General features: G+C 43.1%; 1 protein-coding gene across 1 annotated transcript; it reads left to right on the top strand.

Annotated features, from left to right (window-relative positions):
• Positions 1–13,563: 13,563 nt before the first annotated feature.
• Positions 13,564–109,863, top strand: ABCA12 (ATP binding cassette subfamily A member 12). Its single transcript, XM_068138007.1, has 54 exons — positions 13,564–14,008; positions 18,262–18,355; positions 35,288–35,435; positions 38,071–38,159; positions 39,551–39,660; positions 40,747–40,932; positions 41,728–41,906; positions 44,822–44,934; positions 45,689–45,785; positions 45,915–50,072; positions 50,704–50,819; positions 51,524–51,630; positions 53,416–53,669; positions 53,789–53,901; positions 54,399–54,523; positions 55,847–56,020; positions 56,909–57,073; positions 57,953–58,154; positions 58,726–58,865; positions 59,514–59,633; positions 60,783–60,873; positions 62,203–62,382; positions 63,899–64,214; positions 68,012–68,126; positions 69,477–69,806; positions 70,554–70,623; positions 70,724–70,858; positions 71,556–71,711; positions 72,658–72,835; positions 74,366–74,584; positions 75,231–75,427; positions 75,820–75,980; positions 77,523–77,747; positions 78,909–79,047; positions 80,499–80,751; positions 82,010–82,096; positions 83,400–83,493; positions 85,026–85,153; positions 86,073–86,160; positions 87,541–87,646; positions 91,202–91,256; positions 92,423–92,600; positions 94,497–94,612; positions 95,263–95,422; positions 100,057–100,325; positions 100,972–101,182; positions 102,782–102,891; positions 103,667–103,811; positions 103,931–104,065; positions 105,564–105,667; positions 105,926–106,018; positions 106,464–106,569; positions 107,817–107,954; positions 109,084–109,863. Exons 1-54 carry the CDS (start codon positions 13,940–13,942, stop codon positions 109,201–109,203), a joined length of 11,967 nt encoding a protein of 3,988 aa, XP_067994108.1. The 5' UTR covers positions 13,564–13,939; the 3' UTR covers positions 109,204–109,863.
• The last annotated feature ends 5,974 nt before the right edge of the window (positions 109,864–115,837 follow it).

Raw genomic sequence — 115,837 nt, 5'->3', positions numbered from 1 at the left:
TTTGGTCTTTGGGATGAAAGTGTATGTTTTTGCTTTAAGTTCTCTCACTTATACCCCAGATCCCAGCACCATGAACATAAGGGGAAGACTGAAATAACTGAGACCGCCAAACCACAAATGTGCTTTTGGAATAAGCCACAGGAATTGTTCCCAGTAAACTGCTGGCAGTGTAGAGGGCTGGGTGAAGAGCTCTATGAAAAGCACCAACAGACTTGTTTAAAAATTGAGAAATATATTTACAAACTTGGAACTTTTTCCCCAGTAGTAATGCAGCTCCACTCTTGTACCTGCTGGTAGCTGTCACAGAAGCCTTTTGTTTCCTTTCAAAAAAGTACCAGAGGCAACAGTTACATGTTCAAGCCTGCTTTGATGCTGAATGTTCAAAGCATGATCTCTATTCCTTCTCCAAAGCCTGGCCCTCAGAAACCTTCCTTGACCTCTTCCAGGTATGAAACGGTTCCCACATGGGCTTTGGTACTCTTCATGAGATCCTTCCCTATCCTCCCCACATGCATCTTGCCAAACAGACAGCTGAAGTGTTACTAACAACCCTTTGTTCTGTGGATGGATTTGGAGTATTAGCAAGATGGTCGGGAAGAATGGGACTATTTCATGTCTTGTCAAAGCACCACAAATAAGACGCTACTTTTATGAGATTTGCCACTGCCTCTCCCTTCTCTAGATCATTGCTTTCATGGGCCTGAGCAGGACTGAGGTGGTGGTCTGCTCCATGAAGAGCTGCAACAGCACAGGAAACAGCTCAGAAGTAATTTACAAACAGCAAAGAGAAAAATCAGAGACAGAACTGGAAAAAAAGAGAGAGAGAGGTGATTGCAGTTTTAAGTTGAATTTCCACTACCTTCCAAGAGGGCACTCCAGTATGAGTACATTAAATTCATGCATTACCCAACAGCCAGGGCTGTTTAGCAATAAAGACCTCTGGCACTGGAAGGGACTCAAAACAAATCTTTCCATCCAGCAATAAAACACAAGGAGTGTCACACTGAAGATCACTGGGTTGCATAGCTTGTTAAGGCAAGAGGCTGGAGGCTGATTTGTGCAATAGCTGCAAGTGATGCTGTCCTGTGACACACTCAATGTCATAGATAACTGCCTTGGAGTTTAAAAAAAGAAAAAACCTAAATGCAGTCCTACAAATGCAGTTCTGTGGGCACAGTAAATTAAATTATGCATGCATACACACAGAGAACATGAGGGGGGGTTGAAACTAGATCCAGGCTACATTTGGAATTGGCTTTATTGCTGTTGGTTGCTGTCTGTGGCAAAAAGTAACTGCCAGCAACCCTTCTTGGGCATCCCAAAAGTGAGGGGAAAAAAAAGGCCCAAAGGCAATCTGTGCAGCAGAATCTTGTCTGAAAGTCCTCAGTTCCAGTCCAGGGCAAAAGATAAGGCCGTGTGACGTTTTCACATATTCTTATGTAAAAAGGAGAAGATGCTTGACTCCACATCTTCCCCAAGATTTGAATAATGAGTTCATTCTAACTAAAATTTGTACAAAAGTTTGATTTCTGTGGGGCTTTGCATTGCATCCACACCACATAAAATGCCTTCCTGCCTTCAAAGAGGGAGCCTCTGGCTCCCACAATCTGGTTCCTCAATCCTGCAGGGATACCATCACAAGCTTTTCTTGCTGTAAGTGGGTAGCCTGTGGAGTTAAGCATCTGTGATAAATGGGGCTTTTGGGTTATTTAAGGGCTAGACAATTTAAGATAGTTTCTTCTGGGGATTTTGCAGGCAGGTATGATTTCGCCCTTCCCATACTCCAAGAAACACCTCAGCTCTGGACATGTGCCTGTAGTTGGCTGATACACCATGATTCTGACTGTGGCTGCACTGGCATTGTTTCTACTCAGCTTAGAGTCAAAGGAGAGGTCACATCTGTGTTACAGCTCATGGCTTAACTACCCACACCGTGGTAGGACTCCCAGGTTGGGTCTCTCTTCAGCAGCAGGGAGAAGGGTGAGAGGAGAATGACTCCTAAGTGTACCTAAGTTGGCTGCATACACAGAAATGGTCTAAGAAGCCCTCTGCTACAACAAAGTACCTGAATGCAGTGTCACCAAGCTACTTCACTACCAAGTGAAGGCTCCCAGATTACCTTATTTTTGGGGGATGGAAGATACTTAATTCTAAATATTGCAGCCACAGTTATGTGGGGAATTACAAGTACTCTGTAATGTTCAAGGAAAGGTGCTGCTGAAACTATATGTGCTCTCACCTCAGAGTGTCTGGATGGGAAAATTATGCCACCTTCTCCCATGCTTGAAAGTTTTTTTGTCAAAATCTATTTCCCTTCCCCACAAGAGTTTAAACAATGTTTGATAAAGAATTTTTTAAAAATAAATATTTTCATCAGCTTTTCCATAAAATGTCATAGAATCATGGAATCATAGAATTGTTAGGGTTGGAAGGGACCTCAAGGATCATCTAGTTCCAACGCCACTGCCATGGGCCAGGACACCTCACACTAGATCAGGTTGCTTGGAGCCACATCCAGCCTGGTCTTAAAAACATCCAGGGATGAGACTTCCACCACCTCCCTGGGCAACCTGTGCCAGTGTCTCACCACCCTCATGGTGAAGAACTTCTTCCTAACATCCAATCTGAATCAACCCATTTCTATTTTTGTTCCAATCCCCCTATTCCTATCATTACCTGACACCCTAAAAAGTCCCTCCCCAGCTTTCTTGTAGGCCCCCTTCAGATACTGGAAGACCACAATAAGGTCTCCTCAGAGCCTTCTCTTCTCCAGACTGAATAGCCCCAACTCTCTCAGTCTGTCTCCATAGGAGAGGTGCTTCAGCCCTCTGCTCATCCTCATGGCCCTTCTCTGGACACACTCCAGCACATCCAGATCCTTCCTGTAATAGGGGCTTCAGAACTGGACACAATACTCCAGGTGGGGTCTCACCAGAGTGGAGTAGAGAGGGAGAATCACCTCCCTCGACCTGCTGGCTATGCTTCTCTTGATGCAGCCCAGAAAGTGATTGGCTTTCTGGGCTGCAAGTGCACACCAGTGGCTCTTGTTTAGCTTCTCATCCACCAGCACCCCCAGGTCCTTTTCTTCAGGGCTGCTCTCAAGCCAGTCACTGCCCAGCATATATTGGTGCTTGAGATTGCCCCGACCCAGATGTGGGACCTTGCATTTGGTCTTGTTGAACTTCTTGAGGTTGGCTTGGGCCAACAATTTCACTATGAAAAAAAGGCTATCAGTTTGGATCACTTGTAAGAGGTTGCATCAGTGACATTAATATATGGGATTGAGTGAGTTGTGATGAATAGAAGTGGTGTAGGCTTTACATTAATGGATCCCCCCCCCAGGATCTTTCCTGTCTCAAAATGATGCATTCTTGGGCCACCTTTGTGCCAAAGCAGTGTGAAAATCATCATGCAGCACGGAATTGCTTGCCATGTGTAATTCCGCTGCTATTCTACCCTTTCTCCAAATTGATCTGTGCTTACCTTGCTTCATGCATATGCAGAAGACAAACTGTTAGTTCTACAGTAGCTGGAGTAGTCAGGCAAACCAGTGCCTAGATCTCACTGACTCCTCAATATTGCTGCTCTTGTGCTGAGAGGAGCAGTTTTTCCTGTGGGAGATGGTCGATCTGTTGGTCAATGATTTCTGCTCTTGCACATTATGCCATTTGCACACACTAGGTTTCTTCATACAAGTCAAACAACCTGCACTAGTGAGCAGGTGAATGCCTTGCCATATCGCCTGGCTGACACTGGATATTATCTCCATACTTATCCTCTGGTTTAACTTCTAGGAAGAAGTTGTAGCCTAGGAAAATATCACAATCCCATTTGCCCTCTCAAGTCCTTACTGCTGCCTTTGAACTGCTAGGATGGCACAAAGTGAGGCTTGTTCACCCATTTCTAGTGAGGTACATGTGTGTGCATGCAGTTTTGGAAACAAGGCATCGGCTAGCTCCTTTCAAGGGGTTACATAAATCAGTGTTTACAAAGAGCGCACTTCATATACTTCATGGCATTTTTTCCTCCAGCAGACATCTGATGCTACTTCTGTTTTCTTGCAGGCAACGAATGTTGCTTCCAGTGCATCATCAAGTATCTCATTATTAAGTAATTAGAGAATGGTTTTTATAAGCATTTTGACTGTAAAGAGCCCCAATTACTATTATTACTACTACCTTCTGGCAATGGAGAGGAAGACACTGATGAATCCTCCTTTGATGTCTGTTGAAACAAGCTGAACTAGAAGGGTAGTCCTTTGGACCATAAATAATGATACTATCCATAAATAATAAAGCTCTGTAGACAAACTGTAACTTCCTGTTGAAAGGTATTTATCTTCATGCTCAGGCACAGTGTCTGTCCTGTGCTCTTCTCTTACTACTGGTCCAGTAGCTTTTCATGGCTATAAATTTCTTACAGAATGTATTTCTTATTGTGGTAGCAGTAGTGGCATCTGAAAAGAAACACGTCTAGGGGCTTAGGGGTTTTCGATAAATTAAAGGTTTTTTTCAGACAGAAATTTTGCTTGAGCAAGAAAAAGTAGCAAGCCAGGAAGGAATAAAGAAAGTTTGGTTTTAATTTGCAGACATCCAGGTGAAGTGACTTGAATTCTGGCTGGTTCTGCAACTTGGTAACTGCAAAACCCAGTAAGAAATTTGGTATATCTCAAACTTTGGACCAACAGGACACCAAATAACCTTGCTAACAGTCAGGGGGATGTGCCCAGCCTGCCAGATATCATAGAATCATAGAATCAATAAGGTTGGAAAAGACCTCAAAGATAGCCAGAGATCCTGGACTGCTGGCTCTAGACAACTTGCTTTTCAGCTTTGCAGTGCACATGCAGTAAGACCAGTACAACCAGGACCTGTCTGACCTGCTGAGGAGATCCTGTGTGGTAGATTGCTACATGGCCACCAAGTGTGGCTTCTTCTGGGTGTGACTGACTATCTGTGGCTGTCCAGAAGGTGCTGGATGTGCTGTGCCCTTAGTGCAAGTCTGTCCAGCAGTACTTGAGTTTAACTTCTCTGTTCCATGCCCAAGAAAGCTTCCCTGTCAAAGTCACATTATCAACTCTAGATTTTGTCTTATTGTCATTTCCTTCTAAAAAATAAACTGTGGCATGCTGTTAGGTAAGTCCAGCAATGGGAACTCTCTGAGGTCTAAATCTAGAGTGGGATCTTGCCCATTTGGTCAGCAAGGGATGGGCATATCTGAGCTAAAGAGCTCTGTGTGTATCAAGGGCAACTCCCAGGATAAGGGCACATCATGCAACCACCATTGCAGGCATACTGGTGGCAAGCATCTGGGTGATTACAAACTGCAGGTCTGCAATTGAGGCCTGGCTATATGGTATCACATCTTAGAGCACCTCCCAGGAAGCCACTGTCTTCCCCAGAAAATGTATCACATCAACTCTCCAAGGCACACACTGTGCACATATATATATCTTGGAATAGGGGCCACTGAACTCAGAGGATGCCTTATAATCCACCTTTCTCATGTGCAAAGTCTTCATAAGCAGTTCTAGGATTCTACAAAGGAACTGTTTTCTCTCAGGAAAGGTGCTGGGATGATAGCTGTTAGGGAAAGTAGAGATGAGCACTCTCTCCCAGGCTGATTACTAAGGCACAGGTTGGTCCACCCTCCCTTGCCTATTCAATGAACATTGTCCACCTCCACTGTATGAATCAGAGAATCAAACCCTCTTCTGGGACATCCATCTTTTATCAGTGACTATAAGAGAGGAAAGGGTTTTTTAAGCCTTCCTTTGCTAATAAATTAAGGCGCTTTCAAAAGCAATCTGCATGTAAGCAAGCCCTTCTCTGCTTCTGTCTGTGCAGCTCCACGACCATAGAGCTTGTATAAGATTATTACAACACTTATTTTTCTTCTACAGCAAGCAAGTTCCCAGCTCTAGGAGGCTGACAGGCCTTGTGTAACTTGTCATTACTCATCAGCACTCCCTATACTCGTTTAGATCTCAGGGTGTGGTTTTAATTAGCTGATTTTGTAATAACACCCAGCTGCCTTGGTGATGGATAGACACCCTAGAAATCTATTAAATAGGAGTGTAGGGACTCCATCTCCTTAGTGTACTCTCTCAGATTGTTGTTTGCTGCTAGAAATTGAATCTGGGGGGTCCTTTGTTCGCCCTTTCCCATAGTTTCCAAACCTGTTGGTTTAATGTGTTCAGGTTATGCCAGTGGATAAATCCCCCAGCAATGATCAGACTTGTACATATTTCATAGAAATGTACCACCAGGTAGTAAGTTCAGTGTCTGAACTGAGAATCCTGTGCTTGTTTAGGTAACAGAAAATCCATGTGTGAAGAAGCATGCGTGAATGCCCCAGCTGTGGTGGTAGTGGGAAACACTGCTTACAACTCAGTTACTAAATCTTAGCAAACTGTACTATAAGTAGGTGGTTTATCATCCTATAGTAACCTCAGTTTATGTGGGGGTTTTTTATGTGTTCCCTACCCCCGTTTCTACTTTTTAGCTTCACCTTAGTGATGTATTCCATTTTGCTAGGCATCTATGGTCTTCAGCATGTGTCAGCTAAGTTTCATGGGCTCTTACTGAAGCTGCTTGGGACTTTGAAATGGTTTGCCATGAAGGTATGTGCTTGGCTGAGGACTTTTTGTCATCAGATGCAGTCAGCATTGTGTATCCAATAAGTCTGTATTGTGTGGAGCTAAACAAATCTTTACTTTGAGTGTCTTCATAACGCTAAGCAGGTTTTTCATCTAGCTGGTTGCCTTTTGAATAGCTCAATAAAATCAAGTGGTAGGCTCTGTACAAGCTGAATTTCTGTTTTACCTCTGTTTTGGTAGTGTTTCATCAGATTCATGTTTCAGTGATGTCTTTAGACCTGAAATAACAAGCTGGTTTTAACCTTATGCTGTGAAAATCATGAAATACCTTCCTAAGAATGTCTTGCCCCATGATCTGCACGTTAGACAGCTGTTTGGGCATCTACACTCATGTGTACTTGACTCAGACATGTATTTGTGTTTCTAGTTGACTATTTCAGGCTCAGGGGAAGCATGTCTGTTCCTACATAAGCACACTTGCTAGCTGGTTGCAGTTTCATATGGGAAAAGCAAGATGGATGGGTGTCCTTTTTCAGTACTGGTGATCACTGCTTTGTTGATACATGTTCTGTATTGTGCTCTCTTGGTGTTATTTCCTTCTACTTTTCCAAGTCAACCAGCCGTGAAGCTCATCTTGCATTTATTATGGGGGAAAAAAAAAAAGGGGAAAAAGTATTTCCTACATCCACATGACTGGGAGTTTGTCTTCCCATCATGTATGGATGACTATGTTTAGCTTGTAACTTAGTAGAACAATAATCTTTTGGGAAATGTATGCTTCTGTTGCATACAGAGGAGCACATTCATGATATAGCTGTTATCACGAGCACATCTTCCCTCTGCTGTTTCCTTATCCTTGCAGTCTGTTTTTAGGTCTTTTAATTTGGAAGCTGGTTTGTTGGAGGCTTTTTGGCAGCTCTGCTGATACTTTCATTTGGAAGGCAGGGTTGCCCCCAGCCTTGGAAATGCCCATTGTTCTTTGCAAAGTCATACCCATATTTTTCAGTGACCTCACTTTGACCTTGTTATCAGTCTTACCATAAGAAGTGTGATCTCTAATTAGTCCATCTGTCAGCTGTGCAGGGTCATGTGACAGGACATGAGCATTGCTACGCAGTTTGGGAGCTAGCTGAATGCACCAAGAATGATAAATGAGAGATGCCAGAGGATTTGGATGCTGCTAGCAGTCTAATGTTCTGTGGCAAACCTTGGCATCAGATCTGGTTTTAATGTTGTTAATAATCTGGAGGAAGGGTTAAAGGATGTACTCATGAAACTTGCAGTGATATCATCTGCTTGCTCTTACAAAGCAAGGCTCTTGAGCAAAGGCTGCACTGAGACAGGCATGTCTGTTGTTGCATCAAGTAAAGCCCACTTGCAAGGCTTGGGTTTTGGAAGGTTTGTAGAGATTGAAAGTTAGACCCTGGCCTTCAGAATAGCAATTTGGAGAAAGTTTTAATTAAGAAGGCACCACACATTACTGAGCAGAAGGGACTTGAAGTTAGTGAACTTGAGTGTGTGTTCTGAAGAGCTATATGTTGCTGGGCTTGTTTGATGAACGACAGAGTGAAATACAAGGGGTGCATGGCTCTGCTGGTGAACTTTTATTGTACAAAGGGATATTGGTGACTGTCAGGATCTGTCAGGAGTATCTGCCTTTCACCGCCCATTACTCTGCCCACAACTCTTTTCTAACTAACTTTTGATCCTGATTCAATGCTGTTTGTGACTGGTATCATAGAAGTTTCTAACTGGTGGAAAAGGGTCACTGTCAAGCCTGTGAGTAGCTTGAAGCAAAGTAGGTGTGCACATGGAAGCCTCATCATAAAGTCCTCAAATGCTGGGCATGGTGGGAAATGATTCGTGAATCTGTAGGTTTGCTAGGACCAGATGTAGATGAAGGTGACCTTAGGAGCAAATGAGTAGGGTAAAGGGCTGGCTGAGCAGAGGCACCTTGGCTCTATAGCCAAAAGTTGTGTTTTCCTACACTTCTCTCAATCTGCTCCTGCAGAATGTTGTTGACATAAGATGAAAAAAAACCTCAACCAAACAAACAATGATAAGCTTTTCTGAAAATCCTGTGGTGCCTCTAATTCATTTGCAGGTAGCTGATATTGCAGTATCCCAAAACCTGTACTTGGTTTAGGGTCTTATTTCTGGAAACAAGAGTGCTCTGTAGAAATAAGCAGTTAATATCCAAGGATTCTGAACCAAAACCCAGCAGCACGTTTCTCCTTGAACCCTTTGGAGTGGGCCCTGTTTGACAATATCCTTGTATTTCCAAGCTAGTTGATGACTATGAATCACTGGAGGGAAAACTGTTCCCAGTAGGGGGCATTTTGCAAATATGTTTTAATGGGAGGGGGAGGGATGGGTAGAGAGATGGGTGGAGTGGTGTGTTGTGGAAATCACCAATAAATTGTGGAAGTGGCAGAATTGCTGGTGGCAATGTGACTGTCATGGGGCCACATCACCTGCAGTTTCCACAGTGGCTACAAAACAATGCTGCCTGTTTCAGCTCTTTTGAGGGCTCCAAATCTTATTGCAAAAGCCTGAGTAAGAATCTCTCTAAAACCTTTTCTTTGTTCAGGTGCCTGAAATTAGGTACCCAGGAAACGTTGGAGGTATTTATATCTCTAGGCTCCTGCCATGCCTTTGGAAGGAATTTGGAGTGACCCAGAGAATATTTGAGATCTCTCACTGGGGAATGCTGTGGGGTGCCCAGCAAAAGCCTTTTTTATTGTTCAGCAAATGGTGCTCCAGTTAGCACAGCAGTCTTACACCATTGCACAGCATCATCCATCACTGTGCACCATGTTGCCTAATGCTGTCAAGTCCTCAGGCAACTGCTTCTCTACCTGTGGGCAAGGCAGTGTTTCAAGTTAGCTGTGGACTTTTTAACTTTCGCCTTCCTACATGCTGCATTCATCCTAAAATTTGGACTTGGTTTGAAGGCTACTCCTGAAAATGAGCAGCCAGGAGCTTTGAGGTAAAAAATAATTGTGCTTATTGCATGAAAGCATTTCTTGCTCTGTTGTGCCCTCATCTCTGTTTTGGTAGAAATGGTGAGATTTGTGTTTTGTAGAGCTTTGCTAGTGCGTGTGACCTAGAGCAAAGTGCTGTCTAACAGGACACATAACTGTGCACTTGTAAGAGTGAGTGCCCTAGAGTTTACAGGCAGGAGTGTGGGACGGAATTCTGCGCACTCAGCAGTCCATGCCTGGTTTGGTTTATGGATAAGGGATCACAGCTAAAGCCAATGCGTAGCACCTCTGAGATTTCTAAAGAGAGCATGCCAAACATTTGGTCAATATTAGCTTACACAAGCCATAAGGAAAACCCATCTGTTGCACAGTCTGGACTTGCTCCTGAACTAAGCTCAGTAAAGACACTGCAAACGCTCTGAGGGAAGTACCAAATTCAGGGTCCTGCCTCTTCATGAGTCACAGCATTGCTCCATTGCTCCTCTTGCAGATCTTCTTCTGTTCATTCAGCTTTGCATGTATTTCTGTGGCATGGTAGTTAATCAGGTTATGCTTCTTCACTCACTGCTGGTGTGATGTCTTCTTCTCTGGGCCCCTGAGGGCACCTGACCATTGTTTCCCTGTGTGCTTGTGGAGATGTCTGCTGCTGGACTGCAAGACTAGTGTTTTGTTTGGGGTTTTTTGTTATGGTTTGTATTTTTTCCCCCTTGGTAGCCAGCAGAATAGTGGGTTGGGTTTGGTTTTGGTTTTTTTTTCATTTGTTTGTTTGTTTGTTTTTACTTTCTTGTTTGGCACTGACTTCAAGGGGGTAAATATTCTGCCCTGTCAGATTTCTGATTTGCTTCAGCTACCTCTGTGCTTGCAAACCAAGCCAAGAATGTTCATGAGCAGACAGCCATTTGTGTGTTATGGTGCTGTTAGCTTTCTGGTGTGTGGATCTATTGTTTTGACAAGCAACTAGTGAAACATTAACTGTAAGGCTGGTCATTTCTTCTCCTCCTCCCAGCACATTAGAACTCTAGAGATCACTCTGCACCCTGGCACTGCCCTGTACAGCAGCACTTCCACAGGACAGTTTTCTCTATTCATGGATCCCCACCTTGCATTGGGCAGTGCTGCTGTCTGTGGTACGCACAGCTACTGGCCCTGATACGGCAGGACTTAAAAGAGCATGTCCTCTTCTAAGCATGTTCCCAGCACTCTTGCAGGTTGCTCTCTCATAGACTTTCTACTGTCCTCCTACCAATTCTGTCTTAGAACCACAGAGTCAGAAACTAGTTTGGGTAGGAAGGGACCTTTAAATGTCATTTAGTCCAACCACCCCTGTAGTGAGCAGGAATATCCTCAACTAGATGAGGTTGCTTAGAGCCCTGTCCAACCTTACCTGGAATGTTTCCAGGGTGTCTACCACCTCTCTGGGCAACTTGTGCCAATCCTAACATCACTTCTCTAAGTTTTCACTTTTCATAAAGGTAACTTGGCACACCTGGAAAGCACGACTGCATTCATTTGTACTGAAATAGAAACTACTCTACTTGAACATCCTAAGGAAAGGTCTCAGTTTGAGTTCTTGGTGCATGGGAGAGGTTTTTTTTGGCCTTGAAGTTATAGCCCCTGCTTGACATTTTCATAAGCTGCAACCACCACTGAAATACTTGTGATGAGTCATGTCTTGAAAGATCTGCATTGAATGAAATCACAGTTCAGTGCTCCCCTGAGGGTTTCCTCAGCCTCCTGGCCACAGAAACAGATTCTGCTTTTCTTCCCTGTGATCTGAACCAACAATTTGCCCTTCAGCCCAGAACAGCCCTAGTTCTTCAACCAGAGGAATAAACTAAATGAGGAATTTTTGGCAGAAAGAAGAATTTGGCCTTTCCCTCCTCTCCCCCTTTGCCTAGATGCACATTTGCATGGTCACTGGGCCATCTGTCTACGCTGGTCACTTTGCCCGGGAGTGGCCATGTGGTCACACAGCCTCCTGTGCCATCTGCAGGAATTGTTAAGTAAAGGAATTAAAAATCCAAAAGGTATCATAAAGTTCTCATCTTGTGTTCTCAAACTGGAACAGTGTGGTGTTTGGGGAATTGAGTGCAGGTGCTCTGAGAGGCAACTGACATTGAGTTATTCTGGTCTTATAGTGATGAACTCGAACAAATTACCCTTTGGGTACTTCCCAAGGGGAATGTTTGTTGACTCAGTTCACAAAGGAAGTAAGGATGTGCATTTGCTTGGGAAAATTATTATCCAAATCACAGTGTTCTTTTGAAACTGTTGTTTGACTGAATACCAAAAAGAAGCAATCAGACGCTTGCCTTAAAAGACCTTGGCAAAGCAGTGAATGCTAAAACTATAAATTTCTTCTCTCTTACCCCCTCAGAGCAGAATTATCTATATTTGGATTTCCTTTTATAGCCCCATAGAGGAAGCGAATCAAATTTGCAAGTGTCTGGACCAAATCTGGCTACACTTCTTACATGCTGCTGAAGTAGAACCATATTCTGAGGAGCAGTGCTTGTTCCTGACTCACAGACCCAAGCAAGATCCCTCTCTCCCCTAAAGGCATTTGGTAGAAAAAAACTGTGAATGTAGAGCTGGGAGGTTAGACATTTGGGTTTCTTTTCAAAACTGTATTAGGGAAGACTTTTAGATTCATTTTAGCCCCGCCTCTACTCCCACCAGCAGAATGTCCAATCTATTTAGGCTGATGCTTTTCTCACCTTTGATGTATTTCCTAACCAATCCAGAGAAATTGTTTTCCTTCACCGAGTACCACATCTCTCTCTTCCTCTCTCTCTTTAACTGTCACTCAGTGATTTTAGCTGCCCTTAGATCAAAGCTTCTGTGATCTAAGATCATTCTGCCACCTCCACTTTTGTCCCTGGGTAAAATTTGGCAAGGACTCATTGAAGACATTTTTAAATTTTGAGGCACAAAGTTTGTGGCTGGAAGAGATGTCACCTATCTCTTTTAATAAATAGGCTGTGAGAAGTGAAGTCTTCCATGCCTTACCTAGATGCTTTGAGGATGGGGCCCTGAGCAACTTGATCTGGTTGGGGATGTCCCTGCTTACTGCAGGGGGGTTGGACTACATGACCTTTAAAGGTCTCTCCCAACCCAGTGCATTCTAAGATTCTGTGATCTCAGTGTTAGCAGATGGAGTATTTGAGTGTACATGCTCTTCTCCCAAGGTGCGCCAGAGCTCTGCTGAATTACTAGAGCTCATCAAACAAGCCTGTATCTCACATTTCTTTCAGTCCTTGGTGTGATGAGCAGTCCCCTCTGCTGTCATTGCTTCTCTCTGTACCTGCAGCTTACTCTTTCCTTTTATCTCCAGCTATGTTTTCTTAGATATTTTAGACTAGGTTGAAAAATTCAGTGATCAGTTGAATAATAGCAGTGTTCAAGCTACACTACTGCTTTGAAATCTTGGTGGGGTCTGATCCTGCAATCCCGTTCCCAGTGGATTTGATGTGTTACATTGAATTCCATCAGTGATTTAATACCAAAGCTCAAGACTGATCTCCTGGAGGATAGGGGAGATGCAGGAAACTCAGAAAAGTGAAAATAAAATAAAACCCAAAACCCAAACAAATGAAAAAACAACCTCCCCAAAAACAGAGGAAAAAAAAACCAACAAACCAACCAACAAACCACCCCAAAACCAAAATGTCCCTAGGATTTTCACTTATATGTATTTTTAACCCTTTCAGTTACTTTCCATGAATGGGTAGATTTCAGACATTCAGAAGTATTAACCCCTGCTAATTGCAAATCAGCAATGTCAGGAAGACACATGCTGTAGCTGTGGACACTGTCTTCTTCCCAGCCACTCCCTGAGAACTCAGGGAAGTTGGACTGGCCTGGCAAGCAGCCTAACTCTTCCCTGTTGATGACACCTCTGCAGCAGAAGCAGTGTGTGGGCAGACAGGGAGTTTCATCATGGGGAGGAGGAGGAGGAGGCATGCATCAGCTTTTGTTTAAGCAGAAGCATCTTTTTGGAATGCTATCCATTTTATCAGTTAGGGCTTGAACACCAGCAGCCAGGAGAGGCTGGATATTGTAATTAACGCAAGTGGAGGCAGGCCACTGCGTCTGCCTGCCTGCCTGCTTGCCTGGAGAGGAATAACCTGTTGAATTTGCTAGGAGCTATTGCTGTGAGGACTAGAGCTACGGTTACTGGGACTACAGCAGACAAGTGTGGATGAAGTAGCTGCTTCAGAGCTATGCTGTGGGGAAGAGACAGAGGCCTGGGTATTGGACACTGGATGCCCATTTGGGTTAGAGCCTCTGCTTTTGCCTCCTAAGCCTGGGGAGGAAGAGTCCACAGCCCGTTCACTTTTGGTTGAGTCAGCCAAGGATGGCTGCGCTCTCCCAGCACTTGAGGATCCTGCTGTGGAAGAACTGGCTGAGTGTCAAGAGGCAGCCGGTGAGTGTGAAAATAAAGGAGTAGGAGAGGGGAAGCCAAGGGAAAGCCTGGAAATCTCAGGAGCTGAGGCATGAGGGGGCACAGCAGGAGAGGAAGGTCACCGCATTAAACCAGAAATAGTTTGAAGGCTGGTGATAAAAGCAGAGGGAAGGAAGTGGGAGTGGGTCTTTTTAAGCCAAAGTGATATGGTCTTGTGTTGGATCTCATGTTCAGGGCAGATAGGATGTTTTTTGAACTTGCTTTGGTTGAATGGAAGCCTTGGCAGGTGCAGAAGATGCTGACAGAAAGGAAGTGCCATGGAGGGTGTGATATGAGGATGGAGTGAAAGGCCTCATATCGCTATATGCTTCTACATTCTTGCTCACTCAGTCTCACCCCTCAGTTTTTGAGCCTTATTCAGAGAGATGCTGGATTCATCTGATCCTTTGTGATCCTCCATAGTAGCTGTGGACCTGCTGTGCAGTTTAAAGTATCTTTCACTCCTGACAAAAATACAGGAGACTTTTTCTGACATGCAGAGGAATCCCAATAAACTACCTCTAATTCCCTCAAGAGAAATTGTAACAGCCTTGTTAAAAGCAGGCTCGGGTCTCTTTCAGCTCTTGTGTATGCAGAGTATAACCTAACCTAAGCCCTGCCTGTACTTGTGACCATACAGTCTCACTTGCTTTAATTTTGGTTTCCTGCAGAGTTGAAATATCAATTCTGTAGAATTGAAAAGTCAATTAAAATAACAGTCTGGTCATTACTGATTATTTTATGGTGAGCATTCCCTGCAACACTTCTTCATCTCCTTCTCCTGATCCAAATTAGGGACCTTGCTCAGGCTAGAGAGGGTATAAAGATCTCTGCTTCCAGACATATACCAATTTCTCTGGCCTCCTGCTTGTGTGTGTAGTTTGGTGGGGTTTTGTTTTGTTTTGTTTTTAACCCGTGTAATGTGACTTCACTTACAGAGCAGCCTTTTAGCAAGCTTTTATTTTTAGCATGCTTGTGTCGCAAGGGAAGCATTTTGCTGTGTCTCTCAATTTCTGTTAATGTGTGAAGGGGGTTCCTGCTGCTACAGTGGTGTTGGCTGCCCACACCAAGGCCAATTGGTCTGTCATGGAACGGTCTGACACCAAGCAGCTCTTATCCTCCCTCCTGCAGACTTGAGTGCTTTCCTCCTGTTCATCAGCCTTGTCAAGGCTGGCAAACACATTTTCTTCTGCCTTTTGCTTTAAACTGCTTCATATGCGAGTTCTCAGCAGAGCCCCTGGAGAGACTGCCTCTACCTCTCCAGCACAGAGAGAGCTACAGCTTCCTTGACAGTCCATTTGTTGATACCAGCAGAAGCTCTGCATCCGTGGCCATGGAGTGTCTCAGCACAGGTTATTGCTGCTGAGAAGGGAATGGTCGTGAGTTTAGGTGGCAGGTTCCTTTTGGGCAAGGTTTGGCCTGTGTGCCAAGAGGATCTGGAGAAATCAGTGCCTCTTGCACTTCTTGTATGCTTGAAGTGTTCAAGGCCAAGTTGGATGGGGCTTGAGCAATCTGCTCTGGTGGAAGCTGTCCCTGCCTATGACAGGGGTTTGGAAGCAGATCTTGAAGGTCCTTTCCAACTCAAACCATTCTTTCCATCTGTCACTTCTAGGCAGCTTGGTAATTTAAACAGAGGCAGGAGGGAGAGAATGTGCCTGCATCCAGAGATACCAAGCAACTGAATCTACTTTGAGCAATGAAAAAAATCCAGCAACCAAAGGATTGTGTAACCTACACATCATTGTTTAGTGTCCCAAGGGCCAAACCGAGGCTGGTTATGGCTCCATTCATGTCAACATGTTCCACCTGCAAGCAGTTTGGCCAGAGTGGTTACCTTGTTTATGTTAACTAGAAACTTCAGGACAGTGGGAATGCAGTTATGTTGCAACTGATGTGCCCAGCTACTATTAAATCCAATTAAGTCACAGGACAGAGATACTAAGGGAAGAGCTGTTGGGAAAGTGGGGAGTGTAAGCACCATTTTAGCTCAGAAGGGGAAGGTGCAAAGATTTCCTTGAGTAAGAACAATCAGTATTCATTTCTTGCCTCAAGAATGTGACAGATCTCTTGCCCTTCCTTTTGGCAGCTTCTGACTAATATCAGTGTCTGTGCTGTTAGCCCATAATTTTAATTTAGCCTTACGTGGTACTAAGCAAGGAAGATACATTAATAATAACGTCTGCATGTGAATTAATCAGAGGTAAACAGCCTGTGTGAAGACTGATTGTAGGGAAAGCATGTGATATAAAAAAATAGCAAAAGATGTTGGTTTCAGTGCTGAATCTTGTTATAAATTAGCAGTGTATATATAAAGGCAGGAAGAATAGTGTCTGTCAATCATAGAATAATAGATTCATTAAGGTTGGAGAGGACCTCTAAGATCATCAAGTCCAGCATTCTTGATGACCACTAGACTATGTCCCAAAGTCCCACATCTACTCATTTTTTGAGCACCTCCAGGGATAGTGGAGTCACTCCACTGCCTCCCCGGGCAGACTCTTCCAGTGCCCCAAGAAAAAGCTAAAATGTTGCTGAAAACTGAAATTACAGGAGTACCCTCTCTGAAGGGATGTGTGAGGAGGGTGGTTTGATCTCTTTCTGTTGCCTGTTTTGGGGAATGAATCTTGCTCCTACTTTCATGGCTGTGCCACCTCATCAGCATTGATAGAGATGGAGCTGCTGTGAAACAACCATCTTTAAGCAGAATAGAATTGCTCTCCAGGTTTAGTTTGTCTCTCTGTTTGTTTGGTCTTATGTGCTAGTAAGTGCTACAGGAAATGAAAACACTGTTATGGACTTGGAATTACGTTGGAAAAACAGGTTTGGGTAATATGTGCTGATCTGAAAGTCACAAGCTGAGCAGGGGGAAGCTTAGGTTTGATCTTAGAAAGAAGTTCTTCACAGAAAGAGAGATTGCCCTTTGGAATGGGCTGCCCAGGGAGGTGGTGGGGTCGACATCCCTGGAGGTGTTTAAGAAAAGACTGGATGAGGCACTTAGTGCCATGGTCTAGTTGATTAGATAGGGTCGGGTGATAGGTTGGTCTTGATGATCTTGGAGGTCTCTTCCAAGCTGATTGATTCTGTGATTCTGTGAAACTGGCATGAAGATAGCACAGCGATTTTGCAGCACTGAGTAGTTTGAGCTTAGCTACTGATGGATTGAAAACTCTAATCTAGTAAGCATGGTAGCAAGCTAGACAGCTAGTGCAAAAGCAGTTGATTATTTGTATAACTGCGTTTTCCTAGCTTGCAAAACTCTGAGGCTGGTAGTTTTAACACTGACTTTGGGCCTCAGTGGTGCATTGAAACTACCACAGTCTCTTACCTAGATTGGTTTACTACATTAGATAGTTAGCCAACTGTATTTTCTTCATTCTTATCCATTGAAACAGTCAACCATCATGCCAGAGACAGGAGCTCTAGAAATGTTCATGGTTTTTTTCCAGCACACCAAGCCAATTTTATATCATCTCTCTTCCATCTCAACTCATCTCTATGGACTGTTGCAGTCTGGAAACAGGGAGGTGCAGGGAGTTAGGTTGCTGGGGTCTGGACCTCATATGAGGGATCCTGGTGTTTGGTATTTTAAGTGACTTCTCCAGTTGTTTGGTTACACAACTCCATAAACCTTTTCTTCATCATGCTTGAGGTCTACATCATGTAAGTGATTGCTCCGAAAATCCTTTCTTTCAGCTCCACTAGAGGTTGAACTACTGTTTGTGAAGAACAGTGAAACTTTTTTGGGGAAAAAAAAATGCTGCAGATTCCTGAATTCATTAGTCAAACAATTTAATTTTGAGATATAATCAAATCAGAGTCATCTTAACCCTTCATCTGAGCAGTGCCAGTCACTGAAAGTGAAACCAACCTTTCACACTTCAGCTCTTTTATCTTGCAATTGGTGCATCCAAGAGTCTTGTACTTCTCAGCATGCTTTTACTGTTACATAGCAGTGTCTCCAAACTGTGTAAACACTGTCCCCCATAATTATCAGCCTCACTGAAACACAGGAAGGCTTGTGTTGTTCTCAGGCTTGTTGTTTGCTCTCAGAATCATACTTAGTTTTTCTTCCTGCAGAGATAATACTTGGGGTTTAATAGCATGCATAACAAGGCAGGTGTGATTTACAATGCGTCCTGTAACTCATTTAGGGTAGTACTTGTACATTCCAGACAAGCTCTGAGACGCATCAATACGACAAACGTAACCAATATATTTTCATTGCTCTTTTATAGGTATGGTCGTTCATTTTAATTTCCTGGCCTGTGGTTGTTTTCATAATCTTGGCCATTATCCGCCTCAAATTCCCTCCAGAACCACAGCCAAACTGTAAGTAACTGGTTTGTTTTCATGTCTTTGGGATTTGGGTCTCATTTCAGTGACTGATGTGTTAATTTGATGGGTTTTACAAATTTGGTTCTGTGTGGTTTGAAGTGGAGATTTCCTGGGATGCAGCATGCTGTAAATAAAATGTCTGTGTTCCTCTGAGGTCCTTTCTGTTTCTGGTTTGCTTTTGTTGTTTAGGTTTTTTTTTCAGATCAGGATTATAATTAGAACACAACTTTAAGGTACTGTCGCATCAAGACACTCAGATACTGCTGTTGTAGACAACAATACAGATTTACATGATAGATTGAGGGGCAAGAGGGCAACTGGGGGCAATCTTACTCAGTAAAATGTCTTCCAGTGGGATTATGAAGGTGAAATAATAAGCATGAGGTTGGTCAACATGAATGATTTTACCTTGTGTGCACTACAGGCAAAAAGCACTTCTTTAGGCAGCTTTGCTACTAAGGCTCAGCTGAAGAGTGGTAACTTGTTTGGCTCCTGTGACCTGATGGTCTGTGTGAGCCCTTTCTAGCAAGTCAAAGAGCAGCAGTTTGTATGGGTGGATAGTTGTTAGTGGTTAAATGAGGGGAGAGTTTACACAAAGTTGGTTTTGCCTGCAAGCCTTGCTTCCTGAACATGTCTGCATCTCAGAGTATGGGTGTGATTGCATCTGCTCTAAAAAACTTACACTGATTTATTGAGTTCTTTCACCATCAGATATTCCCAGCCCGGGACACATTTATTCATGAAGTTATATGGTAAAACAGAGCAGAGATTTTATCCAGTTGGAAGCATTTTTCCCTTCCAAAGTGTTAAGTTTCAGTTGAATTACATCCCTGATTCTGCACTCCCACACATGCAGTCCCAAGGGAGGGAAGTGAGCAAAAAGGCTGGGCTCCTCTTTTCAGTGGTGGCCTACCTTGTTGTTGGGAGAAATCAATCATAGGGCTGCACTCTGTTTTCTGCTCATTGGAGGGATTCCTTGCCCCTATCATTGCAGAGGCCCTGGAAGTATATGCAAGAGCCTTGCTTAATGTCGCACATTTAGTCTGCTGAAACATATCCATGTGCTACATCAAAAAGCTGTCCAGAGAGCTATCAGTTAGAGCCATAATTTTCAAGTACATGGTAGAAACAGGTCTTAAAAAATTGCCCTTACTAGAAGATTTGCAACATTTGATTCATAGGAGAGACACCACCATGGGTGACCTGCATCAGGGTGTCATCAACTTGGCAAGAACAAAGCCCTGACACTGGCAACATTGGGTTTTTATATTTAGGGCAGGGAGACTGATGCAAGGGGTGAGGAGGCAGACTCTGGCAGCAGTGAAGACAAGCAGTTGTCTTGCAGAGTTTGAGCCCTCAGATGGGTAAAATGTGGTTGTGAGGGATCTATGCTGGGTGATGTGTGGGTGCACCGGACAGTGACATCTGCAATTCTCTGACTAAAAAGTCTTTGTTTCTGTAGGATGTGTGAGGAAGAGCCACATTGTGACAAATACCAGATATACAACTAGGATAGCTCTTGTCCCAGAGAGGTTGCAGCCTGATCTAACTGAAAGTTTGTGCACCTTATTTTGTAGACAGGGCTAGAAGGTCAGAATAAGTGACTTTCTGGAACTATCACAAGAAGTCTTGACTGGAGCAGAACAATCTTGGTGTGTTGGATGGTCTTTTAACCACCAGCCCATCTGCACTCAGCATGTTATATATTGTAAGTTCTCCCAAATTCCCTTGAACCAGTTGGAGTAGGCATGACAGGATATGTTGTGCTTTGTGAAAACCCCAGATGTTGCCAAGTGTGGTAGTCCTCCCACGCTGCTCCATTGGTTGTACTTCCTGTCTCTGATAAATCATAGAATCATAGAATGGTCTGGGTTGGAAGGGACCTCCAAAGGTCATCCAGTCCAACCCCCCCTGCAGCAAGTTGGGACACCCTCAACTAGATCAGGCTGCTCAGAGCCCTATTGAGCCTGATCTTAAATATCTCCAGGGATGAGGCCCCAACCATCTCCCTTGGTCAACCTGTTCCAGTGTTCCACCACCCTCAAGTAAAGAAATTATTTCTAACATCCAATCTAAATCTGCTCTTCTCTAGTCTGAAGCCAGGTACAGAAATCAGATAAGATCAGCTAAGTCAAGTTAACCAAATGGATGATAAAATACTTATTCTTTTACTCTACTTGGCTATTAGTTTGAATGTGCATTTATTTGGAGCAGGTTTGCTCTGGATGGTTGCATCTCTGAATGAATGAATTGGAAAGAACGTTCTTAGGAAAAGCAAGTAGCTCCATCTGTTGTGCTTCGCAGGAAAGGGGAGGATTGAGCAGCATCTTTGGACCACTTCCCTTTTGTTTCATAGGTGAATTCCATTTTGGGATGAGTCTCAGTAAGTATGCGAGTAGATGTCTCTCTGTCTTAGAAGTGGATAATAGAAACTCTCTTGCAAGAGAAGTTTTAGAATCATAGAATCATAGAATTGTTTTGGTTACCAGAAAAGACCTTTAAGATCACTTGGTGCATAAGGAACTGGCCAGAAGGTTGCACTTAGAGTTGTGGTTAATGGCTCAGTGTTCATGCCGAGACCAGTAACAAGTGGAGTTCCTCAGGGGTCTGTTCTGGGCTCAGTGCTGTTCAACATCTTTGTCAGTGACAGGGACAATGGCATCAAATGCACTCTCAGCAGGTTTGCCAATGATATCAAGCTGTGTGGTGTGGTGGACCCACTTGAGGAAAGGGATGCCATCCAGAGGGACCTTGAAAAGCTTGAGAAATGGGCCAGTGCAAACTGCATGAGGTTCAACAAGTCAAAGTGCAAGGTCCTAAACCTGGGTTGGGCCAATCCCAGGCAAAAATATGAACTGGGTACAAAGTAGGTTGAGAGCAGCCCCGAATAGAAGGACTTGGGGATGTTGATAGACAAGAATCTCAACATGAGCTGGCAGTGCACTCATGCAGTCCAGAAGGCCAACCCTATCCTGGGAGGCATCAGGAGTGTGGCCATATACATATAAGTGGACACATCTAGGAAAACTATCACAGGAGGGTTTTTTGGTCATTTTGGGATAAAAAAAAAGGATGAAATCCATTTTATGCTGAGTTCCAGTGCCTGCCTTAAAAGACAAAATCATTAAGTAGTGACAAGAAGCTCTTTCCAGTGCTGCTGTCAAGAGATCATTGCAGATAGATGAAAGTCAGGAAGCACAGAATCAATGGCACAGAGGCAGAATAAGCTGCTTAGATGCTGAGTTTGGAAGCCTTAGAGATAACTCCACCAAAGTTTTAGTCTGTCAGCTTATCTCCTCTATTCAGGGTCACAGAAATATCATTAAATCTATTATTTGCTCAATTAAAACAGCTCAGATTCAAGACAGTAAGTTCTTCTGAAGGATGTCTAATATGCATCCAATAGATTGAAGACTGTTTAGAAATTACCTAGCAGATATCAGTCAAGAATGACAGTGGCAAGAGCTTCCTGCAAGAGCAATTTGCTTGCCTTGAATGATGTTGTATAGCACCTAATACAGTGGAAGCTTGTGCCAGACTGAACTCTGAAGGGAAATGACATGCCAAATAAATGTCACCGGTCAAGGAGATGCTTGTAGGAAAACTAAGAACTGAGGAAAGCAAGGAGCTGAAATTTGTCTGATGTATAATATTCTTCACAGCTAAAGCATCTAAAAGGGAAAAAAAAAAAAGAAAAAGCCCCTCTCTTCTTTCTGCCAGGCATCTCTTTGATGAGGTATTTCCAGGTCAGCAGAGATTGTCGTCAGAAGAAATGGAAAAGAGATTTCTTTCCCTGCATACCAAGTTCCTGTGATGACTTCTTGAGAGTCTAAGCACACAAAATCCCCATCCAACTTACTGTGCACATCATAGTTGTGACTTTTGACCTTTTTATAACAGCCTTTGTATTTGCTAGGAGTTATTGAAATATGTTTTGTGGCTTACATGTGCAATAGGAAGCTCTGGGCTGGAAGCCTGCAGTGTGAAATCCAGTTTTTGGTGGTATCTGACGGTCTTTTGGGCCTGTATCGCTTGGGTTTTAGAGTGAGTAGGGACAAAAGTCCCATTCCATCACTACAGGATTTACAGGTATGGGAATTGTGTATGTGATACTATCTGTCCCTCAGGGCTCAACCCACTCAGTCTACACAGAAGCCCAATTACAGTCCTTGCTTTAACTAGCACCATCACACCCTGTCACACCCTTCACACCCATATTCTTCCTTTTCTGTTCACCTTCTCTTCCCTCCTGTCAGGTTGACCTCATCCTTATTTTCCATAGAGGCTCTCTTGGGTGTGGTTATCTGTCCACTCATTCAGAAATCTTGCTTTTGAGTGTTCTGGAAAAGATGCAGTAGAAACCTTGCTCTCTTTTTAGACTCAGGGCACTGATGCCTCTGCCTTTTTGAGGGACATCTAGTGGGCTGTGAAAGCCATGCCTCATTCACAGATATTTTTCCTTTTTTGTGGAAAGAAGCTGTACTGTTAGGTCTGGCCTTAAATCTGTCAAATTCTGCCTGGAATTCATTGCCTGACTCTTCTCAGTGAAGCATTAGAGACACAGAATCATTTATGTTGGAAAAGACCTCTAAGATCATCTAGTCCAACCATCTTACCATTCACCTCTGCTCAGAATTTCCACCCAGGTTTCATCACCATCGTGGAGCTGCCTGCAGGGTGTGTTGCATTCACTTAGAGATATTCCACAAGGCTGCTGTTTGCAGCCAGTGTTCTGGGGGAATATTGTGATAGTTGAGATCTGGTCTGTTTGCCAGCCTCTGCATTAGCTGATCAGGTCTAGTTTAGAGCCAGAGCTGCATGGCACAAAACTGCTTAGGAGACACTCTGCTCTCATTCTTGGGTCAAGTGCCCCTAGGAAAGGGCCCCAGATAGGAGCGTCTCTGAGCTACACTCCAGTCTTCAATCTGGTAGCTAAGATTTGAACAGATCCAGAGATGGTTGGAAAAATCAGTATGAAATGCATCACAGATTAGATATACCTTAGGAGAGAGACTGTGGCTTCTTGTACCTGCAGAAAGAGCTTTCTTGTGATATCTGTGCTGAGCACTATAGCCTTGGCATGAGCTGCCCTGGTCAGGGCAGTGTCCAAAAAAGAAGGTGTCACTTTGTTGCTTAAAAGAAAAGAGTGAATGCAGGAAAGTGGATAAGGCAATTAGTTGTGGCAGGTGCAAGGTGTCTTCTGCCAAGCACATGGAAGGCAATGCCTATCACCCTCCATCCTTATCACCCACAAATCTTTCTGCCCCTCCAGCTTTTGCAGCAGGGTGCTGGTAGATGAATTCAGGGGGCTCCTGTCCTATGGGTCTGTGTAACTACACACCTCAAACCACTTCTAGCTCCAGCAGTTCCCTGCCTCAATCCCAGCATGCTGCTTTGATGCAGGGACCCTTACACTAACTTTGTCCCACAATTAACAGAGAAACACCTTGAGGTGGGTTCATTCTTAATGTGTGTAGTGGGCTGTGGCTGCCAGGATATGTGAGATCAGATAGCATGGACCAAGGTGGACCACAGCGTTATCCTTACTCTGAGATATTCTGGAGATAAGAAAGCTCTGAAAAGATGCTTGCACTTTAAAGGAATTTGCTTCACAGTTGGAGGGACCTGAACTCATCTTGTTTCCCAGTAGAGTGGAAAGATTAATAGGTTCCCATGCTAATTACAGGGAGTTAGGATGGTGGCTTAAATGCCACTCCACTTGGGTAAGTCATGGGTATTTATGCAAGACATAATCCACTCCAAGGGTTCGACCTACTCTCTGTACAGAAAAGCACTCAGACTTCCAGCTCTCCTTCACCATTTGCTTCTGGTGGAGCAGACCCACTTCTTATTTTCCTTTACATTCTTCATTTTCCTCCCATTCTTTTTCTTGAGTTTTCTCCCCTCTTCTACACAGCCCAACACCAGATTTTTGCCTGTGCTCAGCTGCAGTGTGATGAGCTAAATGGGCTCATCAGGTTCCTCCTGGCTTTGGTACGAACTTAATTTTGTTTTGTTTGGTTGTGTTGCTGTTGTGCCAGGGAGCAGACTGCCATATAACAATTTTTTTTCACTGAAACAGTGCTGAAGAAGGGTATGAATTAAAATAATTTTCCCCATATTTGCTGTCATAGATGTGTACTTTGGCCTCCTTACACACATAAGTGGTGCCCAGCCATACAGTTCCCTGTGTCTTTCCCAAGCTTCCACTTAGCTCAGAGACCCACAGCCTAAGCAGAGTACTGTGATGTTTGTAATATCTGCCCTTCATAAATATCCACACCTCCATTTCCTTCTACAGACTCTTCTGCCTTGTGAGGTGTGACTGGAGGATGTTTAGAGCTGGAGATAGGAACACCTGAGTTACCAATATTATTTTCCTCCTCACTGAATTACAACAGAGCCCTGGGGCAGTCAATTCTAATTGACTTCCTGAAGCATCTGAATCCAGATGCTGAGACCTAGAAGTGCAAACGTGTTTTCCCAAAGGTGCTGACCAGTTTGACTTGGGCCAAAGTCAGCAGCTGTTGATGTCTGTGTTTCTGAAGAGGAGGTCACTTTTGTTTAAAGAATCTAAACCTGGACTCTAGAGATTACCTGGAGGCAGTCAGCATGCAAGGCATTGCTCTGGTAAACAGAGCTTTTGTGCAGGTTTTTAAAATAGATCCTAGAGATGGATTTAAGCTTTTAGGTTCCAGTTTCTTGCTGGGAAATGTTCTGACACTCTTCTTAGGTCCTGTTTGTGCAGTGCCCTTCTACTCATATAGACAAGAGCAAGTTTGCTGTGTTGCAATGAGAATAAATTAGCCTTGTCTGCATGAAATACTGCTTTCAAAATGATGTAGGAAAAATGCTAGTGTCCAGTTCCTCCTTTCTCTGGGTGTATTCATGTTTCAGGTGGTGGAGCATCCTTCCACAATGCAGTCAACTTCCACTGCATCTTTTTTCATCAGCTCTGCCCCATGGTGCAGACATCAGCTCTGTCATTTCCCTGTCTTGGCCTGAATTGGCAATAGCTCTTTGGTTTCCACCTCCTCTTTGTTGTTCTTTGTGTTTGGTTTGGTTTGGGGGTTCTTTCTCCTCCCTTTACACCTGCTGCTTCTCCTGCTCCTTTGCAATTTTTATGCTCTCTCATCTTTATGAGCTCCCTGATCAGTATGTGAACCCAATGCATTCAGGTTTGAGCGCTGATTTTTAATTTATTAAACAAGAGGGTGGAAGGTGAAGCTCTGTGGGTGAGCAAAACTAGCTTGCCTAGTCTTAATAAGCATGGAAGAGATGCTGTCTGCTCTGGGCTGGTCTTAGTTGCAGAGCCTGAAATGCTTGAGGGAAGAATGAGGCAATGAAATACTTCATTCACTGAGGCCACCAACACAGGGAGGAGTCTTGTAGTGAGTTGTCTGCTTCTTCAATCTCACTGTTGTAGGCAGACAACTGAGGACACTGTATTATTGGGACACTCCAAAACCCAAAATGCTGTTGCTCTAAGGATCACAGAATCACAGAATATATTTGGTTGGGAGAGACCTTCAAGGTCATCCAGTCCAGCTTTCAAGCTCTTGAATCTCACCCAGCCATGCTAGGCACTTCAGGGGATTGAATGGAGTTATCAGAGGTCCTGATCACCTTTCATTTGGAAAAAAAATGAAGCTGGATAATAGGTCTGTGGCTTGTAAATCCTGTGGTGCACAGGTGAACTGATGCATGTTCAATAGCTGCTCACAACATCTTTTTGTTACAAAATGATTTGTGTGAGAGAAATACGATTTAAAAAAGAAAAAACAAATTACAGCTGGGGGAAAAAAGAAGGGGGCCAAGGATAACATTGCTTGAAGGAAGGTAGAAGGGGAATGTGTGTGCTCCAGGGACAGTGAGACTTGGTCTAACAGCAGATGGTCACAATTAACGTGTGTGGTGCAGGGCCCAGATGGCAGGTTTCCCTGTGCTGCATCCCATCCTGACCCGTGCTGGTCTGCAGAGGCAGCAGTCAACACTGTGTGTATTTGAGTCTACTGTGTGCTGCCTTGCAGGACCACAAAGGTGATCAGAGCACTGGAACCGCTCTCCTATGAAGAAAGTCTGGGAGAGTTGGGGTTGTTCAGCCTGGAGAAGGGAAGGTTCCACAGAGACTTTTCAGTAGTTAGATAGGACTACAAGAAAGAAGCGTAGCCAGCAGGTTGAAGGAGGTGATTCTCCGCCTCTATTCCACTCTGATGAAACCCCACCTGGAGTACTGTGTCCAGTTCTGGAGCCCCTATTACAGGAAGGATCTGGACATACTGCAACATGTCCAGAGAAGGTCTATGAGGATGATCAGAGGGCTGGAGCACCTCTCCTATGTGGACAGACTGAGAGAGTTGGGGCTATTCAGTCTGGAGAAGAGAAAGCTCCAAGGAGACCTTATTGTGGTCTTTCAGTATCTGAAGGGGGTCTGCAAGAAAACTAGTTGGTGAGGGACTTCTTAGGGTGTCAGGACTAGGAGGAATGGAACAAAAATTAGAAATGTGTATAGTCAGATTGGATGTTAGGAAGAAATTCTTCAACATGAGGGTGGTGACACACTGGAACAGGCTGCCCAGGTATAAGCCCCATCCCTGGAGGTTTTTAAGGCCAGGCTGGATCTGGTTCTGAGCAACCTGATCTAGTGTGAGGTGTCCCTGCCTGTGGCAGTGGAGTTGGAACTAGATGATCCTTGAGGTCCCTTCCAACCCTAACCATTCTATGATTCTATCACAAGCTCTCTAACAATGGCCCCTTGTGACAGAACAAGGGGTTGTGGTTTCAAACTAAGAGAGAAGATTTAGGCTAAATCTAAGGAAGAAAATTTTTTGTGGTGAGAATGGTGAAGCACTGTAACAAGTTGCCCAGAGAGGTGGTAGATGCCCTGTCCCTGGAAACATTCCTGGTCAGGTTGGACAGACCTCTGATCAACATAATTGAGTTGAAGATTTCCCTGCTCACTGCAAGGAGTTGTACTAGATGACCTTTAAAGGTCCCTTCAAACCCAAAATGTTCTATGAGTCTGTGAACCTGTTCTAACAGCAGTGATGGAGGCTTGCAGGGGAACAAAAATTACTCCCATACAATAGATACTGAGGCTGTCTGGTGTCTTGCAATATGGGGAAGAGCGCAGGGAATCTCTTCTTTCAGTGCTGTCTGCTCAGCAGGTAAAGTTGGTGGTAAATGACAGTTCTGCTGACTGGCCAAAATAGGGTGAAAGAAATTGCCTGCTAGCTCTGGAGTGCTTTTAAAAATGGGCTTTGTGATGTGAAAGGCAACAGCACAGGACCATTGCAATACCAAATCATTAGCTCTGATCCAGCACAGCTCTTAAGAATGTGTTTAACCCAAAGTCTGAGTAATCACATTAAAATCAGTAGAGTTAATCACTACTGTGCCATGGGCTTTGGATGCACTGAACAAGGGTGGGACTTGTGTGGGCATTGATCTTGCAGGTGTGAAAAAGGGAAAGGTTCACCTGGCATTTGCCTCCTGGCCTTGCTCCCACTAAAGACCTCATTTTCAGGAAACTGGAGAGTTTCAGAGTGCATGAATGTCACAGTGTCACAGCAATACAAGTGCCATGGAAATTAAATATTGTCTTTTTATAGATCAAGGGGAAATTTTAACCCATCACAGCCAGCTGGCAATTCAGGCCATTCTCCATATGTGTAAAGCATACCCTGCTTCAGCATTACTCTTATCCTATAGATTTAAGGTCCAGGTTGAAATTTTGGAGAGAGATCTAAAGTCTAACTGTTATTATAAAGCTTTCTACAGAAAAATAGCCACTGGTAAATATATGTGAACAAAGCTGGAAAGGGACATTTGCATGTGGCTGAAGAGAGAGAATATCAGGCATGCCATGAAACAGACACCTTTGTCTTTTTGACTCTAACAAATCAAATGAATGAAGTTTAAAGCAACACACAAAACAACACTATGTGACTGGGAAAGACTAAGAAAGAAACAAGAAGGTTGTGTTTACACAATATAGTAATATATTGTGCTTAGAAATTTGGGAGTAGATCTCCACAGCAGTAAATATTTTCATTGTTATGTTTCATGACTGTTTAGATAAATATAAATCACAGCTGATAAACAGTTGGGTTTGCCACTCAGGGAAAGGCCCCCTGCTGCTGCTCAAGGATGACTGAGAGTGCGTAGGAATGCCAAGCACAGAGTGTTCCCTCCACCAGAAAAGTCTTGATTTCAGCCACAAACTGAAGAGGTTGAATCTAAGTGATCATGTTTAGTAGCCCCTGGCAAATCTATATTTGTGAGTGTGTCTAATTTTTTTTTTTTTTCATTAGTATCTACTTTTCAGCATATGCCACCCTGTGGCAGTGAGTTCCAGAACAAAGAATGTCTTGAATTGGAAGGGACTTTACAGATCATCTAGCTCCACTCCTCCTGCCATGGGCAGGGACATTTCCCACTAGATGAAGACACTCAAAGCCTCATCCAGCCTGGTTTTAAACACCTCCAGGGATGAGGCGTCTGCAGGATCACTGGGCAGCCCATTTCACTGTCTCACCACCTTTGTAGTAAAGAACTTTCTAATGCTTAATCTAAATCCTCCCTGCTCTAATTTAAAACTATTGCCCCTTGTCCTATCACCACATATAAGGGTAAAAAGTCCTTCCCCAGCTTTCCTGTGGGCACCCTTCAGGTGCTGCAAGGTAGCTGTAAGGTCTCCCCAGAGCTTTCTCTTCTCCAGGCTGAACAGACCCAACTCCCTAAGCCTGTCCTTGGAGGAGAGGTGCTCCAACCCTCTGATCATTTTGGTATTTGTTAAAAGACAAAAAAAAAAAAAGAAAAGAAGAAAGATAAAAGAAAGACATTTCCTATCTCTTCTATCTCCTACCTCACAATCTCATTGTGCTTCTTTGTCCCTGTGTTGTGAGGGATGATCATTTACTCACCCTTCTCACCACTCATCATGATTTTATCTATTTCTCTATCAAATCATTTTTTTGGCCATCTTTTTCTTTGCTGAAGAGTCCTAGTTATTAAGTATCTTTGTATCATGTAGCAATGATTGACTGAATTCTCAATTAAACACAATACTTCCTAATGAAGTCATTTGCTCATTAATGTCTTTAATTCACCAGTGGGGGAGATGAGACTTGTATGGATTTTTTATGAACTATGGAAGGAATATGGAGTGCAGTGACAGGATGAGGGGTAACAGTTTCATAGTGAAAGAGGGTAGATTCTCTATTAGATAAAAGGAAGAAATTCTTCACTATGAAGGTGGTGAGACACTGGAACGGAGTGGTTGTAGATCCTTCACCTATTCAAAGCCAGATTGAATGGGGCCTTGAGCAACCTAATCTAGTGGAAGGTGTCCCTGCTGATGGCAGAGGGTTGGATCTAGGTGATCTTTAACATCCTTTCCAACCCTAACCATTCAATGACTTAATGCAAAAAGGTATATGCAATATCAGAGTTGGTGAAATGTGAAGCCAAGAGAATTTTTTCATGCCCAGGGAGGGGTAGAGATACGACACTAAAATATGAGTGGATAGAAAACAGAAAAACTCAACATTTGTTTTTAAATTAGCTGTAAAGGAGGAAAAAAATACAGTTAACATAGCTGAATTTGTTTAAGTAGCCATTCATAGTTGAAATCCTGTATCTTTGATTTGAATAAAATAGTGTATAGATCTTGTCTGTTTTTTCAGGGTAGATGCCAGAGGTGGGAAAGAAGCCTTAAAATCTATACTACAGTGTGGTCAGAAAGGGGAGAAGGAATGCATAGGTGATATTTTGAAAGGAAAAGATAGGGTCTGCACAGTTCCATTGTATTTAAGGAGATTTGCATGCTCAAATGATGGGGCTACAATATAGTTAAGTACCTCTCAGAATAACAAAGATGAGACTGGGAAACTGAGAGAAAGGAAGCGCATTAGTGGCACACTGAGTGAACTGGTTGCTAGCTTACATGAGACACCACTGACTGGTGTAAACCAGGGTATAACACATGCTGGATGTGAATGTGGTCCTAACTTTATATCCTTTTCATACACAGCTGCAATAATAAATGGAAATGGTAACCTGAAAATACTACTTGTTTGCCTTCCTTTGCTCCCAGCTCTTGGCTCCTTTGTGGCAGTTAGCTCTCACAGCCTCATGAAGGAGGTGACATTGGGGGCTATGTTCATGTTGCTGTGCCTGCAGTCAGCTGAAACACCCCATTCCTGGAAGTGAATGATTGGCCTCAGCTAATGCAAATGCCTGAAACCTCTCTGCCATGGAAGCAGCAAAATCAATGTGGCCACGTAAAACATGGTGCATTTAGATTTAAGCATTTCAGTCAATTTCAATTAATCTTATAGATTGTAGTGAAATAGTAATTTTCATCTTTCTTGCATGACACTTATTATTACCCTGATATTTTTCATTGTTATTATACCAAGCACCTTTACCTGAAGAAAATAAAACATTTTGCTTGTGTTGAAGGGAAATTTGTTGGAATTTACAACATTCAGGAAAGTAAGAGAAATTAATTCTCTTCATTTTCTCCCAAATGAAGGCAAATGTGGAAGCAAATGCCAGAACTTCCTGCTACTGAGCAGGAGGAAACAACTGGCCCATGCAGTGCTGTGCCCTTGAGATCTGCTGCCCTGTTTTCTTCATGTTTGGTGCCCTTTTTTCACTGGTGATAGAAAAACAAAGTTCTCAGTGAGAGGAGACAACAAAAGTCTCTGCATGTTGGATTCTGTTGCTGGCAAACCCAGAAGTCAGTCTTTACATACCTGGATACATACCAGGATACATACCTGGACTCGGATGTTGGTTGCAGACAAGCCAGTTGAGCCAGAAATATGCTGATGACCTCTTAGCTCAGACCTGGGGCAGCAGTAGGTGCAGTGATCTCTCACTCTTGGCCTATAGTCAGTGTAGTGGGACCCCCAAAAGGTAATTTTTGTTTTGGGGAATGAAGATGAATTGAATTTCAGAAATTTAAAGCTAAAAGCAGTGGGGAAAATGACAAAAAATGTATAGTGTGTTCTGCATCTGCTCTGTTGTGTCATGTAGGGTTATAAAGATGGAGACTACAGGGCTAAGGAAATCAATATTCCTTGGATATGGCATTGTCACAGACTTCAGTGGGAGAAGGAGCTGCCTTCTGCAGCATGTGGAAGACTGAAGGAATTCCCAGCCGTAGAAATACTGAAGAAGTCACTATTGGTGATGTTATATTTCAGATTGCAAAACTACCCATGTTGAAAGACTGTCCTTTAAAATTTGCAGAACATTTACACCTTTCATTCCATGACATGGGCTACGCAGCTGATGTGCTGGATAACTCTCAGCCAAGGGAGGGACGAGTAGAAACACCTCCTGATGCATGGAAGGGAGTCAGGATCTTGCTTTCTCCCTGGCTGTCCTTGCAGAGGTGCATGGGCATGACACAGATAATGAAGTTGGATGTGTGGGCAGAGCCGCCTGTGTGGCTTTGTGGAGTCACGTCTCCTTACCATGAGCAAGTGGATGGAGGGAGGGAGGATGCATCAGGGAGTGCATTAATCTCTTGACTCACCTTCTCATCAGTAAATTCCTTCCTCTGCAGAATGACAGGTAGTTGCAAGAAAACTCTGAGGCTGCTCCATTTGTCAGAAGCTTGGACTCTCAAATCAGCCATGCTTCCTGCCCCATGTCTTATGCTCTGGCTCTGCTCTGGTCTAGTGCATACCAAAAAAAGGCAGCACAGTCAGAAGCTGAATTTCCTGTGTCTGCCCTGTTTAGCTTCTGTTGAAATAAGTTAATGACCTTTGGGGCCACTGAAGGACACAATTTTCAAGGCTGTATAAACAGGGGGACAAGTGCAAGGTGGTTCTGATGGTGGTGAGTTTGACTGCTTGTTATCTTGGAGTAACAGTCATGTTACACCAGCCTGGCCCCCTTCTTGGTTTAGTGGGGCCAGTGTGAAAGCAAAGGGCACAGTGTGGCTCCTTCAGCATCATCATCTTGTCACATGAGAAAGCAAGGATGGGATTCATCTCCCAGCGGCATATGTCCTGTGGAGGGGGTGCCTGCCTCTTAACCAGGACTTTAAACTTCCTTTGGAGCTAGTGGGGATCTCATCAGTGCAGGCAGCAGAGCCAACGTAACATTTCATTTCATCCTGGTGGATAGGCCTGTGTGTAAAATATGTGTGCTTAACACTGAGCACCAAACCAGCATAGGCCAAACTTACACCCCATAGGAATTTGTCCCAGACATTTCAGGCTTTTCTGCATTGTGGTCTTTCTTGAAAAACTTCCTTAGTTCTCTAACTGCTGTCAGAGTTCAGGACTTTTCCAGAGAAGTCATCTCTGGCATTGCCACTGCTTTTGTGCCAAGAACTTAATGAGGTTACACCAGTTCATGCCTGCAGTGACTCAGTGGTGGATCAGGCCCCATGTCTTTATCCAGGTGCCAACAAACTGCTCAGCATCTCTTGTGAATTGGCAGAGCCTCACTGAATACCTCAACTGCATAGGGCCAAGGATGTCTTTACAGGCATTGTGCCACCACCATGAGTATCAGCCCTTTCAAACTTCAGGTAATCAACTCCTCTCTATTTTTCAGGCTGTTGTTTCACAAGGAAAGAGAGAGCTGATACCGTGTTCTTGCACCATAGACCTTGCTAGTGATACAGCAAGTGATTGTTTCATTGTCCACTTACTTCCAAGTGCACCGTCTTTGAGTTCAATTTTAAAATTTGTTATTGCTACCTATATCTCAAGGAAGTGTCTTCCTCTGCTCTGGATTCATCAAGACATCTTGCATAGTTGTCACTGTAAATACCCTGTATCTCTCCAGAGAAGACCAATGCTCCCCAAACTCCTGTCCCCATCTTTGTGTTCCTCATTTTGCTGTATGGCTAGGAGTTAAACAGCTTTAGCTGCTCCATATGTATGAAGAGGCATGATCTTAGTTCCTGGTCTTGGTTGTCATTACTAGACATGCTAGCTGTTTCCCTCCTAGCTCCTATATGTGACCAGGCTTCATTGTGGTTATGTTCTCCATCCTGAACCTCATGGCTTCCCAAGTCTTTGAAGCTTCATTTTGGAAGGGACACTGATAAAATGAGGTCTGTGGTGTGCATTTTTGGATGGGTGTGTGAATAAATTTCCTGCAGGGAAATGAGTGTATGTGAGATCAAAAGGATCAAATACCAATGTGTGCAAAATGCCATTTTGCAGGGTTGTAATTGCTGATCTCAAAAAGGGTAAACATCCCAGACATAGTAGGGATATTCACACAAGGATACTTCCAGATTAAAGTGCCCTACTCTAAAATTTCCCTCATGGACAGCAGACTTAATTACACTTCAAAACCTTTAGAGGGGCATATGCTGGGTCCTTTGGCCCCAACACCAGAAGGACTGCCTGTAGGGACAAAAGAGATCTTTTGCTCTCCTTGGTGTTCTGTGATTACCAGAATCTAGCTCAGCCTGCAGTGTAACTCCTGGGGGATGCAGTGAGTGTTGGAGAAGCTTCCCACAGCAGGTGGCCTTCTCCTCCAGCACATATCTCCTGTTATTTTCTAAGGCAGTTCTCTGCTCAGGTATACAAGAGAATCACAGCTCCACTGAAAAAAAAATGCATGTCTCATCAGTTCTTAAAACCAGTTGCTATCTGGCCCAAACCAGTTGGAACTCCCACACTGAACCGTGACCTTTTGTATTTTGACCCAAAACTGCAGTGCACACTCCTGGGCTGTGACCAGACGTGCTGAGTAAAGCTCAGGAAAGACAAGTCTTCAGGAAGACCAACAGCCACATAGTCCACATCTGTCTTTTGACCACTGCTATAATTAATACATGTAGTACAAATGTAGTACAGTGTCCTTATTGGAAAGGTTAGAGATAAAGCTGTGCCTGGGCAAGAGTCACAGGCCACCTTTGAAGACTAAAGAGCAGAGTAATCAATTACCACAAGCCTGCCTGTGGATCTTTGGTAAATCTGGCTCCTGTCCATAATAGAAATAATAGCAATGTCCTTTGCCAGGTAATTTTCCAAATGATTATTTTAAATAATATGTTGCTGTGATCCAGCAAAAGAGTTCCGAGATTTATTAGAACATTTGTCTTGGAGAGGAAAAGCAGCCAGTGAACTCCTTGGGCTGGCATCAAGCAGCACAGGGCAAGTGGCACATAAAATACCCAGGTCGCTAATTGCTCAGGTCCACTCTGTGTTTGCAGAAGGGGAAGACAGGGACATATATCTCACCCCTCAGTGCTGGCTGCCAGCATCACAGGTCACCAAGCAGATGGTGCAGGAGCTGCTCAGAGATGGCAGGAGACATGGAGGGGATGGTGGTGATAGATTGCCTTTCTCCCTTCCCTGGGCAGGTCTGCACAAAAAACAAAGGAGATTGTCTGGTCCTGGAGCCATTGCCCCTTTCTGGGGTAAAGCCTGAGTCAGAGCCCTGTTTTAACACCTGGCTTGAAACTGAAGCTTGTGCTTTTGCAAAGAAACTGATCCACCTGAGCCTTGCTCTTAAGTACTTCAGGTTACTCTGGCCATGTGTCTGCTTTTATTTTGGTTCATTTTTTAAAGGCAGAATCAGGATATCATAAGCCTAGGGTGCTTTCATCATGTCTTGCCTGTTTCTTGCATTTTGGAGTGGAGAAGGGAAATGTGTTGTTGCTTTGGGACAGACAGGTATCTTAGAAACAAATAGCTTGACTCTTTTTCATATGAAATAACCTTTCCTGGCTTTGTCACAGCTGAGTTGGTGCTTCTAGTGGGATTTGGTAGATAGTGCTGCCAGGGTGGACTGGAAGATTTTCAGTGAAACTGAAAATCGGTCCTATGCATTGGGAAGTGACAACAGCACATACTGACAGAAAAGCATGGCCAAAAAAACAGTTGCAAAGTGCACATCTCTATTACAATAATGGCATTTTCTTTCTTCTCCTTCCTTCAGGTTATCTTGCACCTCGAAACCTTCCCAGTGCAGGGTTCTTCCCGTTCCTGCAGACTGTGCTGTGTGATTCAGATGCCAGATGTAAAGGCACACCATACACACCAGAAGATCTGCTACCAAGACTTAATGACATCTCATCTCTCAGACTGTAAGGGAATCTGCATGCATCTGAGTGTTACAGGCTGTAGAGCAAAACTTGCTTTGAGGTGGAGGGAGAAGCCATGTATGGGCAAGTGTGTCCACTCCAGGTATAGTTCAGATAACAGATGTAGTCTCAGATGTTTGAACACTTAGAAAGGAGAATATGAGCTGCAACATGGAACACTTTAAAATTGTCCACATTATGGACAGCTATCAGTAATGTCAGTTGATCTGGGCTTGATAGTGAATGAGAATTTTATTCCCTTCCAAAAAGGCTTCTGCTCACCCAAATCAGAGCAAAGGAACCTTTTTTTGCATGAGTCTGAGTCAGGTCCTCAGGTCCTGCAGGGTGTCTGTGCATAAGACTTTTAGCAAGATCAACCCAGCATGCTGGCCTGGCACTGTGGCAAAAGTTCTTCAACAGTTCCAGTTTGAGGTACACCTGTTCTGGGACAAGTGCTCTTTCAGCAGATCCTCCAAGTACCAACTAGAATGAATGTCCTCTCTGCAGGTCATTAAAAATATTGGGAAACAGATGAAAATGAAGAAACACATTTTGCCCACAACAGCATGCAGATCTGCAGCATGGACCTGGCTGGGCAGGTTTTACTGAAATGTCAGTTTGTGGAAATTGAAGTGTCCAGCAGAAGTATTTCAATTTCATTGATGATCCAGCTGAAACCAAGTAGCATTTGCTTTGAGACATGCCAACCAGGGTTATTTCTACATGTCGGCTGCTCAGTTCTGGCACATCCCTGGGGAGCTGGGAAACATCCCTGAGGCCTGACTGGTTAATGGTGAGCTGAAAATCAGGGCATATAAGGTCCCTGGTTGCTCATCTTTGCTTTCAGGTTAGAAGTTGCTCCACAGTGACTATGTCAGAGCCTCAAAGTCCCCATTGGTGAGAACTTGAGAGTCTGAAGGGCCATGCCTTCCATGAGAGAGCTCAGCAAGCAGGATGGGGAATCCTGGGGTTTGTGGCTTCTGAAGGGTCCTCCTTAGTGCAGAGAGACTGACATTTCCTGGGCCAGAGACAGGATCTCTCCATTGGTTAGAAGGAGTCTGGGATACTATATATGTGAATGGCTGAAGTTACACAAGGTGAATCTTGATCAAATTCAAAGTCATACAGCAGAAGAGGGCAGAGCTGCACAGAGACTGGCTGCCTGGATTCACAACTCTTCACTTACTTCCTCAGTGTCATTGTTTCCCCCATGACATGTTAAACAATGGTTAATTTGGGGCATTGAAATGAAGAAATGGGAACTTCCAGTGCCAAAGCTGGAAGTCTTCCATGGGTTTCAATAGCTACAAATACTTCTTGCTTTTTCTGGTTTTAGTTTCTGTACAGCTGTTTAGGAAATAACTGTTTTTTTTCTTGCCAATTGAAAAATCAAAGGATTTGGCCAAACCATAGCTGAAGTTACGCAAGTTATTAATAAACATCTTGATCATTATTGATGCTAAAAGTTGACTGTGTGAAGTACCACACAACTCTGTGGGTATACTTACCCTTATGTTCTCAATGTCAACCTTAGGAATACATTGTATTCTGCAAAAGAAAATAACAAAAATATCACTTGGCTATTAAGTAGTCACAGCAAACCTGGCAGGATACAGCAGAGCATTACAACCTCAGCAGAAGGTTGACTGGATAGGTGGGAACTCCAGAAGCCAGCATGAATAGATGTGGCTCTGCCTCAGGAGTAGAATCACCACGGATGAGTTTGTCATGAAGGCAAAGTATTTGAGCTGTGACTATTCCCTGTCTGGATACATCATTGTGTAATAGCCTGAAGTTTGTAACATTCAGCTAACCCAGGCTGGGTTTTTTTCCCCTCTCCCATTGTGTAGCTCACCAAAGGTCTTGTTAAATTGTTTTATAACTTGCCCTGAAACTGTGTCATTCTGGTGTCCAGCAGAGAAAATAGGCAAGATTCTGATCTCGGATTCTGTTCCTTAGAAGCATTTGCCAAGATGTGTAAGACCTTGATAGCTGCTTGAGATTTCCCTTAATAAAAGGAAACCTAAATGCAAAACCTGAGCTCCACACCAACATCTTCCACCCTTTATTTTCCCCTGTGGTGAAATGTTTGTGAAGGAGGAATTAAGATACTGATGTTTTGAAGGACTTCTTGGTAGAGATGTGCAACCTGCTGTTTTAGCTTACAGCAGCTTACATCAAGGATTTTCTGCTCAGTCCCAGTGTCATTAACACTGCCATGAAATTCTGCACTCTTTCTCTTACTGAGCATATATTGGTGGAGGACAGAATAGAACTTGATACAATGAGGCTTTCTTTCCAGAAGTAGGAATTTGTTTTAAATTAAGCCAAATCCATATCTTAAGCCTTTCCTGCCTTTGATGTCCCTGCAGAGCAGGCATGAACACAGTCCTGTCTACCTGTTTCATGTCTGAGAGCACTGCAGAGTGCTTTCCCAAAATACATGCCAAACCTCAAGAAGGAACCAGAATTTTGTACAACCTATATTTCAACAGACCTGCCATGAAATCCAACTATAGACCCATTTGGAGTCAGACAGTAAAGTGTAAGCTTGATCATAAGAACTCTGCAAGATGTTACAGGTGTCATCTTTTTCTTCTCTTTTCCTTTTTATCTTTTTTTTTGTTTCCTTTCCCAGTATGTGGAGGAGCTCATCCAGTGTGGCCAAGGAAAAGCACCCATTGCCATGGAGTGCAGAGGTTCCTAAAAGCAGAAACACTTTACTGGGTAGGTTATTAACTGCTCTGCAAAGTTCTGGTCTTTAAAAGCTTCTTTTGAAGCTCTCTGGACAGAGATGCAATTCTTAGAAGACTGCTAAAATGATTTATGTGTTTTATACAGGCATGTGACCATGGCCATCACATTAGTGTAAATTCTTAGGACTAATTACAAGTAACTGGCTGCAGGAAAGATTTTGGGGATTTGGCCAAGAAACCAGGATTAATTGTTGTGTTTCACAGGAGCAATACGAGATCGTAGACTGTTTGGACATTAATTAAAGACCTGGCTATTTATAGAATATTGCCCTTTTACTACCCACAAATTGTTCATAAACAGCTTTTTTCTTTTCTTTTCTTTTTCCCCCCAGATGCATTTCTTATTCACAGTTATCCAGCAAACAAATCTTTTTCTGGCCACAGTGGATATTTATTGTTGGTGATGTTCTCCTCTAATGTGATTCTCTTTCTTGAAGGAACTTTCAGGTTTAAATTTTCCACAAAATCATTACAATTATTATTTATTGATGGTAATGGCTAGTACTGTCCACAAGCCTTCATGATGGATAGTCCTTTCACCAGGGAGCTCACAGTCAGATGAATGATTACAGGCTTGAATTCTGTGACTATTCTGCCCTGGCCATTCTCTGTTCCAATTAGCATTCCTGCCAATGCTCTCACTCTGTGGTGTGCAGGCAGGAAAAGGCAGAACTGGGGCTGAACACAGAGGTGTGGGGGGAAAAAAATAAACTGATAAGCAGTTATGGGAACTATCAACTTATCCTGATGGCCACAGAGGACCTCAATTCTACATCTTATTAAAAAAACAACTACATAGGTCATAGCTGCTGCTGGCACAACTCCTGTTCCAGTGAGATGTGTTGTTTTGAGAGTGCAAGTGTAGGCTTTAGTGGGTGTCAGCTGGGCACCTGGCAGTGTGCCACCATGTATACCGAGCAGCAATGCACCACATCCATGTTGGAGCTCTTTATGAATAATGAGTACCACCAACTGGTACCAAAAAAATCTGGAGAGCTCTTCCTTACAGGGCTAATGGTTTTAGCTGATATGAGGCCCCTTGTAAAGCTCCCCATCTCTCTGTCTGCATGGGGGAGCTGCAGGACTGGAGAAAAGAGTTGGAAATTAATGTTGAACTTCAAGCTGGTAGTGAAATGCTTTCAATTTAAAAAAAGATACATGAAGAAATAATGTAATCCAGGATTTAATTACATCAGGAGAAATCTTAAGTAAGTAATTACAGGATGCCATGGGCTCTACCTTTGGAAACATACTAATGACAACATACCCGAAGCTGTAGTCAGCTATCTTCTGTCAGGGTTTGATGTAGCCAAGAGGTTCAAAGACATTGAGTAAAATACAATGTTTCAAACTGCATTGCAGCATCTGGGGATTTGGTGTCTCATGGAGAAAAACCCCTTCAGAATATTTCATCACCATCCAACTTGACTTCCAGCATCAGCACGTTCAACAAAATCCTCAGTTTTGGGAAGGTAAGTCTGTATTTGCATAACAGCTGAGTGGGAACATTTAAAGAGTTAGAAGCTCAACATACCAACACACAGCTTTTATTGCTTTTGGATCTCCCCTGTTACATGAATGTGCTTTATTGTGGGAAGAGGAAGAGAGTTAAAGGGTTTAGGGTGTGTTTTCTTTCACATGAAATTCAAGATGTGATGTCACAAGCTCTGCCCACAATACTTGTGAAGCAGCATCAAGAGGCACCATATACTTATTATATAGGTATTGACTTTGTATAGGAACAACTCCTTTGTATCAGAAACTTGGTACCATGTAATGGACATCAGTATGCTTATGGGTTTATATTAAGGTCTTGTGCTGGGTTGAAATTACCCCCCAAGATAAAATTGCCAGACCAGCTCAGTTGGGAAGCAAATGAAGCTATATTTACAAGCACAACTGCAATCTAAAATATGAAATGCAATGAGTATGTTCAAAATATACAATATTTACCTATGTTTACAATTTATAAACAACACAAGAACTCCCCTGGACACAACCAGGGGGTTACCAAGAGCTTCTTCCTCTTCTCCCATTTTCTCCCCTGTACACAGGGCAAGAGAAAAAAGGAAAAAAGCAGAGAAAAAGCTTATTAGTACTTAGCCACAACAAAGAGTGCAGTTGAGGTCAGCAAGCTAACAGAAGCACCAGTTAGTATCTCCTACAGCAAAGAAGTTGAAAAGTAGTTTACACAACTAACTTTGTTATTTTTCAGACCAATAGCATTACTCAGACTTTATCATTATTTTCCCTTTTGCATCCAATGGTAATTTATTTACATTCTGTCACTTTCTGTTCAAGATCTGTGGAAAATTTTCTGGCACAGCCTGAAACTGCCACAGGCCTGCAAACACTTAGGCACACGTTTCTCTCTATCTATATGAGGAATTTCAGTGACATTGTTCACCTGTTACAATTCTGTATGTGTGTAAGCACTTGCCATGATAATACTCTTCACATCACTACTACCACTCAAAAAAGTCTCATAATTGTGTCTATACCCGTCCCAAATGGAGTATTGCTTTAAAGCTGCCTTTAACATTATGTCTTATTTTCAGAGCCAGACTCAATATTCAACTGCAGCAAATCTCAAAGTCATTCTGTGTGAGGTCTTGTCACGATACATAGCGCATCCTGATCTCTCTGAGGAGAAGATGGCAGCCAACATCCACCAGACATTCTGCTTTACTGACTCATCCCTTTTAGAGTCATTTACCCAAGAGTTCAGAAATCAGCTCTCTCAGGTAAGTGCCTTTCCTAGTATTTGCAGCTAGTAGCTGCGTTATTTCACACGTTACTGCAGTGTTTGGGAGACAAAACATGACCCCACCTGGCTAGGAGGTGCTCATCTCTATAGCAAAGTACATATAGAGCATGACAATGATGAGCTAATTCTTGTCAATGTTATTAGCCCAAAGACCTTAGAGTTGAGTACACAGCTCAGAAAGGCAAGGACAACCAGCTGCCAGCTAGTGGCCAGTAAGGCTTTTCACTGTGCCTGGGTGCTGTTTCTCCTTTTTATTTTCCCTGCTGCAGTGACAGGTAAACAGAACAGTGTAAGGATGTGATGTAAATAAGGATATTTAAAGCTGGGGAAGGCAATAAATTTAATCATGTATTACCTCAGCCATATAACTTCATCCAATAACTCCTGCATCTGATCCAACAATTCATGATTGAAGCAGTACTTGTCTTTGGGAAAGCTATATAATTAAAGCAAATGAACCCTTTAAAGGTAATGCCTTCTCTTTCTTTGCCAGGGTGGGGATTGATATTAATTTTTCTTGTATTCGTCGTCTTTGGACTGTTTGGGACATTGTGAATCGTAGGGCTTGTCTAAACAGAGAATTTATTGTACAGTCTGGGGTGTGAAGATAAAGCACAGCCACTCTCTCAGTTATTGCCTGTCACTGGAATCCATTGAAGGTATTGTTTGTAGAGTTGTGTACAAGTGCAGTGCAGGCTGAAAAACAGGAACAGACCCACCAGCAGCAAGAGTTCCTCTTCGGAAATAATTTCTTGCATTGTTATTTGTTAAGGTGCAGCACAACCCACAGTACCAAGCAACATTTGTCCATGAAATGGTCTCGTTTCTAATGCTCATCTCCCAAGTGCAGAATGACAACTCCCTGTGGCATCTCCTTTTGCTGGCCCCAGATGTGTTTCAGGGCAGCATGCAACTGCAAGACATAATTGATTTTCTTCAGGATCCAAACAGGTAAAAATACAGAAAATGCCAGGATAGACACTGGAAGTTGGTGGGTTTGCTCATTGAACTCTAAGGACACATCACCTCTCATCCTGAAGAAAGGATGTTAGCTTAAAAGCATGATTTGTTTGGGAGATGATATGGCTCCACACTAATGCATCTCTGAAAGTCTCTGTGGACCTTGAATGACATTTTGATTTTCAGTGGCTCTTGTGTCACTTTTAAAAAGGAGCTGGATATCAACTCTTAGTTTTTTTCCATCCTGCTTAGAGGCACTCTCCTGCCCACATACAGGTATAAAATGTGGTGAGTAACAACCATTTTCCCTGACTCAAGAAAAGCCCTCCTGGCTGGATAGTTGTTCTGCTAAAGAAACCAGCTGACTTCTTCCTTCTAGAAAAGCACAAAGCCAAATTCAGAGATTCATAAAACAATTATATATAAAAAATTATATATTACTAATTAATTTAATTAATTATATATATATATAATTGACTGCTATTTTACCTATTGAGACTGGTTCCCAGAAAGCAGAGAAGAGACAGATAAATCTGACTTCTTAGAACAAAATACTGCTTGTGTTCTTGGCATTGTTTGTATGAAAAACAGAGCTGGATTAACCACATAAGTTAACTGTGCTGAAATATTTGAAGCTATATGCACCTGTATGATGTGCAAAGCTCAGTTTAAGTAGGCTTATCCTTGAAATCCCTTTTCTGGTTTGTAGTTGGGCTAAAACTCTCACTGATCTCTGAAAGACTTGAGCTACTCAAGAGATTAGGGGATGCTGTTCCAAGTCATCTACTGGATATGTGACTGATAATGCTATAATTATTCCTTATAGTCCACTTGTTACAGCACATGGAGGACCACAAGAAAATGAGTGTCTTCAGACTTACTTTTTTTTTTCCCTTGGATGCATGAGCAGCTAGGTAAAGATGCCAAAAGAGGTTGTAGAAACTCTGCCACTTTGATTATACCCAGGCTTAGAGGGATACACTTTTCATCACTGGTGTGTCGCCAAGGCACTTAAAACCTGGTACATTTAATATCTAGGTAATTTGCTCTGCTGCATTGTGAGAACTATTTGTAACTTGTGATGTCCTTACCCTTAAAGGAGTCAGTAGCAGTGTGGCAAGAATTTTAATTTTATTCAGAGATGTTTTGTTCATGTTGCTCTTTTAGTCACAGGATTGTTGTGTATGCATTTACTGGCTTGCAGAATCAAGCCTGAGAACTAGCACTGTTTGAGTGCCCAGGAAGAATTAATATTTATTGTGATGCTCTGCTTTGCTCCACAGCTGCAGAGCTGGGCAAAGTTATCAAAGGTACAACAAAGAGGCACTCAGAATTTCATCACCAGAGTTGTGCAGTGCTTTTATGCCTGACATCTGGCAGTGTAAGTCCATGAGTAAAGAGTTATTGCAGAGATTGCACAAATAGTATTTTTAATGATGCTTACAAAAGCACATCTTAGTGAGCCCGACCATGTCTTTTACTCAGGCAGTACTGACCTCCTAAGGAAATGCCCTACAGGGAATTTTCTTTGTGGTATAAATATCAAGATACAGAAGAAAAGAACTTTTGCTCATTGTGGCACCTGTATCAACCACATGATAAACAATACTGCTGTGGAACAGTAGCTTCAAAGTCATGAATTCTAATAGAAAGTTTAGGAACAAATTTTATTACCCACACAATCCTGCTTTACAGAATGAATTCACAAATGCTTGTGTTTGATGCTGTAAGATAATTTTTCAGATAAACAAGCAAGCTGAACTTTTCCTCTCAAGCAATCTGCAAAAGCCCTGCAAGGCTGAAATAAAAGGGCAACACCACCACTTATTTCCGTGCTTGCTTCCATGTGTGATACCTATCTACTTTTGGCAAGCCAGTCCTCCCCTTCTCCTTGGCTCTCACATTGCTCATCTAAATATGTCATTTGAAGCTGTAGTTTCTTCCTTCTCTTCCCTTTCTAAGACTCCTACTAACAAGCACCTCTGCAGAATGGAAATGGTGAGCACCAGGTCCACAAAACCTGCATGGAGATATTATGTTAAATGAGGAGATGAGAGATCCCTGGTGTGCTGTTCTCAGTAGCAGTCTGTTCCCACAAATCAGTATGTATTTATTCATGCCACTGAAATCAGCTCAGCTAGGCTCTTTGTGTATCACCTGCAGAACTTGAGGCAGGAAAGAGATTGTGCATTTCACAGTGACCCTATGCCTACAGTGAAGAGCTGCTCTTTATACAGGAGAAGTAAAAGGGCCTAATAATCACCGTGAAGTTTTCAGTAGCCTGCACACATTGAACAGACAGCCTTTTAAATTACTTCCTCCCCGATACAATATGCCTGATGATCAGCTTGTTCCTTCCTAAGACTGGAAAACATTCCTTGCTTCCATGTCAGCCTGATTGTTACAGTGTAAAAGAAGAAAGAAGAAGATTTGGAAATGGTAACAGTTATTTGTGGTTGCTTCTTCCTTCCATAGATGTTGTCCCCTAGGAATCCCTGCTCTCCTGGGAGCCTTGTCTGCCTGTTGCTTGGTTTCTTTCAGGAGGAGATTCAGCCACAGCAGTGAATTGCTGGGCTGCCATATCATCTGAACATTTTCTAAGACCAATTGTGAGGATTGTAATGATCTATAGATTTTGCATAATCCTTTGAAGAAGTACCTTTTGAATGAGTGCAACACATAGGTTTGAGCCAGTACACCACCATGGCTTTCTCACCAGAGCCTTTTGCACTTTATGTGAGATCAAACAACTAACTAAAAGCAGGGGCAATTTTTTGTCTGTCAGACATTTTAAGAATGTTAGGCTGTACTCCAGCTGTTTCCTATTTGAACACTTGTTTTATTTCTTCTCATAAACCTGTAGCCACTATTTATTTATTTATTTATTTATTTATTTTCCCCTTTAGTATTATGCTGGCAGCTCAGAATGTCTCTGCATCTCTTGTGGCTGATGATAGATTCCAAACTGTTCACAGTGGGCTTACAGATCCTCCATATTACCTGAACTGTTCAGAGCAAGGTAAGGCTCCTCCATATAGTCATCTCCCTGCTAAAAACTTGTGGTACTGAGGAGAAACAAACTACAGGCTGATAAGTAACCATCCAGACTGCTTACTGTTCAGGGCTCAGAGGAATGATTTCTTCTTTCAGCTTTTTACAAATGTGGATAAAATACCTCATTGCAAGTGGAAAACTAAAAGGACCTTAGTTTTGTCAGTAGACAATTAATTTGCAGTCTCAGTGGAAATGGGGAGCAGTAATTTTTTTACTGAAGTGGGGTTTGCTTTTTTGTTTTTGTTGTTTTGGGTGTTTTGTTGTTGGGCTTGTTTGTTGGTTGGTTATTTGGTTGGTTTTTGGTTTGGGCTTTTCTTTTTTTGTGAAAATCTGTCTCTGTTTGTGACCTCTGTCAAACTCACCTCAGTATATCAAGGTAGGGCCTGTGCCTGAGCTGCTCAACAAGTTGCATATGTTAAGATTAGCTGTTCCTCTAAACCCTGTTGACTTACAGCAGAGGAAGAGTCCTTGACATCTACCTCTGACCAAGGTTATATGAATGTGCAAGGGAAAGGTCTAGTATCTAAATGCTACAAGAGGCAGATTGATAAAGCCATCCATTTTCTGCTCAACTTCCACAATCTCCATCAAATCAGTCAAATTTCTGTCCAACATCTTGTGTGTTTTCACAGGAGCCTAACTTCCTACACACATTATCCCTAACAGATTTCCAAATTTATGTGAGCTTTACTAATATTCTCTTTACATGTTTATTGTAGATAAAGAAATAAATGTGGTGACAAGATACATTTGCAATCTCTTTGTTAACTGGAAAGACAATTGGACTTTAGTATCTGAATTGGAGGAAGTTCTGAGGTAAGACATTAGCTAAAGGGATATTGCTAACATTATAATTCAAATCTATGATCTTTGCTCTAAATCACTTTACATTTCCACTTGCATTGATTTCATATTCACTAAAATGCTTTTTTTTTTCCCCTCCAGAAGAATAAAGTCAGCAGAGATTGGTGGAAAAGTCTCCAAGAGGTCCATTAATTCAGATGATTTAGAAGCCATACAAAACTCTCTACATCGTTTAAAAGGCTTTGAGAAAAAAATGAATAGAAGTGAATTAAAAAGCTTAAATCTATTCAAAAATTTGAAGAATGAAACATTACAGAAATTGTATGCAATTCTTGAACTGGGAATGAATCCACACCATGATTATAAATTAAAGGAACCATATAATAAGGAAATAATTGATGAAATCTATAACTTCACATCACTGCAATTACAGAGTGACTTTAATGGTACTTCCATTTTCAATATAATGACCCAGTGGAAAGAAATTCAGAGTGCTTTAAAATTAGCTACAATGATTTGGAATCCAGTTCTGTTTAATAATTCCAATTTTAGTACAACTCAAACTGAGGATGCTCTCAAAATGTTGCTCTCCAAGAGCATGCCATCATTTCTGGAAGACATCAGAGAGCATTTAAATGGAATGGAAGAAATACCTTCTTTGTTTTCCGATTATCTGCTTAAGCCTGTGTCCTACAAAAACTTTCAAGACCAGCTCCTGGCTCTCCAGAAGATATTTTTCATAATGACAGACGCAAATGTAGGTTATCAGTACCTACTGAAGCCTGTGTTTGAACTGATGCGAAAGGTAGAAAGCTCCATGGGTGAAGCCTGGCGGGATAAGTTGAACATCTATTGGCGCCTTGGGGAAAAACTGAGGTCAATGAAGTGGAATAACACAGGCATCATAGCCTATGGGCAGTTTTTAGAGGTATTAAACAGCCATTTACAAAAGCTGAATAATAATTCAAGTAGTGCTTTTAGTGCACAATTGGATCAATTGTCAGAACTTGTAACAGCAGTGTTTAAGGAGTTTGGGGGAAACTCTGAAGCAGCCAATATCTCACTAGCCATTCAAGCCATACAAAAGACCTTGCACATATTAAAAGACCTACAGCTGAATTATAATGTCACTAAGTTAAAATCTATAGATCTTTTCTTTAATTTTGACAATAAAACCATTGAAAGCGTGTCTGAATTTCTTAAGATGGGAATGAAAATCCTTCATTATGTAAGTGCCAGTGAAACTTCCAGTGAAGAAATAATTAGTCCAATCTTTAACTTAACACACCTTCTACTGCAGGAGTTCAACCAGTCTTCCTTACAGGACAATACTTTGATAGAGGCAAAGATTTGGGAGTTCTTGCATATGGCCTTAAGTCCTTTCCTTCAGAAGATCTACAATGATTATGGAGCAATCCAGAACTGCTCTGCTCAGGATGTGCTCCATGTCACGCTTGAGATGCTGTTTGAAAATGCCACTCTGAGTGAGTCCTTGGCAGGCAGCCCCTGCAAACCTCTCTTTGATTCTGTGGGCATGGAGGATGGAACAATGCACAATGACACCTTTACAGAAATGTTCCAGCTTGCAATAACAAACCTGAAACTGTCTCCAGAGTTTGCTGCTATCTACAAGAACGACAGTGAACACTTTTCCAAGGAGCTATCTTGCATTGTCCAGGCTCTGCAGTTTTCTCTGAGTTTCCTTTCCAAATTAAACCTTGTCTCTGATCTGGAAAGCTCTTGGGTGGAGGAGCAGATGAGAGCTCTGACAGCTGTCAAAGAGGGGCTGCTGCAGAGAAACGCCTCCTGCCCGGTCTCAGTCCCCGATGCGGATGATCTGCTTCCATCTCAGCTTTTGAACCTGGTTATTCCTTTCATGGTGAATGAAGAAGCACTGAACTCCCTACATTTCTCTGACAGCTTGGCAGACTGGCACAGTCTTCCTGTGCTTTTGCCTCTGCTACCAACTCTTCCCATTGGGAACAACAGTATATATGAACTGATACAAGAAGGCAGAAAGGCTTCCAAGCAGTTGGACTGGGCACATTTCTCACGGCTGTGGCATGCCACTGGCAACATTTTGACCACCAAATGGAACCTAACAGAAGTGGGTGAATATGTGAAACTCTTGGAAATGATGAATAAAGCCCTAATTCTTGTGGACTTTGGAGTAGCTCCTGGAAAGACAGTAGTACATCAGATCTTTTATAATTCTAGTAGAGGAATTAAATCCTTGGATCTGAATTATTTGTATAATTCCTTAAAACTCTTTTTCAATTCAAGTTCTGTCACAAACAGCACACTGGACTTGGAAAGGCTACTTCAAGAAATACTCTCACTCTATGAAGCTGGAGGTGAAAGATTGTTCTTTGGTAGTCCCTACAGGGAAGAAAATCAAGATATTCTAACTATGGCTGCAGTGATTTGGAATCAGACAATGTTAAACAGGGCTCATTTTAATACAGAGAAAGCATGGGAGGCTATCAAAATGATTGCACTTGATTCAGTCTCGCTTGAAAATATTGAGAATTATCTCAGTACAAACGAAGAATTGTCATCATTATTTCCTGACTTCTTGTTGACCCCTGTGACTTCTGAAAATTTTGCAGAACAACTCTTGTCCCTTGATCAGCTTCTTGCTGCTATGGCAGAGGTGAATACCAGTGATCATTATCTACTGATCTCTTCCTTGGCTAAGCTAATGCAAAAACTCCAGAATTCCCCTCAGCTAAGGCAGAGAAATGAACTTCTTGCTTTTTGGCATATTGCTGAAGTATTTCAGTCCATAAACTGGAATATTACAGACAGTCTGACTTTCCAGTCACTTCTAGACATACTTCAAAATCAGTTCAGAACCATAAAAAAAGACTCCAGCTTTCTTTTCAGCAAGGAACTGAAAGAAGTAATAGACTTTGTATCCTCCATGTTTGAGCTGTATGGTGAAGAAGATTCCAGAAGAGCCAACATGTCCATATACTTGCAGGCTGTGCAAAGGGGTATCTTAATTTTAAAAGAATTGCAGAGAAGGTATAATATCAGTGAGCTTGAAACTAGCAGCCTGTTATTTGATTCTTACAGTAACTATTTGCAGAGACTGAGTGAAATATGGAAAGCAGGAATGAAAGTGCTGCATGACACCAACTTAAACAAAACGTTTGAAGAAAAAATGGACATTGTCTATAATTTCTCACATTTTCTGCTGCAGAAGGAGTTCAACCAGTCTTCCTTACAGGACAATCCTTTGCTAGGGGTGAAGATTTGGGAGTTCTTGCATGTGGCCTTAAGTCCTTTCCTTCAGAAAATCTACAATGGTTATGGAGCAATCCAGAACTGCTCTGCTCAGGATGTGCTCCATGTCACGCTTGAGATGCTGTTTGAAAATGCCACTCTGAGTGAGTCCTTGGCAGGCAGCCCCTGCAAACCTCTCTTTGATTCTGTGGGCATGGAGGATGGAACAATGCACAATGACACCTTTACAGAAATGTTCCAGCTTGCAATAACAAACCTGAAACTGTCTCCAGAGTTTGCTGCTATCTACAAGAATGGCAGTGAACACTTTTCCAAGGAGCTATCTTGCATTGTCCAGGCTCTGCAGTTTTCTCTGAGTTTCCTTTCCAAATTAAACCTTGTCTCTGATCTGGAAAACTCTTGGGTGGAGGAGCAGATGAGAGCTCTGACAGCTGTCACAGAGGGGCTGCTGCAGAGTAATGCATCCTGCCTGGCCGAAGTCCCAGATGTGGACGATCTGCTTCCATCTCAGCTTTTGAACCTGGTTATTCCTTTCATGGTGAATGAAGAAGTACTGAACTCCCTAAACTTCTCTGATGGCTTAGCAGTCTGGAATAACGTGTCCACACTCTTTAGTGTAGCACAGGATGAGGTCAACATGAACAACCTACTGCGGAGTCTCCAAAGTGCCTTCAACCTCACCACATGGAGGTATTACTCAGGCATCTGGGATGTGATTGACAGTTTCCTAAACACCAAAAGGGATCTAACTGAGGAAGCTGCCTTTGCAAAGTTGTTGGAAACAGTGGCAAACAACTCTGCCAACAGTTTGTCAGCTGCAGACATAGTAGAAGGCAGTCTCTACATTCTCAAGAGACTGAACTTCTCTGAACTGCTAAATGAATTCAAGATAAGTTCTGGTTTGACTTTACTCTCCAGCAAGACTAGTTTTGATAGTGTGACTGATGTTGTCACCCATCACTTCATTGCCATGACAGAAACCCTGTACAACAAGACCCTACCTTGGGCTCAGAGTGACCAAAGTCTGTCACCAACCAGTTTAATCACACGGTGAGTTTACATTTTTTGGGGGTATTGTAATTTCATTTATGGGTAGTGACTGCCATGCTCATTTCAGCATGTGAAGTATCTTATTTTCATTCAGTGGAGCAACATAAGCCTGAAATCATCAAAATTTAGGACACTGGGGCTAATGTAGGTTAAAGTGAAGAAGAGAAATTTCTCCTTGAACTGACATGTGGTCCTGTGATGTAGTTAAAAGTGGGACTTGCAAAAATGTTCTGTGTTGGCATGTATCAGTTTGTGGTAGAAGCAGAATCTTGCAGGGTGCTCACCACCAGTAATAAATTCTTCAGAAGCCCTTTCTTTGTGATATGACTCCCTAAATTCTGATTCTCAGTCCCTCCTAGTCATGGCTTTCCATCTAGAGTTAAATTTTCAACTGTATTTTCTTATACATATATTTTGAGAGTGAATGAGAGCTTTGGGAAATAACAGCAAAATAGAACTGATGAAATAAAATTGGGAGAGTACCTGCATAGGAGATGTTGTGGGAGACAAATGGCTCAGGAATTCTTATTTGCATCACCAAGGAGCAGCATCTATGCATCTGGCAGGTTGCTCACTAATATCACTTCTTTATGAAAGAGAATCTGATTTAAAATCCTGTTTTATTTTTCAGATTTTTGTTTTTAGAGTTTGAAAACACCATCTTGCAGGTGACAGTGAATAACAGCTATCACCCTTACCTGATGTGTTTAATAAATGCCACCAGAGATGAAGACAGCAAATTGACAGGTAATCATGATTTCATTAATGTTGTGGGACCTCAGCTGGAATATATTGTGCCTGGCTTTTCAAAGAGTTTTGTTTAATGATGGGAAGGAATGGTGCTGCATGGTTTTATCTGCTGGCAATTAATTTGAGCTGTGAGACCTGGGGAAGACAGACTCCTTTTTTGTTTGAGTTATGTCACATTGCTGATATAAGTTTTCCATCCAACTCTATCCAAAAGGCACATCTGCTCTTTGCTGTCTGATGACAGGTTGCTGACACTCAGATAAAGAAATCTTACAAATAGAAAACTATATTCCCTTTCCAACTTCATGTACCCATAAGATGACAGCAGTTATTTTTGAGAGTTAACATGGCATTTCATGTAGATACTCATCACCTGAGCTTATTGTAAAGCCTGTGAGGTTTATCTGCTCACAGAATAGAGATAATGTCTGTGCTCTGAAGGACACTGACAAAAATCCTGCTACCAGTGTGGGATGGATTTCTTTAGGACCAGAGCACCTACTCAGACTGGATCCATTATAATCCAGATTACAACCTATGTCTTGCTCCATGATTTCAGGGCTCCTGAGGCATGTGATTATGGTGGAAAACAGCAATACTCAGCAGGTCTCAGAATAAAATGTACTGATATGCCTGTCTGTGAAGTTTCTGCAAGTCTGATGTTTCTGTCTCAAGTAACTTCTGTTTTCTTCCTTGCACAGAAAACATCACACTGCTTTTGAAGCAAGCTCATCTGAAAAAGAACCCTTTTATGCAAAATAATACCTCTGAGAAACATTCATCCATACCAGAGCTCCTGAAGCTAAAAGTGAGTCTGCTTAAAATGCTGACTTGAAGGACATCGTGCAGAGATACATGAATATGAAATAGAGGTTTTAAAAAACATTATATGGAAAAAAAAAATTCTTAAAAGAACAGCTGAGAAAAACTGGGATTGAAACTCTGTTTTCTGCCTGCTGCCTTAATTTAAAGATCACCATTAAACTGGGCTGAGGAAATTGTTCTTATATGAATCCCCAGCCAGTGTACACCCATTTTTCTGAGTAGGTAGAGGTGACTCTGTCCACCCAGGCTTCTCTTTCCTATAAGCCATCCCAAAATGTTGAGCACTGCATAGGTTGCCAGTGGCACCATATTCCATATAGATTGGAGCACAAGAACTTTTGAAGTTCAGTACATTGAGACTTTGCAAAGCACCTTGCAGAGTTGATGTCATTCTGGGATGCCTCAGCTTCATTTAAGAAGTACATAGGGAGGAGTGCTCAAAGGCACAAAAAGCAGTTAGGTACTTCTGCCCTGCTGAAAATCAGTGGAGTTGTACATACTCAGTTGGCAGTTATAAGCATTACTAACTTAGCTACCACTGTGCCTAAGGAGCTATACTGACACCAGAATGGCTGGAGTCCAAGGCCCCACAAGCTCCCTTAGCTCTAGACATCTCTCAACAATGGAATAGTTTCTGTGGTTAAGCATCTAAGCGACACCCATTCATGGATTTCCCTCACCAACTTTGGATTTGACAGTGCCTGGTTTGGACAAAATACTTCTTACACCATAGATACATGATAGCACTGAAAGCATGAATGCTCTCTGTTTTTCCATATAAGAAACAGAATTTTAGAAGACTTTTGGAAAAGGTAACTGTATGAAACACTGTTGTTGCCTGGTGTATCTGTAACAGCAATACGATGAGCCTAGTACTTAGAGGCACAAACCAGATAATAGTTCTTGCCAGGTCTCTTCTCTCTAGCACCCAGCATCAGAATAAGAGGACACAGTCTCAAGCTGCACCAGGGGAGGTTTAGATTGGATGTTAGGAAGAAGTTCTTCATAGAAAGGGTGATTGGCCATTGGAATGGGCTGCCCAGGGAGGTGGTGGAGTCACCATCACTGGAGGTGTTCAGGAGGAGACTGGATGGGGTGCTTGGTGCCATGGTTTAGTTGATTAGATAGTGTTGGATGATAGGTTGGACTCGATAATCTCAAAGGACTTTTCCAACCTGGTTAATTCTATTCCATTCCATTCCATTCCATTCATCATTCTATTCCATTAATCCTTCTATTCCATTAATCATTCTATTCTATTGATCATGTCAGACAAGAGGAAATCCCATAATAGAAGAGTGGGCAAAGGACTGTAATATTACACAAGCTGGCAGATGTGGAAATCCTGACTTCTAGCCAACTGTTTCATATGCTGTAGTAGAGATGACCAGGTGGTATCTGAAAGGCTAAACCTGTTGCACATGGTAGATTTACTTGGCCTCTGGGAGGATTAATTAGTCAATGGGTATGTCCAAATGGAGTAATGCTGTGTAAGCTTGTTGGGCAGAGGAAATGATATGTTAAGGCTGGCAAGATTTATGAGATCCTGTGCAATGTCATGTAGCCAGAACTGCTACAAACTCACATAGATTCAAATGATTGTTGTGTTCTATTGAATAAGAATACACACACACATTCATACACACACACAAATATATATGTATGTATGTATGTATGTATTTTAATCCTGAAGGAGAAGAGAAAGGGACAGCTAGACTCTTTAAAACTTGTCTTTTATAATTCTGTCATCCAATTGTTTCCTTTGAAGATCTCTCGCCTTCGGGATCTGACAGCACTTCTTTGTGACTATGAGAGCTTTAAGTCAATACAGCAAATTTGCCATCTCCCTGATGTTAGCTTTGGAGAACTGTGTGAACAAAGTCAGTCTCACGAGCAGCTCCTCCGTGCTATTGAAGTGAGTAATCAAGTTGTGACCAATGTACTGAATCACAGAAGAATCTCCCAAGAGCTTCAAACTGTACTGATTGGGAATGCCACAAACATCCAGGCACAAATGAAATGGTGAGGCTCTCCCTCTGAGTTACACTGCTTTACTATTCTATTTATGAAAATATTAGATATCTTTTTTTCTTTCTTTTCATATTCCTAATTTTGCTGGTCATTCTGTTTTTCCAATTTAGGTTTCATGAAAATGTACCAGAAATTGCTTTCTTTCAAGAGATTCCTCAATATGTTACTGCTTTGAATTCCATGTTGAACATGACTGAAAATTTAACAGATTCTAACAAGCAAGGTAGTTCTCTATATTTGCTTTACAATGTTGGTAAACATCAGCACTGGTACCATATTTTTTTCTGGAAATTCCAAGACTTGCTTAGCTGCCAGGAAGAAATTCTATTAATGAAATATCCATTGACATGTCCTTGGGATCCTTTATCTAGGGCAATTCCAGAGCATGTTCTAGACCACCGTTTATTTTCTCTACAGCCCAATGTGGTGAAAGTCCCAAATCTTTGTATTTGAGCAACTTTTTCAATCCCTAGATCTGTCAACTTCAGTTCACAAATTAGACTGTAAAACCTAGGAAATATGACTCTATTTTAAAAGTTTGGGTTTTTTTTTTTCTTTGTTGTTGTTTGTGGGTTTATGTTTGGTTTGTTGGGATTTTTTCCCCTTATCAGCAGTGAGATACTGCACTGCCATATTTTATCTAGGGTCCTTTCTGTGTGCTTGAAATTGTTGTATGTCTGAAGAAAGCTGTTACATCAGTTGTTTGATTGTTCTTTATAGAAAGGTTAGGAGATGTCTTTAAAAATGTGGACCAGCTCAAACAGGATCTGAAAAAAGCAACAAGAATGTCCATAGCCAGTATTGATGCTCTTTTGGAAGCATCTCTCCCAGAAAACAGCAGCCAGGTAAGTTTGCTGTCATCCTAGCAAGAGATTTTATTGCTTTCTACCTCTCAGACCACTAAAAGTAGAATATGTTAGTGAATGCAGCTAAGCAGATCACTGAATGTGTGATAGAACAGAGAGAGGTAGATGAACTCACAGGAGTAGAACGTTGTGGTGGGTGGAAAATTCCCCCTCAAGATTAGGTTTGCCAGAACAGCTCAGTTGGAAGCGAATGGAAGCAAAACTACAATCTACAATGGAATGCAGTGAATATGTACAAATATACAGTATTTACAATTAATGAACAGCACAAGAACCTCCCTGGCCAAGGACCAGGGGAAGCTACTAGCTTCTCTCTCCCTGCCTCCCACTTATCCCCCTGTACAAAAGGGACGAGAGACAGAAGCAGAGAAGTTAATGCCAGTCACAACCAAAGCACTGCAGCCAAGGTCAAGCAGAAGCAAGTTAGTGTCTCCCAGCCTGAGGAAGTGAGAAGAGAGAGAAATTGTTTACATTACTAGCTTAAGTCTGTTATCTTTCAAATGGGATTGTTTAGAACTATCATTGTTTCCCTTTTTATACCCAATAGTGAATTATTTACATCTTACTACTTTCTGTTCAAGATCTGTGAAAAATTTTTATAAGGCATAGCCTAAAACTACCACAACAGTATATCATGCTATGGATCAAAGTAGCCATCAGAAATGCAGTAAGAGCAGTCATTGACGTCACTTCAGCCACTGGAGACCAAGAACCATATGTTCTCTTTGGCTGTCTCCAGTAGCTGGTAAGCAGCCATACATTGCCTGGTGAGTGGTTGCTCCAATCCATAGCAAGGGCACAATTCACTTTATCAGACTGATGAGAACTGAGTGGGGTCCTTGGTGGAGTCCTCAGCACTGAGAAGTTGTTGCTGTCCAGATGGTAAAACACATTTCTAATGACAATTTGTGAGAGTGCTCAATGTCCAAAAATAGCCATCCATAATGAGAGATGAGCTTGACTTCCTCAGCCTCCCGTGCAAGCAGAGCTCCAGATGCTGTTCCCCTTCCCAACCATTTTTGTCCAGACTGAGCCCCAAAGAGCATGCTGTTTCCCAAATTTGACATGCATCAGTCAGTGTGAAATTGAAGCCACAAAAACTTTTACTACTGTGCAAGATGGGCAGTAAAACACAATCTTTAGGATTTGTCCCTTGGAGCAGGACTAACAGGTAGATGTTTTCTGGTTCTCAGGGCTGCAATATGACACTGTAGAAAGAATAACAGCAAGTCAAGATTAATCCATGCATATTGGAGCAAGCAGTCTACCCCCTAACAAATCTCTTCTTTTGTGCAAACACAGCTCATTTCTCAGATTCTCCAGCTGGAGTCTTGTAGCGTGCGTCCTGCTGACCCACAGCTGCAAATAGCAGTGGAGGAGTTCTGCAATCTCTCCCTTTCAGAGAGGACTCGTGAGACCTACATCCTGGGGGTCACTCTGTTACGACACTTAGACATTTACAATTTCTTATACAAGGTTAGTGCTGGATTTGTAGAGTGCTTTCTATAGTCTGTGCTGCATGTAGTGGCTGAAAGGTCATAAAATATCATTGCAGTGGCCAGAAGCTATGCTGATTTACACAAGCCAAAGATCAGGCTTTGCTCGTGCAGTAATTTTTATTGCATATCCATGCTGTGACAGTGTGGATATAAATGAGGATCCCAGCTGGTGTAAACCAGCAAACCTCATTTAAAAGCGTTGGTCCTACTCTAAATGCCTCCCTATCTGCTAGTACCATTTATATGCCGTCACAACCTCTTGAACATTCCCGGCTGAGTTCAGGCTTCCCAAAACCAAAGCTAAATTCTTTTACTCCCAGGAAAGGGAGGCCCTGGAAAAATGTCCTGTAATATGTATTTTCCTAATCTAGTTGGCACTGACAAGTTGTTAAATTATAGAAATATCCCACACACACAACTATAGAAACAGCATGAAGTGTGTATTGAATACAGATTTGAAAATGCTACAGAGGTGATCCTGAGGGAGAAAAAACAAAAGAAAAGTTTTTAAAATGAGAATGCAAATGAATTTTACTCAGGTCAGAAGTCACTCATAGTGTTTGGTACCTGTGTTGTGCAAAGTGCTACTGCTTGGATACCTCTGATAAACCTGTCCCAACAGGAGGTGTTTTGCAACATGCAATGCTCAGCATAGGTAATATTCAGGGAGTGGTTTGCAAAAGCACTTGGGGATTTAGGAATACAAACTCCATTCTTTTCCCATGGGACTCCTGCTCCCTAATCCTCCTAACAGCTTTGGAAATCCCCCAGTCTTTGTCTTGGAGTTAACACAATGTGGGTGTGTAAATACATGTGGGCACAGATTCCTGCTAATCATAATTGATTTCCTTCCTGCCTCTTGTAGATGTTTTTCCCTAAGGAACTTCAGAAACCCGTGGATAAGATGTTAGGTCTTCTGACAAAAATGAAGTATTTCAGACATGAGGTTGAATCTGGTGTGGATCCACTGCTACAAGCTATTCATTCATTGAAAAAGCTCCGGCAGTCTAGAAATGTACCACTGACTAAGGTATGCGTAGTTTGCATCTGCTTTGGAGGCAAAGCACCACTGGAACAATTTCCACAGGAATTTCTTAACCCAGAAGCCAAAGATATATTAAATCATAGATTACTGATTCTCTTTTAAACCAGCAGTGTTCTGAGAAGCTCTCTCAGACAGATAGGTTGTCTACCTGGGAGAGCTTTGATTTGGAGCAGTGGGACCAGCATGTGCTCATGATAGCAGGAGGGACACTAGGAGCAAAAGTGGAGGGGAGGAGTCTTGAATAACAGTACACTTACTACAGGGTACTGGAAATGTTAGCTTGGAGAACTGCCCACTAAAGGCTAACCAAACCCACAGAAGTCAAGAGCAAAAATTCACTCTAGCTTTAGTCTGCATCAGTTCACACCCAAAGGCCCATGACTGCCTAAAATGTTCAGTACATACCCATTCTGCTCTGACAGCTGCAGTGAACTTCCACTAACTTCATCCAGTACTGGATCCAATCCCTCTCTGATCACAGGAATCATTCCTGGTAATCACTTTGCCTGTGTGTTGCAGAAGTGTGTGTGGGTAGGGGACAAATTCTGTCTTGTGACCCCAGGTCTGTATGTGTCTACAGGCACACATTCTAGGCAATTCCTGTACATACATTATATTTTTTATATATATATATATATACTTATATTATATTATATTATATTATATTATATTATATTATATTATATTATTATTCCCACATTGAATCTCATACCTGGAATTGAATTTACCACCTCTGTCATAGCAGAGGTTAGCCAAAGAGCATGATTTCCATGGAAAGTTCTTATTTTGTTTTATTATTTCATTTTATTTTATAGAGACAAAATTATCCTTTTGTTTTTTTGTTTTTTTTTTTTTTTTCTGCAGGCATTATTTAAACCAAACAACATTAGGATAACACGTGGCACGTTTAAGTCCATGTCAAAAGTCCTCTGCAACCAGGAGATCACACCCCTGTTTTTTGAGTCCTTGCTTCCAGATTTTGGAGACTCTGTAAGCAACAGTTCTTCTATGGAGGATGTCTATGTCCAAAAGATGGTGGCAAAATATGGAATTCCTCAAGACTCCAGTAAGTGTAGCTTTTCCTTAAGGCAAAAACATTTCACTGCCAAACTCTACTGTTTCCAGAGAGACCCAGTGCTGAGCTGTGTCCCTGTATGTGTCTGGAGGGCTGTAAGTGCTCATGATTTATGCCAGCTGAAGATCTGCACTGCCCTGATTATTGGTGGTTTATTTCCATAAATATTAGAAGGAAAGCAGCATAGCCTTGGCACTGCACTGTTTCCCATTTGTTGTTGATCTGGTCTTGGGCCTGACAGGTCACTGCTTTTTCTTGATGTGTAGTTTTTTTCTACTGCACTGACATTATTAGCTCCTCTGAGTTCACGAAACTCCATTTAACCTTCAAGTAGAGAATCTTGGCTCAAACACAGAGATTCTTGTCGTCTTGAATTCAGCAACAGGAGATCTTGGGGGTGCTTTTGTAAAGACACATTACATTCATCAGGAAAGAGGGCTCTGAAGTAATTCACTGGGCACAGCAACAAGCTGGGCAGATGGGAAAAAAATACGCTGGTATCTTTCTTATCTCTGATCTATTTGTTCTCTGTGCAATTTGTTTGCTTTTTCTCCCTCTGCAGCACCATTTTGCTTATCCTTTTACCTGGACCTGGTCAAGACCCCAACTGGAGCTTTAATTTGGTCTTTTTTAAAACCAATGGTGCTTGGGAAGATCCTTTATACACCAGATACAATAGAAACTCGAGCAATCATGGGAAAGGTATGGGTATCTTCACAGTACATCAGGATATACCCACTCAAAAGGACTGGCATTTGTCTAACACAGGCTTGTTTCTTTGAGAAGCAGAAGTTTATTTTCTGGCTGTTTGGAGTATTCATGGAATCATAGAATTGTAGGTGTTGGAAGGGAACTTCAGAGATCATCAAGTACAAGCCCCTGGCCAAAGCATTAGTCAATTTATCTTTTCCTAGTTGTGTTGCTGATCATATGAATCATCTTTTGTCTTTGAATTAATCTTTCCTCAAAACAGTTGCTGTTGGTCTAATATTTATACTACAATTTATTTATTTTTAAGTTTATACCCTTTAACCCCCATATTTTCAGCCATCTCTCCATTGAGAGATATCTCCCACAAATGCTATAACCAGTACTTGTTGGCAAGTAGATAGCTGGCAGAAGGAAAACTGATACCCAGGACAGACTCCACATGTCACATATGAAGCTATATTTTAAGTACTTGTATCCAAATTCAGTGTTTTAAAGGACAGTTTTGTGAACAGTGATAGGGTGCTAAGAAAAATCCAAAGGGAAATAAATTTGGTCTTAGATGTTTTATTGATTTATTTAATTTAAAAATGCTCTAATGTAATGAATAAATTAATCCTTATGTTGTGGGCTTTTTTACAGTCTAATGCAACTCTGGAGCAGATGGCTGATCTAGCCCTGAAATCCCAGGAGTGGCTGGACAAGTCTCCTGTCATCATGAACTCGCTGACTAAGTTAAACCAGACAGTTCCGATGATCAAGGTATGAGATCCTACCTCCCCTGCCTCTCCTGTGGGAGGGAATTGGAAGGATGGATTTCTCCACTGAAATAAATTGGAGTTCCAGGAACCTTGGGGATCTAGGTCAGCTGGGGAGACTCTTCTCAGGATTTTGTTCTGGACTTCACAGTTTCTGTTCATGCCTGCCTGATGCTGTGACAGAAGTACTCCTGATGCACCTTTCCATGCAAATCCTCTCTCTGAGATGGTCTGTTTGTAATATGCTCCCTGGCACTGGCCATTCTGAGTCCTGCTGGAGGGCTAAGATGAGCAGGGAATGCTCTTCAGTTTGCAAATTAACTTTCTGCTTGATGGAGTGATCCAGCCAGCCAAGACCAGGCAAGAAATGACTTTTTCAGGAAATAAAACAGAATCTATAATAAGCATGTAGCTCTGGGTACACACATAAGAGCTAGAAGATGTCTTTGTACCTCAGTGAATGTAAATAAAATTTCATTTTCCCCTCCTAAGAAGCCTAGCCTTGCTTGGGTACAGAAAGCAGTAAGCTGCAATGTTTCATGTACTTGCTTCCTATTCTCCACAGTAAAAATTGTCTTTTTTTTTTTTTTTTCTTAAAAAATGATGAAAATAAGATCTCTGGAACCCTAAAGCATTAGAAGTTAATTTCACTGGCTGGAATTCATTCTAATTTCCATGGAACTGAGAGAAAATCCAGAGTGGAATACGCAAAAGTGAAATGAAATATTCTCTGCTGACTGCACTTATTGGTGGAATAATGAACTATTCAGCCAAACAAAGAGCTGTCTGCTGGTCTCCAAGCTACATTTGTGCTCTGGCCGTGTCTGCAGGACTTAAACCAGACACAAATGAAATTTACTGCACCTTTAGAATAACAAAGATTAGTCCTGACTTTTCCATGGGACTCTAGTGCCTGGTGGAGACTCAGTAGTCATCTTCCATTAACTACAAGAAACAGTGGCTTGGGCTCACAGGGCTCTGTATGACATTTTCATAGCTAACATTGCAGAGTGAAAAATGGAAGATGAGGAAAGGTGTAGGAGGGGGTTGTACAAATGGTCAGTGAAGGCTTGTTGTATTTTAGAAACATGCTGTGAAAGAGCTTGAGTAGCTTCTGATCAAACCAATGCTTTTCCCTTTTTATTGTTGATAGAACGCCCTGCAGAATCCCTTTGTGCAGGTGTTTATCAAGCTGATGGTAGATTTGGATGCAGCAGAACTACTGAGTCAGATAAACAAACTGGGTAAGTTGTTCTGCATTTGCTGCCCGCTTATTGGTACCTGGAAGCTCCAGTGTCAGTGAACTGATATTGCTATTTTTTGGCCAGCATTGGATGGTTTAGTGCAAGGCAATCTCAGCTGTGATTCAAAAATCTTGAGGTTTTTGGGAAAAGACTCTTAGAAAGCAAAGGGCTTGCATAAAGAGATGTTTGAAGGGTGTTGAGGTGATAGTAGAATGGCAGTCTCTGCAGCTGAGAGTGGCCACTGGAGGACACTGTTTCGCCATAATGATCTCTGCAAATGAGCTACCTGGGACTCTCCTGGGAAATGCAGAGAACTCACTTGCATCAACTGAAGAGTTTTTCAGAGCAGGAAAAAAAAGAAAAAAAAAAAAGGACGAGATAAAGGTGCTCAGGTTGATGAAGCCAGAGGCATCATCATAGGAGTTCTGCTGAAGTTTGCTGTTCTTGCACGGTCCTTCAAGGTGAGAGCTGCTGATCTGCACTGTGGGAGTCATCAGCTGACATCAGTGGTAGATACATTCTCTGTTAGCGCACAGCATAGTGATCATGCTCCCCTCCTAGCTGGTCTTATTGTCCCTACCCACTCGCTCAATGAGTGGCCATACATGACAACATAAATGTGGGTTATGACAACATAAATGTGGGTTATGCCAGCAAAACCCAATATAAACCAAGAGTGGGTGCAGTCTGTTGCAGCCAGAAGACTATTTTCGTATTGTTTATCATAACTCCTGTGTTACTTTGTGAGTAGCATCTCCTGTCTGGTAGCTCCCCATAAAATCATCATGCCTGCAGCAGCTGTTCCATATTAGTTACACTGCATTATGCAGTCACCTTTTAAAACGACAGGAAACGGCAGCATCTCTATTAAAGTGCGTTATCAGGTTTAGTACACACATCAGCACAACAGACATAACTTTTCCTTGACGAAGCACCTTCTCCCTTGAGACAGAATAGCTCAACAGATGAGTTGATAACACCAAAACCCATAAAATGTGGAATGAATGGCGAGCATCATATGCAAGTCTAAAACCTCAGCAGGTTGGTAGTGACTTCTCATTTGGGATGGCTGTCACATCCCATTGCTGGCACCCTCACAAAGGCAAGCTCATGATCATATTACAAATGATTAACATAAAAATTGGGTTAACAGCATGCCTTCATTGCACTGATAAGTGCAGAAATGTATTTTACACTTAAATGTTTAGTATGATGGGTTTTATTTTTCCTTTCTGGTGTCATTGTAAGGAGTGGGAGGATGTGACGGATTTTTGTGCCGTGTGTAGTGACGCCTCCGTGTTTGGTTTGTCTGTTGTTATTTTTTTTCAGATGATATTCGACTGGAGCTCCAGAACAACTCTGACATTGTTGATCAGCTGAATACATTAGCTACTCTTGCTGTGAACGTGTCCTCCTGTGTCTCGTTTAATCGTATTCAGGCAGTCAAAAACTTAGAGGAGCTGGAAAGGGTGGCTAAAGAGCTCTTTCTGAAGAATGAGCTTTTCGCAAGTACGTGACTGTCTTGAATCCCCCTGTAAATTAGACCTAGCCTGGTAAAGGGTGAGAGTTCAGCACAAGAAATTTGCCTTTCCACCAGCAGCTGTTGTGGTCACAGCTCCTACCACACAGGAATCAATTTTGAGCCAGCATGTGTGGCACCTGAGCACTGAGATTTCTTTAAGGCAGTGTTTTACAACGCTCCTTTTCATACCTCCTCTTCCCTTAACACCTTTACTGTCTGTATAGAAAGCCTTTGGTTAACTGGTGCTTTGGTTAATTCTCAGTTTGAATGAAACTTCACTGCCCTTAGGAGATCTTCATGACAACTGCCTTCTTTCAGGCCCCCATGGGAAAAGATGTTTTGATCAAGAAAGAGATCATAGAATCACAAGATTGGAAAAGACTGTTAAGATCATTGAGGCCATATAGGAGACATTTTATGAACTTTAAAGTTCTTAAAGCTCTTGAGATGTTCTAGCAAAACACTGAAATATTATATTGGGTCTTCTCAGTCACACTTTTCACAGTTGTGGGATTGGATTTCAGCTTCAAATCAGACCACAGGGACGGGCAGAGGGCAGTAGGGATGAGGAACTTATATTAACTTGAATAATACAAATTTGTCTTAATTTTTAAAGAATGCCCAATATCTCCTCAGTTAGGATTTTCTTGTAAGTCCTGTGACATGTTTGGCTTTATGCATCATAATTGAGAGACAGATAGAAACATTTTTTGTTTTCTTGGAACTTCAGACACTGACAAAATGTTTGTCTGTTCCCACAGAAGCAGTTTTCTTCCAAGTTTGTCCTCTATTCCATCTTATGCTTTATACAGGGAATCATCAGTAAAAATATTCTGGAGAGAAAAACTTCTGTAATATTGCCTCTCCTCAAACAGACATTTCAAAAGAAAACAAGACAAAAGTCCTATTTGTCAAAATGTATCTGCAGCATGCCATCTCCTAACAGGAACTTACAAGCTTTTATAGTCTTTGGATGTCTCAGCGTTGCAGGACTTTGTGGGCACAAAAATAAGTGTATAGGTCATGAGCAATTTTCAGCACCACATTCCTGAGGTTTTTATGTTGCATCATCATTATGTGAGCTCTATTCATAGAGCACCTTTGGGCACTTTCATGAGAGGTGCCAAGTGACATATCTAACAAATACCCTCCAGTCCATGTTAGCAGCAAGATTTTTTCCCAATGCAGTTGGTTATTTTGAGAGCCTTTGCTCTTCTGAATTCTCAGTGGGTGAAGATTTAGGGGCTCTACGGTGTATTTTGCACCCAGAATCATTGTTCACAGTTGAAAGTACTTTTGAAAGTAGCTGCAGTAATGTATAGTTTCCCCTTCTAGACCCTTGATAAGCAGCTTACCCATCTGAGCATTATTTGTGCAGAAAAGAAATTAAATGATGGATTGTAATGTAGAAAAAGCTTATAAAAATGAGGAGTTCCTGCATATCTGTGTGTACTGCTCCTGTGCTGTTGACTGAAAGAAAGCCTTTTCCCTTTCTCTTCCAAGGTATCATTTTCAAGCTGCCTTCAAGTCATACCAGCCCTGGACACTCAGTTTATGGGGATCTAGCCCTCCCTCCTGTGCTCAACTACACTATCCGAATGAGCAGCAGGATCACACAAACCACCAACAGGATAAGGGAACGCATCTGGACTGTGGGTCCGCACAACTCCACCTCGCAGAGCCAGATTTACAGCCGGGCATTTATTTACATCCAGGACAGCATTGAAAGAGCCATTATTGAGTTACAGACTGGCAAGAAACCAGAGGAAATAGCTGTTCAAGTCCAGGCCATGCCATACCCCTGCTACAATAAGGATATGTAAGTTTGTGTGGCTTTCGTCTTCACGCTTTGTGTAAGCTCATCTTGTCTACCTGGTGGATCTCACCAGCTCCGCTGGTTTCCTTAATACCATGTTCATATGGCATAGAAATAGTTTCCTTTTCTGGTTTTAGGCTTGGGGGGGCTTGATTATTTTTTATGCTTGTTTGGTTGGTTCGGGTTTCTTTTCATGTTGTTTGTTTGGCTGGTTTTGTTTGTGTGTTTTGTTGTTGTCTTTTTTGTTTCCCCCAAAGGACAGAACAAAAGAAGGATTTTTGGATTCTGGTATAAACAGACTCTGTTTAGTTTGCCTAATTTTTCATTTTCAGTGTTCTGTATATACCTGAATCATCATGGTAACTGTAAGGTTTACAGCAGGTAAAATTTTCTGTCCCTGTTTTATTACACATGGTGGAACTGAGACTGGGATTGGCAGTCAGATTAAATATGAGTGTTGGCTCGTTCTGCAGGCATTTACATGCAGGTGATGCAGCTATCCAGCTGCAATATTTGCTGTTCATTCCAGTGATTCTAGCTAATGTTCAGTGTTTAGTGAATAGTTCTAAGTACAGTTGCCCATCAGATGCTTTAAGAAGGGTAAGAGGAAAGATAAGTTGTATCACTCATCTCTGCAATAAGGAGGAAGGACAGGGAAGCTTTTGATGAGCTGAGTTGCCAGGATTAACAGCCTGTGACACAAAATGGTGAAGTGTGAACTGTGTGTGGATCAGAATAAGTTTTGAATGGCAAGGCAGATCAAAAAGTTTTGGATCACTTTCCACTCATCTTGAGCCAGATCTGCAGCTAGTATAAACTGCATCTCTGTCAAACGCAGTAGGGAGAAGCAAATCTGTCACAGCTGAGGACCTGCCCCTCCAGCAAGGCAATTTTGGTCTGTGCTGGAAAGCTGGCAACATGGTACTTCCTCAGAGTTATTACCCTGACTGCAGCTGGTGGCCAAACACACAGGGAAGGAGAGGGTTTCAGCATCCATCAGAGTAGTGAAGCATGTTCAGCAAATAGAATCATAGAATCAATAAGGTCTGAAAAGACCTCAAAGGTCATCAAGTCAAGCCTGTCACCCAAGACCTCATGACTACTAAACCATGGCACCAAGTGCCATGTCCAATCCCCTCTTGAACACCTCCAGGGATGGTGACTCCATCACCTCCCCAGGCAGCACATTCCAACAGCTAACAACTCTCTCTGTGAAGAACTTTCTCCTCACCTCAAGCCCAAACTTCCCCAGTGCAGCTTGAGTCTGTGTCCTCTTGTTCTGGTGCTGATTGTTTGGGAGAAGAGACCAACCACCTCCCGGCTACAACCTCCCTTCAGGTAGTTGTAGAGAGAAATAAGCAATAAGGTCTCCCCTGAGCCTCCTCTTCTCCAGGCTAAACAACCCCAACTCCCTCAGCCTCTCCTTGTAGGGCTTGTGCTCGAGGCCTCTCACCAGCCTGGTCACCCTTCTCTGGACATGTTCAAGAGTCTCAATATCTCACACAGCACTCAAGGTGTGGCCTAACCAGTGCAGAGTCCAAGGGCACAATGACTTCCCTGCTCCTGCTGGCCACACTATTCTTGATGCAAGCCAGGATGCCATTGGCCTTCTTGGCCACCTGGGCACACTGCTGGCTCATGTTCAGCTGGCTGTGAATCAGTACCCCTAGATCCCTTTCTGTTTGGCTAGTACTGGTAGGTTGGGTGGTCACTCCTTTCTGCCATGAGAGTCTCACTTGGACCAAAAGTACAGACTAGACCTAGGTGCTTTTTCCATTGAAAAGCCTGTGTGGCTTCTACATGGGCTAAAATGCTATCTGGAAGCTATCATAGCTGTAGAAGACAGCATGCAAAGTACCTGCAAGTACTCAGGCAGCAAGCATTCAAACCAGGTGTCAACTTCTTGCAGCAAATACGTGGATTATTGCTGTGAGGTAGTTTGTACAGTGATTAACTGGCTGCTGGAGGCATTTACTACAGTCCTATCTGCTTGTTTTCTTCTTCTTGGGCTGCTGAAGAAATTGCTTGCCTTCAGGTTTCCCTCCCCACCCCAGGTTCAGAGGGACAAGAGTTTGCTCAATTATTAAAATACCTAAAGGCTTTGGATTTGCATCCAGCAGAAGTCATTGTAAAAGGCCTGTTTATCTATTGTTATCACATAGTTACCTTCCTGTAGGGAAAAGGAGGGAATAGTTATACCAGTACCGAGTGGTGCTGGGAAATGCTGAATTTTTAATAGCCTAGAGATCATGCACAAGGTAGTAGTCAAAAAAAAAAACCCACAACCAAAAACCAAACCCAAAACAAGAAGCAAACTCCGAACAGCAAAGAACAAGTAGAGCTACTGAAGCATCTTTACATTCTTTTGTATAAATGTGGCTTCATTTGCATGGAAGTTTTTCCTAAAAATGCTGATTTATGGGAAATTTTCAGCTTTAAAGGTATAAAAAATAAAAATAAACCAAATGTGTTCATATTAATTTCTCACCAAAGTTGTACATTCAGCTTTTCTCAGGGATAACACTGATTTGGTTTTATTTCCTTTTTTTTTTTTTTTTTTTTTTTTTTTTTTTTAAGCAGGTTTAGAAATGAGAGAGGAAGCATAAGCCTGGTAGATACAAAGAAGTAAATCTCCTGCTGTAAAAACTTTCCTCAGAAAAGGAGATATTTACTGCTGGCCATTGGGGCTTTTGCTTGTTTGTTTCATAGAATCAAAGAATTGTCAGGGTTGGAAGGGACCTCAAAGATCATCCAGTTCCAACCCCCCTGCCATGGCCAGGGACACCTCACACTAGATCAGGTTGCTCAAAGCCCCATCCAGCCTGGCCTTAAAAGCTTCCAGGGATGGAGCTTCCACCACCTCCCTGGGCAACCTGCTCCAGTGTCTCATCACCCTCATGGCGCTTGTTTGTTTTTCCCTGCACATTTGGCACAGAAAGAGATTTTAACTAAAGTGAAGAGCCAAGAATCATGAAACCCATGTTGTACACCTGGATGCACAGTAACAGGAGTAATAGGACAGAAACTAAGAAGGGAAGCAACTATATCCAAACTTCAGCACCAGGAAGTATGGCTTGATAAAAAATATGTCTATTACATCTACCAGCACCAGAACAAGAGGACACAGTCTCAAGCTGTGCCAGGGGAGGTTTAGACTGGATGTTAGGAAGAAGTTCTTCTTAGAGAGAGTGATTGCCTATTGGAATGGGCTGCCTGGGGAGGTGGTAGACTCACCATCACTGGAGGTGTTTAGGAGGAGACTTGACAGGGTGCTTGGTGCCATGGTTTATTTGATTAGATGGTGTTGGATGATGGGTTGGACGTGATGATCTTGAAGGTCTCTTCCAACCTGGTCTATTCTAATTCTATTCTATTCTATTCTATTCTATTCTATTCTATTCTATTCTATTCTATTCTATTCACAAAACTGGGAATTATGGCTGGCTGCTATTTGCACATGGGATGCACCCCATCAGAGAGTCAGGAAATGCCACTACCCATGGTGGTTCCTGGTCCTGCCAGGATGCTGATGAGCAAAACTTACAAAATGCATCTGGAAATCCCTCTGGGATTTAAAAAAAAAAATTACAAAAATGTTGAACAGTCAGGAGTTTCATGAGTAGAAAATCCAATGCAATGGCAAAATAGCTTTTTTGTAATTATTAATTATACTCCACATTTTGAAATATAAGCATGTCTTTTTTGGTGACAAAGTATTATTCTGAAGAATATATTCTGTATAAAACCCTAATCCCCAGAACATTTCATATTCAACAAAAGCCTGCATTTGCCTTTTACAGGTTCTTAACCAGCGTGACCTACTCTCTTCCATTTGCTCTGATGGCTGCCTGGGTGCTGTTTATAGCTGATTTTGTTAAAACACTTGTTCAAGAGAAAGATCTGAGGCTTTATGAGGTACGGTAAAACTTTCTGGGGCGTGCAGAATTATAAACAGATTTTCCTCATTAGTGGGTATATGTCTCATGCACAATATTAAATGGAGCAAAACAAGCATTAAGGAAAATAATATTCCAGATACCTATTGTTTGACCTGCAGTGTTTGAAACCTGACATTGTAACTGAGCTTAACACCAGAGAAATGCCGGGCATTTGCCCTTCAAGTGGTGAGAACATTGCTTTGCAGTTCTGAACACTGGAAACAAAGGGCTCTCACAAAATTGCAAGTTTTCTGAAGATTTAAAGCTCTCTAAAAATTGACTTTGAGTCATACCTACTGGGGACAAAGACATGAAAAGTGACTTATTTCCTATCCTTGAAGTTGTTATACTTAATATTTCAGAAGGTGCTACATATTACATCAGCTCCTCTGAAATGAAGTTCTTCATTCAGGTTGTCTGTTGAAAAAGAAATGACATTGAGGCTTAGGGAGTTTATGAAATTAGCTTAGGTTTTCAGTGTAAACATGATCAACAGAGATGAGCAGCAAAGAACTTCTGTAAAATCTAAACTTCAGAAAGAAACAAGAGCTTGAGCAGGTATGGTTTGTATCTGATACCGTGGAAACAAATACTGATTCACCCAAAGCATTTCCAAGAAAGGGCACTTTGTGCACTGTGATGAAATTGAGAATGAGTGAACCCCATGTGGCTAGCTGGCAGCCCCTTACTCTAGCTTAAGGAGCCCAGTTTCATTTTCTCTAAGAACCAGAGTGTCAGTCATCTTAAGTGTATAATGTACAACAAGACAACAGCATGTGTGGTTTCTTTTGGATTTAGCAATAATACAAACTTAACAGATTAATACAAGTCTTGTGGACTTGATCATCAACTAATATAAATGAGTATTACTTCCTTATAACTGTTGTAGTTAAGCATTATTTGTTGTCTTGCGGTTGTGTGAGAAATGGTTTGGTTTCAAGGATATTGAAGAGCTTCTACACTCAAGCCACAGAATCAGTTAGCATTATTTTAAAAATTAACCCACATGCTTTAGAAAAGTTACAAATCTACATCTAAAACCAGCTTTGCAGCTTTTGGGCTGCAACTTTTCATACTCACAGATCCTGTCTGTGCTGTTCTTTTGTAATAGAATGCTTTGCAATCCTAGGGCATTCCAGAAATGTGAGTGTATGGTTTCTCCCTGGTTATCAGATGTGCAGTATGGCAAAGCACAAGAGAGCATTGTTTGATTGCATGCCCTGTCCAGACATGTTAAAAAAAAGAAGGCAACAGCTCAATATCAGCAGAAAGATCTCCTAATAACGAGCTGTCATTTGTGGTGATTTTTTTCCCTTTCTCTCTGTAGTACATGAAAATGATGGGTGTTAATGCCAGCAGCCATTTCATCGCCTGGTTCATAGAGTGTGCCGTCTTCCTTCTAATTACTGTCACCTTCCTCATCATTGTTCTAAAAGTGGGTGACATACTTCCCAAAACAAACACAGCACTCCTGTTCCTGTACCTTATGGACTACAGCCTGTCCATCATAGCCATGAGCTACTTCATCAGTGTTTTCTTCAATAACACCAACATAGCAGCCTTGGTGGGCAGTCTTGTGTACATCCTCACCTTCTTTCCCTTCATTGTGTTGCTTGTCATCGAGAATCATTTGAGCTTCTCTGTGAAGAGCCTACTGGTAAGTTTTGTTTCTCAATTACAGGGACCATGTGTGTGGAGGCAGATGCTTATCTTCAATAAACTTCAGCTTTTATTATACCTTGTGTTACAAATATACATGCATTAAATGCCTTTCTGAATTCCATCAGTGACAGTTACAACAGGAGAGTTGGCCATGGCCTGTTTGAGTGAGACTCAGAATTAGTTGTGTCCCAAGACTGAAAGCAATACATGTGGAATTTTAATGAATTCCCACCTGCTAGATGAATCAGAATAGGTTGAGATATGTACTTTGCCCTTTTGAATTGTAAAACAAAAGCACCGTGAAAAATGAGTCTGTCTCAGAAAGGAGTTTAGGTAGCAGGGCCATGAAGGAGGGCTGGCTCTGCTCATCCTTTAATCTCCTGTATCTCAAATTCCTAGCCATGGGAATAGATGTAAGGCCTTGTTTCTTACCAAGGGTAGAAATAAAATACATAGGTATGAGGGTTCTAGAAGTCAGCCGGCATTTCAAAAGCCTCAAATAAAGCCTTGTATGAGAGATGAAATTGGGGTTGGAAGCAAAAGGCAGGCAGGCTCTAAGAAGACGTATTATGTCTATCACCAGAAGTGTTACCCATTATAAGCCTGGGCCAGTGCTCTTTGTGACTGTTGGAAGAAGAGACCAATTAGTTGTTCTGACTAGTGGACCAAGCCAATGTGGTATGTGATTGGTTGACTGGCTTAATTTCTCTTTGAGACCAACTCAATTTTATTTATTCCACAGAGTCTGCTATCTCCAACTGCGTTCAGCTATGCAAGTCAGTACATTGCTCGATATGAGGCACAAGGCATAGGTATGTTTCTTGTAGGCAAGCTAGGCTTGGAGTTCCCATGAGTCTGACATTTTGTTAACTAATAGGGATTCTGTTTGTATTCCTAAATTCCATTCTGCAGGTCTGCAATGGGACAATATGTATAAGTCTCCAATGATTGGCGACAACACGTCCTTTGGCTGGATGTGCTGGCTCATTCTGATAGACTCTTTCATCTACTTCATCCTGGGATGGTATATAAGGAATGTTTTTCCAGGTAAGGGCATGAAGCATTGAGGCTAGCCCTGTACCATCTCCTTTGGAAAACAACGAATAGTGCACTGGCTGATCCCATGGTTCAGGCACTAGAACAGTTTGCACACACAGGACACCTCTGTTTCTATATCAAAGGCAGTATGACTTTGTGGATGTTTGAGAGATTTAATGAAACTGAGACAGAGCAAAGCAAGGGAGGATTAGGGCTCCTTCGCTTATAGCATGGGTTGGTGGGACTCCTGAGAAGATGGGAGGAACATGGAAGGATGTGTTTGCAGTCTGCTTGGTGAAAATGAGAACAGAGCATGTTAGCTTGCATTTGTCAGTCAAGTGATTTTGTGTTGTTTCTTACATCATTTGATTTCAAAAAGTAATTCCTGCCTTGGGCAAGAGCCAGTACATTTGTCTTTCTCTTTTCTTCCCCACCTAATGAAGCAGTCCAGTGGCATACAGAAATCTACCCAGTGGAAAATGTAAAGTACTCCTACCCTCCAGCTATGAAGTTACTCAGAATAACAAATTAGTGAATGCTCCCTATTGTGTCAATCAGACAAATTCTCCACCAAGTATCAGTGGTACATGAGTACATCAAAAGGGGAGAGCTCTCTTGGAATTTATTTTTGCTATTTTGAGAGTACCCACATAATGTTTCTTCCTCAGAAACAGATGCCAGAATGAAACTCCTCTTCTCCTTGCAGGTAGATATGGCATGGCTGCTCCCTGGTATTTCCCATTGCTTCCATCTTACTGGATTGAATACAACAGTTACCTTCCTTTCTGGAATGAGAAACGAAGAGGCTTTCTCCTCTCCAAGCTGATGTTAAGGAAAGAAGCCACTCTCAATAATAAGATATGTAGGTGAATTCTAGATTGAGTAGCATTACTAACTTACATTGTAGGTACTTCGAGAGTAGCAGAGTATTGGAACAGGCTGTCCAGAGAGGTTGTGGAGTCTCCTTCACTAGACACTTTCAAAACCCACTTGGACATGTTCCTTTAGGCAAATCTGTTCCAGCATGGGGGCTTGGACTAGATGACCTCTGGAGGTTCCTTCCAACTCCAACCATTCTGTGATTCTGTAAAGAAAGCCAAACTTGGAAAAGGGCACCATGCTCAGAAAGCACATTTCTGTATCGATCCTTATTTTGTGACACAAGAAAAACTGGAAGCTGTTACTTCCCTGAATGGAGATTTGGCTTTTAAACTATACTTGTTCTTCCTATTTGATGTGGAAATCCAGTCCTGATTGATATTCACATACATATTTGTGTATGTTGTGGCTGAGCAGTTACCTTGGATGTGTATTTCTCACTCTATGCAGAAATACACTTCTATCTGCACAAGCAAATACAAATTTCCACCTAGCAAAAGGGATGTGTGCTTCTTTGTTCATCTCTTTAAATATTTAGCCTGTAACATACTGTGAGATCACAGATAAAAGCTTCCTGCATCTACCTAACTGAAAATAGCTCAGTAGTTTTGCTGTATGTCCTCTAATTTTCTGTGCTTGCTTAGTATAAATTAAGTTAGGTGCTCAGAAGCATCTAAATATGAAACCTTTTCAAAAGTGGTTAATGCTTATTGTCAGGAAGTATTGGAAGCTGCAGAAATAAAAGGGATAAATCCCAGAATTATCCTGTGAAATGTTCTCTACATTCCTAGCTGAAAGACACCTATTTTTGCTCAGTTTTGTTTTTAAAAGCCTTGCTTCCCTCTGAGGTGAAAAGAGAAAAAAAAAGTAGTACAGGCTCCTGCTGCAGTGCGGTAACTGTCCTCTGATCCTTCTCTTTGGTGTCAAAGGTGCCCCGTCACCTCACCTGGAACCAGAGCCCACTGATCTCACTTTGGGAGTTGCCCTCCACGGTATAACAAAGATTTATGGATCCAAAGCTGCAGTGGACAACCTCAGCCTCAACTTCTATGAAGGGAATATCACTTCCCTGCTGGGACACAATGGAGCTGGGAAAACTACGACCATGTGCGTATCCTTTGCTTTGCTTCATACCATGGGGCTTGATTGAGTGAATAAGAAAGCAAGTGGGGCTGTGCACTGTTGGGAGACTGAATAAGATACTTCATTAGGCCAAATCTCTCTTGTAGTTTTATTTTGCTCATGGATGATTTCATCAGTCCCTTCATCTGTTAGAATTACAGGTTCTTTTCTGCTTAGGAGCAGGCTTTTAAATCTAGTAGGATACCTGTAATACACAGCACAGCAACTGTTCTAGCATTTTGTTCCATGACGCTCTGGTGCCTGGGGTTAGGTTGTTCTGAAAGCTGTGGGTAGCTTGTGCACACACCAAAGCTGAAGTTTTATTAGCAAGAAAGCATAATAAAGGTATACTTCAGCTGTAGAAACTGATGTGTTGGCTGGACTGGAATGGCAGTGGATTAATACATTGGCCTTTCAGGCCTTCCAGCCTTGCCACTTATAAATTATTATTTGAGCTGTTAAATACAACACTAAAACAGATCTGTAGAACTTGGTTTCTCCACTGATATATATGTGCATCATTCTGAAAGCAACATTAAGCTGATAAATAGGAGCCTCAGAAGAGCCAGAAACCAGTAAGACAGATGTGTGCTTCATCTCAGCTTATTATCAATTCATCTCATGTCCTGTTTGCAAAGTGTAGGCAAAGGTGATATGCAGAAAAGTATAATAGCTTCTTGAAACTTAGTACAGGCTTCAAATCCTGAGTAAGGTCAAAAGTTACTTCTTTCCTTTTAATAATGGCTACAAGTCCCAGGATACAGAGAAGCTCTGGGAAGGTGAAGGGCAGTCAGAGATGTACCTTCTCCCTGCTGTCTCTGCAGGACAGCACCAAAAATGACTGATGATATGCAACTAGTTATTCTGAGCAGAGGGTGTTTGACTCAGGTCTGTTGGGTCTGCTAGGTAGGTGATTATTGCCTTGAACTAGATGAAAGTGCTGGTCACTGTGAGTATCTTGTCTGAGAGTCCTCTCCCATTTCTTGTTAATAATAGCAGTGAAATGAGGCTTCCATGCTCAGATGTGGTTAGTAAGATGAAGATGTGGTTTTCAATCTCTGTTGTGGTTAGCCATATGAGGCTGTCTGGATACTGCCTACAAACCTCAAAGAATGAAGAGTAACTGCATTATATGAATTCCCAGTGATTAAATTGGAATTCAAGGGCATTCATGAGTATTGATGTATGGGATATGCAATGGTGTGACATAGGGAAAGGAAGGCTGAAGAAGATAAAAGCACATGTGAAAAATAGCCCGAGTTCAGTGTATGAGCTTGGTACTTGCCTTCACTTTCCCACAGAGGGTCAAAGGATGTCTTTTGATGTTAATTGGCCAGTGGTCTGCCAAAGCATGGTCAGACATCAGATGAAGCAGTGCTCAGTGGTCTCTGGCTGGAAGACGTATGATGGTGAAGAAAAGTTTGGAAGTAATAATAGGTACAAGATCATGTGAAAAAATTACATAGAGCTTTCTGCTTTTTCTAACTTCCTTCTCTATTTATCTTTCCCTTTCAGATCTATTTTGACTGGGCTGTTCCCTACATCATCAGGTACTATCTTTGTGTATGGCAAAGACATCAGGACTGACCAGGAAGTTATCAGGAAGAACATGGGGGTGTGTATGCAGCACAATGTTCTTTTTAACTACCTCACCACAAAGGAACACCTCCTGCTCTACGGGTACATCAAAGTCCCTCACTGGAGTAAACAGGAGCTCTACCAAGAAGTGAAGAGGTATAAAATTGCAGAACTGGAGAAGGGAGAGGGTGCTGCCAAAATTATTATGTGGTAATACCACTGCCACAGCATTTTGAGGGCCATTGCAGATCCTGGGTAGATTTCATATAATGCCTTGTTCTGACTAGAGGAATATATTGATATCTGTGTCTGTAAGAAAACAATCTCTGTTCTCTGGAGGGTTTACAAGCAATAAATGTGGCAATACTTTGGAGATGAATTTATACAGGCCTAGGGGTCTAGTCCTTACTGCTTTACAGTTTTCCCTAGAAAGAGATTTAATCATCCAGTCAGAAAGATGATGTTGACTTTATTGGTTCTGTGGAGAAGTGCAGCAGCCAGAACATCCAAGGGAATTTGGATCTTGGTGTTCTCAGTTGATGAGGATGAGCCTTTAACCTTGACTTGTCAGATGGAAACTTTGAAAACATCCCCAAAAAATGTTTTAAATTAAAATGCCAGTGACTGAACTACAGGGTAAATCATCTCCCTGCACTGTGACCATGCAGTAGATCAGTCCATACTTGAGCAGTTTTTCATTTGCAGTTATGTTTTTCTGGGGGGTATTTTCAGATCCTCTGCCTTGAAAGATGCCTGAAGGACAACCTTTTGTGGTTGTTATTCTTGTTTGTTTGTTTTCAAGGACTTTGAAGGAGACTGGACTGTACAGTCATCGTCACAAGCTAGCTGGCTCCCTCTCAGGGGGGATGAAGAGGAAGTTATCTATAGCTATCGCTCTCCTGGGTGGATCAAGGGTGGTGATACTAGATGAACCAACCACAGGGGTGGACCCATGTTCTCGAAGAAGTATTTGGGAAATTATCTCCAAGAATAAAAAAGGTACCATGATGAGATGCTGGGGATTGGCAAAGGTGATTTGTGCCACTTTTGCAAATATGCTATCGGTGGCTTTCAACTGTGGGTTTTAGAGACCACAGAGAACAAACCGTGGGAGACTGGGATTTTGCAGTCCTCAGAGTGCATCCTGGTTGGTTTCTCTAAATTCACAGTGTCATTTGAAAAGTAACTTAGCCACAATACACAACTTACAGTACAGAAACTTTCAGCTTCACTCTAATGATGCCTTTTATGCAATTTCACTAATAACTATAAAACAGTACAGTCGATTTTCACCTGGTGCTGCCTCCCCTCATTCAGCACAACTTTCACCTGCTTCCTGTACTCACACATGTTTATTCTGTGGTGACTGACATGAGCTTTGTGTTTTCCAGGCAGAACCATCATTCTCTCAACACATCACTTGGATGAAGCAGAAGTTCTGAGTGACCGAATTGCCTTCCTAGAGCATGGAGGCCTCAAATGCTGTGGCTCTCCATTCTACCTCAAAGAAACATTTGGTGATGGATACCACTTGACACTCACGAAAAAGAAGGTTTGTGTCTGAGTGGGTGCTAAATTTTCAGCATCTTGAGTGGGAAACTGAATCAGTCATATGAAGAAAGGAGACCTGTCATAATGCCCCACAAAAATAAAAAGGAAGCTTGCTGCAGAAGGCTCATTTCACTTTGCAGAAGAATGGTTGTTCCAGTATAATTTCACTTTCATGGAATAATTTCTTTATGCCCAGATGAAAATGGGATGTGTTTTAAATTGAAGTCATTGGGTTTGGACACACAGATTCAAGAATCTACAGGACTGTTTCTCTGGGCTGACAGGAAGATCAATTTTTTTTCATATGCCTCAGCCAGTGACACAGGCGGATTGCAGTACACTCTTCCTGTCCCATGCTGGAATTCACATGCTTTTTGTATGCACAAGCTTCCTTCAAAGAGACAGCCTATATGGAAAGTTCTCCAAAACACAGGAGTCATATCTTCAGCCACTCTACACAAAGCTTTGCAGCTCTAACAGGCAGAGCAGAGGTCTGAACTTAAGTATCCTGTATCCCAGGTGCAGCCAATTTTATGCTCCCTTTTTTGTCCCATGAGCACAGTCACTGCATCAGGCACTGCCGGTTGCAGAGGCAGAGATTCTTTGGTTTTCAAATTTGCCTGGAGCTGAGCTAGAGCTCTCAGCAGCTTCACTTCTGAGGGGTGCCATCAAGGCTTGCTCAGAGATAGGGATACAGACACTTATAGCTATAGCAGCATGAGCTGAGTGACAGATCCAAGGACAATAAGTGGTACCAAAGAACTATTGAGAATCTGGATGTGAGCATGCTGCTTGTCTGTGAGAGATACTATCAGAAAGCCTGGCCCCCCACATCCCTTGAAGTAGAAGAAGATTTTGCAGCACAGCCTCTGTGGCCCTCAAAACACAGGGATATCAATGCTCTGCTTTGCTGAAAAAGAATAGGGTCTCCTTGAGGGTTAAAGGCAAAGCTGGGTGAGCTCTGGAGTTCAGAGAAATACAGCAGATGGGAAGAATCCATTGATATTAATTGTCCCCAGGCAAAATGTTGTGCTTGCAAGGGGGGGGCAACTCTGCTCTTGATAACATCTATTACAGTGCTGTTAGTAGCCCCAGCACACAGGACAACATGCAGATACCATAAGACATCAGCCCCTCTTCCAAACTGCAGGCAATATAGAGAACATAAAAAAGACCCCTGTGCAAGCTCTGTTTTTCGTGGGGAAAAGTGTATTTGTGCTGGCAACCAAGTTCAGGTGTCAGCTCTCTTGTGGCTAGGCATTTACTGTTGTATTACAAACCCTCTAGCTAGTACAAAGTGGTTAATTCAGTCCAGTCCCAGTCTCCCTATAAACAGGCAGTCTAGAAAATCAGAAAGGGACCTTGAACATGGAACTCAAAGGCTAGATACCCACTTTCATCTCCTTTTGATATTTAACTGGAAATGTTGCATACCTGAGATTGCTGATTATGCTCTGGGGCAGGACTTGGGCTAAAGTCTGCAGGAAGAATTTTGACCTCACAGCCCTTTCAGTGACCATAAAGTGTTCTCTTCCTTTTTCAGAACATGATAGAGGAGTGTGACACCACAGCAGTTACCTCGTTGATCCAGTCTCACCTCCCAGAGGCTTATCTTAAGGAGGATATTGGTGGAGAGCTTGTGTATGTGCTTCCTCCTTTCAAATCCACAGTCTCAGGAGCCTACCAGGCTCTTCTCAGAGCCCTTGATACCAGCCTGAGTGATCTCCACCTTGGTTGCTACGGGATTTCAAACACAACTGTGGAAGAGGTATGAGCTCAGGATCCACTCAATTTAATGAAACATTATTGACATTAACTTCACAGCACTGTGTAGCTCTGCCTCCTGGGCTAGACAGTAGAATGATTTGGATGTGAGAGTTGCAGACAGGGGAAGAGGTGTTTTGGTAGTTTCCTGTGTTACACTCATGAGCATGTGAATGCGTAGATGTACTCATAAATCTATACACAACATAAATACATAAAGTGTACCACTCTCTCACCTTGCTAACAGCTTTTTGGCATTTTACCCAGCAAATGAACTACTGGAGTTAGACTACAGAGAGAGGGCAATGAGGTGTTTCTGTTTGAATTATTCTCCTGGTCTCCACAAATCAAGGTTTGTCTACAGATGCAGTCAGAAGGGAGGGATTTAGCAAACTGTCCAAATTATCAAGTTCAGTGTGGATGCTGTATTGTGCAAGTGAGTCACACAGGCATCTTTCAGACCATGGGAACTCTCTGGGCAATAAACACAAATATTTAGTTGCATCAGAAACAAAATATAAATAATCAGCAGTGACCACCCTTTTCTTGCAGAAAGAAAGGAGGAAGATTTGTCACTTTTCTGCTTAGAAATTCTTGCCTTAAAGGTGTTTTCCTGAGGCAGCAAGGAGTTATACAGCAGGTCTCACATGCAGCTCAGGTGCCACAACTGTGCACACTCCCAGTATGGAGGCAGCCAGGATTGTTAGAGCCCAGAGGGAAAAATATCACAGGGAAACAGCCCTTCTTTTTTTTTAAAGGTGTCATGCAGGGAGAGCCTTCTGCGTGCTGCTTACTGTGTGGGCATGAAGAGCGTAGAGTTATGTAGGGCCTGAGCTGAAACACAGCCTCATTTACACTTACTCAGTAGTCAGCTATCAGGTCCTATTAAGAGAAAGTAAGTCCAGGGGGCAACTGCAAAGGTGTAGGTTCTCACTGCTGCAGCAGAAGAGAAACAGGACGTGACAAGGAGCTGTACAGCAAAAGTTTCCTACTGAAAAAAGTGAGCTTCTCTCACAGAGCACAAAGGGCAAACAGAAAGAGGTTTGTAATCCACAGTTGCTGCACAAGCTATAGCTACAAAGTAGGAGAGTCCATTCTCATTATTATTGTTTTGGTAAATGGAGTTATTTGGACCAACTTTCCTTCATATTTTATTGCTCCATAGGTGTTTCTCAATCTGACGAAAGAGCTTGTGAAGAACCAGCAAGAAGATGCTGAACTGCCCCAACAGCTGCCTGGAGCCAGTGGTCAAATTGGCAGTGATGAAATGTCTCTGAGCACAGATACCTTCACAGAAAGAGATGGTACTAAATTACCTCCACATTTGTCACAAACAGTGACAGATGGACTGATTTGAGCTGCCAGTCTTCTTTCTTTGTAGAAAACCACATTTCACCCAAGCAGGAATTACAAAACCAATAAAACACTAGGAGTACAGTACTCAACAGTTGTTTAGATCCACTGGTTTGGAATAGTCTGAATCACAGAATAAATTTAAAAGGGGGGTTGTTTGCATCTGCTTTCCTTTAAATGGATCCAAATTTTAAACTAATCACAGACATTTTGTGGGTGAAAGAGCAAGTGTATACCTCTGAAGGCAATTTCTGTAATCGATGTAGAGTTGTTTCTACATAACTAGTAGATCAGGAGAGAAACTTTGTGGAAGCTCCTTAGCCTGGTGCAAAAAGCAGCACAGCTGTGAGCTGGATCCTTCTCGCTGCTTTTTGTTGGCTTGCAGCCTTGTTGTATGGTAAAACAGCTCACAGGGCTAGGCAGGGATAAATTCATGTGCAGAAGACAATCAAGATACACCAGCATCTTTGAGTGTCTGAGAGCTGCAAAAGGTGGCATGGCCCAAAAACGAGCAAACGCCTGGTTAAAATGTTCTCTCAGAGGACAAACATTAATTTTTGTGTTTAAAAATACACCATTTATGGTTTGGGGAGCATCCAAGGGACAATGCAGAAATATTTTCATGCTCACTTCTCAGAGCTGACCTGCACTGCAAATGTTACTGTTCACAGTAACTCATATGCATAGAGAAGTGTTTTGTGTCGCCTGTAATGAGAGCACCAAAAAGGATTTGCTTCATGTTGTGTTATATGTGTTCATATTTCATAAAGAGGAATAGGTTCTACAGGATTTGGCTCTGCTTTTAGTATACCACCACCCTGCCCACACAAAAGATTAGTGGGTTCAGAAGCATTGTCTTCTTAGTGCAGGACTAATTATCTTATTGTCTTGTCTGAGGACCTGCTTTCTAAATTATGTTGAAATGCAGTTTACACATATAAAAGAATAAGACATTTCCACTGTAAATTGCAGCTGGGTAGGTAGGATGTAGATAACTTGTTGAATCTGGAAGCCTGTGTTACTCTCCTAAGGTCTCAGAATGAATTCACTATAAGCACACATCTAAAATCAAACAAAAAATAAGTGGTGCTACATGAGCTTATGACTAAGAAGTCCAAATCTGAGCCCTGTCCAAAGCTTGACCTTTGTGTATGTTCTCACTGAGCTGTTTTGGTGTGCCATCTGTGAAGGAGGTGTTTAAGAAGAGACTGGATGGGGCACTTGGTGCCATGGTTTAGTTGATTAGATGGTGTTGGATGATAGGTTGGACTTGATGATCTCAGAGGTCTTTTCCTACCTGGTTAATTCTATTCTATTCTAAAACAGGGAGTGCAGGAAGTTAAATATACTACACCATCACAAATACTGATCCATAATAACATACCTTCTCTCTCATACCCAGATCAGCTCCTGATCAGATCAAAAAGCCTGCAGGGTTTGCCATTGCTGCTGAAGCAGACATCAGCTTTGTTCATTAAGAGATTTCACCATACCCGGCGGGATGTCAGAGGCTTCATTGCTCAGGTCATCCTCCCAGTCCTCTTTGTGACAGCTGCGATGGGGCTTGGGATGCTGAGGACTAAGGAGACTGAGTATCCTGAACTGCTTCTTTCTCCCTCTCTGTACGGCACATCTGACCAAGCAGACTTCTTTGGGTGAGTGGTGTTCCTGGTCATCATTAAACCCACTCGTCTTATAAAGAGGCAGTTTTGCCATCAGAATTATTTCTGAGCACAGTGGAAAAGTGTTATACAGGTGACACGCAGCTATGTTATCTGTGTAGTTACATGACAAAGGTAAGGTGTAGGAATCCTGTTCCTGAGGGATTTCTGGGGGAGATGGTTTGGCTCAGGCCAGCAATCAGAAAGCTTTGGGGGGGGTGGAGGGAAGGTTCAGTTTGATTTAACTGTGGAATATGTGAGAAGCATTCCTTATGTTTCCCACTGAAGTCTTCCATCCTTGTGAAAGCCATACTGCCTCACAGGAATTTTCTTAATATATACACTCTTCCCCTGATGTGATATGGAAGTCTCCAAGCAAGTTGTCTCCAACATAACAACTCTGGATCTATTTCTATCCATCTGGAGAGATGTCTGCATTGCAGTCCTCTCTGTCAGTACAGGATATATTTTCCTGCCCAGGCCCCACTAGTCCAAGGAACAATACCAATTTGAAGGGCACATGCTTTTTCTGTGTGATTAAGATGTCACCACTTCATTGTGTAATTGTGCTCTAAAATCCGAATACCGAAGTTATTACTATTGTATCATTCTCATTTCGTGATGTGAATGTTTGTCTTTCTCCAGTAGTTCTCAGCTTTAAGTTAGAAATATAAAATTCAGCTCTAAAGCAAGCATGTCTGCTCTTAGGTGTTCTTTCGCAGGACTCCTCATGCCTTTCTGCTTCAATCCTGCAAGATAGGGGAATGAGCCAGAACTGCATGTCTGAGTCCTTTATTCCTACTGTTCTCTGCTTCTCCTGATGGATCACTGCTAGAGAGCTGGGTCAGAAGAGAAGCATCTCCTTGAAAGACCAAAACCAAATGAGAGAGTTCATTGAGACAAGACTGGAAGTAGTGATTGAAAATTGCAGTAGGTGCTTTTTCATTGGAAACAGAATCTTGATTGTCCAAAAGTTTATCAGTGTCTTGCTTAGATCTAGAGGCAGCAGATCCCTGGTGTAGCTGTGCAGCTCTAAGCAATGAGCAGTCCTTTTAAACCTGTGTGACTGTCCTCATGTACTGCATGCACTTCCGTGACCTGCAGGGTTAGTACCACAAAGAATCATTTATTTAACAACTTAAATCCCATTTTCATTCAGACAGTTTTCCTCTGCTCAGTGTAGTAGAAGCACTTTGAACATTTTCCTGTTTTTCTCTTTTTTTTTTTTTTTTTTTTCTTTGTTAAATCATAGGAATTTTAATGAAACCACAGATGCTTTAGTTGCTTCAATGCTTGCTTTCCCTGGAACAGACAACACATGCATGAATGAAAGCAATTCGTAAGTAATTCTTGGTTTTCTCCCATTTAAATTCTGACTCTGCAAGAGAATTGACATAACACTGTTGGCTATTAGACTTTAATAACTGCCTTTGATCGTCTGCACAATTTTCATACGTTGGTGCCACATGGAGGGGGAAAAAAAAATACCTCCTGCCTCTCTTCAGATTGACTTGCAGGCTCTTTCAGCTCATTAGGAGATGTCTAACTGCCCTTTTGCCGGCAGGTGCCAGCTTGCACTGCTCACAGACTTGCACTGGCAGGACACAAGTCGGTTCTGTGCAGGGAGCTGTGTAGTCATGATTGGTGTGAAGCAGACCTCAGCCCTACTGAGAGCCTGTGTGGAGTGAAGGCTTGTGTCTGTCAGCACAGAACTGCAGATATTCTCAGATAGGAAACTATACCATGCTTTAAGGCTGAGACTGGGATGTCCACACCTTCACAAGACCTTGACACTGGTTTTCTTTGCTGGCCTTCAGAAGTATTCACCACCACAAGTGGACTCCTTTACTACTGTAAGTAGTAAGGAAATAGCTTTGGTGGTAGCAGGATGCCAGGACAAGAGCAAGTTACTCTTATATGTTGGAAGTAGTCCTCATAGAATACAGAATTAACTAGGTTGGAAGAAACCTTTGAGATCATTGAGTCCAATCTATCACCCAACACCATCTAATCAACTAAACCATGGTGCTAAGTGCCTCATCCAGTCTCTTTTAAAACACTTCCAGTGATGGTGACTCCACCACCTCCCTGGACAGCCCTCCCCAGTAATCCCAGTTAAAACACTGAGCCCACCCAGAAAGTTCTCAGCATAGTTTTTGTTATATGCATCTAAAAGCTGTTTGTTTCTTGCTATGCAGATAAATTTTCAAGGAATTGGTAGTAAAACCCTGGGTAGACTTGCATGCTCACATGTGCCATGTATCTGCTGGCAAATATTTCTTCTGAGTATTTGCAGTGACTGCCTAGTCATTGCAATGACAATAGTCCTTATTTCTGCTCTCTGAGGTGATTTTGGCCTTTGGGTGCTATCTCCTTACACTGTCTACAGTGGGAATGAAATTATGTCTGAATTCCTTCTAATCAGCTGAATGAATACAGGCACAGAGAGCAGTAGTGAGGGCTCTCTGATGAAGGCAGTGGGAGGATGGGCATTCCCTGAAGCACCCAGAGCTGACAAGAAGGTCTGCTTTTCTACTGAAGCTGCTCACTGCCATCCTTGCTGTCATTGAACATGACAGCAATTAGTATCATTTGCACACCTGAGCAGAGAAGACCTCAGAGGAAAATGTGTTCACTTTCAGGCAGTGTTTAAAGGAGGACATGCTTGGCCAGTGGATTATGAGTGGAAACCAGAGATCTACATACTCTGCCTGCAACTGCACACATGGAATCCAGGTAATTTGCATAAAACCTAAAGTGAGAGGGTTTGGGGGACTATTTGAGTGGTTTTGTGGGTGGGCATGACACTAAGAGGAACTCAGTGTTTAAATTCCTCCTGTCTTTTTTTGGCCTTGTTTGATTTTGTGCACTGGATAACCACTGTCTGCAACAGTTTGGGGACAGGAGAGGGAGCAGTGTCCCCAGAAGATTTGCTTGCCAGTGCACCTGCCTTGCTTCCTGTGGTGGGAAAAGGTTTAATAGTGTTTTTGCATTTTGGATGATTGTCCCATTTAGCAGAGGTGACCATGTATTCAAGAGGAAAATTGCATTTTATACAAGCAGTGTCATTATGTAAAAGCACAGCCATTTCTGTTGTTTGCTTTTCAGAATTCAACTTTATGCAAAGTCTATACCCATCTGACTTTACTCTGCTTTCTATTACAAATAGTGATGATTAATAACATTAGTTATTGGCATTATGATGGTACATAAAGAAACAGATATGGGTAATGCTGTGTCTTTACATGCACATGAGGAAGAGGCAGATTCTGCCCCAAGGATGTTACAGTTTTACAGGCCAGTTTGAAGTTGAGCTTTCTTCCCTGCAGTGGTGTTCACCCACCTTCAGCTTTTTTTCCAGTAGGAAATCAAACACACGGCACAGTGTGATACCATTTGTAAAATAAAGCATGTCCTTAGCTGAGTGTTCATAGTCATTCCATTAAAATGCAGCTATTTTATGCAGTTTTCTGGACATATGATTAACACATCAATAAAAGCATTGCTATCATTTCTCTGGTAAGTAAGGACAGTGTTCAAAGCTGATTCTCACTTCTGGCAGGCACAGGCAGGTGTTCTTCAGAATAAGTGAAGCTATTTTGTGTATTCTGATATTAAATTATGAACAGATACACAGTGGGGGTGGCCAGGGTTTTTGTTATGGATGAGCTGAAAGGAGCCTACAGGATGCTGACTGGTAGGACTCTTAAACCTTGTGAAACAGTCAATGTGACTTTGACCCTCAGCATGTTAAATTATATATTCAGGACTAATCCAATGTTTCTCTGAAGCTCGAGAAAATATTCCCAGTGACTGACAGTAAAGCAAAAATGCAGAGCATCACTGCTGTGCAATGCAAGATGAGAGTCTGAGGCCACCACAGATTTTTCTGCTTTGTGAGTTGTTTTGCCCCCTGCCGCTGTCTGTGCAATCACTCTGGCACTCTGCTAAGTAAGATCAGCCTTAATTCAGCAAAAATCTTCCTATGTAGCATGAAGCACATTTCAAGGTCTCACTGATGTCAGTAGAACTGAATCACAAATTTAAGGGAAGGTTGTTTTTAAGCACCTTGCTAAATATGTTCAGCATAGCACACAGGGACGTATGCCATGTGTTTTTTGCACCCTGAGTTCCAAATCATCAGCTCCTGTATGAATTAGTCCCAGGACCAGAATATTGCCATCATCAGCTCTCAATGTTGTCCTGATATGCTAGTTTTTTAGTTAAAACACAGGCACTAACATTTTTATTCATTTGACTCCACTCAGACGTGTCCACAGACAAACTACACTCCCCCTCACAGAAGGACCTTCTCCACACGGACAGTCTACAACCTTACAGGCCACAATGTGGAGACCTACATCCTAGCAACTACCAAAGACTTCCTGCAGAAACGGTACAGCATAGATAGATCCCCAGTCCTTCTCTTCTGAATTGCACTGGGAGCAGCCTTTTATACATATCATATCCACTGTGCTTGAAGAGATGACAGTGCAGTAGGGGTTTAAAAGGGTCTCCTTGCTGATGATCTCTGTGAATCTGGTGAAAGGAGGTAAAATGTCCTGCAATCATGGAATCAAAGATAAAGGTGTGTGGAAGTGCTCTGCTTGATCACAGCAGAGATAGCCTAGGGATAACATGTCAATCAGCTGACACGTTAATGGCTGGAGCTGCAGACAAGCCCTTGTCTGGCACAGAAATTCTTAAAAATAAGAAAATCTGACACAGCCTGTCATGAAGTAAACCCTGGGGAGAGGTTTTCCTCCAAGTTTGATTCTCTGAAGAGCCTCATATTGTGCTTCATTTAAACAAGTGCATCCATTGCAGTGAAATTAGAAGCTGAATGTTTTCTTGCACCATGGGACTGTCAGAGCCCTTAGTGTGTCTGGACTCAGCAACACAGCCTGCACAGCATGTCTGGGGGCAAAAATAGCCTACCATTAAGGTTGTCAAGGAGTACGTTCATATTCCATTGATTTAAACTGAGCTGCTCCTCTTCTGGTTAAGAAGCAGCCATCTTATTCTGATGTGTTAGGCAAGTGAGTTAGAAGACCACACAGCTCCAAAATGCTTCTCAAATGGAGGCTTACAGAACAGTTTTGAGATAGTTCTGTCAAGTTTCTGTTTCCCTGTTTTTCACCCAAATAAGGGCTCCTGCATCAGTGTTGGCTTGAACACACACAACATACTGGGAAAGTTGTTTTAAGTCAGGCTAGAATTAACTGGGGTGATAGCGGCAGCTAACATGCACCAACCAAAGATGTTGAAGCCTTTGAATGAAAACAGCAATGCATTTCCCTCTGGTCTTCACTCAGGTATGGTGGCTGGAGCTTTGGACTGCCTTTGACAAAAGATCTCCAGTTTGATATCAGGCCAGTACCCCCCAACAGAACATTGACTAAGGTAACTAACCTCAATCTGTTCATTCTAGCATGGGAAGTGTGCAACCCAGGAGAAATTACATTGAATTCAGGGCTATTTCAGAAATCTACAGCTTGGCATGGAAGAGATGACCTGCAGTTCATTTCCTTCTCTCTCTCCATCCTTCTTTATTGGCCTGACTTCTCTTGCTAGCAGGAGACAATTTTTCTGCTGTCATAATTTTACTACACAGAGATTAAAAGATCAATTAGTAGCACCTTTATCTCACGAGAGAATGTACGTCCCTTAACTAGGGATGTCTGATGCTCTCTGAAATACCCATTTCTCTGTTTCTCCTTGGTGAAAATCCTGTAATGCAGCAGACTTAAAAGCACTAAGGCTGAAATCTGAGATAGCAGGGAAAACAAGAGAGCTGACAAAGTCCTGTGATCTCTTTGCAAAACCTAGCTACCAGGAGAGTATTTCTGCAAGAGCAGTGCTGATTTCAGAGGTGGCTCCAATAAAAGGGAGTCACAAGGCTTATTTCACTATACTGTAGAGCTCATGCAATAAATTGGCAGATGTTTTCACCCCAATAATCTTGCAGCTTCATCTTGGATCTGAAGCTACAGCTATTTGCTTATCACATACCAGATTTAATACCTGGAAACCCTGATAGTGTTGGAAATGGGGCAGACATCAGTCCTTCTCTGCTAGGTCAAGAAGGATGAAGTCACTGAGCATGCAGGATTTGGGGATATGCAAAGGTGGACACTATGGGCTGTGTTTAGGCCTTTACCTTTAACAGCCTAAGATCTCTGTCCTTTGGTAGGTAAATTACACCTCCAACCTTGCCATGTGGGTTGTGCCTAAAGCAAGTGATGGTAAATTCCCCCAGAGTGAGTGTCCTGGGGTCTGATTTTTCCTCTCAGTCCTCAGTTTACCATGGTGTAGGTAAGAAAAGTTGAGGAGGGAAGGGTGTGATTCTGTGAATGGAAGTTGGTGACTGACTATTTTTTGCCCTAAAGCAGCATTTTTTCCCCTGGCTTTCAAGGGATGTTAGACATTTGACTGCTTAGTGTTCTTTGTGAAGTCACCACTGCTGGTGTTCATTAGTTCAGAGCAGCTTATTATTGAGAAGAAACCAAGTTTCTGCACACTTTATGTCACATATCTAGTTAGTGCTGCTTTCTTCACTCCCACAAGGCAAATGAAACTGATGAGACTGCCTCTGCTGACACTGAAATGTGTTTTTATACTCATTCAGTACTTCATGTGGTTTAATCATTGGACTTTAACTTGTAGACCTCATGGCTTCAGATAACAACCATGGAATGATTCATTTGTGCAAGCAGAACAAACCAGAGTGTTATCAGCAACCATTTCTCTCTCGAATTGTTTCAATTTCTCAATTGTGTGCAGGTGTGGTATAATCCTGAAGGTTATCACAGCCTTCCAGCCTATCTCAACAGCCTGAACAACTTCATTCTTCGAGCTAACTTGCCAAAAAATGAGACTTCTAGATATGGTAAGTGTCCCTTTACATGAGCAGGTAATTTCTCCCCTTTGAGGGAACATCTTGCTTGGTTCTGTTGAAATTGATGGCAACACTTACCTTGACTTCGATGAGGCCGTTTCTTTATTCCCAGTTATGTAATTACTTGGAAAACAGAATAGAAAAACATGAATAAAGCACATATTTCATTTGTCTTAGTCAAAGATTCAGGGGACCAAGACAGAGAGGACCCTAGCTCCCAGGTACAATACTTCCTTCACCCCAAACATGCCAGTGGTTGCTATTTGATTTCTTGCCTCTCATCAAGGCACTAAAATAGCTGCTTCTTGAAAGTTGCCCATTAGTTATGCATAGAAAGGAGGCTACTTTAGGTCAGCTCTGGGGGTGGGTTAGATTATTAAATTTTAATATGTCACCCTTCTGCTGAGAGCAACTCAGGATGTGTGAGTATGTGTATGTTTGTGTTTGAATGAGGAAGAGAGAGAGTGACATTAAGTGAGGAACTTAATTTTCAGCTATCTTTGTCCTCTGACACACCACATACCCAGTTTCCAAGGAGTGTTAGCACCCATTTGGGGTTATCAGTTCTTGCAGCTTCTCCTCAGTAATGTAATGCAGCAATCCAAATTCCTCCTGATAAACCACGGCACTTTACTTTGCCATCTACAGTTTAGCCTACATTAAGGGTGCAGCCTGGGCACAAATGTGTCTGCACGTGTATGCCTGTTGGTAGAGATGGAAGAGGTGCAGGGAGAAGAGAAAGATTTCTGTTGATGCCATTTTGAGACATCTTATACAAAGATTTATGGGGTCTGACAAGAGTAGCAATTGTGTGCAGAAATGCCCAGCTGATTAATTTTCTTTGACAAATAGTGCCCTTCTGGCCATGTCCTGCTCATGCCTAGCCCCCCTCACCTCAGAGGCCTGCTGGTCCAGGTGACAGTATCTCTTTGCTTATAAGACTATTTCTCACTGATGTGTCTGAATTGAGCTATAATGGAAAGGCATCTGGTCTGAAGTTTTTGAGTGTCATGCCATGAATTAAAGAAACAGCAGAAAGCTGATTGTGAGTCAAAACAGAAGTCTCCTCTCACCTCCACCTACCAATGCACCGACACTCCCCTCACCACAAGCTCAGCTCACAACAAGCAAAACCAGTGCCTTGTCCCCGCTGCAGTCCTAAAATACCCACTGGCTCCTGCCTTTGAGATGTGCAGCATGGCCCTCCGAGTCAGAATGTTCAGGCTCTTCGGTGTGTGCCGCAGGAGCACGTCACAAAGCTGCATCCCCTGCTTGGGTGTGGAGCGAGGAGACCTGAGCCAGGCGCCTCCAGCGGCAGGAACATCCCACAGCAGCTGAATTATTAAGCAGCGGAGCTTCTTGCCGTGTCTCTGTATTCCCAACACGTGCTGCAGCAAGAGAAAAGGCAGGAAGCTTGTGTGAACCATCAGAAAGTTTTCACAGGGCAAGTTTTATACCGGCAAAATAACAATTTTCAGTGGGAATGAAGAGCAGCAGTTTTTATTCCATCTGCCCTGCTGCTTATGTGTTTCGGGAAAGAAATGTTTAAGTAGTAAATGACCAGACAGATAATTCTCTGTTTCCCAAGCTATAGAATGGGGGAAATAAAATGAATGGATAAGGATAGCTCCCCTGGGGTAGTGTAAACCCAGTCTGAAATACAATTGAACAGACGTTCTGCGTGGTATGTTCCTGGCAGCTAAATCTATTTGTTGTTGTGACAAATAAATGACAGTTTAAGAACCACTGAAATGGCCAGATAAAACTGTTGTCATTTCAGCAGTTTGAAAGAGGGTGCCAGTCCCACTTCAGAGGTTTGACTTAGACTGCATATATTTTAAAAAAAAACCACCCCAAACCACCACATAAAAAGCATTTTACCTTGTCACTAAGCAAGTCATAATAGCTTTTGACTTATGTATATTGTGCTTTCTCTTCTCTCAATCCCCACCAACAAAAAAAGGAAAGCATTGAAATGGAAATTTTGACTTCTAGCCTAAGCTTTAGTAAAGGAAAATGGCTTTATAGTGAAGTATTAACAGATTAGACAGACAGTATCTTTCTTTCTCTCTCTCTCTTTTAGAGAAGGGAGACATTTCCTGGCTGTTTGTGTGGCTTTATCAGCAGCCCATGATTTTAATTCTCTTTCTCTCACTGATGACAAGACTGAAGGTTGTTGGTTTCTTTCCCCTCTGAGATGAATCTCCTGTGAAATTTTCCCTCTCACATTTATTTGCTCAGTATGGTATTTGGTCAGCTCAATCCACAGTCTCCTGCTTTCTGGTCTCTATGTCAAAGTGCTCTTTCTTAGGGAAAATAGCCCAAAATAGTTCTTCCTCATCTAACCGCAGAAAGCCAGGCACCTGGCTGTAAGGAGCTTACATTTCAGAGGTAGCATGTTCTAGCAAATCTCTCTGGGTTTAATAGCAGACAGAGATCATCCAGCACTCCTTGAAAACTGAAGTATTTACTTAGGTACCTAAATACAGGTTGATAGCCTTATTTTGAGGTATATAAACATCTTAGTCTAAACCCTTTCTCATGTGCTGGATTCTTAGAGACTGGGCTGTTGCCTTGTTGGTACCAAGGCAGAGATGTTCACTGGAGGTTAGATCTAGCTCACCACAGCCCTTTCAGTTCTTCTCTTGGTTAGCAAACTCTCTTTTCATAGGCACAAATTACCTCTGAACAAAACAAATGTACTGTGATGAACAATGCTGGCATATTTTGAGATAGATATTCTCCTTGATAAAGAAGTACTTAAACAAAATCTTATGAAGATATCTGCATGTGAGCAGAAAATATCTGTCTTGCAGCTTGTGCTTGATTCAAACCCATCTTTAAGAGGTCTTTTTGGAAAACATCACACTGGGCTTACGAATGCAGTAACTAGTTTGTGGGGTTTTTTTGCTAGTTGCTTTGGACAAAATGATATTTTCATTTTTCCTAGCTGCATAAACCAGAATAGTTCACAATTAACTCATTGCCAAACCAGCAACAAAAGTGGGTAGCTTACTTGGATTTATGCTAGCATCTCAAGAGATGCCCATATTGAGAAAGACCTGTATCATAAGAAGACAGCAGTTGTGGGGAGAGACAATAGGGAATGCTTTGTTTCTGATGATAAGAGAACAAATGAAATGAAGCGAGATCATCAAACAGCTGTTTTGAAATGAAGCATATTCATCAGTTTTGAATGTGTCAGGGTTGAGCAACCTAAGCTAAAACACAGGGATCCACAACTATGTGCCTTATTTTAGGTGTGGGAGTGCTCTCACCAAAGTGAATGACATTACCAGCCAGACAGATGTAGAAGCAAGAGCTAGGGCTTGAATTTCAGATCTTCTGTGCATCAAAGTGAAGTCATGGTAAAAAAAAACCGAGGATGCTCAAAACTCTGCCTAAGATCATACCAAGATGACAGAGAAAAAACCCAGCTTTGATCTGCTTATGTTCTCTACTCGCAGTTTTCTGAGACCGTCGGTCTCAGGAACTGGTGAAGGAAGTTAGCAACATTTTCAATTTCTTTCCTTTTTGTTTTTATAGGTATTTTCTTATCAGCTCACCCATATCCTGGAGGACAGAGTCAAGAACAAGTAATGTAAGAAGATTCATTTGGTTGATGCTTGAATTGTTCAGAGATGCAAACCAGCTTCTTCAAAAACATAAAATGGTCTAAATTTCTAAATATTCTGTACATCATGAAACTTCTCTCTTCCTTGTCTTCATTCCCCCTATACTTGAACAGCACCCTTCATGCCATGGAGCTGCAGAGTGCTGTTAGATTTTCTTTGCAGAATCCCATATAGATATGGAGGTCACAGTTATAGCATCCCATGTTTGTTGTGCTTTGCCACAACAGTAATGATAATGTAACTTTCCCTTTGGACTTTCTGTGCTATGGAAGAATATTACAATCCAGTATCACAGTATCACTTAGGTTGGAAAGGACCTCGAGGATCATCGAGTCCAACCTATCAACACAGACCCCATGACTAGACCATGGCACCAAGTGCCACGTCCAATCTCCCCTTGAACGCCTCCAGGGTCGATGACTCAACCACCTCCCTGGGCAACCCGTTCCAATGATGAATGACTCGCTCGGTGAAGAACTTCCTCCTCACCTCGAGTCTAAACCTCCCCTGGCGCAGCCTGAGACTGTGTCCCCTTGTTCTGGTGCTGGTTGCCTGGGAGAAGAGACCAACCCCTTCCTGGCCACAACCACCTTTCAGGTAGTTGTAGAGGGCAATGAGGTCACCCCTGAGCCTCCTCTTCTCCAGGCTAAACAATCCCAGCTCCCTCAGCCTCTCCTCATAGGGCTTGTGTTCAAGGCCTCTCACCAGCCTTGTTGCCCTTCTCTGGACACGCTCAAGTGTTTCAATGTCCTTCTTAAACTGAGGGGCCCAGAACTGGACACAGTACTCAAGGTGCGGCCTAACCAAAGCAGAGTACAGGGGCACAATGACCTCCCTGCTCCTGCTGGCCACACTATTCCTAATGCAGGCCAGGATACCATTGGCCCACCTGGGCACACTGTTGGCTCATATTCAGGTGGCTGTAGATCAGCACCCCCAGGTCCCTCTCTGTTTCGGAGCTCCCCAGCCACTCCGACCCCATGAGTCCTTCTTGCTAGGCTTAATTATCATCAGCAAAAGATTAGGCACAGAGTTGGGAGCTCTTTGCTTCAGATCTCTAAACACTACCTTGTGATGAAGGAAATATGCTGCTTTGACTCACCATGTAAATTCTTCTCCATTTTACCCGCAGGCTCAACAGCTTACTTGACATCATAGTTTCAATGTCTGTTTTGGTTGGCTACTCTATCACAACGGCAAGCTTTGTGCTCTACGTGGTAAAAGAACATCAAACCAAAGCCAAACAACTGCAGCATATTTCAGGCATTGGGATGACAAGCTATTGGGTGACTAACTTCGTTTATGATCTGGTAAATAATTCACATTCCTAAATGCACCCAGAGTCATGTTAAGCAGCAAGGAAAAAGTAGTTCTTTGTTTAAAGCTAGTTGCCTAGACTTCTTAATATTATTACTACCAAGAGTGTTATGCAGTAATTGTTCTCCAAGGCACTGAAGACTATTAAATGTGAACCGCAACACTGGATTTTGCTAAGCGAAGGCATTCCTTCTCTCTCGAGTGTATGCAAAACACTCAGCACATCTATATGAGAGCAACGCAGAGCAGGCCAGGGCTTGATTTCAATTTTAACATGCAAGCAGCAAGCTGCTTTTCTGCTAGCTCGTAGGGCTTGATTAGTTGTCGTGCAGGCTTTGTGCATCTGGGGTAAGGCTTTAGGGCTTGAGGCTACAGCCATTTTGGAATCCCTGGGAGGACAGGGTGTGACATTAGCCCACATCCCACAGCTGACTCTCCCCCGCTGGGCAAAAATCCATTGCTCTGTTGAATGCTCTCTTTAAGATTATATATTATAAACGTTTTTAAGCCAAGGACAGCTACTAATGCAGCTACTATGCCTTCCAGGACCTGAGCAAGTTCTTTTCTACAGTGCTGCACTTCAGTGTATAGATTTACCACCTTGTTGCCATAGTTGAGCTCCCCAGCACTGTGCTGCATTACTTTGCATAGGTGTGCCCTTTTCTCCCCAAAGCTGTTTCCTCATGGTAAAGAGGGTTAAGAGCACTGCTGGAAAGCATTGCCGTGTTAAGGGGATAAGTATGCAGTGTCTGTAGACTAAAGTACTTTGTGTTTTATGAATTACCCTCAGTGCACCATGTCAAAGCCTTGCACAGTTAGAGATCTGTAAGTGCAGACTATCTCTGCTCACAAGTTTTGGCACTGCCAGTTATACTGCAATGGCCATCACCTCTACATATCTGACAATTTTCTACTGATGCAGTTCTGCTAGTGCCTAAAATTCCACTGATATCATCTGTGCATGAAAACAGGAAATCTTCAAGGGCACTTGGGTGGCCATGTCCCTTCAATGTAGTGAGATCCCTTGGGAATGCAACACTTGACTTTCTGTAGGGCACAGCCCAAACTTCTAGGTGTTTTGGTAACACCAATGCACACTAAGGAAGCAGCCCTAACAAGACCGTTCTTGCCTCCAACAAGTCTAAACTGACTGCTTATAGGGGCTGGCGTGATTAGGCAACAGCACAAGTACCTCCTGCCTTACAGGAGGGGCTTGAAAGGGGTCTGAAGACAGCATGGCTGCAATCTGGCTTGGCAGAGCAGCTCCAAGTTGCAGTACAGGGGTGAAGTTTGGGCAGGCCTGTGTCTGCTTCCCTCATCCAGGCCCCTTCTCTCCAGTGCTGCATATTTGTAAATCAGCCTGTGGAAAAATCTCCAGAGTCCTTGCCACAATCATTATTCAGTGGGCTGAAACTAATCCGGTGCTCTTGGCAACTTGATATTTCTCAGTGAATCCCTGCCAGTAAATTCTGTTAAATCCCAAAGCTGGGGAAGAGAGGAACTTCTCAAGGCACACATTTGGTAGGTCCCTGGCTTGACTCAATATTGTAAAGACTAGATTTACAGGCCACAATGAAGTGGTCTGACTGCAAGGCTAACATAAACCCTAAAGGGGTATTTTTCATTCACAACCTTTCTTTAAGGCACTTTCTGCCCACAGTGTGGACTACTGAGGCTTAGCCTATTCAAAGTAGCTTTGCAGCATTCATTTGCCAGACTCGCGAAAGCCTCAGGAGTGCTGAGACACCACCTATATTTGGTTTCCCTTAGAAAACCCAAGCCACACTTGTGGGACCAGATTCAGACCTGGCATGGTTGCTCCTGCATAGTTCTATAAAAATGTTTAAGAATTATCATCCTAATAACATATTTTTAATATATCTTCTCAGGTACTTTTTATGGTCCCCATCGGCCTCTCAATAGGAGTGATTTCATCCTTCCAGATACCAGCTTTCTGCAATGACAGTAACTTACTGGCAGTATTTCTTCTGCTGTTACTCTTTGGGTGAGTGTGGAACTTACTTATTTAAATATGTTTGCACAGAGTGAGGAACTGTCTATTGCAGGCTGCTGCAATTTGAGAGCCAAGGAGGAATATATAGGCTTTTTTTCTCCAACCTGCACTTTACCAGTGGTGACTACTTGCTCCTTCCAGGAGCAGTGAGCTAAACTACTGTCACGCCTGTTTTATTCAAAGCAAACTCTACGTGAGGGTATGAAATATTCAAGGTCACAGTGACAGCCCAAGCTGTAATCAGATGCTTACTGAACTACTGCAAAGTTCAAGATAACAGAAGCATTTCAAAACCAGAGAGGAACAAAAAAAAAAAAAAACAACCCCAAACAAACAAAAACCCAAACCAACCAGCAGCACATTTCAGGAAAACTTAGCAAAACTGTCTCCCAGGCTTTGAACACTCCAGGCCTAGGCTGTCTGCTTACAGCTGAGGCTCTGTGTTCACAGTATGTATCTCAGACTTTTTATCCACATTCTCACAGATTCAAAGCCATTTTTCCTCCTTCAAGCACCTGCAATATGGCATTCTAGTCACATCCAGAGCAGAACTGATACATTGTCTGAGGTCTTTAGTTGTTTGTTCTCAATCGCACTTTGAGCTACTGCAGTATATTCTCTGCGCTGTTGGCATTTCCTAGATACGCGACGTTTTCCTGGATGTACCTGCTGGCTGGAGTTTTCAAAGAAACAGGAATGGCCTTCATCGTCTATGTCTGTGTCAACTTGTTCTTTGGCATCAATACCATCATCACTCACTCAGTTGTATTTCTGCTCTCCCAGGAAAAGGCCACGGACCAGGTAGGAGCCCTGCTAATACTAAACTCTCAGTGAAACAACCGGAGGCTTCTTGTTGAGCTTGGTGGCTTTGATCAGATCCGTAGCAGCTGGCTACAGGAGACCAGGCAGGGACTTAATGGAGTTCCCTATAGAAAGGGCATGAGTCAAATATGAATCTTGCTTGCCTGTAAATCTGCATTCCAAGCAAAGAAGGAAATGGTGGTGACAGAATAGAGAATGCAAAAAGAGAGGGAAGAAAACTGTCCATGCAGAGAAAGGCAGGTGGTGTATGTAGATGTTCATTAAAAGTTGATAGGGACTTTGAGCTATTGCTAGGTTTTTGCAGCACAAACTGTGGACAGTGACAACTAGATGTCATTGCCCTGAGTCTGACACGTGCTGCATTAAGCCCAGCATCACCTGTCTGTCATCTAGATACTAAATGGAGTCATCTTCTCCCTGCAAAGATAAAAATGACTCAGGGACAGAGATGATTCCCTAAAATAAAACCTTCTCTTAAACTTAGATATTCTTGGGAATCACTGGGGTAAAATGTACACCTTAGTTTTCTTGGTTTATGAAGGGCAATTGCTTTGTATAACAATAGCTGAGCTGGAATTTTCTCGTTAGCTGGACAGTGCTTGTTAGCAACCCTCTGGGTTTTAGGGATGTGCAGATATGATTGTCTCTCTGTGCTCCAGTGGCTGGGAGTCAGTTTCTTTCCATGCTAATTTACTGCCTCTCTACTTTGCTGTGTGTGCTAATCCTTTCTTCTGCTAGAAATGTACTAGAGCTCTTAAGTGTGAGCCTATGCACTGGGGTGCTTTGCCATGAATTAACTGGAAAACCCCTTCTATGTCCGCTAAAGCCAAATCTTGTGTTCATGGGGACATTTGTCCAAGGAGAACAAATGGGATACCGTCCCCCACAGCAAACTCCAGACCAAGCTGTCAGCCCGTGGCTTGGACCGCAGCACTCTGTGCTGGGTTAGGAACTGGCTGGTGGGCTGAGCCCAGAGAGTGGTGGTGAATAGTGCCACATCCAGCTGGCAGCCAGTCACTAGTGGTGTCCCCCAGGGATCAGTGCTGGGCCCCATCCTGTTCAATATCTTTATTGACGATCTGGATGAGGGGATTGAGTCCATCATCAGTAAGTTTGCAGATGACACAAAGCTGGGGGCAGGTGTTGATCTGCTAGAGGGTAGAGAGGCTCTGCAGAGGGACCTTGACAGGCTGGACAGAGTCCAACAGCATATTTAACACATCTAAGTGCCAGGTTCTACACATGGGCCACAACAACCCCATGCAGTGCTACAGGCTGGGGTCAGAGTGGTTGGAGAGCGGCCAGGCAGAAAGGGACCTGGGGGTACTGGTTGCTAGTAGGCTGAACATGAGCCAGCAGTGTGCACAGGTGGCCAAGAAAGCCAATGACATCCTGGCCTGTATCAGGAACAGTGTGGCCAGCAGGAGCAGGGAGGTCATTCTGCATCTGGACTCAGCACTGGTTAGGCTACACCTTGAGTACTGTGCCCAGTTCTGGGCCCCTGAGTTTAGGAAAGATGTTGAGTTGCTGGAATGTGTCCAGAAAAGGGCAACAAAGCTAGGGAGGGGTTTGGAGCACAAGCCCTATGAGGAGAGGCTGAAGGAGCTGGGGTTGCTTAGCCTGGAGAGGAGGAGGCTCAGGGGAGACCTTATTGCTCTCTACAACTACCTGAAGGGAGGTTGTAGCCCTGTGGGGCTGGGCCTCTTCTCCCAGGTAACCAGCACCAGAACAAGAGGACACAGTCTCAAGCTGCACCAGGGGAGGTTTAGGCTGGATGTTAGGAAGAAGTTCTTCCTAGAAAGAGTGATTGGCCAGTGGAATGTGCTGCCCAGGGAGGTGGTAGAGTCACCATCCCTGGAGGTGTTTAGGAAGAGACTGGATAAAGCACTTTGTACCATTTATCATGTGTATCATCTTTGGAAGAAAGGTGAGGCAACCCACGGAATGTTTAAGGATGTTGCTAGATCATGTAGGAAAAAAATTAGGGAGGCAAAAGCACATTTGGAGCTTAAACTGGCCTCTGCTGTGAAGGACAACAAAAAGCCCTTCTATAAATACATTAATAGCAAGAGGAAGGGCAAGGACAACCTCCACTCCTTGGTGGACGCGGAGGGGAACGTTGTGATAAGGGATGAGGAAAAGGCACAGATACTTAACACCTTCTTTGCCTCAATTTTTACTAGCAGGACAGAATGTCTTCCAGACAGCTGGCCTGCAGAGCTGGCAGAAGGAGCCAGGGAGCAGCATAGTTTCCCTCTGTTCCAGGGGGAGGGGATAGTTAGAGATCTCCTCAGCCACGTGGATCCCCACAAATCCATGGGACTGGATGGGATGCATCCTAAGGTGCTGAGAGAGCTGGCAGATGAGCTAGCTAAGCCACTCTCCATCATTTTTCAACAGTCCTGGCTCACTGGAGAGGTCCCAGAAGATTGGAAGCTGGCCAACACAAGAAGGGCCGGTTGGATGAGCCAGGGAATTATAGGCCTGTTAGCCTGACCTCAGTGCCAGGCAAGATCATGGAACAGGTCATCCTGAGTGCAATCACACAGCACTTAGAGGATGGCCAAGGGATCAGGCCCAGCCAGCATGGATTTAGGAAGGGCAAGTCCTGCCTGACCAACCTGATCTCCTTCTATGATCAGGTGACCCGCCTGGTGGATGTGGGAAGCCTGTGGATGTAGTCTACCTGGACTTCAGCAAGGCCTTTGACACTGTCCCCCATAGCAAACTGCTGGCCAAGCTGTCAGCCCATGGCTTGGATGGGAGCACACTGTGATGGGTTAGGAACTGGCTGGAGGGCCGAGCCCAGAGAGTGGTGGTGAATGGTGCCACATCCAGCTGGCAGCCAGTCACTAGTGGTGTGCCCCAGGGACCAGTGCTGGGCCCCATGCTCTTTAACATCTTTATTGATGATCTGGATGAGGGCATTGAGTCCATCATCAGTATATTTGCTGACAACACCAAGCTGGGGGCAGGAGTTGATCTGCTAGAGGGTAGAGAGGCTTTGCAGAGGGACCTTGACAGGCTGGACAGATGGGCAGAGTCCAACGGCATGAGATTTAACACATCCAAGTGCCGGGTTCTGCACATCGGCCACAACAACCTCATGCAGTGCTACAGGCTGGGGTCAGAGTGGCTGGAGAGCAGCCAGGCAGAGAGGGACCTGGGGGTACTGGTTGATGGTAGGCTGAACATGAGCCAGCAGTGTGCCCAGGTGGCCAGGAGGGCCAATGGCATCCTGGTCTGCATCAAGAACAGTGTGGCCAGCAGGAGCAGGGAGGTCATTCTGCCCCTGTACACTGCACTGGTTAGGCCACACCTCGAGTACTGTGTCCAGTTCTGGGCCCCTGAGTTTAGGAAGGATGTTGACTTGCTGGAACGAGTCCAGAGAAGGGCAACAAAGTTGGTGAGGGGTTTGGAACACAAGCCCTATGAGGAAAGGCTGAGGGAGCTGGGGCTGCTTAGCCTGGAGAAGAGGAGACTCAGGGGTGACCTTATTGCTCTCTACAACTACCTGAAGGGGGTTGTAGACAGGCAGAGGTTGGTCTCTTCTCCCAGGCAGCCAGCACCAGAACAAGAGGACACAGTCTCAGGCTGCACCAGGGGAGGTTTAGGCTGGAGGGTAGGAGGAAGTTTTACACAGAGAGAGTGATTGCCCATTGGAATGGACTGCCTGGGGAGGTGGTGGAATTGCCATCCCTGGAGGTGTTCAGGAGGAGACTTGACAGGGTGCTTGGTTGCATGGGTTAGTTGATTAGGTGGTGTTGGATGATAGGTTGGACGCGATGATCTTGAAGGTCTCTTCCAACCTGGTCTGGTCTGGTCTATTCTATTCTATTCTATTCTATTCTATTCTATTCTATTCTATTCTATTCTATTCTATTCTATTCTATTCTATTCTATTCTATTCTATTCTATTACCACACTCATTCAATGATGCTCTCTGCAGCACCAGGAGAGAAACCTCTCAGATCGTAACAAACCTCATAAATTAGGATTGGTTGATGGGTTGGACGCGATGATCTTGAAGGTCTCTTCCAACCTGGTCTGGTCTATTCTATTCTATTCTATTCTATTCTATTCTATTCTATTCCATGGTTCAGTTGATTTGATAGTGTTGGATGATAGGTTGGGCTCGATGATCTCAAAGGTCTTTTCCAACCTGGTTAATGCTGTTCTATTCTAAACTCTATTCTATTCCAGGGAAATGGGCTGTGCTCCACAGTGAGCTGGTACAGAGCTCTGTAGTCTTGGGAGGCACAGTGCAGCTCAGTGGCAGGATTAGCTCTGGCTCACAGGTGGACTTCAGGCTGCTGCATTCACAGGATGAGGCGGTTGGAGCAGCAGTGAGGGAGTACATTGGGAAGTGGTTGCTGTTTACTATGGGTGATCACGACCTCAGCACAGCCTGTTGACTTTTCTGACCTTGCGCCTCTGAAACGAGCTGTCACCAGAGTTCTTTGCTCTCAATTTATCTCTGCTCTGAGACACAAGCAAATCCCAATGTAATTGTTACACTTCAGTCCCACAGCAAAACCTACAAATTTATTCCATGAATAAAACCAGTGACTGACTGTGCTGCTTTTGGTGGTTGTTTTGTTTTGTTGTTCCAGGGCTTGCGCGATCTTGCTGAAAACTTAAGGCACGCGTTCCTTCTGTTCCCACAATTTTGCTTTGGCTATGGCTTGATTGAACTGTCACAGGATCAGGCACTGCTGGGCTTCCTGAAAGCCTATGGAGTGGACTACCCTGACAAAACCTTTGAGCTGGACAAGACCACATCCAAACTATTTGCCATGTTCATCCAGGGCACCGTGTTTTTTGCCATTCGTCTTACAGTTCACGACAGGATGATTCAGAGGGTCTGGAACAACTTACTAGAGTAAGTAACATCTGGAGTCTCACAATGAAAACAGACCAAGCCAGCACTCAGGGGTTTAATTCTGGGCTCTCACTGCATCACTGTCAATTATGAAGCCCACTAATTTCCAAGACACTTTGCTAACATGGAGTAAGTTTTCTCTGGCAGCAGACCTATTACCTACCAGTAGAGTGTTAACTAATATACAGGTTATTGGTATGGATTCCTGGAGTCCTTTGGTAGTCTGCTGGCTGAGGCTATGCCCTTGTTCATGGCTCCGGGTTTGGTGGGCTGATGTTCAGCTGGTTGGTAAGAGCAGTCAGTCCATTGACAACCACCTCTTTTTGATTCTCTCCATTTCCACTGGCTTGGATGCACACCAGGAGGAGCAACATCAGTCCTCTCACCTAATTTATGAGTCTGCCCAGAAGGCAGGATTTGCTGCAGCTTAGAATATTTACTGAGAAAGAGAAGAAAATTAGGGAGGAAGAGAATGAAGATTTTTTAAATTCCCTAAATGCAGCAAATATCAGGAGAAAATAGAAACTACCTGTATTGCTGAGTATTTTTTACATGCCCTGAGATCTCACAGGAAGACTTCTTAGTATCTATCCCACTGCTGTCTGCTTGCCAGAAAGTATAACTGCCCTCTCTGCCCTCCCCACAGGTACCTGTTTAACAGAGTACATGGCAAAACATCACTTCTTCCCCCTGCGGCTGAAGAGGATGGGGATGTCCAGGCAGAGAGGGTTAGAGTAGAGTCTGGCAAAGCTGACTTTGATGTGGTGCAGCTCCAGAATCTGACAAAGATCTACCACCTTCCTCACAAACGCATCGTGGCTGTGAAAAACATCAGCCTGGGGATTCCTGCTGGAGAAGTAAGTGAACGGAAAAGGTTGTGGGCACCTTCTGCCCTGGGGAGGGAAACTGGACAGATCCACAGTCCCATTGTCATCTTATTTCCCAGTCCTTCCTGCTGTCCAAGTATGACTGCAATGGTTTGTTCTGCTCTGACCTCTTCTTCCCTTCCTTCATTGTATTTATTGATTCTTTGGGTTACAGCAGTGATGAAAGGTTCCTGGTGAATTTAGAACATGAAGTGTCAGTTTAAAGGCCCTAGGAAGAGGAAAAGTGGATGGGACAGTGATGGAGCAAAATGTCTGCAAGCACCTAGCACAGCACAGTCTTGGGGGCTCACTGTGGATGACCATAGGGTAAAGGAAAGCAGAAGAGTTTATCAAGTTGCACTTACTCACCTGCACTGCATTGGAGACAGTGAGTTGGGCTTATCTGCTTGTACTTTCCCATCAGGGAAAGACAAATAATTTTGGCTGAACACACAGTTTCATGAATCAGGACTTAAAACTAACTCTAAAGGAAAAAACACACTTTGCTCATGACAGTGCAGTTACCTGCAGAATCACTGACTCATGTAGAGAGAAAACACAGGAGCACACAGAGAACCTGTGAGATCCAGATAAAAGTGGAGACCAGGTTCTACCTCAGGCTGTGCACCACACTTGAGGAGAAGCTTGGAATTATTCCTGGGTACCTGATTTTGTTTTAATTGCCTGGATCCCACTGAAATGAAAGGGCATAAGGTGCTGGGTAGGAAGACAGCAGCCTCACATAGAGACTGTAGCGCTAACATTTTCTGGCAGAGGATTTTTTCCAAGCTGGAACTGGCACTGAGGTTTCTAGCTTCTGGCAAAAGTCCCCCTGATGGTGGTGGGGTTTAGCGTGCCATTCCCTGTCTGTGCACCACAGACTGTGCACAGATACTGTCCCTGCATAGACTTTGAGGTGGAGAAGAGCCTTGGATTGATGCTGCGCATCTGCAGTGGGCCAAGCACAGGAGGATTTTCAGATCACCTGCTCTGTGCTAACAATACCAAACTAACAGTAACAATGGTGATTGCTTATGCAGCACACAACTGGATATCTCCAACCTCAGCAATAAACCAGAGATTTTTAGTGTACTGAACTGCACTACAGGGAGCCAGTTCTTAATCTTATTAATGCAGTGCATTAGTGAGATTATTTGACAAAAATCTCATGTTGCATTAAGGTTTTCCCAATGACAGCCCAAACCTCGCTCACCTCATTCCTATGAAGAGCTCTGCTCCTCTCAGTGGGGGGCTTCATGCAAATGAGATGATCAGGACTTGGCCTGTCAGATGAGCTCACTGCAGAAATGCACCTTGCAGTAAAAGGAATGACTCTATTAGAGACATATCCTTGATTCTTCACCATATTAAACAAATGGTCCTAATATCAGCTGCAGTATATTGCACCATAAACAAACCCCATTTTAACGTTCGTATGCTCTGCATACCTCTGCCTCACTTGCAATTCATCTTGCTCAAGGGTCCAGAGAGAAGAAGAGACAAGATGCACTGAGCACTCATCTCAGAGCAATATTTCTGCATTATAAATACAGCAAGGTTACATTTCTACTTTTCTTTCTCACAACCCAGTGCTTTGGCTTGCTTGGTGTGAACGGAGCTGGAAAAACGACCATCTTTAAGATGCTGACAGGTGATATTGGAGCATCCAACGGAAGGCTGCGGATCCAGGATCATTCTGGGTACGGAGGATGTGATTTCTGGGGCAGGCGTGTGAATAAATTAGCTTGGGAGCAGTTTTTCAGGCTGGATGGCAAAGGAAAAAGAAATAAAAGGTCTGAAACAAACCAAAACATTCAAAATGGAGCAAAAATAAGTATGGTAGGAGAATTTCATCCCTTGAAGATGACATGGTCACTTCCCTAGGGGACTGCATTTTGCTGTTGTACCTCTGCTGTTCTCAGTGGTGTTTCTGCTACTTCATTCCATTGAAAATGCAGTCAGACTCAGATTCTCAGCTGAGTGTGATCCCACTTCTGAGTTAGTACCTAGAGACCAGTAGGACTCATCTTGAAGTGCTTATTAACAGGAGTAGGTTTGGTGGCAGCTGTGCCATCTGAAGTGGTGGTGGTAATTGGAAAGTGATGTACTGGACATTGCAGCTAACAGACATTGCAAATACAATTCTTCCTTTGCAGAACTGAGGGCCTAGAAGCTGAAGTCTGCAAATCCATAGCATTTTCCTTCAGGGTTTGGAGAATCATAGAATCATAGAATGGCAGGGGTTGAAAGGGACCAATCCCACTGCCAAGGGAGGATCACCTAGAGCAGGTCACACAGGAACCCATCTAGGCGGGTTTGGAAAGTCTCCAGAGAAGGAGACTCCACAGCCTCTCTGTTCCAGTGCTCAAGAAGAGGATAGAAAGACAGAGAAAGGGTTTTTCTCTCTCCTGTCTGATTCCAGAGTGCATTGGCCACTCAGCATGTTGAAAATTACTTGACAACTTCCTTTCACAGATCCTTGAATGACATTAATGAGACACACTGGTCACTCTTTGGCTACTGTCCTCAAGAAGATGCCTTGGATGACTTGCTGACAGTGGAAGAGCACATGTATTACTATGCTAGGCTCCATGGTATTCCAGAGAGAGATATCAAAGGAGTGAGTAACACGGGGGCTTGACTTAAAACATTGATTTAATTAGTCTTTCAGTAAATTGATATGTGTGTGGTCATTTATGTCTGGACACTGTTGTGCAAACAGTACTTGTGCTCCCATAGGTTGTACTCCAGCTTCTCCACCGGTTGAATCTGATGGCCTACAAGGACAGAGTCACTTCTATGTGCAGTTATGGCACCAACAGAAAATTGTCAACTGCTCTGGCTCTCATTGGGAATCCATCAATTCTGCTGCTGGTGAGAAACAGGAGCCTTCTTTAGGCCAAAGATGAGCAGATCTTTGGGCTGGCCGGGGTGTGTTGGCAGTCTAGCAATACCTCCTTGGGTGCAGCTCACAGGATACTCCCCAAGTGCCCCTACGTAGCCTGACAATACATGCATCAGAGGAAGGTTTAGATTCCAGCAACCACACAGTTTTTCCTTGAGGGCCTAAGACAGTGACAAGTCTGCCACTTTCTCTGTTAGCATCTTTGAAGGGTCAAAAATAGAAGCTTATATTTGCCAATTCCCAGCTCTTTTCCTGCTTTTTCTTGTACTGACTAACCTGCACAGTCTTGTAGGAAAAGCAACATCCAAGGCTCCCAAATCTGTAGGAGAGCAAAGGAGCAAATTCCCTCAGGATTAGAACATAAAACTGTTTTTCTATGTTTGGCTTCCCCTTTTGTCTTTGAACTTCCCACGTCTTCCAGGAGTGTGCCATTGCTAAAACACACCTTTTTGTGGGGTTTTTCCACCTGCTGTGTTTTGAATGTGTGCAGTGCTCCCTGAGCAGGTTTCCCAATATTAAATTTGATAGCTAGTGAACATATATGTCCCTTGCCCCAGATTATATTTAGACCAGCACTCCTGCCTTTACTTTTGACCTCACATACCAATGCCCTAGCTGCTGCTGTGAGATTAAAAATAAAGTAAAAATTGATAAAAATAAGAAGGGGGGGAAAATTCCTCCATATTGCCTGAATCCAAGCTGGTTTATTGCTACCTTACATAAGGCCCTGTCCTCAGCAACAATTTGTCAATCAGAAGCTGGCTAACAATTTTATCAGTAATGCATAAGGTGAGAGAGGGTAGACCATCTTTCATCTCTGTCTTACTGTCTTTCTAAAAGCAGAAATGCAGCACATTCTTTGTCAGCAAGAGGAGGCAAAACACAGGCACACATAGGAACCAAGTGCCACTTGATAGCTTCTTCTCTGAGATTATGCCTGTGGTGTTTGTGGAGATTTAAACAAACATGGTATAAAATGCACAGTAGAGCTAATATAGGGTGGTGTTATCCCAGCCAGTCAGTTCCTCTAGAGCCTAATGGAGGCATTCCCACCAGGCACCAGAGGAGCTGCCCAGCTCCAAAGGGTATTAAGGATGGAGGTTGTAGACAAGTAGACTCGCTTGTTCTTGGAGGGAGAGTAGGATCGCAGAATGTTAGGGGCTGGAAGGGACCTCATAAGATCATCTAGTCCACCCCCCCTGCAGAGCAGGATCACCTATACCAGATCACATAGGAACACATCCAGGCAGGCCTTGAATACCTCCAGAGAGGGAGATATTCAATGTCTCAGTCAAATCCATAATGCAAATGATGATAATCCTTCTCCCTTATCTGTACCTGTGTGAGCCTCCTGTGGGTCCTTACCAGCAAACATAGCTCTAAATGATGAACCTGAAAAAGAGCGCAAGTATAAAGAAGGTCACATTTTGAGTGCAAATTTACATTCAGTCCCGTCTTTCCCGATAGGATGAACCAAGCTCTGGAATGGATCCGAATGCTAAACGCCACCTCTGGAAAATCATCAGTGAGGAGGTGCAGAACAAGTGCTCAGTGATACTCACATCCCACAGGTATGGCTGGTTTGACTCTGTCTTCAGTTTCAGGGTCTGCTACGGGTATGGGGAGACCCCTTCTTCACACTCTTTGGTCTTTGCAGAATTTCAGGGCACCGAGCTATGACAGGTTTGGGGGTTTGTTGTGGCTGCCTGTGGTTGCTCAGAGAGACCCACAGCAGTTCAGGGAAGAGCAGTGATGTTCTCCAGTTACTAAAATAACTATTCCTCTGTGCCTCTCAGTGACTTAGTAGAGTTTCTTGGTTGGTTTTTCAGCATGGAAGAATGTGAAGCCCTCTGTACCAGGCTGGCTATTATGGTGAATGGGAGTTTTCAGTGCATTGGCTCTTTGCAGCACATCAAGAGCAGGTCAGTAAAATGCACCTATTTCCCTTCTGTGGGATGGCAGATAGAGTTAGCTTTGAGGGCTCAGAAAATGAGACCTGTGTTACCAGGCCATCAGAAAATGTCATTTTCTGATTTGTTTCTTACTATGCCATTGAAATTCTGTCTTAACTAATGCATTTTCTACTCTCTCACAGCTTTTTTCTTTTTTTGTTTCCCAGAGGTGTGCTCCCTAAAGCAATCTGTTCACTGCTGAAAATGCGAAATGCACGTTAGGGTTGAGCTTCGATTTTATTAGTTATCACAATAGCTCGGCTTCTTATTAAGTTTCACTCCAAGTTAAAATCCCTGACCCCATTCAAGCTGCACTCTGCCTGGATTAGATTTCCCCAAAGAGTCTGTGCAGTGCTCTCAAAGGATTTTCTTTATCTGTTTCTCTTTTCTAATTGTGATTTTCTTTTTCCCCTAGGTTTGGAAGAGGATTCTCTGTGAAGATGCACTTAAATAGCAACACAGTTTGCACTGAGGCACTGACAGAGTTCATGAAATCACACTTTCCAAATACATGCCTGAAGGTAAGCAGGACAAATACTTTCAGGAGATGCCCTCTCAATCCCTTCAAATTAACCAAGAGGATCTTGTAAGGTAGACATCTTGTAATATGATATGCATATAGATCTGTGCTCTTAGGGTGTAAGGAATTCAAACACATACACTTGTCAGTGCAATCAACAACATTACCCAAGGGCTGGAGCCCCCAAGTTCCATGGTGGCTTAAATAACTTCATCCATACAGCCGCTGTAGTCCTATAACACAGATGATGGGTGACCCTCTGCCTCTGGGAATGGTCCCATGGAAGCCTGGACTGCATGGAGACACACTTCATATTCAGTGGGTAATGAGATGAATGTAAAACCAGAGTAACTGAGTCACAAATCCCATTTGTTGTCCATAACCCAATCTCTGCTTTGATCAGAGTGGGAGACATGGAGCTGGAAGATGTCATCCAGTTCTGGGCCCCTCAGTTTAGGAAGGATGCTGACTTGCTGGAACGAGTCCAGAGAAGGGCAACAAAGTTGGTGAGGGGCTTGGAGCACAAGCCCTATGAGGAGAGACTGGGGGAGCTGGGGCTGCTTAGCCTGGAGAGGAGGAGACTCAGGGGTGACCTTATTGCTCTCTACAACTACCTGAAGGGGGATTATAGACAGGCGGATCTTGGTCTCTTCTCCAAGGCAACCAGTACCAGAACAAGAGGACACAGTCTCAGGCTGCACCAGGGGAGGTTTAGGCTGGAGGGTAGGAGGAAGTTTTACACAGAGAGAGTGATTGTCCATTGGAAGGGGCTGCCCGAGGAGGTGGTGGAGTCACCATCACTGGAGGTGTTCAGGAGGAGACTTGATAGGGTGCTTGGTGCCATGGTTTAGTTGGTTGGGTGGTGTTGGATGATAGGTTGGACACGATGGTCTTGAAGGTCTCTTCCAATCTATTCTATTCTATTCTATTCTATTCTATTCTATTCTATTCTATTCTATTCTATTCTATTCTATTCTATTCTATTCTATTCTATTCTGACTACCCTCAAGCTTTCAGTTCTGGGGCTTAGTTACCATCTCCCAGTCACAAACCCTGCAAGAACTCCCAATGGGGAGACACCAGTCAATAGCAGATAATAATATTCTTCACCTTTGGGAGCCAGAAGGAGAAAACACACCCTGTGCCCTTTCTTTCTCCTGTGGCTCAGCCCCTCTTTGCTTTTGTTCTCAGCTGTCAGGTCTGTTGGCAGCAACTCTTAACTTGAGCTCGTCATTCCTGTTCCTGCAGGATCGGCATTTCAACATGGTGGAGTATCACATTCCAGTCTCTGCAGGAGGGGTAGCAAACATATTTGATCTCCTGGAAGCCAGCAAAGCAGCCTTCAATATCAGGCACTTCTCAGTGAGTCAAACAACATTAGAGGAGGTAAGGAATTAAAGATGTGTGGCCATCCATTTAAAACTGTTAACAGGGGAGCAGACTGATGGTTGCACATAATGGACGGCTGCACACAATAGACTACGTTTTGAAAGGGATTTCCATCTATATTCCTCCTGGGGACACTTTATCAGCAGTACTGCCTCCAGGTACCTCTGCTGGCACTCAGAAATGCAGACAGAAAGCTGCCTGTAGCATGAAGGATCTGTTCTTCCCTGTCACTGCTGATTTCAGCAGTCTCATGGGTATGGACGAAGGGCAGGATTCTTACCCAAGTCCAGTGCTAGGCTTTCCACCAATCCTGAAAATTTGCTTGATTTCACTCTTTCCTGTACTCTATGTAGGTTGTAAGGTTCCCAGCTGAAAGGATGCCACAAGGACTATGTAGAAGAAATCATCCTGTTAAGCATCAGGATCTGATGCATTAGGTTTGTCCCAGAGAGAGAAGCAAGAACTGCAGCCCTGTAATCCTATGAATTGTTAAAGAGAGACCGGGGGAGGAGGAAAGGAGGTCCTCCACACTGTTTTAATAAGGGGCAATGGTTGTGAGAGAAATGGGCAGGCAAACAGCAGGAAGCCCCAGGTGATGTTTTGTGGGAGGACAGCTTGGATTTGTGTGTATGCAAATGTGATTGCAGGTAGTGTTCTAGTAAGAATATTTTATGTATTCATTAGAGACTGTTCAAAGGCAGGCTGTTATGTGTGATTATAGATACACCTATCTATATGAGATGCACTTGTGCATGCACAGATGTCAATTACACAGAGACAGATCGGTTTATAAAGTAATAATATAGCTGTGATCAAACTGAGCCACCACATGGGTATTACCTTGCTCCTCCTTTTGAAACATGAGCTGCAGGACAATTAGGTTTTGTAGAGGAATCTCTGCCTTCGCGCCCTAAGGGGTCGATTCAGCAGAGCAGGAGTGTGCATCCATTTTTTGCCTTAGCCCATGGAAGCCCAACATTTGCAATTCTCCAATCCAGTGTGAATCCCTTCCTGAGCACACTCTCCAGCCTAACAGTCACTTGAGCAACCATTCCTTTCTCATATTCATTCGTATCATAAATTATTTATACTGTCACAGACTGAATGTTTTCCTTTCAACTTCTAGGTTTTCATCAACTTTGCTAAAGATCAGGCAGATCCTGACGGTGTGGATGCGGGTCCTGATGTGACAATGGACAGCTCTGATACAAGCAGCCAAGTTAGCACCATAAGCTCCATCTATTGAAGGGACCCAAACAGAGAAGATCATAGAAGCTGGGGGAGAAAAATCTGATGACCCCTCAGGGTTCTTTCAGCCCTGTTTTCTATGATGCTGGGGTGTTGGACATAAGAAGTCCTATATTCTTAAAATGCTCTTTTTTTTTTAACATGCACTCATTTTGTTACTAGGAACATGGTAGGCAATTAAGACTGCCATTTGGTTACAAATCAGATGGGTCTTTCCACAGATTCTTTTATTTCCCCCTGCCGGTTTTTGTTTTATGATCACTTTAATGCCCATGAGGACTTAGTTGACATTATCTGCTGCTCATGGCCGTTTGCTTACAGCAGAGATGGCTTTGATGGAGCAGAGGAGCTGTTAGCAGTGCAGGATGTTTGACAAAAACCAGCCCTGTGGCTGCCATCTCTAAAAGCCCACACTTCACTTCTTGCTCAGCAACAGACTTTCTGGGTGATCATAAGAAAGTCACTCAGCTCTGACAGGTTCCCCACTGGTGAAATGGGGTTCATGGCCTTGGCCTACCTCACGGGGGGGTTGTGAGGAACTAGGTGTTACATACTGAGAGCCACATATGCTGTTGGTGGAGGCCATCTTTAGTGATGACATAAAGCTTATCTGTATCTGTCGATTATGTCAGTACTAATATAATTGTTTCAAAAGTCAGCACTTCTCTGTGGTTTTGGTTTGTTCCTCTAGTTTATTCCAGGTATGTAACACCTCAAGTAAGTCCTCCCATCCCAGGTCGTTCCTGATTCTTGGCACCCCACAGAAGGTCATTGTACCAACCGGCCTCTTTCTCATTTGGGCTGGTGTTCAGGTTTTCTCTGCTGCAGCAGAGGAATGGTAAAAGGCAGGTATATTTGTTGAATCCTCTGATATGAAGAAGTTTGCTTCATAAAATTCTGTTTCCCTGAGCAGAGTAAAAGCAACAAGCATCTCCCTTGCTCAGAAAAACTTCCTCTCCCAGGCAGCTCTGCTTTTCTGCTTCCTTTTCAGTGACCTGCCTCCTTAACACCTGAGTGGTGGCTGCCCCAGTAACTCCAGAGTGGTATTTTCCCACATAATAATGCAGAATGAGCTTCTCCTTCAAAAACTCTGCCTGCTGGCTTTATGTGAGACCTCTGCCTGCCTTTGAGCAGCAGCCCCCCAGTAGGTGAATTCAGCACACCAGCATGCACATCCCGCTTTTTACAACCAGAATCATCAATAGATAGAACAGTTTAATATTACTCTTCATTGCATGTATCAGCATCAGGCCTGAAAGACTCCATTTTGGGTCAGGGCACTGATGTACACAGTGCTATTCAAGTGCATAACCAGCTTAAACTCTTAGAGCTCAATAAACTTTGTGTTGCTGGTTAAAGAGATTTACTGACAAAGTCAGGTCGTACTTACCTTGTCAGGCCTGGGAGGGCCCTCACAGCACTTGGGTTTGGGTTCACACACACAGTTCCAGAGGGGTGGTTTTTTCCTTTTTTTCCCCGTCAAAGCTAATTTGAGCCCAAGGAGACTTCAGATGAAAGCTGCAATGACACATCTTTCTTACCCTGACCATCAGAGGAGCTTTTCTAGTTCAGTTCCCATTTGATGCTGAGGCTTACTGAGATAATCACACAAGGAATAAGTGCTTTGAATATTGAAGGTGTTTGGGATTTTACAGTGCGATACCGAAGTTCAGAGTTTACCTACTGCAAGGAGGTCATGGTCTCTCCTTGATCTTGGTGTAAATGTCTTAGTGATAGCAGGAGGAATTTTGTTATGGATTGAAGGTATTGTCAAGCCCTGAATTATGCCTTAACCTGCTGCCCATAATTAAAAATGGAATTCAGCTTCTTTCCAGAATGCATTTGACACCTGCAGTTTATAAGGAACTGAGAAAAAGCTGCCCAGACATTCATTGTAGCTTCTATTATTATGTCTCCAGCTCTGCAAAAGCTCTTTTTTTCCCCTCTCATTTTCATTGCATATCTTATACAGATCACAGTATAAAATTAAGCTTTCCTCTAATGGAGGGCTTCTGCTCCCTGCAAAGGACTCAGAACATGAATGCCAATGATTTAAACGCAGCCTTGTAATACCAATCAGAGTATTATTTTATTATGTCAATGGCTTTGCAACTGCCAGTGAAAGATGGATCTTCAGACTCTGTCCAGATGTACTTTACATTTAATTGAGGGAGACTGATACAAAGCTCCTCTTTTGTCCCTTTAGAGCCTACAAATCAAATTCTACATTCATTGGAATATGGGAAACTTCAGCAAGTTGCAATTTAATTGGGGAAAATAGAGGTGTTTTGGGTTTAAGAAAAAAACCCAACCCTTACTTTGAATTTTCACCCAATTCTGGCGTTAACAGAAACATCTGCTGTAGGTGAGATGTGCCACAGCCATGATATACACTCTTCCTTTTCACTTGCAGGTAGAAATAAAACATCTGCTGTTGCAATCAGGTCTGTGGGTATTGGTCCAAACAAGCCAAAGTTTACATGCTAAAGGGAATTTAATTGAAACCTGGGGAGAAGCAGTTACAACCGATTAGGGGGTTGAAGCATCTGGCAGGGAGGTTGTATATAACATCACCGGGGGCTGAATTACCTCTTGTGCCACCTTGTGAATATCCCTGCTCCCTGCAGAGCCTCATAGATTCCACCTGTCCTTTTCAGAGGTAAGACAGCCCCCAGGCTGGATTCCAGGGCAAAAAAATGTGGAAGGTAATACTATCCTGCCTCCAAACACCAGCTCCAGGTTTCTCACCACCCTTTTGTCTTCCTGAGGAGAGTTCATTCTGCTTCCGGAGGTGGCCAGAAATACAGAGCCCTGCTTAAGAAAACAACTGATAAAAAACAACTGTTTTAAAGGCTGTACATATCAGGGGAAGGATGGGGACAATGTCCCATCTGCTGTGCTTGTGGTCATCTTCACTCCGCTGATGTGCAAGCAGGTGCCTTCCGTTGTCAGCCCTCTCTCCATCCCCTCAGTTTTACCTGACTGTTTTCAAAAGCAGCCCGGCGGCCAAACAGCTTGGTCCTTCGTATGGTGTGAGCAGGAGGCAAGAGCATGGAAAATACTGCCCCTGGTGTCTCTGGAAGGAACATAGAAGCTTTCTGCATAGTCCGGCACATCACCTCTCCGGGAGTCAGAGGTGAATACTGCAGCCCGGGGGGAGAAGCAGCTTTTCATCTCACTACTTTAATTCAGTCTCACATCAGCCACCCTAATAACCCTTGTTGGAGGCAACAGTGCTGGGCAAGCCCTGCCAGAGCCATCACACAGCCCGCATGTGCTAATTGGACCTGCATGGGCCTCAACTGAACTTAATTTAAAAATGCTCTAAAATATTCCAGACACAAGGAATACACAGCACGACTGCTAAGTGAGGCCAGGGCCAGGGAGTCAAGGAGGAAGTTTGTAATTGGTGATGTGGATGGTGAGACTGATTCAAATCAGCTTTGTAATTGGAGCTGTGGACTTGGAGACAAGGATTCAAATCTTCATCCTGGATCTCCCTCACTTAGCACAATGCATTGCTGCTGAGGGAATGGTGCTTCTCCAGCCTGGCTGGTCTCGAGGCAAGTGGCCACTGAGGCTGGACTTGCAGGGTCAGAAAAAGTTAGGCAGCAGCTGAGGAAAGATGTCCAGAAGGGCCAACATTAAGCAATAGTTCTCTCAGCCCTGACTGCTACCATAAATATAAATTCATGGTCTAATAAGGCTATTTTTTCCTTTCATGAGTTGCTTTGCTACTGGATTAGATCAGAAAACGTGTTTACAGGCCAAATGCATGCATTCAGGTAAACACAATTCAGTGACCAGCAGCATGCAGGGGGGCAGGTGATGGCTGAAGAGCTGTAGCCTGTTTGGAGTCACTCCTAGGTTCCAGAATTTGCCAGATCCAGCCTCACAACAGGCTCAGGATGGGGCCTCAGCTTGTCATAAGGGCTTTGGCTTCCTCACACTGCTGCAGCTTCCCTGAAGCTGCTGTGGGGGGGGGGGGGGTGGTGTTGGCTTTTTACAAGCCAAGAAAACGGTATGCTCCTGCACTTAACAGGGGAAGGCTTTTTTGTGAGCTGGTGGAGGAAGAAAAATGGTTGTTGGATGGCAACAGCACATAGCATGATTTTACTCTCTCTATTTTTTTCCCAGACAGCAGCTGTGATCTTGCATAGCTCTAACAAAGTATCAACAGTGCATTAAAAGAGAGTGCAACAGAGTGACGAACCAGCAGGGAGTGACAACAAAGAAGAAAAAAAAAAAAGAAATTAAAAGAATTCACCAGAATTATTATTCCACAACAGTATTTACATTTTAAAAATCACTCTAATTAATGTGGTTGTTCAGGGAGAGGGTAGAAATAATAAGAATGACATTAGTAAGGGACACAGGCGGTGCTTACTGTTGGCTCTGCTCCTCACACTACTCACATAGGCGATGAGGGCTGTGGCAGCTGGCTGAGGCCCCTGCTCAGAGCAGCACAGGAAGCATGACCCATTTCAAACTAGACTGGTCCCCTCAAAACGTGTGGCATAGGAGGACCTGCACAAGGCCACCCCAAAGGGCATCAAGATTTTGTGACTGGGACTGAGCCTGGTACAATGCTACAGCACCTGAAAGCCAGCACAGGCCAGAAACGGGGAGAGTCACAGTAGCCACATTCAGCCCAGGGTGAAGCAAAAAAAGCTTGCACTTGCAGCCCACAGAGCAAAGCTTGAAACCAGGCACCTCTTCATAGTGCTTGGTTCCTGGGTGTGCAGCCTCCCACTGCATTGCTGATTTCTGATAGAAGAGACTTTTGGAAACAGGCTGTCACCAGGGAGAGCAATTCTGAGGGCTCCATACTGGGAGACGAGAAATAAATGGTGATGTTTCCACAAGTTTTAAGGTCCAAAGCAATAATCTGACAATCTACCTCAGCTTCCAGTCTAATGGAGGCTCTAGAATTTAAAGCAGAGGGTCTTTCACTACAGACAAACATGCTGAGTAGAAATGAAACACCTCTTCGAAAAACCTCAGGTCTTCACTGCCTTCAAAGAAGAAACAAAAGAATGCACCTTCAGGGCACAACAGAATTTATGGTAACACACACCAGATAAAATCCAGGTGAAGACAGGGTAGTAATTGAGGTTTTTACCTCCATTAGCAGGTCAAGGTGAACTCTCAGCCCTCTGCTATGTCCTAGTTACCAGCTAAAGGGGTTTTACACAGCCCTTCGATTTAATGCCTGGTGGCTTTCTCACAGCCAGAGCTTAACAAATTGAAGCGCATCCAGAGTGCTGGGAAGGAGGCAGCAGGATGATATGCCTCTCCATAACCAGACCCAGTTGGGTTATTTCTGTGCATGACAGCAGTGAATTCAAGTTAAAATGATAGCAACCAGACTGAAATGCAATTAAAGGCATTCCCTTAGGGTTGCACATCCAATTAGTAGAGTACCTTTAATTACACCAGTGCAGTTCCAGATCAACACGTGCTGAGAGGACCATCAGCACAGAGCTGAAGTCCGCCCGGTGACCCATATCCATGAGGGCTCCAGAGGACTTTTGCATCAGTTTGTATCACCAAGTGGTGGCCTGCTGCTCCACTAGCAAACATCTCTTGTGGGCTGGCCTAGGAGCGGAATAACAGCCTGCACAGGGCACCTGGTGCTCTGTGGGCTGTCAGGTGTGAGCACCTCTGTGTGAGGGCTTTCTCCCTTCTTGCTTCTGCAGCCTTAGTATACCAGCAGTGGTGGTAGAAAGGTGGGCTTTGGATGGATTGCAAGGGATGGAGCTTGGCAGGAAGAGGCCTGAATCACCTGCTCAAAGATCCTCTGTTGGCTGGATGGATGCAGCAGGAGCCTAGGGAAACTCCCAGGCTGAGTCAGGAACCTTACCAGAGCTGGGTAACCTAATCCCAAACGGCTGCCTTTTATTTATCTGCAGCAAGACAGAGGAGAAACACAGAAATAATTTTCAGCTTTTTAACAGCAATTTCCTTGTTTTCTGGAAAGCAAGTAAGATCCAGGTGCTTCTGAAAGGTAAGAGGTTTTTACATTGATTTTATACAAAAAGTTTCCCTTTTGCAATGACAGAACATACCCTGCTCCCAGGAGCTGTGGAAGCTAAAGCATTTGAGTTGACATTGATAAGAAAGCTAATAAAAAAATTAACAATGCAAACATTAAGAAATGCTGGAAATACCAGAGTGCTTCTAGGTGTTCCTCAGCCATATCTGGGGAGTTATGTGATGCTCAGGAAATCAAAACATTTTTCCACCTTTAATCTTGAGCACCACAACAACCTTAAAGCAGACAGATGCAGTGGGTGCAAGTCAAGAGTGTGGCGACCGGCCTGGATGAGCAAGAAGCTCCTGGAGGATCTAAGGGGAAAAAAGAGGTTGTATCACCTTTGGAAGGAGGGGAAGGCTTCTCGAGGTATGTTTAAGAAAGCTGTTAGATTATGTAGGAAAACAATTAGAGAGGCAAAGGCCTAACTGGAACTGAAGCTGGCCACCTCTGTGAAAGACAATAAAAATAATTTTTACAAATACATTAACACTAAAAAGAAGAACCTCCACTCCTTATTGGACCTGGAGAGGAACACTGTGACTGAAGACGAGGAAAGGGCTGAGGTCCTGAACGCCTTCTTTGCCTCAATTTTTAA

This window comes from Melanerpes formicivorus, unplaced genomic scaffold (genome assembly GCF_026170545.1).
Source record: "Melanerpes formicivorus ecotype bairdi unplaced genomic scaffold, bMelFor1.0.p_v2 SCAF_5, whole genome shotgun sequence".
Classification (NCBI taxonomy): domain Eukaryota; kingdom Metazoa; phylum Chordata; class Aves; order Piciformes; family Picidae; genus Melanerpes; species Melanerpes formicivorus.
This window is presented reverse-complemented; position numbering and strand designations above follow the sequence as displayed.

What these genes read in the sequence shown, in the direction of transcription:
- ABCA12 (XM_068138007.1), top strand. Translation starts at nt 13,940, where the DNA reads ATGGCTGCGCTCTCCCAGCACTTGAGGATCCTGCTGTGGAAGAACTGG. An exon ending in CAGAGCTCCTGAAGCTAAAA is followed by an intron (nt 51,631 to 53,415) that starts GTGAGTCTGCTT and finishes TTTCCTTTGAAG; the next exon opens with ATCTCTCGCCTTCGGGATCT. An exon ending in CAGAGTCAAGAACAAGTAAT is followed by an intron (nt 91,257 to 92,422) that starts GTAAGAAGATTC and finishes TTTTACCCGCAG; the next exon opens with GCTCAACAGCTTACTTGACA.